This window comes from Pseudophryne corroboree, chromosome 4 (assembly GCF_028390025.1).
Source record: "Pseudophryne corroboree isolate aPseCor3 chromosome 4, aPseCor3.hap2, whole genome shotgun sequence".
NCBI classification, from domain to species: domain Eukaryota; kingdom Metazoa; phylum Chordata; class Amphibia; order Anura; family Myobatrachidae; genus Pseudophryne; species Pseudophryne corroboree.
The window spans coordinates 324,104,470-324,246,048 of record NC_086447.1 but is presented as its reverse complement, the minus strand read 5'-3'; the positions used below and the strand labels follow the sequence as shown (position 1 = coordinate 324,246,048).

Genomic DNA, 141,579 nt, shown 5'->3' with positions numbered 1-141,579 from the left:
GGGGATATTATCACTTCCATATGGCCTTATGGGCCCTACACATTGGCCGACCCGGCGGTGGGGGGGCAGTGATGGGGGGAGTGAAGTTACTTCACTCCCCCCATCACACGGCTCCATAGAACTGCAGGCAAATATGGACGAGATCGTCCATATTGGCCTGCATGCACAGCCGACGGGGCACCAGTGATGAACGAGCGCGGGGCCGTGCATCGTTCATCACTGGTGCCTCCACACTGCACAATACGAACGTTATCTCGTTCATTAATGAACGAGATCGTTCATATCGTGCAGTGATGTCGGTCAGTGTGTAAGGCCTATTACTCAGTCAGTCATATCCAGAATCACAAAATGCAATCACAAATCCATTAGCATTTTTGCAACCAATTCAGGGTCAGTTATATATGCAAACCTGGAGTTACGACTCGCTCCCCTTGGCTGCGTCTCCCTCACCTTGTAATACCTGGCTCTACTGTGACTGGAGACATTGTCACAAAAACTGCAGAATAACAGTACACAATGCAATCACACTACAGTTAACAGCAGATCATAAGTTAGCAGATGGATTGGATCATTGAATCCTGTAACCGGCGAATAGTAGTGTGTGTGTATATATATATATATATATATATATATATATTTATTTGTATACAACAGTTAATAACACTGAAACGTTGTTGAACATTGAATGTTGTTGCCTTCACAATGAAATCCAGTATATACTGTAGTATATAATTATATAGTATATAATGTGCGGGAGTCGGGACTCAGGATACAAAAAGCACAACAGGCAACATTAATATATCAAGGTTTCAGTGCTCTTTTTATTGGCACTGTCTTTTGGATAAAAAGAATACAAATAACAGGCTTACCTTATAACCCTGTAAGACCACCCATGTGTGTCAGTGTTTGTTCAGTAATTCAGAAAACTGACCTTCATCATTAGTGTGCTGAAGTATACTGCACATGAGGAAAATCATCACAATAGTAACCAAGGAAGCAAAAGGATAGAGGGCTGTACAAAAAGTATAAAAAAATAGATGTAAAGTCTCTCAAATACGCATACAGACTGCTACCTATGGCAAGGAATTCAAAGGTGTTCCCCCCCCAACTCACAAACATGCACAGGAAATGGTAGAAACCTTGCTACCGGTGCTGCCTTATAAAATGTCATAAACCTATTTTCAATGTCAATATTCAGAATATGTCCCAAACACTTTCAACTTCTGGTTACTTCATATGTGTCCATCATCCAAAATAATAAGTTCTTATTCTCTTCCTCCCACATATGCAAATTGATGAATCAATGGTGCAAGTCGTATGGTCACGTTCAGGTACCCAAAACAAAGCAGAACAGGAGCAATACAGTGTGGTATGTTAATAAAAAACAAACAATTCACAAGATGATTAAAAATTTCCACAAGATAAAATCACATACAAAAATAAGATACTCAAAGGTGGTGCAAGTGAAACAATTACTGTCTCACACTCAGAACTGACAATGGACAGCTCTTAACGTTTGTGGGGTCTTAGGAGTCTAATTACTAAGCTTTAGCCGGAGCTAAAGTGGATGGAGATAAAGTACCAGCCAATCAGCTCCTAACTGCCATGTCACAGGCTGGGTTTGAAATATGACAGTTAGGAGCTGGTTGGCTGGTACTTCATCTCCATCCACTTTATTTCTGTCCAAGGCTTAGTAAATAGACACCAGAGAATCCCAGGTCCCTCAAGGTATTGATCACAGGTTCTCAAACTCGGTCCTCAGGGCCCCACACGGTTCATGTTTTGCAGGTAACCTGTAGATTTTTAAAATGTGACAGTTGGTGAAACACAGTGCAGCTGCTGGGTGACATGGAAAACGTGAACCATGTGGGGTCCTACACTATTCTCTATCACCGTCCCTGCTGACACATCACAGTCTCCTTCCTACGTGCCTACGTGTTTCAACCCAGCTTAGATCTTTCTCAAAGCAATAATTAGGAAGACCCCAGAGAAATTATTTATATATACACTGCTCAAAAAAATAAAGGGAACACTAAAATAACACATCCTAGATCTGAATGAATGAAATATTCTTATTAAATACTTTGTTCTGTACATAGTTGAATGTGCTGAACAACAAAATCACACAAAAATTATCAATGGAAATCAAATTTATTAACCCATGGAAGTCTGGATTTGGAGTCACACTCAAAATTAAAGTGGAAAAACACACTACAGGCTGATCCAACTTTGATGTAATGTCCTTAAAATAAGTCAAAATGAGGCTCAGTAGTGTGTGTGGCCTCCACGTGCCTGTATGACCTCCCTACAACGCCTGGGCATGCTCCTGATGAGGTGGCGGATGGTCTCCTGAGGGATCTCCTCCCAGACCTGGACTAAAGCATCCGCCAACTCCTGGACAGTCTGTGGTGCAACGTGGCGTTGGTGGATGGAGCGAGACATGATGTCCCAGATGTGCTCAATTGGATTCAGGTCTGGGGAACGGGCGGGCCAGTCCATAGCATCAATGCCTTCATCTTGCAGGAACTGCTGACACACTCCAGCCACATGAGGTCTAGCATTGTCTTGCATTAGGAGGAACCCAGGGCCAACCGCACCAGCATATGGTCTCACAAGGGGTCTGAGGATCTCATCTCGGTACCTAATGGCAGTCAGGCTACCTCTCACGAGCACATGGAGGGCTGTGCGGCCCCCCAAAGAAATGCCACCCCACACCATTACTGACCCACTGCCAAACCGGTCATGCTGGAGGATGTTGCAGCCAGCAGCAGAATGTTCTCCTTGGCGTCTCCAGACTCTGTCACGTCTGTCACATGTGCTCAGTGAGAACCTGCTTTCATCTGTGAAGAGCACAGGGCGCCAGTGGCGAATGTCCTGCACGGTGTTGTGCTGTAAGCACAACCCCCACTTGTGGACGTCGGGCCCTCATACCACCCTCGTGGAGTCTGTTTCTTATCGTTTGAGTAGACACATGCACATTTGTGGCTTGCTGGACGTCATTTTGCAGGGCTCTGGCAGTGCTCCTCCTGTTCCTCCTTGCACAAAGGCGGAGGTAGCGGTCCTGCTGCTGGGTTGTTGCCCTCCTATGGCCTCCTCCATGTCTCCTGATGTACTGGCCTGTCTCCTGGTAGCGCCTCCATGCTCTGGACACTACGCTGACAGACACAGCAAACCTTCTTGCCACAGCCTGCCTTGGTGTGCCATTCTGGATGAGCTGCACTACCTGAGCCACTTGTGTGGGTTGTAGTCTCCGTCTCATGCTACCACTAGAGTGAAAGCACCGCCAGCTTTCAAAAGTGACCAAAACATCAGCCAGAAAGCATAGGAGCTGAGAAGTGTTCTGTGGTCACCACCTGCAGAACAACTCCTTTATTGGGGGTGTCTTGCTAATTGCCTATAATTTCCACCTGTTGTCTATTCCATTTGCACAACAGCATGTGAAATTGATTGTCAATCAGTGTTGCTTCCTAAGTGGACAGTTTGATTTCACAGAAGTGTGATTACACACACACACACACACACACACACACACACACACACACACACACACACACACACACACACACTGCATCTGAGAAGTATTCACCTTTTCCAGATATTGTGATGTTACAGCCTTATTCCAGACTGGAATAAATTATTTTTTTCCCCTCAAATACACACAATACCCCATAATGACAATGTGAAAAAAGTGTTTTTGAGATTTTTGCAAATTGATAAAAAAAAAGAAAACTAAGAAACATAAGTACAGCCTTTGCTCAATACTTTGTTGATGCACCTTTGGCAGCAATTATAGCCTCAAGTATTTTTGAATATGATGCCAAAAGCTTGGCACACCTATCTTTGGCCAGTTTTGCCTATTCCTCTTTGCAGCACCTCTCAAGCTCCATCAGGTTGGATGGGAAGCGTCGGTGCACAGCCATTTTCAGATCTCTCCAGAGATGTTCAATCGGATTATAGTCTGTGCTATGGCTGGGCCACTCAGGGACATTCACAGAAGCCACTCCTTTGACATCTTGGCTGTGTGCTTAGGGTTGTTGTCCTGCTGAAAGATGAACCGTCGCCCCAGTGTGAGGCCAAGGGCGCTCTGGAACAGGTTTTCATCCTGGATTTCTCTGTACATTGCTGCATTAATCTTTCCCTCTATCCTGACTAGTCTCCCAGTTCCTGCCACTGAAAAACATCCCCACAGCATGATACTGCCACCACAGTGCTTCACTGTAGGGATGGTATTGGCCTGGTGATGAGCGGTGCCTGGTTTATTCCATACATGACGCCTGGCATTCACGCCAAAGAGTTCTATCTTTGTCTCATCAGACCAGAGAATTTTGTTTCTCATGGTCTGAGAGTCCTTCAGGTGCATTTTGGCAAACTCCAGGCAGGCTGCCATGTGCTTTTTGCTAAGGAGTGGCTTCCGTCTGGCCACTCTACCATACAGGCCTGATTGGTGGTTTGCTGCAGAGATGGTTGTCCTTCTGGAAGATTCTCCTCTTTCCACAGAGGAATGCTGTAACTCTGACAGAGTGACCGTCGGGTTCTTGGTCACCTCCCTGACTAGGGCCCTTCTCCCCCGATCGCTCAGTTTAGACGGCCAGCCAGCTCTAGGAAGAGTCCTGGTGGTTCCGAACTTCTTCCATTTACGGATGATGGAACCACTGTGCTCATTTGGACCTTCAAAGCAGCAGATATTTTTCTGTACCCTTCCCCAGATTTGTGACTTGAGACAATCCTGTCTCAGAGGTCTACAGACAATTCCTTTTACTTCATGCTTGGTTTGTGCTCAGACATGCACTGTCAAGTGTGGTACCTTATACAGACATGTCTGTGCATTTCAAAATCATGTCCAATCAACTGAATTTACCACAGGTGGACTCCTATTAAGCTGTAGGAACATCTCAATGATGATCAGTGGAAACAGGATGCACTTGAGCTCAATTTTGAGCTTCATTTCAAAGACTGTGAATACATGTGATTTCTTAGTTATTTTTAATAAATTTTCAAGAATTTCAAAAACGCTCTCTTCATGTTGTCATTATGGGGTATTGGGGCCGCAGTACACCAGCGCATGGCAGCCGTCACTGCCTAGCGATCACCTCTGAGACAGTGGCAGTCGCTGGGCAGAAGGGGGCTGAATGGCGGCGTTAAGACGCCATTTAGGAGGCGCGGTCCGGCCAATGCAGGTGTGGCCGGACCATTGGGGGGGTGGGCCGCGGTGGCTGCGTGACGTCTCACGCAGCCGCTGCAGCTAACGGCAGCACCAAACAACTCCCGGCCAGCCGCAGAAGCTTCGCTGGCCGGAAGTTACTCCTGAAATACAAAAGCATCGCCGATGTGCGATGCTTTTGTATTTGTGCGGGGGGGGCGGCACTGACATGCGGGGTGGACTAGCCCTGTGCTGGGCGTCCCCCCTGCATGTCAGGGAAGATGATCGTAGCTGTGCTAAATTTAGCACAGTTACGATCAACTCGGAATGACCCCCATTGTGTGTAGAATTTTAAGGGAAAAAATGAATTTATTCCAGTTTGCAATAAGGCTGTAACATAACAAAATGTGGAAAAAGTAAAGCGCTGTGTATACTTTCTGGATGCAGTGTGTGTGTGTGTGTGTGTGTGTGTGTGTGTGTGTGTGTGTGTGTGTGTGTGTGCGTGTATATATATATATATATATATATATATATATATATATTATAGATGAGCGGGTTTGGTTCTCTGAGCCAGTGGTGGTGTCCCTATGCTGCCATAAGTCCAGTGATACTGCCGTATAAGTCCAGTGGTACTGCCGCATAAGTCCAGTGGTACTGGTGTCTAAGACCAGTGATACTGCCGTATAACTCCAGTGGTGCTGCTGTATAAATCCAGTCCAGTAGTACTGCCATATAAGTCCAGTGGTTCTGCCATATAAATCCAGTCCAGTGGTACTGCCGTAGAAGTCCAGTCCAGTGGTGCTGCTGTAGAAGTTCAGTGGTGCTGTCCTGTGCTGTATATTATTTACTCCAAATAGAGGGGTTATTAAAATTTTATTCACATTTTTTTTTCAGGGTTTGCCCTGTGTGGTGTAGAGGTACGCTCTCATGTGCCGCATATGATTATATAACTCCAGAAAAATAATGGAGAACAAAAAATTAGAGGATAAAATAGGGAAATATCAAGAACCACTTCCTCCTAGTGCTGAAGCTGCTGCCACTAGTCATGACATAGATGATGAAATGCCATCAACGTTGTCTGCCAAGGCCGATGCCCAATGTCATAGTAGAGGGCATGTCAAATCCGAAAAGCCAAAGTTCAATACAATGACCCAAAAAAATTAGTTTGAATCATCTGAGGAGAAACATAAACTTGCCAATATGCCATTTATGACACGGAGTGGCAAGAAACGGCTAAGGCCCTGGCCTGTGTTCATCATGACTAGTGCTTCAGCTTCACATGACGATGGAAGCCCTCTTCCTCCCACTAGAAAAATGATAAGAGTTAAGTTGGCAAAAGCACACCAAAGAACTGTGCATTCTAAGATGGTATCACAAATCCCCAAAGAGAGTCCAAGTGTGTCGGCGGTTACGATGCCTGACCTTCCCAACACTGGATGGGAAGAGGTGGTTCCTTCCACCATTTGCACGCTCTCTGCAAATGGTCGAAGGAGCACCCACAGTCCAGTTTCTGATATTCAAATTGAAGATGTCACTGTTGAAGTACACCAGGATGAGGATATGGGTGTTGCTGGCGCTGAGGAGAAAGTTGACAAGGAGGATTCTGATGGTGATGTGGTTTGTTTAAATCAGGCACTGGAGGAGACAGTTGTTGTTCGTGGGATGAATAAGCCCATTGTCATACCTGGGCAAAATACCAAAAAGCCACCTCTTCAGTGTGGAATTATTTTTCCACAAATCTGGACAACAGGTTACAAGCTGTGTTGTGGCCTTTGTCAATCCATAATAAGTAGGGGTAAGGACGTTAACCACCTAGGAACATCCTCCCTTATACGTCACCTGCAGCGCATTCATCAGAAGTCATTGTCATGTTCAGAAACTTTGGGTAAGAGCGTAAGCAGTCCACTGACACCTAAATCCCTTCTTCCTCTTGTACCCAAGCTTCTGCAAGCCACCAACTCCCTCAACATCAATTTCCTCCTCACTCAGGAACGTCAGCAGTCCTGCAGTGACTAGCATGACTGAGGAGTCCTCTCCTAACCAGGATTCCTTGAGTGGTACGCCTACTACTACTGCTGCTGCTGCTGTTGTTGCTGCTGGGAGTCGATCGTCATCCCAGAGGGGAAGTCGGAAGACCATTTGTACTACTTCAACTAAGCAAATGACTGTCCAACAGTCCATTGCGAGGAAAATTAAATCTGACAGCAGTCATCCTGTTGCAAAGCGGATAACTGAAGCCTTGACAGCTATGTTGGTTCTAGATGTGCATCCAGTATCCGCCATTGGTGCACTGGGATTTAGACAATTGATGGAGGTAGTGTGTCACTGGTACCAAATCCCATCTAGATTCCACTTTCCTAGGAAAGCGATTTCCGGACTGTACAGGGACATCAAGAAAAGTGTCCTCAGTGTCCTGAAAAATGCAGCTGTACCAAGTGTCCAGTTAAGCACGGACATGTGGACAAGTGAAACAGGGCAATCTAAGGACTACATGACTGTGACAACCCACTGTGTAGATGCAACAGCAGCAGTGCCAGTAGCAGCATCTCACAAGTGCCAGCTCGTTCCTAGGCAGGCAACGCTATGTATCACCGCTTTCCGCAAGAGGTACACCGCTGACAACCTCTTACGGAAACTGAGGGACATCATCGCACAATGGCTTACCCCACTTAGACTCTCCGATTTGTGATATCGGACAATGCCACCAATATTGTGCATGCATTACATCTGGGTAAATTCCAGCACGTCCCATGTTTTGCACATACAATTAATTCGGAGGTGCAGATTTTTTTGAAAAATGACAGGGGTGTGCAGGAGATGCTGTCGGTGGCCCAAAAAATTGTGGGTCACTTTCGACATTCAGCCACCGCGTGCCGAAGACTGGAGTGCCAGCAAACACTCCTGAACCTGCCCTGCCATCACCTGAAGCAAGAGGTGGTAACGAGGTGGAATTCAACACTCTATATGGATGGAGGAGCAGCAAAAGGCCATTCAAGCCCATACATCCACCTACGATATAGGCAAAGGAAGGGGAATGTACCTGACTCAAGCACAGTGGAGAATGATTTCCGTCTTGTGCAAGGTTCTCCAATCCTTCGAACTAGCCACATGTGAAGTCAGTTCAGACACTGCCAGCTTGAGTCAGGTCATTCCCCTCATCAGGCTTTTGCAGAAGCAGCTGGAGAAATTGAAGGAGGAGCTAAGATGGAGCGATTCCGCTAAATATGTGGGACTTGTGGATGGAGCCCTTCATTCGCTTTGCCAGGATTCAAGTATGGTCAATCTGTTGAAATCAGAGCACTACATTTTGGCTACCATGCTCAAACCTAGGTTTAAAGTCTACGTTGTATCTCTCTTTCTGGCAGACACAAGTCTGCAGAGGTTCAAAGACCTGCTGGTGAGAAAATTGTCAAATCAAGCGGAACGTGACCCGTCAACAGTAGAGATGAGCGCCTGAAATTTTTCGGGTTTTGTGTTTTGGTTTTGGGTTCGGTTCCGCGGCCGTGTTTTGGGTTCGAACGCGTTTTGGCAAAACCTCACCGAATTTTTTTTGTCGGATTCGGGTGTGTTTTGGATTCGGGTGTTTTTTTCAAAAAACACTAAAAAACAGCTTAAATCATAGAATTTGGGGGTCATTTTGATCCCAAAGTATTATTAACCTCAAAAACCATAATTTACACTCATTTTCAGTCTATTCTGAATACCTCACACCTCACAATATTATTTTTAGTCCTAAAATTTGCACCGAGGTCGCTGTGTGAGTAAGATAAGCGACCCTAGTGGCCGACACAAACACCGGGCCCATCTAGGAGTGGCACTGCAGTGTCACGCAGGATGTCCCTTCCAAAAAACCCTCCCCAAACAGCACATGACGCAAAGAAAAAAAGAGGCGCAATGAGGTAGCTGTGTGAGTAAGATTAGCGACCCTAGTGGCCGACACAAACACCGGGCCCATCTAGGAGTGGCACTGCAGTGTCACGCAGGATGGCCCTTCCAAAAAACCCTCCCCAAACAGCACATGACGCAAAGAAAAAAAGAGGCGCAATGAGGTAGCTGTGTGAGTAAGATTAGCGACCCTAGTGGCCGACACAAACACCGGGCCCATCTAGGAGTGGCACTGCAGTGTCACGCAGGATGTCCCTTCCAAAAAACCCTCCCCAAACAGCACATGACGCAAAGAAAAAAAGAGGCGCAATGAGGTAGCTGTGTGAGTAAGATTAGCGACCCTAGTGGCCGACACAAACACCGGGCCCATCTAGGAGTGGCACTGCAGTGTCACGCAGGATGTCCCTTCCAAAAAACCCTCCCCAAACAGCACATGACGCAAAGAAAAAAAGAGGCGCAATGAGGTAGCTGACTGTGTGAGTAAGATTAGCGACCCTAGTGGCCGACACAAACACCGGGCCCATCTAGGAGTGGCACTGCAGTGTCACGCAGGATGTCCCTTCCAAAAAACCCTCCCCAATCAGCACATGATGCAAAGAAAAAGAAAAGAAAAAAGAGGTGCAAGATGGAATTGTCCTTGGGCCCTCCCACCCACCCTTATGTTGTATAAACAAAACAGGACATGCACACTTTAACCAACCCATCATTTCAGTGACAGGGTCTGCCACACGACTGTGACTGATATGACGGGTTGGTTTGGACCCCCCCCAAAAAAGAAGCAATTAATCTCTCCTTGCACAAACTGGCTCTACAGAGGCAAGATGTCCACCTCATCTTCACCCTCCGATATATCACCGTGTACATCCCCCTCCTCACAGATTATCAATTCGTCCCCACTGGAATCCACCATCTCAGCTCCCTGTGTACTTTGTGGAGGCAATTGCTGCTGGTCAATGTCTCCGTGGAGGAATTGATTATAATTCATTTTAATGAACATCATCTTCTCCACATTTTCTGGATGTAACCTCGTACGCCGATTGCTGACAAGGTGAGCGGCGGCACTAAACACTCTTTCGGAGTACACACTTGTGGGAGGGCAACTTAGGTAGAATAAAGCCAGTTTGTGCAAGGGCCTCCAAATTGCCTCTTTTTCCTGCCAGTATAAGTACGGACTGTGTGACGTGCCTACTTGGATGCGGTCACTCATATAATCCTCCACCATTCTATCAATGTTGAGAGAATCATATGCAGTGACAGTAGACGACATGTCCGTAATCGTTGTCAGGTCCTTCAGTCCGGACCAGATGTCAGCATCAGCAGTCGCTCCAGACTGCCCTGCATCACCGCCAGCGGGTGGGCTCGGAATTCTGAGCCTTTTCCTCGCACCCCCAGTTGCGGGAGAATGTGAAGGAGGAGATGTTGACAGGTCGCGTTCCGCTTGACTTGACAATTTTGTCACCAGCAGGTCTTTCAACCCCAGCAGACCTGTGTCTGCCGGAAAGAGAGATCCAAGGTAGGCTTTAAATCTAGGATCGAGCACGGTGGCCAAAATGTAGTGCTCTGATTTCAACAGATTGACCACCCGTGAATCCTTGTTAAGCGAATTAAGGGCTGCATCCACAAGTCCCACATGCCTAGCGGAATCGCTCCCTTTTAGCTCCTTCTTCAATGCCTCCAGCTTCTTCTGCAAAAGCCTGATGAGGGGAATGACCTGACTCAGGCTGGCAGTGTCTGAACTGACTTCACGTGTGGCAAGTTCAAAGGGCATCAGAACCTTGCACAACGTTGAAATCATTCTCCACTGCGCCTGAGACAGGTGCATTCCACCTACTATATCGTGCTCAATTGTATAGGCTTGAATGGCCTTTTGCTGCTCCTCCAACCTCTGAAGCATATAGAGGGTTGAATTCCACCTCGTTACCACTTCTTGCTTCAGATGATGGCAGGGCAGGTTCAGTAGTTTTTGGTGGTGCTCCAGTCTTCTGTACGTGGTGCCTGTACGCCGAAAGTGTCCCGCAATTCTTCTGGCCACCGACAGCATCTCTTGCACGCCCCTGTCGTTTTTTAAAAAATTCTGCACCACCAAATTCAAGGTATGTGCAAAACATGGGACGTGCTGGAATTTGCCCATATTTAATGCACACACAATATTGCTGGCGTTGTCCGATGCCACAAATCCACAGGAGAGTCCAATTGGGGTAAGCCATTCCGCGATGATCTTCCTCAGTTGCCGTAAGAGGTTTTCAGCTGTGTGCGTATTCTGGAAACCGGTGATACAAAGCGTAGCCTGCCTAGGAAAGAGTTGGCGTTTGCGAGATGCTGCTACTGGTGCCGCCGCTGCTGTTCTTGCGGCGGGAGTCCATACATCTACCCAGTGGGCTGTCACAGTCATATAGTCCTGACCCTGCCCTGCTCCACTTGTCCACATGTCCGTGGTTAAGTGGACATTGGGTACAGCTGCATTTTTTAGGACACTGGTGACTCTTTTTCTGAGGTCTGTGTACATTTTCGGTATCGCCTGCCTAGAGAAATGGAACCTAGATGGTATTTGGTACCGGGGACACAGTACCTCCAACAAGTCTCTAGTTGGCTCTGCAGTAATGATGGATACCGGAACCACGTTTCTCACCACCCAGGATGCCAAGGCCTCAGTTATCCGCTTTGCAGTAGGATGACTGCTGTGATATTTCATCTTCCTCGCAAAGGACTGTTGAACAGTCAATTGCTTACTGGAAGTAGTACAAGTGGGCTTACGACTTCCCCTCTGGGATGACCATCGACTCCCAGCGGCAACAACAGCAGCGCCAGCAGCAGTAGGCGTTACAAGCAAGGATGCATCGGAGGAATCCCAGGCAGGAGAGGACTCGTCAGAATTGCCAGTGACATGGCCTGCAGGACTATTGGCATTCCTGGGGAAGGAGGAAATTGACACTGAGGGAGTTGGTGGGGTGGTTTGCGTGAGCTTGGTTACAAGAGGAAGGGATTTACTGGTCAGTGGACTGCTTCCGCTGTCACCCAAAGTTTTTGAACTTGTCACTGACTTATTATGAATGCGCTGCAGGTGACGTATAAGGGAGGATGTTCCGAGGTGGTTAACGTCCTTACCCCTACTTATTACAGCTTGACAAAGGGAACACACGGCTTGACACCTGTTGTCCGCATTTCTGGTGAAATACCTCCACACCGAAGAGCTGATTTTTTTGGTATTTTCACCTGGCACGTCAACGGCCATATTCCTCCCACGGACAACAGGTGTCTCCCCGGGTGCCTGACTTAAACAAACCACCTCACCATCAGAATCCTCCTGGTCAATTTCCTCCCCAGCGCCAGCAACACCCATATCCTCATCCTGGTGTACTTCAACACTGACATCTTCAATCTGACTATCAGGAACTGGACTGCGGGTGCTCCTTCCAGCACTTGCAGGGGGCGTGCAAATGGTGGAAGGCGCATGCTCTTCACGTCCAGTGTTGGGAAGGTCAGGCATCGCAACCGACACAATTGGACTCTCCTTGTGGATTTGGGATTTCGAAGAATGCACAGTTCTTTGCTGTGCTGCTTTTGCCAGCTTGAGTCTTTTCATTTTTCTAGCGAGAGGCTGAGTGCTTCCATCCTCATGTGAAGCTGAACCACTAGCCATGAACATAGGCCAGGGCCTCAGCCGTTCCTTGCCACTCCGTGTGGTAAATGGCATATTGGCAAGTTTACGCTTCTCCTCCGACAATTTTATTTTAGGTTTTGGAGTCCTTTTTTTACTGATATTTGGTGTTTTGGATTTGACATGCTCTGTACTATGACATTGGGCATCGGCCTTGGCAGACGACGTTGCTGGCATTTCATCGTCTCGGCCATGACTAGTGGCAGCAGCTTCAGCACGAGGTGGAAGTGGATCTTGATCTTTCCCTAATTTTGGAACCTCAACATTTTTGTTCTCCATATTTTAATAGGCACAACTAAAAGGCACCTCAGGTAAACAATGGAGATGGATGGATTGGATACTAGTATACAATTATGGACGGGCTGCCGAGTGCCGACACAGAGGTAGCCACAGCCGTGAACTACCGCACTGTACTGTGTCTGCTGCTAATATATAGACTGGTTGATAAAGAGATAGTATACTCGTAACTAGTATGTATGTATAAAGAAAGAAAAAAAAACCACGGTTAGGTGGTATATACAATTATGGACGGGCTGCCGAGTGCCGACACAGAGGTAGCCACAGCCGTGAACTACCGCACTGTACTGTGTCTGCTGCTAATATAGACTGGTTGATAAAGAGATAGTATACTCGTAACTAGTATGTATGTATAAAGAAAGAAAAAAAAACCACGGTTAGGTGGTATATACAATTATGGACGGGCTGCCGAGTGCCGACACAGAGGTAGCCACAGCCGTGAACTACCGCACTGTACTGTGTCTGCTGCTAATATAGACTGGTTGATAAAGAGATAGTATACTCGTAACTAGTATGTATGTATAAAGAAAGAAAAAAAAACCACGGTTAGGTGGTATATACAATTATGGACGGGCTGCCGAGTGCCGACACAGAGGTAGCCACAGCCGTGAACTACCGCACTGTACTGTGTCTGCTGCTAATATAGACTGGTTGATAAAGAGATAGTATACTCGTAACTAGTATGTATGTATAAAGAAAGAAAAAAAAACCACGGTTAGGTGGTATATACAATTATGGACGGGCTGCCGAGTGCCGACACAGAGGTAGCCACAGCCGTGAACTACCGCACTGTACTGTGTCTGCTGCTAATATATAGACTGGTTGATAAAGAGATAGTATACTCGTAACTAGTATGTATGTATAAAGAAAGAAAAAAAAACCACGGTTAGGTGGTATATACAATTATGGACGGGCTGCCGAGTGCCGACACAGAGGTAGCCACAGCCGTGAACTACCGCACTGTACTGTGTCTGCTGCTAATATAGACTGGTTGATAAAGAGATAGTATACTCGTAACTAGTATGTATGTATAAAGAAAGAAAAAAAAACCACGGTTAGGTGGTATATACAATTATGGACGGGCTGCCGAGTGCCGACACAGAGGTAGCCACAGCCGTGAACTACCGCACTGTACTGTGTCTGCTGCTAATATATAGACTGGTTGATAAAGAGATAGTATACTCGTAACTAGTATGTATGTATAAAGAAAGAAAAAAAAACCACGGCTAGGTGGTATATACAATTATGGACGGGCTGCCGAGTGCCGACACAGAGGTAGCCACAGCCGTGAACTACCGCACTGTACTGTGTCTGCTGCTAATATAGACTGGTTGATAAAGAGATAGTATACTCGTAACTAGTATGTATGTATAAAGAAAGAAAAAAAAACCACGGTTAGGTGGTATATACAATTATGGACGGGCTGCCGAGTGCCGACACAGAGGTAGCCACAGCCGTGAACTACCGCACTGTACTGTGTCTGCTGCTAATATATAGACTGGTTGATAAAGAGATAGTATACTACTAATATTATATATACTGGTGGTCAGGTCACTGGTCACTAGTCACACTGGCAGTGGCACTCCTGCAGCAAAAGTGTGCACTGTTTAATTTTAATATAATATGATGTACTCCTGGCTCCTGCTATAACCTATAACTGGCACTGCAGTAGTGCTCCCCAGTCTCCCCCACAATTATAAGCTGTGTGAGCTGAGCAGTCAGACAGATATATAATATATATAGATGATGCAGCACACTGGCCTGAGCCTGAGCAGTGCACACAGATATGGTATGTGACTGACTGAGTCACTGTGTGTATCGCTTTTTTCAGGCAGAGAACGGATATATTAAATAAACTGCACTGTGTGTCTGGTGGTCACTCACTATATAATATATTATGTACTCCTGGCTCCTGCTATAACCTATAACTGGCACTGCAGTAGTGCTCCCCAGTCTCCCCCACAATTATAAGCTGTGTGAGCTGAGCAGTCAGACAGATATATATAATATTATATATAGATAATAGATGATGCAGCACACTGGCCTGAGCCTGAGCAGTGCACACAGATATGGTATGTGACTGAGTCACTGTGTGCTGTGTATCGCTTTTTTCAGGCAGAGAACGGATTATAAATAAAACTGGTGGTCACTATCAGCAAAACTCTGCACTGTACTGAGTACTCCTAATGCTCCCCAAAATTAGTAAATCAAGTGTCTCTCTAATCTATTCTAAACGGAGAGGACGCCAGCCACGTCCTCTCCCTATCAATCTCAATGCACGTGTGAAAATGGCGGCGACGCGCGGCTCCTTATATAGAATCCGAGTCTCGCGATAGAATCCGAGCCTCGCGAGAATCCGACAGCGTCATGATGACGTTCGGGCGCGCTCGGGTTAACCGAGCAAGGCGGGAAGATCCGAGTCGCTCGGACCCGTGAAAAAAAACATGAAGTTCTGGCGGGTTCGGATTCAGAGAAACCGAACCCGCTCATCTCTAGTCAACAGCTCCTCCTTCATTTTCACCTGCAACTGGGGCTGCGAGGAAAAGGATAAAATTTCCAAGCCCACCATCTGACGGTGATGCAGGGCAGTCAGGAGCAAGTGCTGACATCTGGTCTGGACTGAAGGAGCTGCCAATGATTACTGACATGTCTACTGTCACTGCATATAATGCTGTCACCATTGAAAGAATAGTGGAGGATTATATGGGTGACAGCATCCAAGTAGGCATGTCATACAGTCCGTATGTATACTGGCAGGAAAAAGAGGCAATTTAGAGGCCCTTGCACAAACTGCCTTTATTTTACCTGTCAGTGGACTGTTTACGCTCTTACTCAAAGTTTCACAACTTGACACTGACTTCTGAAGAATGTGCAGCAGGTGACGTATAAGGGAGAATGTTCCTAGGTGGTTAACGTACTTACCCCTACTTATTACAGATTGACAAAGGCCACACACGGCTTGACACCTGTTGTACGGATTTGTGGAGAAATAATTCCACACTGAAGAGGTGGCTTTTTTGGTATTTTGCCAGGCATCACAATGGGCTTATTCATGCCACAGACAACAGGTGTCTCCCTTGGTGCCTGATTTAAACAAACCACATCACCATCAGAATCTTTTTCGTCAACTTCCTCCTCAGTGCCAGCAACACCCATATCCTCATCCTGGTGTACTTCAACAGTAACATCTTCAATTTGAATATCAGAAACTGGACTGTTGGTGCTCCTTTCAGCACTTGCAGAGGACATGCAAATGGTGGAAGGAGCCACCTCTTCCCGTCCAGTGTCGGGAAGGTCAGGAATCGCAACCGCCAACACACTTGAACTCTCCCTGGGGATTTGTGATACCATCTTAGAATGCACAGTTCTTTGCTGTACTTTTGCCAGCTTAACTCTTTTAATTTTTCTAGCGGGAATATGAGGACTTCCATCGTCATGTGAAGCTGAACCACTAGTCAGGAACATAGGCTAGGGCCTTAGCCATTCCTTGCTACTCTGTGTCGTAAATGGCATATTGGCAAGTTTACGTTTCTCCTCAGACCATTTATATTTTTTTGGGGGGTCTTTTTACTGAAGTTAGGCTTTTTGGATTTCACGTGCCCTCTACTATCACATTGGGCATCGGCCTTGGCGTTGATGTCATTTCATCGTCTATGTCATGACTAGTGGCAGCAGCTTCAGCACTAGGAGGAAGTTGTTCTTGATCTTTCCCTATTTTATCCTCCAAATTTTAGTTCTCCATTATTTTTCTGGAGTGATATAACAATATGCGGTACAGGAGAGCATACCTCTACACCACATAGGGCAAACCCTGTGACAATTATTTGGATTAAATATTAATAATCCCTTTATTTGGAGTAAATAATATACAGCACAAGACAGCACCAGTGAATTTATATGGCAGCACCACTGGACTGGACTTATACAGCAGTACCACTGGAATTATACGGCATTACTACTGGACATATACAGCAGTATCACTGGACAGGATTTATACACCAGTACCGCTGGAATTATATGCCAGTACCACTGGAATTATACGGCAGTATCACTGGATTTATACCGCAGTACCGCTGGACATATACGGCAGTATCACTGGACATATACAGCAGTATCACTGGACTGGATTTATATGGCAGTACCGCTGGAATTATATGCCAATACCACTGGAGTTATATGGCAGTATCATTGGATTTATATGGCAGTACCACTGGATATATACAGCAGTATCACTGGACATATATGGCAGTATCACTGGACGTGTACGGCAGTACCACTGGACATATACAGCAGCACAGGCACACCACCACTGGACTGATGCAGGATAACACAGCACCACTGCAATGGACTGGACTTATACAGCAGCACTGGACATATGGCAGCAGAGGACACCACCACTGTGACTGGACTGAAGCAGCACAAGACACTACCACTGTACTGATGCAGGACAACACAGCACCACTGCAATGGACTGGATTTATACAGCAGCACTGGACATATGGCAGCAGAGGACACCCCCACTGTGACTGGACTAATGCAGCACAAGACACCACCACTGAACTGATGCAGCACAAGACACCACCACTAGACTGGACTTATACAGCAGCACTGGACATATGGCAGCAGAGGCAGAACCACTGTGATTGGACTGATGCAGCACAAAACACTAACACTGAACTGATGCAGGACACTGAGGACGGAGACGCGTCCTCTCTCTACACTCTCCAATGCCGGAGTGAAAATTGCAGCGACGCGCAGCTCCTTATATGGAATCCAAACCCTGCAAAAATCCAACAGCGGGATGATGACATTTTGCCTCATTCTGTTTTCCGAGTCAGGCAGAAAACCCGAGCCTGACTCGGATCCAGGCTCGGGTAGTGAAGTTCGGGGGGTTCGGTTCTCAGGGAAGAAGGGGGGGTAATTCAGACCTGATCGCTAGGGTGTGTTTTTTGCAGCCCTGTGATCAGATAGTCGCTGCCTACAGGGGGAGGGGTAAAGTGCTGTGCAGTTGCGCGATCGCTTTTGCAGCAGAGTTGCACAAACATTAGTTTGTGCAGTCTCTGGGCAGCCCAGGACTTACTCAGCCGCTGCGATTGTTTGCTGCTGATCGAGGCCGGAACTGACGTCAGACAACCTCCCTGAAAACGCCTGGTCTGTCCTGCGCTTTTCCGGACACTCCTGTAAAACAGTCAGTTGCCACCACCAAACGGCCACTTCCTGTCAATCACCTTGTGATCACCCGTGCAATCTGTTTTTTCGCACCATCCCATCGCTAGGCACTGATGCCCGGTGCTGTTGCGCAGTTCAGATCTGATCACCTGAATACTTGTATTAGTGCAAAACAACAAGCATGTTACAGCATGTGCGCTCCAATGTTTCAAGACCCGCCGCGGTCTTGAAACTTTAGAGCACACATGCTGTAACATGCTTGTTGTTTTGCACTAATATTCATTAATTTCAAGTCCGGTGAGTGTTGCCTCTCTTTCTTTGTATGTGGATAGAGCCAGGTAGCTCATTACAAAAAGGACTATTGCTAAGTATTACTCCTACATGGAGGGCCGAATTATATATTTTTTTTTTATTTATATATACAGTGTTACAGTATATATATATATATATATATATATATATATTAAAAAGAAAGATAGGAGAGCCCTTAGTACAATAACATGTAGACACCACCAAAAGTACGTGAAATTTAAATGTAGGTGGACCCATACCAAAATAAATATCTTAAAAGCTTATCTTAAGTTCTTGTAATGATCTACACGAGGTCATCAGCTGTATGAAGTTTCAAAAATATTCAATGTAGATTCAGAATATGTAAAAGATAAAATACAAAGACAAACAAAGTGTAATTCAATTTACAATTACACATACAAAGTTACAACACAGGGACGTAAGAAGATGCATGTACATGTATTCAGAGGAAAGACAGCTTATCTGAGTATCAGCAACCAGCAGTGTATCACCCAGTGTGAAGCAGCCAGACCCCTTACACTAGTTCTGTAGATTGTAATTATTCCCCCTTCACACATTCTGCATGCCTCCACTGAGCTACTTTAAACCCTATGTTTACGGCAGGGACGTGCAGTCAGGGGAGGCAGTGCCTCCCCTGTCATAATGATTAAAATAATAAAAAGAAGATATTTATAACACAGTCTGTTATAAATATCTTTTTTCATTATTTTAATAATTCCCCCCCCCAGTGGCTGCTTGTGAGGGTGGGAGGCAGCGGGAGAGGTGCCTCCTGCTGCCAACACTAAAACTCCGGGCAGCGGGGGGCGGGCAGGGGGCGGGGCGCAGCAATGGGCTGTGAAAGCCCATTGAAAATGAATGGGGAAGCGGCACCTATACTGGTGCCGCAATGACAGGGGCGTGCATTCAGCCCCGATGAATGCACGCCCCTGTCAGTGCCCCAGATGTGATTGGCCCAGCGGATCCAGTGCTGGATCCGCTGTCAAATCACTAGCGAGCCCCCTTCCCGGCTGCAGCGGGCGCCGTGGGCTGTGTGGGCGCCCGCTGCAGCCAGCGCCGCTGAGCGGCGCTACTATGGGAGAGACGTCATGAGTCATGACGTCTCTCCCATAGTACAGCAGAGATGAGCCGGCGGACGGAGACGGAGGACAGCGCTAATGGAGCTGCGCTGCTGGAGCGGTAAGTATGTGTGTGTGTGTTTTTTTTTTTTTTTTAATGTGTGTGTTGGGGGCAGAGCAACAGGGGTTCAGCAACTGGGGGGCACAACAACAAGGGGCACAGCAACAGGGGCACAACTATAAGGGGCAGAGCAACAGGGGCACAGCAAAAGGGGCACAGCAAAAGAGGCACAACTATAAGGGGCACAGCAAAAGGGGCACAACTATAAGGGGCACAACTATAAGGGGCACAGCAAAAGGGGCACAACTATAAGGGGCACAGCAAAAGGGGCACAACTATAAGGGGCACAGCAAAAGGGGCACAACTATAAGGGGCACAGCAAAAGGGGCACAACTATAAGGGGCACAGCAAAAGGGGCACAACTATAAGGGGCACCGCAAAAGGGGCACAACTATAAGTGGCACAGCAAAAGGGGCACAACTACAAGGGGCACAGACACAGGGGCACAACTATAAGGGGCACAGCAAAAGGGGCACAACTACAAGGGGCACAACTATAAGGGGCACAACTACAAGGGGCACAGCAACAGGGGCACAACTATAAGGGGCACAGCAAAAGGGGCACAACTACAAGGGGCACAGCAACAGGGGCACAGCAAAAGGGGCACAACTACAAGGTTCACAGCAACTGGGGGGCACAACTACAAAGGGCACAGCAACTGTGGGTCACAACTACAAGGGGCACAGCAACTGGGGGGCACAACTACAAGGGGCACAGCAACTGGGGGGCACAACTACAAGGGGCACAATTACAGGGGTCACAGCTACTGGGGGCACAGCTACTGGGGGGCAAAGCTACAGGGTGCACAGCGACTGGGGTCACAGCTACTGGGGGCAAAGCTACAGGGGGCACAGCGACTGGGGGCACAACTACTCGGGGCACAGCTAGGGGGCACAGCTATTGGGTGCAAAGCTACAAGGGGCACAGCGACTGGGGTCACAACTACTGGGGGCACAGCGACTGGGGGCAAAGCTACAGGGGTCACAGCGACTGGGGGCACAACTACTCAGGGCACTGCTACAAGGGGCACAGCTACAACGGGCACAGCTACAGGGGTCACAACTACTGGGGGCACAGCCACAAGGGGCAAAGCTACAGGGGGCACAGCGACTGGGGGCACAACTACTCAGGGCACTGCTACAAGGGGCACAGCTACAACGGGCACAGCGACTGGGGGCACAACTACAGGGGGCACAACTACTCATGGCACTGCTACTGTGGGCACTGCTACAGGGGGCAAAGCTACTAGGGGTACAGCTACTAGGCTCACAACTATTGGGGGAGCCTGCTCCATCATCCCAGCTAGCAGCAGCACTCTCCCCTGTCTGTGCTAAAGTCCTCCCGCGTCAGCGAGTGTATAATATTCATTAATTACTCTCTCTCCTCCTGTGGATTACTTTGTTTGTAAGTATAATTTTCATTTTTACAGGTACCGGCCCTATTGGATTCTACTGGACAAGTGGACGTGACCGTCGTGGGATGTAGGTAAGTAATCTCTCTCTCATTTTTACAGGAACCACCTATTGGATTCTACATGGACAAGTGGACGTCATCGGCGTGGGATGTAGGTAAGTATGTGTGAGTGTGTAAGTGTGTTTTAATACATTTTTACTTTCACGGTGTGTGTGTTGTGTTTTTATTTGGGTATTTTTGTTGTTGTAGAACTACAGGTACCAGCGGGCCCGTTATTTCCCCGCATGCTGGTACTTGAGGTTCTCCAAGCACCAGCAAGTGGGGGAGGCTTGCTGGGCCTTGTAGTTCCACAACAAAAAACAATATTCTTTTTTATACACACTTATGGCTATCAGCCCGGCACCCACTGCCCAGGGGTGCTGGGGACAGCCTCGGGCTTCACCCCTGGCCCTTGGGTGCCTGGAGGGGGGGGACCTCTTGATTTAAGGGGTCCCCACTCCTCCAGGGAACCCCGGCCAGTGATGACTAGTTGGGGGGGTAATGCCACGGACGCAGGGACCTACATAAATGTGTCCCCCGGCTGTGGCATTATGTCCCTGGCTAGTGGAGCCCGGTGCTGGTTTTAAAAATACGGGGGACCCCTACATCTTTTGTCCCCCTGTATTTTTGGAACTAGGACCAGTCTAAGAGCCCGGTGCTGGTTGTCTAAATACGGGGAACCCCTGTCCAATTTTTTCCCAGTATTTAAACAACCAGGACCGGCTCAAAGAGCCCGAGGCTGGTTATACTTAGGAAGGGGGACCTCACGCATTTTTTTTTTACATTTTTTAACCCATTCAGACCCTTCTCCGTTAAGTTAATGGAAGCCCTGGACAACAAAATTGCATTCATGTCCTCCTTCCACTCCCTTCCCAAACACTAATTTTAATTTTTTTCTATAAAAATGTACAATATATCACAAGTATGATGAGCAGGCAGGCAGCGGGCATTGGCGGCATCGGATTGAGATGCAAATTAGTGGCGGAGGGCTGGGTCAGTTGATGGTGGGCGAGTTTGTAAGCCATTGGCGGTGGCAGCAGGCATCGGCTCAGAGGCAGTAGCAGGCATTGGCTCGGCGGCGGTAGGGGTCATCGGCAGGATTCGGCGGACATTATGGCTGTAGTGACTCACCAGCCTCTGACCTCACCGCACGCCACTGGTTTACGGCTACTATCTTTGTTTTGAAGGTGTAATTCAAGTTGGTATGTACAGTCAGTGTTCACCACTAAACTACTGTAATGCGCCTTCCATCACCATTCTGCTTGTGTTTTATTCCCAATGGGGGTCATTCCGAGTTGTTCGCTCGTTATTTTTTTCTCGCAACGGAGCGATTAGTCGCTAATGCGCATGCGCAATGTCCGCAGTGCGACTGCGCCAAGTAAATTTGCTATGCAGTTAGGTATTTTACTCACGGCATTACGAGGTTTTTTCTTCGTTCTGGTGACCGGAGTGTGATTGACAGGAAGTGGGTGTTTCTGGGCGGAAACTGGCCGTTTTATGGGTGTGTGCGAAAAAACGCTACCGTTTCTGGGAAAAACGCGGGAGTGGCTGGAGAAACGGAGGAGTGTCTGGGCGAACGCTGGGTGTGTTTGTGACGTCAAACCAGGAACGAAACTGACTGAACTGATCGCAGATGCCGAGTAAGTCTGGAGCTACTCAGAAACTGCTAAGAAGTGTCTATTCGCAATTCTGCTAATCTTTCGTTCGCAATTTTGATAAGCTAAGATTCACTCCCAGTAGGCGGCGGCTTAGCGTGTGCAAAGCTGCTAAAAGCAGCTTGCGAGCGAACAACTCGGAATGACCCCCAATATACAGACTGTTGCCCTCAGGCCCACTAGTTTCTTTAAACGCACTTGGATTGGGTGCATATTATTGTTCATATAGCAACTATGTTCCATCTGCAAGGGGCATCTTTGTATCCACCCATAAGAGAGCATAAAATAAATTAGATTTTACAAAGTTTTCTGTGGACGAAAGTCGGAATTCTGGCGTCGGTATTTTGACCGCTGGGCTCTCGTCCGGCGGTCATAATACAGACGCCAGAATTCCGACTTTCGTCTACAGTCCCGACATCAGAATGCTGATGAGGGAGGAAAACCAGATGTCAAAATACCGACGCCAGAATTCCGACTTTTGTCCACAATCCCGACATCAGAATGCTGACGAGGGAGGAAAACCAGGTGTCAAAATACCGATGGCAGGAATTCCGATCATCCTCTCAGCGGCACATGCTCACATCCTGTCACGGGGGGGGGGGGGTTAGGTTTAGGTTTAGGCAGGAGAAGGGGGTTAGGGTTACGGTGTAGGGATGGGAAGGTTAGGGTTAGGTACCGGGGAGGGAGGGTTAGGTTTGGGCAGGAGAAGGGGAGCTAGGGTTACGGTGTAGGGAAGGGCAGGTTAGGGTTAGGTACTGGGGAGGGAGGGATAGGTTTAGGCACTTGAAAGGGGAGGTTAGGGTTAGGCACCAAGCGGGAGGGTTAGGTTTAGGCAGCTGGGAAGGGAGGGTTAGGGTTAGGCACCCCCTGGAGGGCTGTCCTTTGTAATGTGGAACTTTCAGGTAATGACTTGGGAGTCCTTTCCATGCGCGGCTGTCGGCCTGCGCAACACGTAAGCTGTGGAGGACACTGGGAGGGATTGGATCCTTCTCAGGGAATGTTGCAGACAGAAGCCCATAGGTTTCTATTAGGCAACAGACAGTAAAAAAATATTCAAGTGCTTTTTCATAAGGATAGGGTAGAGAAAAAGTGCAAGTGCAGTGTGTGATGGAGATCTAATGTCCCAGAATAGTCAATTCTAATCAAAACACTTCCAATACAATAGTCCAAAAATTAGGGTAAAAATAAATAAAAAGTAAAAATAAAAATAAGGCGTAGTCACTTATTTATAGATGTCCTCCTCTTCCAATGGATATAGGGGCTAATTCAGGTTGGATCGCAGTGTGCGATCCAACCCAAATTTTTGCTGAAAAGATACAGGTGCATGCGCAGTGCCCATCCTGCGCATGCACCCACATTTTCTGTGGGAGGTCCGCAGAAAATGCGATCGCCTCTGCTTGTCAATCAGGCAGAGGCAGTCGGGGGGCGGGAAATGCTCTGTTTCCAGGGAGGAGACGGAGCATTGCGAGGGCGGGGCTACCCGAATGGTGGGCAGTGTGGAGCGAATGGGGGTGTATTGGGGGTGTGGTCATGGCAGCTGCGTGATATCACTTGCAGCCATCACAACAGGTAAGATGGCGCCGGGACTCCTGTGGCCACAGCTAAGCTGCGCCAGCAGGAGTCATCTCATATGCTGCACAAGGGGGCAAGGAAGACTGCTGCTGCAGACATCAGAGGAGAGGACAGAAGGGGACGGAGACTGCGGAATACAAGCGAAAGAACCGGTGACTACTGCTGCATAAAAGCGTAGGACTAGGGGACGCAAAGGATAGATAAGTATAAGCTCAACTTCATTATTGTATAGTGAGTGTTTTGCCTAGATTGTTTTGCTTCTCTATTTCTTCTTGGGTAACAGGGAGTTAGACCTTACAAAAATATGGGTGGGGCTGGGATTGGGGATTTCACTCAGTGCATGTCGTGCAAGATGTACGTGCACCTGGAGCAACCATCCCAGTGTGAGTACATCTGCATGAGGTGTGTGCGAACCGTTGCCCTGGAAGCCCAGGTAACTGATCTAGAGCAAACCGTTACGCGACTGAGGGAGATCCACAATCTCGAGCAAAGTTTAGATAGAATGGTGGAGGAGTTGAGGGAGGGGTCACTGGTAGATGAGGATGACCAGTCAGTTAGCTGGGTCACAGTTAGAAGGAAGAAAAAGAGGGGGAGGCTCGACATCTCTGAACTATCAAACCCGAATAAATTTGCACGACTGGACGAGGAATCGGAGGATGATAGTGAGGAAATGACGGTGCCGGAGGAGACTGTTCCATCTAGCAACCAGAGGAGTGGTCCCTCTGGCACAGTTGGGATAAAAGTTAGTAAGGTACCTAGTCAGATTGTGGTGGTAGGGGATTCCATTATTAGGAAGACAGATAGGGCAATCTGCTACCGGGACCGTGATCGCCGTACGGTCTGTTGTCTCCCGGGTGCTTGGGTGCGGCACATCGCGGACCGGGTATATAGATTGTTGGGAGGGGCTGGGAATGATCCAGCGGTCTTGGTGCACGTTGGCACCAACGACAAAGTTAGTGGAAGGTGGGATGTCCTTAAGAAAGACTATAGGGAATTAGGCAAGAAACTCAAGGCAAGGACATCTAAGGTAATATTCTCAGAATAATTACCCGTGACACGCGCTAGCCCAGGGAGACAGAGGGAGATTAGGGAGGTAAATGTGTGGCTTAAGGATTGGTGCAGGAAAGAAGGGTTTGTGTTCATGGAACACTGGGTGGACTTCTCAGTCAGGCGCCATCTTTTTTGTCGTGATGGATTGCACCTGAATGAGGAGGGGGCAGCGGTGCTGGGTGGAAGGATGGTTAGAAGGTTGGAGGAGATTTTAAACTAGGTGCCTGGGGGGAGGGTTTAGCAAGAAATTACGGGCCATTCAGTAAGAATAGCAGGGGTGGCGTTAGTGAACAAAACGGGGGAGGAGTGGGGGGGGGGGGGAATAGAGCAGACTGCAAGGGTAGTAATATGGGAACTAAAAAGGGTTTTAGAATAAAAGTATCCAACGACGATAACGGGTCATCTTTACAGCATAAGAATTATGATGTCCCTAGCATAAGGTGAAATACATATCTCAATTGTATGTATGTAAATGCTAGAAGCCTTACAGGTAAAAAGGGGGAACTATAAATCCTCGCAGCAAGCAGTAATATGATATTATAGGCATTACTGAAACGTGGTGGGACGAATCTCATGATTGGACAGTCAATCTAGAGGGTTACACGCTGTACAGGAGAGAAAGACTAAATAAACGGGGTGGAGAGGTATGTCTTTACGTAAAGCCATTTCTAAAACCTGTTATACGGGAAGATATTCAAGAAGGGACTGTAAATACTATTGAGACGTTATGGGTAGAAATTTAATGCGGGGGTAAAGGAATAAAGAAGTTATTATTGGGATTATGCTACAGGCCGCCTGGTATTAATGTGTCTGACGAGAAATTGTTACTGAACCAAATAGAAAGAGCATCAGGAGTAGGAGACATAGTAGTGATGGGAGACTTTAACTATCCCGAGATAAACTGGAAAATCAATTCATGTGATACTGCTTGGCAGGGCCGTAACTACGTGTGTGCCAAGTGGGCTTGGCACACAGCGCAGTTGCCCTGAGGGCGCACGGCCAGCGGCATATAATGAGTCAAATTGACTCATTACATGCCGCCTCTGAAGTTTGTGCCGTGCGCCGCAGCCGCGCTGGAGGAGAGAGAAGCGCCGGAGGCAGCTGAGAAGGAGGAGGAGGGAGGGGGACTGGAGCCGCAGCAGCGCTATTTCATTGGTAGTAAGCGCCGCTGCAGCATCCCCCTCTCCTTCCGTATTGGCTGCCCGGCGCTGCTGTGGATGCTGGGATGCGGTTCCTCCATCCCAGCATCCACAGCAGTGCCAGGCAGCCAATACGGAAGAAGAGGGGACTGCTGCAGCGGCGCTTACTACCAATGACATAGCGCTGCTGCCAGTGGCGGTTCTTGCCACGGGCAAGCAGGACTTTTGCCCGGGGCGCCGCCTTCCGGAGGGCGCTGGTGCCATCCGGAGGGCGCCGCACCGTGGCAAGATCCGCCACTGCTGCCCGCTGTGTCCCCCGTCCGCCTCCGCTGCCCGCTGCCGTCCCCGTCCTCGGCGCCTCCTGTGAAGGGAACTAGACGCTATGCGTCTAGTTTCCCTTCGTGGAGAGTAACTGCTGAGCGGTGCGCGATGACGTCATCGCGCACCGCACAGCAAAGGTCCTCTCCACGAAGGGAACTAGACGCATAGCGTCTAGTTTCTCTTCGTGGAGAGGACCTTTTGCTGTGCGGTGCGCGATGACGTCATCGCGCACCGCTCAGCATTCAAGCGGCGCTTTCAATGTACAGGGGGCGTGACTCACCACGCCCCCTGTATTAGGCCACGCCCCTTTCCCGCCCGGGGCGCTCTGCGCCCTTGAACCGGCCCTGGCTGCTGCGGCTCCAGTCCCCCTCCCTCCTCCTCCTTGTCCGATGCCTGCACAGAGGGAGATGCCAGCACGAGGAGCCTGTCAGCGGGGAGAAGGTAAGTATCTCTCTCTCTCTCTCTCTCTCTGGGGGACACCGTCTGCCATAATGTGTAAAAAGGGGAACTGGCTGCTGCAATGTGTAAAAAGGGGTCCTGGCTGCTGCAATGTGTAAAAAGGGGGATTGGCTGCCGCAATGTGTAAAAACTGGGGTCCTGGCTGCCGCAATGTGTAAAAAGGGGTCCTGGCTGCTGCAATGTGTAAAAAGGGGGCCTGGCTGCCGCAATGTGTAAAAAGGGGGCCTGGCTGCTGCAATGTGTAAAAACTGGGGTCCTGGCTGCTGCAATGTGTAAAAAGGGGTCCTGGCTGCTGCAATGTGTAAAAAGGGGTCCTGGCTGCTGCAATGTGTAAAAAGGGGGACTGGCTGCCGCAATGTGTAAAAACTGGGGTCCTGGCTGCCGCAATGTGTAAAAAGGGGTCCTGGCTGCCGCAATGTGTAAAAAGGGGGTCTGGCTGCCGCAATGTGTAAAAAGGGGGCCTGGCTGCCGCAATGTGTAAAAAGGGGGCCTGGCTGCCGCAATGTGTAAAAACTGGAGTCCTGGCTGCCGCAATGTGTAAAAAGGGGTCCTGGCTGCTGCAATGTGTAAAAAGGGGGACTGGCTGCTACAATGTGTAAAAAGGGGGCCTGGCTGCCGCAATGTGTAAAAAGGGGGACTGGCTGCCGCAATGTGTAAAAAGGGGGACAGGCTGCTGCAATGTGTAAAAAGGGGTCCTGGCTGCTGCAATGTGTAAAAAGGGGTCCTGGCTGCTGCAATGTGTAAAAAGGGGGCCTGGCTGCCGCAATGTGTAAAAAGGGGGACTGGCTGCCGCAATGTGTAAAAACTGGGGTCCTGGCTGCCGCAATGTGTAAAAAGGGGTCCTGGCTGCCGCAATGTGTAAAAAGGGGGACTGTCTGCTGTAATGTGTAAAAAGGGGGATGCTGTCTGCTGTAATGTATAAAAGGGGCTCTACCTGGTGTAGTGGCGCTACTGTGCAGCGTAATTTGAATAATGGAGACTACTGTGCACCGTAGTATGAATTGCTATTATTTTGTGGCCACGCCCCTTCCCCATGAAGCCACGCCCCTATATATTTTTTGCGCGCCTACGGCGCGCACTGCCCCTATCTTGCATGGGGGGGGATATGTCGTTTCTTGCACACAGCGCTAAAATGCCTAGTTACGGCACTGCTGCTCGGGGCAATATGTTTTTAAACACGCTAAATGATAATTACTTAGCTCAATTAATCGAGGAACCAACTAGGTCCAATGCAATCTTAGACCTGGTATTAACTAACAATGGGGAATTGGTATCAAATATTGAAGTAGGAGAGCCCATAGGTAACAACGACCACAATATGGTCACATTCAATATCAGTTTTCATATGCAGTACTATACTGGCTCAACTAGGACTCTAAACTTTAGCAAAGCCAACTTTGACATGATGAAGGAAGCGTTAAGGGACATTGAATGGGAAATTCTGCTTCAAGGAAAAAATACTACAGAGAAATGGGATATATTAAAATCACTGCTAATTAATAATACTCTTAAATTTATTCCCAGCAGCAGCAAAAAAAGGAATAAAAATCCCAAACCAATGTGGTTTAACAAAAATATAAAGGAATTAATGGACAAAAAAAGATGAGCATTTTAAAAATACAAATCTGAGGGGGATGCGGAGCCATTTCAACACTATAAGGACTGTAACAAAATATGCAAAAAAGGAATAAGAGCGGCTAAAGTAGAAACTGAAAAACAAGTAGCAAAGGAAAGAAAAGCGAATCCCAATTTTTTTTTAAGTACATCAACAGCAAGAGAATAAAGAAGGAGAGTATAGGCCCTTTAAAGGACAAGAGAGGAGTCTTGATCAAAAATGATAATGACATAGCAAACAAACGAAACAAGTTTTTTTCAATGGTATTTACCAGAGAGGACCAAATGCTGGGTCTAACACAATATCTCAACAAAGATAATGTCCCACTGCTAAATGCTTATTTATGTGAGGAGGTAGTCTGTGACCGATTAAAAAAGTTAAAGATTAATAAGTCACCTGGTCCCGATGGAATTCACCCGAGGGTTCTTATGGAGCTGCACGCTGAACTAGCAAGACCTCTATTTTTGATCTTCATGGATTCGGTTAAATCGGGTATGGTTCCCAAAGACTGGCGTATAGCGGAGGTAGTGCCGATATTTAAAAAGGGGAGCAAAGCTGAACCAGGTAACTATAGACCAGTTAGTATTACATCTATAGTGGGGAAAGTATTGAAAGGTATTCTAAGGGACAGTATTCAAAAGTTCCTTGAAGCAAATAAGGTCATTAAAAGGAACCAATATGGATTTGTGAAGGACAGATCATGTCAGACCAACTTACTTGGCTTTTATGAAACAGTAAGTGCGAACCTGGATCAGTGTAAGGAGGTGGATATAATCTTTTTAGACTTTGCCAAAGCTTTCGACACTGTACCACACATGCGTCTTATCTAAAAGCTACAAGAAATAGGGCTAGGGAGCACAATATGCACTTGGGTCAGTAATTGGTTAGATAATAGGGAGCAGCACGTTGTGGTCAATGGATCATTTTCAAATTGGACTAAAGTACTAAGTGGTGTGCCACAAGGGTCTGTACTTGCACCACTTTTGTTCAACATTTTCATCAACGATCTAACAGTAGGTCTAGAGAGCATGGTATCAATTTTCGCAGACGATACCAAATTGTGTAAGGTTATAAATACGGAGGGGGATGCTGAGTCTCTTCAGAATGACTTAACTAAACTGGAAGCATGGGCAGCAAAATGGAGAATGAGATTCAACACAGACAAGTGTAAGGTAAGGCACTGGGGGCAAGACCAAAAATAACACCTACATACTAAATGGGGTAATATTAGGGGATTCTGTACTGGAAAAAAACTTAGGGGTTCACATAGATAACAAATTAAGCAGCAGTACCCAAAGTAGGAGTGCAGCAAAGAAGGCTAATAAGATATTAGCATGCATAAAACGGGGAATTGTTGCAAGGGACGAGAGTATTATACTCCCATTATATAAATAACTAGTGAGGCCTCATCTTGAATATTGTGTGCAATTTTGGGCACTGTGGGGCAGATGTATTAACCTGGAGAAAGCATATGGAAGTGATAAACCAGTGATATGTGCAAGGTGATAAAGGCACCAGCCAATCTGCTCCAATATGTAAATTAACAGTTAGGATCTGATTGGCTGGTGCATTTATCACCTTGCACATATCACTGGTTTATCACTTCCTTATGCCGTCTCCAGGTTAATACATCTGCCCCCCTATTACAGAAAGGATATCCTGGAGCTAGAAAAGGCTCAGAGGTGGGCGACCAAACTAATCAAGGGCATGGAGACGCTGGAATACGAGGAAAGGCTTGCAAGGCTAGGCATGTTTACATTGGAAAAGAGGCGGCTAAGAGGGGACATGATCAACATCTACAAATATATAAGGAGTCAATACACAGAGCTTGGGAGAGACCTGTTTTCTATAAGATCAGCACAGAGGACACGTGGTCACTCACTTAGGTTAGAGGAGAGGAGTTTCCACACATTGAGGCGAAAAGGTTTTTTCACAGTAAGGATAATACGTGTTTGGAATTCCCTGCCTGAGAGAGTAGTAACTGCGGACTCAGTCAACACCTTTAAGAATGGGTTAGATAAATTCCTATTAGATAAAGATATTCAGGGTTATGGTGCGTAGGCACACATTATAGTTAATATAACTAGTCCTAACATAAATAATAGTCCTATAATAAGACTGCATAGGAGACCATAAATAGGTTGAACTCGATGGACAATTGTCTTTTCTCAATCTTAGTTACTATGTTACTATGTTACTATATCTGTATAGATTGTAAGCTTGCGAGCAGGGCCTTCCTACCTCTGTCTGTCTGTTTGTCTGTCTTTGCCCAGTTTTGTTCTATAATTGTTGTTCTAATTGTAAAGCGCAACGGAATATGCTGTGCTATATAAGAAACTGCTAATAAATAAATAAATAATGAAGGGGGGGAGGCGCCAGTCAGTATGCTGGGCGGCCTTGTCCAGTGATGGGCGGCCCCCAGCATGGGACCAAAAGGATAGCAAATTCTGCTGATTAGCAGAATTTGCTATCCTTAATGAATTAGCCCCATAATTCAGTCAATATCCAGTCAATCTCCAGAAATTATAAATGTCTCATGTCAAGAACAAGGCATCTGAATGGTATGGTTCCTTAACTGTAATAGTTTCTACACAGTAGTCCCAATAGTATGCCATACTATCCCTTGGGTGTCCTAGCTTAAAGGGATAGTGTAGCATAAAGGACACTATTGAGACTCCTGTGTTGAAACTATTACAGTTAAGGAACCATATCATTCCGATGCCATGTTCTTGACCTGAGACAATTATCACATCTGGAGATTGACTGGATATTGACTGAATTATATCCCCAGCACCATCAGAATCCATCTCGTCAACTTTCTCCTCAGCGCCAGCAACACCCATATCCTCATCCTGGTGTACTTCAACAGTGACATCTTCAATTTGAATATCAGAAACTGGACTGTGGGTGCTCCTTCCAGCACTTGCAGAGGGCGTGCAAATGGTGGAAGGAGCCACCTCTTCCCATCCAGTGTTGGGAAGGTCAGGCATCGCAACCGCCAACACACTTGGACTCTCCTTGGGGATTTGTGATACCATCTTATAAAGCACAGTTCTTGCTGTGCTTTTGCCATCTTAACGCTTTTTATTTTTCTAGCAGGAATATGAGGGCTTCCATCGTCATGTGAAGCTGAACCACTAGTCATGAACATAGGTTAGGGCCTTAGCCGTTCCTTGCCACTTCGTGTCGTAAATGGCATATTGGCAAGTTTACGTTTCTCCTCAGGCGGTTTATATTTATTTTTTTGGGGTCTTTTTACTGAACTTTGGCTTTTTGGATTTTACATGCCCTCTGCTATCACATTGGACATCGTCCTTGGCAGACGATGTTGATGTAATTTCATCATCTATGTCATGACTAGTGGCAGCAGCTTCAGCACTAGGAGGAAGTTGTTCTTGATCTTTCCCTATTTTATCCTCTACATTTTTGTTCTCCATTATTTTTCTGGAGTTATATAACAATGGCCCTCATTCCGAGTTGATCGCTAGCTGTTTTCAGTCGCAGTGCGGCGATTAGGTGAAAAAGCGGCATTTCTGCGCATGCGTACGGGCCGCAGTACGAACGCACTAAGTATTTTCACTCAAAACTATGCAGTTTTGCACAAGGCCTAGCAACGCTTTTCTGTCAGTGCGTTGATCGGTGAGTGATTGACAGGAAGTGGGTGTTTCCGGGAGTGTACTAAAAAATGCAGGAGTGTCAGGTCAAAACGCAGGCGTGCCTGGGGAAACGGCGGAGTGGCTGGCCGAACGCAGGGCATGTTTGTGACGTCAAAGCAGGAACTAAACTGACTGAGGTGGTCGCAAGGTAGGAGTAAGTTTCGAGCTGCTCAGAAACTGCATGAAAATTTTTACGCGCAGTTCTGCTAACCTTTCGGTCGCACTTCTGCTAAGCTAAGATACACTCCCAGAGGGTGGCGGCCTAGCGTGTGCACTGCTGCTAAAAGCAGCTAGCGAGCGATCAACTCGGAATGAGGGCCAATATGCGGTACAGGAGAGCGTACCTCTACACCACATAGGGCAAACCCTGTGAAAATTATTTGGATTAAATATTAATAACCCCTTTATTTGGCGTAAATAATATACAGCACAAGACAGCACCACTGGACTGGACTTATACGCCAGTACCACTGGAATTATACGGCAGTATCACTGGAATTATACGGCAGTACCACTGTAATTATATGGCAGTACCACTGGACATATACGGCAGTATCACTGGAATTGATTTATACGCCAGTACCACTGGAATTATACACCATTACCACTGGAATTATACGGCAGTATCACTGGATTTATATGCCAGTACCACTGGAATTATATGGCAGGATCACTGGAATTATACGGCAGTATCACTGGAATTATACAGCTGTATAACTGGACATATATACGGCAGTATCACTGAGCTGGATTTATACGCCAGTACCACTGGAATTATACGGCAGTATCACTGGAATTATATGGCAGTACCACTGGAATTAAATGACAGTATCACTGGATTTATACACCAGTACCACTGGAATTATATGGCAGGATCACTGAATTATACGGCAGTATCACTGGATTTATACGGCAGTACAACTGGACATATACGCCAGTATCACTGGACTGGATTTATACACCAGTACCACTGGAATTATACGCTAGTACCACTGGAATTATACGGCAGTACCACTGGACATATACGGCAGTATCACTGGACTGGATTTATACGCCAGTACCACTGGAATTATACGCCAGTAGCACTGGAATTATACGGCAGGATCACTGTAATTATACAGCAGTATCACTGGAATTATACAGCAGTACCACTGGATTTATACGGCAGTACCACTGGACATATATGGCAGTATCACTGGCCTGGATTTATATGCCAGCACCACTGGAATTATACAGCAGTATCATTAGAATTATTCAGCAGTACCACTGGAATTATACGGCAGTACCACTGGACATATACGGCAGTATCACTGGACTGGATTTATACGCCAGTACTGCTGGAATTATACGGCAGTACCACTGGAATTATACGGCAGTATCACTGGAATTATACGGCAGTACCACTGGAATTATACGGCCGTACCACTGGACATATATGGCAGTATCACTGGACTGTATTTATATGCCAGTACTGCTGGAATTATACGTCTATACCACTGTATTTATATGCCAGTACCACTGGAATTATACAGCAGTACCACTGGACATATACAGCAGTATCACTGGACTGGATTTATAAGGCAGTACTGCTGAAATTATACGCCAGTACCACTGGAATTATACAGCAGTATCACTGGAATTATACGGCAGTACCACTGGAATTATATGGCAGTACCACTGGGCACATATACGGAAGTATCACTGGACTGGATTTATACGCAAGTACCGCTGGAATTATACGCCAGTACCACTATTATTATACGGCAGGATCACTAGAATTATACGGCAGTACCACTGGAATTATACGGCAGTACCAGAGGCAGAACTCTGGGAGGCAACGGAGTCATCTGCCACCGGGCTCCTGCTCTGAAGGGGGGCACCTCTCCTCCCATTCTGTGACACCATTGATTTAAGTTAATTGTCGCTGTTTTTTCAGTGGCCGACTTCCTCACTGGTCCCTGCACTTTACAAATCACACCCTCTTTATTATACTGAATATACTCATTTTACAAGTATCACACCCAGGATTAGAAACCACAACCTATTACACTGGAAGCAGACACCTTACTGATGAAGCTATTTGCTCCTGTATAGGAAATATGAGAATTTTAACTATATGAAGATACTTCTCTGACAATTACATGTAACTTCATATAGTTAGAATTCTCATGCTTCCTCTACAGGAGCAAATAGCTCCATCAGTAAAGTGTCTGCTGTCAGTGTAACAGGTCATGGGTTCTAATCCTGGGTATGACTGCTAAGAAATGTGTGATTTAAAATAAAATACAATTAAATGTATAAATACAGTATATGAATTGTTTTCAGAACACACCACACACACACATATATATATATATATATATATATATATATATATACATGCACACATACATACATATATTTATCTCAATATAGCAAATAGGGGGGCACCAATATTTATCTCCGGGCGACTGTGATGAATTTACGCCACTGGGTAGTACTACTGGATTTGTACAGCAGAACCACTGGACGTATATGGCAGTATAACTGGACTGGATTTATATTCCAGTATCACTGGAATTTTACGTCAGTACCACTGGAATTATACAGCAGTATCACTAGAATTATACGCCAGTACCACTGGAATTATACAGCAGTATCACTGGAATTATACGGCAGTACCACTGGAATTATATGGCAGTACCACTGGACATATACGGCAGTATCACTGGACTGGATTTATAAGCAAGTACCGCTGGAATTATATGCCAGTACCACTGTTATTATACGGCAGGATCACTAGAATTATACGGCAGTACCATTGAAATTATACAGCAGTACCACTGGAATTATACGGCAGTATCACTAGAATTATACGGCAGTACTACTGGATTTATACGGCAGTACCACTGGACATATACGGCAGAATCACTGGACTGGATTTATACGCCAGTACCGCTAGAATTATATGCCAGAACCACTGGAATTATCTGACAGTATCACTGGAATTATACGGCGGTACCACTGGAATTATACGGCAGTACCACTGGACATATACGGCAGTACCACTGGACTGGATTTATACGCCAGTACTGCTGGAATAATATGCCAGTACCACTGAAATTATACGGCAGTACCACTGGACATATACGGCAGTATCACTGGACTGGATTTATACGCCAGTACCGCTGGAATTATACGCCAGTACCACTGGAATTATATGGCAGTATCACTGGATTTATACGGCGGTACCGCTGGACATATACGGCAGTATCACCGGACATATACGACAGTATCACTGGACATATACGGCAGTACCACTGGACATATACAGCAGTACCACTGGAATTATACAGCAGCACAGGGACACCACCACTGGACTGATGCAGGATAACACAGCACCACTGCAATCGACTGGTCTTATACAGCAGACTGGACATATGGCAGCAGAGGACACCACCACTGTGACTGGGCTGATGCAGGATAACACAGCACCACTGGACTGGTCTTATACAGCAGACTGGACATATGGCAGCCTAGTACACCACCACTGTGACTGGGCTGATGCAGCACAAGACACTGTACTGATGCAGGACAACACAGCACCACTGCAGTGAACTAGACTTATACAGCAGCACTGGACATATGGCAGCAGAGGACACCACCACTGTGACTGGACTGATGCAGCACAAGACACCACCACTGAACTGATGCAGCACAACACAGCACCACTGGACTGAACTTATACAGCAGCACTGGACATATGGCAGCAGAGGACACAACCACTGTGACTGGACTGATGCATCACAAGACACCACCACTGAACTGATGCAGGACACTGAGGACGGAGACACGTCCTTTCTCTACACTCTCCAATTTCAGAGTAAAAATGGTGGCGACGCGCGGCTTCTTCTATGGAATCCAAACCCAGTGAGAATCCGACAGCGGGATGATGACGTTTTGCCTCATTCTTGTTTCTGAGTCAGGCAGGAAAACCCGAGCCTGACTCGGATCCGGGCTCGGGAAGTGAAGTTGTCAGGGAACCAAACCCGCTCATCTCTACAAAAAATAAGTGAATTATCTATGAATCTTGTATAGAATACTATGTCAACAGCAATCTCACTGTAAAAATATGGAATCCTCAACAGAAAACATATGTATTTGCATACGCCGGTGACACCGAGGACCCCATGGTGCTGCCAGTTACCTGCTAATAAAATACCCCATCAAACAAGAAATAATTCTTAGTGAGAATAAAATTAAGAAACAACCGATAAATCTCAATGTGTCTTAAATCAATAGAACCAGCATTAAGCAACAATCTACGTACTGATGCCAAACCCTCAGAATGAGGTATTACAGTATACAAACTTGTAACATCAGCTGTAATTAACCAAAGATCCTCAGGTAATGAATCAAATGATTGCAATTTAGTCAACAGCATAGTTGTATCAAGCAAGAAAATGTTCCTGCTTCTGAATTATAGGCTGTAGAATCGAATCCAGCCAAACTACTGTTGGTTGGGCCAGGGAGCCACAGGCTGAGATTATTGGTCAATCCCTTGTGCACTTTTGGAAAAGTATACTGTCAAAGTCAAAATTAAATTTATTTATTAGAATACATTGTGGCATTTATTAGTGGTTGCGTACGTATGCACTTTGCGTATTACGGTGCTTTGCGGATCACCGCACACTTCATGCATTACGGTAGAATATGAAATCCCTGAGAAAAGTCATAATGTTACACATAAATACATTCTTACATATCACATAAATTACACATAGTCACTACATGTCCAGAGCACTGTTTTAATATATAGCAACATTAGTAATAGACCAGTAAACCAGCATTACACATACCACAGGGTTAAAATCACATTATTGCCCCATATTTAGTGTCATACTGATCTGCATGTTATTAGCAGTAACCTGGTCATTTCGAACAAACTGTCGCAAACAGCGATCGGATGGTATGAGCAATATTTGATATAGATATATATAAATGTGCAGAGCAATGTGTGTATATTAGCCAGTTCAAGCCACTTTCGCAGCAGGACCCTGAGGAGAAACATGTGTGTCTCCTTCAAGGAACAAAGCTTTCTCCCTTCTGTGGACTGACCTATGGGCCGTCGAGTTGCCTCACCCCTGGACCAATGCTAAAAGACTTTGCTTGATGTATTGTATTGTATGAGAGACAAAGAGCAGATCTCCTCTCTCAGAAGTCCTCTTGCTGAAGACTGATCACCTGGATCCAGGGGCGCATGCATATGTATATTGTCTGTAACTGTAAGTCTCTCTTGGTGTGTTGTTACTTGCATTTGTCTGTTACCTGTTATTGTGATTTCATATTTTTACTTGCTATATTAAAATTGATTGTGGGTTGTACTGCAATTCAACAGTATACTATCGTACTCTATTTTATTAAGGTATTAGTGTGCGTGTAACTCACCAGGGGTGCATTATGCAAATAGACGCGGCTTGCGTCTGCAGCAAACTATTTTGTATTGTTTTAAAATTAATTGACTTTTACAATACATAATAGGAGTAATTGGGAACTTTGGCAAGAGGACAGAGACCAATTAATCATCAATTAAGGCAGCATCTTTCGCCATCATCACAATATCATATAGTTCCTTCCTAAATATTGTGGGTGGATCAGCACTGGGTTTTACGTACACGTTGTTATCCGCTAATTGTCGTAAAATCTCATGCGCATAGTCCACAGAAGCCTTTATCTGCGAGGCGAATTATGAAATTTTCATTATTTGATAAATCACGTAGTTCTTGTCTTTCCAAAATGGATAGGTTAGGGTGTGTTGATTGTCCATGTTTAGCTTTATTCAAAACCTCATGATCAAGTGAACGAATAAAAGTTTTAATTGTTGCATTAGAGGATACAGAATCAAAAGATCACTTTTCACAAAATTGTTTTAAACAAATCGGAGTCTTAGAGGCAGCTTTCTTTATTGGCTGCTGATTTTTGTTAAAAAAATTCCTTAATTTCAGTTGCCTGTGCAGATTGAACTTTTCAATGTGCCTCTTAAATTGGTCGAATGGATTGGACGAAACAAACGATAATCCTTTCTTAAGGAGACTAATCTCACTATTTGATAAAGTATATCAGGAAAGTTTAAAAATAATTTCCTCTGGGGGAGGGGAGGTTTTTTTTTGCCACGTTTTTCTCCTTTTATTCTGTCCCCCTTGTCTATTATTGTGCCTTGTGCCGTGTGGACCCAAATGCGAGGAGTTACCTCTAAAGGGCCTGTTGGATGTCTTCTGGAAGTCGGTCTAGAGGTTTCTACATCACTGGTGTTACTGAAAGTTTCCTGTGATGAATCCATATCAACTTGTGATTTAGAATACTTCCTTCTAAAAATATTTTTTTTCTTTCTAAATTCAGATTGACCACCAATGAGCCAACGATAGACCTGATGTCTTTCATAATCCATCTCCACATTTTGGAGTTTTACCTTTTTAAATTTAATCAGGTCTCTTTTGTATGCACTCACTTGGCTAGCAAGCTTTTCAATCCAATTTTAGTGTCCACATCAGCTTGTAAAGCTGGTAAATGTATAGCTTCAAATTTTTCAATTTTGTCTGTGACCAAAAGGAGTTCCTTCGTGGATTGTTCTATCACAAGTAATAAAAGGTCATAAGAACATTTATAAAGGAATGCGATCCATTTTTTGCAAAATCCCGGGTCATGACAACCAGTTGTTAGGCAATTCCTAATTCGGAACCCTCTAGGGATTTTTTAGATTTAAAATAATCACTTAAAGAAATACCATGAAGTTTAAAGTGAATCTCCTTCTTTTTTAGACACACCCAATCACGATAAATCATTTCACTAGACATTGATTCAGCCTGATCATCAAGAGCTTCTTTATAAAGAATTTAATCTGCCTCAGACTCCGAAAATGTAAATGCATCCCCAATGGGGTAATTAGATGGATTAAAATATAATTCTTCATCAATTAATGATTCTGCCATCATAAAAAAATTTCAACAAACAATATAGAAGAATCACTAGCAGCACAGTTTTTAAAGCAGCATAACGAAATCTCATAAAGTGCAAAAAGGAGCTTTTCGGTAAACAGCCACTTGTGCAAAAAAATTGTAGAAGTGCAAATAGTGCTTCCAAAAAAGTGCTCAGTATAAAAAGACTCAAAACACAGTCATCCAGTGAAGATAACAGAAGTCAATATAATAATCCCAATATATGGGAAAAGGTCCCTTGACAGAGTCTTTTCTCCATGCAAGAAAAAGCTCAAATAAATATAACCAAAGGTCTGGCACTTTTATTACTCACTAAACTTGACCTGGTGCCATCACAGTCATTTTACCATAAATCCTCCAGCGGTTCGGCACTCAGGGCATAATAATCTCACACAGACAGCATGTGGCAGTTTATCAACGTTTCAGTTTATGACAACTGTTTTCAAGATACCAACATAGTATAACTGCTCAATCATGTCTTAGCAATTGATAGGAGACAGTGGTTTGTCCGGAAAGCAAAGATTAATCAAAACACTAGACTCCCATGGGTAACTCAATATACAACATTATGACCCATGATCCATAATGCGTCTAATAATTTTTGGACATTGATTATTTCTGATACAGATTTGGGATTAACAAATTCATCTTTAATGCCATGTTATTCCAGAGGCAGAAACCTGCGGGATATACTTGTCAAAACTAATTTCAATTCAAAAACATTGACAACACCAAAACATTTTTTTATTGGCTAAACAGTGTGGATGTTTTAGATGTGCATGCATAACTTGCAGGTATCTGATTACTGGAAATAAATTTAATCACCCACATACGGGAAAACAATTCAAGAGCCGACATCATCTCACTTGCAACAGTAGTTTTGTGATCTATCAGCTGATTTGCCCCTGTGGTTTAACGAATAAAGGAAAAACTCAATGTAAGTTAAAGAGCGAATGGCAACTCATCGCCATCCTATAAGTACAGCATTAGTAAACGGGTTTAGTGACCAACCGGTCACCCGACATTTTTTGGAAAATAGGCACCCGTTAGCATCTTTACGATATAGGATGATCGACCACATCCCACAATATAGTCGGAGTGGAGATCGAGGGAAAGCCCTTTAAAAAGAGAAGCCCAATGGATTTTTAATTCGATGTGATACAGCCTAGGGGCTTAAATTAGTTTATTTCCTTTGCATGCTTTATGTAATGCATTTGTCTATATTTGACTGTGGCTGATAGACGTGATGCAGATTACAGATCCCTCTGGGTGCATCGTGTTTGTAAGCTAAGGTTCTACACACTGCAGTGTTGACATATGCTGTCTTTCTATGCAATTGATTATAATGTATATTCAGATGCTTTAAATTGATTAGGTGACCTTATATAATGCTGGTATGCGATCGATGCTGATCTGAATATGTCTAATGGAATTTGATATAATTGATGTTTTCATTAACAGCAATAATAACATTATAAATTTAGGGCATGTTGCTACAGTTCTGATGATGTTCATCTGGATGTATTTACAGTGTTACTTTTGTAAATTGTTACTTGGTGCTGGTTGTTGTGGTTACACACAAGCGGTGTGCAGCGGTCCGCAAGGTCTGATGACGTCCCTGGGAATGGGAGAAGCATGATGATGTCATCCGATCGCGTCCCAGCCAGGGCGCGGCAGGAATCCTGAGTCACTGAGTGAAGGTTATGGGGTAATATAAGGTGAGCATTTATATTATGTTGGTATCTTAAAAACAGTTGTCATAAACTGAAACGTTGATAAGCTGCCACATGTTGTCTGTGTGAGATTATTGTGCCCTGAGTGCCGCACCACTGGAGGATCTATATATATTTATTCATGAAAACAGATTTGAGAGATTAAATTCTGATTGTGAAACAGATAGGGAAGTTTTTTTAGACCACAGGAACCTATGGAGGGGCAAAGATCGAGAGGGCCAGAAAGAGGGAGACAGACTAAGCACACCGGGGGGTATGAAAAGGAGGTGGGCAGAAAAAGAGGTAGAAGAGCTGCCAAAAAGAGAGGCCAAAGTCAGAAACTTTCATTAGAAAATGTAGATTTAGTCCTTTTTAACATCTCAAAGGTTGAACTAAGTACAGTAGGAAAGAAGGTGCTTAAGAAAGGTTTACAATATGCCCCAGCTTGTGATCCAAATACATTTAATTTATATATTGATTTGGATCTATACATGAGAAATCTGACCATGAAACGCCATTTTCTAAGACAATCAGATGCACTGGTGAGGAATTGGGAGAATAGAGATGAAAATGAAAGATCTCAGTCAGGAATTAAACCTAAATCTACGTACTTTCCAGTCAAGTCAAAGGGCCCTTATGTTGAATTATTTTCAAAAATGGTTAAAAAGGATCTAAAAACAATTAAGTAACCACAAAAAATTAAAATCTGACAAAAAAAAACATGAAGCCTTGAAAGGGTTAGCAGAGAATTAAGACATAGTCATTAAAAATGCTGATAAGGGGGGGTCTTGTTATTATGGACAGGGAATATTACAAAAAAGAAACTTATAATTTATTATTGGATGAGAAATCCTAATTAAACTTAAAAAAGATCCAACAAGTTTATTCCTGGGGGAACTAGAAACCTTGTTAAATGAAGGTTTGAAGAACAGATGTATTACCAAAGAGGAATATAATTATCTTTGTAATAAAAATACTAGAACTGCAACCTTTTATCACTTACTGAAAATGCATAGAAATTTGTCCCACCCCCCTGGACTCCCGATAATTAGAGAAACTGGGTCCCTTACGTTTAGACTGTCTGAGTATATTGAAGTTTTTCTTAAGAAATATGTGGTTAATATAGATTCATATATTCAAGATTCTACAAAACTTTACAGATAGTTAATGGTGTACAGTGGCAAAAACATTACAAATGGTGTTCTCTTGATGTACAATCTTTGTACACTGCAATCCCACATAAAAAAGCGATAGAGGCAGTGAGGAAAACCCTTTACACTGATCCCGAGATGGAAGAAAATATGGTGGACTTTTTATGTAGATGTCTAGAATTTGTACTGAAATATAACTATTTTACGTTCCTTGATGAGTGGTTTATACAGATATGCGGAGTATATGTGCCCCGAGATTGGGCAATTTATATATGGGCCAATGGGAACAGGAGACACTTATTGGAGATATGAGGAAACATCTCGTCAGATTTAAAAGGTATATAGATGATTTATTGGTTATATGGGAAAGTGATGAATCAGAGTTTGAGAGTTTTATGAAAAGATTAATGAGAATGTTTATAAATTTAAATTTACCCACACTATTGATGGAGATAAAATAGTATTTCTAGATCTGATGCTTGATTCAGAAAATAGTATTTCTAGATCTGATGCTTGATTCATAACACTTTCTCCAAACAGGGGTAATTGAAACATCTACACACTTTAAAGAGGTTGATAGCAATAGCTACTTGAAGTTTGATAGCTGCCATCTTTCAAGATGGAAGGAGAATATTCCATTATCACAGTTTACAAGACTAAGGAGGATTTGCTCTAAGATAGAAAAGTATGAAGAGCATGCCCATATCTACAGTGTGTTGAGAGGTTTAATAAGCGAGGATATTCTACAAGTCTAGTAGAAAGAGCTAAAAACAAAGCAAAAAAAAAATATGGATGAGCTGCTAGTCTATTGAGCTGCTAGTCTATAAAGAAAAAAAGAAATGGGGGGGATGACAATTCGCAAATAATTTGCCGCTTTAGTACTCAATATAACAGCTCCGAGAAAGAGATTGAAAAATCATGAAGGAAAAACTGGCATATTTTACAAATGGACCCAATACTGGGCCAGCATCTCCCTAATAAGCCTACTATTATTTATAGGAAAGTGAAGATCATCAAAACTATGATATCTAAAAGTTGCTTGGAGAAAGTAGCTGAAGCAAACATAACAAAAAAAAACAGGTACAGTATTATGAAATACTAAAGTATTTTTCCATGTGGCTCTTGTAAGTTATGTCCACAAGGAGAGAAATGGGCTAATAGAAGGAATTAACATTAATAGGTGGGAAGGAATAACAGGGGGCACAGGGGTGAGTGAGGGGATAACTGGGGACAGTATAACAGGGGGCACACAGGGCAGCAGCTGGCAGTACATGTTAATTCCTTGTTACAGTGCAGGTGGAGCAGACTTCATCATCATTGTGCAGCCTGCCTTCCTATTATTTGGGATGAATCCGCTGAACTGAGAATATAGAGGATTGTGTAGAGTACATCATTTGAGGAAATAACTCTGCATGCGGTTTTTATATATACAGGTTGAGTATCCCATATCCAAATATTCCGAAATACGGAATATTCCGAAATACAGACTTTTTTGAGTGAGAGTGAGATAGTGAAATCTTTGTTTTCTGATGGCTCAATGTACACAAACTTTGTTTAACACACAAAGTTATTAAAAATATTGTATTAAATGACCTTCAGGCTGTGTGTATAAGGTGTATATGAAACATAAATGAATTGTGTGAATGTAGACACATTTTGTTTAATGCACAAATTTATAAAAAATATTGGCTAAAATAACCTTCAGGCTGTGTGTATAATGTGTATATGAAACATAAATGCTTTCTGTGCTTAGACTTAGGTCCCATCGCCATGATATCTCATTATGGTATGCGATTATTCCAAAATACGGAAAAATCCGATATCCAAAATACCTCTGGTCCCAAGCATTTTGGATAAGGGATATTCAACCTGTATAAAGGTACGCATGTGATTGCTTGCGTGGCGCATCTCCTATGACAACAGTGTTACACTATGCAATATTCTTCCTTATTTTGAGATTGAGAATCCATGCTGGGATTATATCTATTGAGGAGATATTTCTACTTACGGTTTCATATTTATGGAGACTAAGAAGTTATACTGAAAAGAGCTATACCTCAAAAAGGCCCTGTCCTGTTTTATGCAAGATTATTATTATTATTATTATTATTATTATTATTATTATTATTATTAGGTACACAATCAACTGTTTCTCTTACTGGACACTTTTTTGTAACTAAATTACACTATTTTCGTGCCTTCTTGTTGTTTTTATCCCGATATTGGATACGTGTTGTGGAAGCTGTTTCAGTAAAGATCTGACTACAGTCTTATGACATTAGGAGAATCTGGTACACGGGTATCACCTATATTATGTATGTGTGTTGCCATTGAATCCAAAGATACTACACTAATAGTTCATAGTAGTTGTGATTTATAAGCACTTTAGTATTGACAGAAGAAAGAACATAACGTTATAAGGTTAGGTTTAATATTCTGTGGTTTGACAAAGGCGTTTATCCATAGATTTCCAATGGCGATAGTAATAAATGTTATACAAGCCTTGTTTTGCAATAATTACTATTGTCATTTGAAATCCACTGGTTGAAGCTGCCGATGATCGTCGTCTTTGACAAACCGACGCACAGTAAATCTGCCCCTATGCCTCGGTTGCTCCTGTTAGATAACACTGTGTGCACATTTGTACAAATCTGAGTACTAATCAATTTTTGTTATGTGCGTAGAAGATAAACAACTTTCAAGGATTGCACATTCCCATTAGTGACCTGTTTATTTAAATTGATACTGGAGTTTGCATCGTGAGGATTGGGTAACATCTGTCATCACAGTTTATTGACCATTCTCTTTTCAAACAGTGTTTTTTTGCCTTTTGTCCTTTTTTTATTGACTGGCAATCACATGTTCACAGACTGCTAAGCAGTCCCTGCTAGTCAGGGGGATCACTTGCAGCAATGAAACTAATGCTCATTCCGTTCCTGTGCTTATATTGTTTCTTAGGTTCTGCAAACCTTGCTCCAATTACTGATGCAGATTGTGATGACCCCAATACCTTTGAGGTAGTAGGTGAGGTGCTCAAGTCCTTCAATGATGCAAAAGAAGATGGAAACCAGTTTAGCCTGCACAGAGTCACAGATGCCAAGATACAGGTAGGAGATGTTTCTCTGTTGAGAAATGATATGTTGTGTACAGTACTAATAAATGTGGAATATATTGATATATAGTATACCTGGTCACATTACTAAAGTGTGCATATTTTTTCCAAGAAAGAAAGAAAGAGCACTGTTAAATACTGCACTGTAGTTAGGCGTATGTTTTACTTATATCAATACAAAGAAGAGAAAAGAAATCTGAGGATAGACAGAGTAATGCACTCTGCTAACATACAGTACATACAGTATCTTGCCATCTGGTCACATGACCCAATAATTTGATTGACCAGGTTAGATTCGCATGTGGGCAAATGTTAAACTGATGTAAGGAAAACTTACTTAAAATATATATGTATATATGTAAATTATATTAACTGATAATGATATGATTATGTAACTTTAGAACTTTAGAATAATGTTAAGTAGGCATTCACGTAGTAGGCATTCAGCAGTTTGTTAGATACTCTATAGATTAGATACTATATAGATTTCATGCTTCATGTAGGTTTCACAGAAGTGTGTGTTCCCTGTTCTATGTACTGTTTCCAGTGGCAAATGCAGGATTTCCAGGGGGGGTTTACATATATATATATATATATATATATATATATAGCAACGGAATGAGCTGGTACTCGTGGAGACTTAATTAAACAGGCAAACTACAGTTTGATGCCAACGTTTCAGGGTATGACCCCTTTTATAAAAGGGGTCATACCCTGAAACGTTGGCATCAAACTGTAGTTTGCCTGTTTAATTAAGTCTCCACGAGTGCCAGCTCATTCTGTTGCTATATACTGATTCCAGAGGGCAGGGCACCGGAGCATTTTTGACTTACATTGTGCAACTCGAGTGCCGAACCTCTCTTTGCTATATATATATATATATATATATATATATATATATATACAAACAGAAAGTTCAGCACTCACCAAAGCAAGCTCACTTATTTTCACAACATCAATAAACAAATGATGGGGGTTTAGTTAGTGAATTGGCCAATGCACGGAAGCCTGCAAACCGCTCGCCAAGGTACCCCATCTTCATGCAGGTCCTACACTATCACAGAGTCTCAAAAATTAAAACCTAGCAACTGTATCACATAATATAACTGCAAATATGCCCACTTGGTTTACTGTGTATCTGCCAAATACTCCATGGCTTTTAAAGGTGCACTAGTCACCTGACACTGGCTGATAAATTACTAAAGAACAGCTGACTCAGGTTTAAGATAATTGGGCTTGCATAGGGGTGCATGAACAAAGCTTGTGGCCACAGTTAATATGAGTTAACTAAAGATTAACCCTACAATATACCAACAAATATAAAACCACAGCACTCACCACCCCAGAAGCGGGGTGCAGTGTCTGCACTCACCACTCATAGGGTGGGGTGCATGTAGCCCATGGCCACCTACTTAAAAATATACAAACAGAAAGTTCAGCACTCACCAAAGCAAGCTCACTTATTTTCACAACATCAATAAACAAATGATGGGGGTTTAGTTAGTGAATTGGCCAATGCACGGAAGCCTGCAAACCGCTCGCCAAGGTACCCCATCTTCATGCAGGTCCTACACTATCACAGAGTCTCAAAAATTAAAACCTAGCAACTGTATCACATAATATAACTGCAAATATGCCCACTTGGTTTACTGTGTATCTGCCAAATACTCCATGGCTTTTAAAGGTGCACTAGTCACCTGACACTGGCTGATAAATTACTAAAGAACAGCTGACTCAGGTTTAAGATAATTGGGCTTGCATAGGGGTGCATGAACAAAGCTTGTGGCCACAGTTAATATGAGTTAACTAAAGATTAACCCTACAATATACCAACAAATATAAAACCACAGCACTCACCACCCCATAAGCGGGGTGCAGTGTCTGCACTCACCACTCATAGGGTGGGGTGCATGTAGCCCATGGCCACCTACTTAAAAATATACAAACAGAAAGTTCAGCACTCACCAAAGCAAGCTCACTTATTTTCACAACATCAATAAACAAATGATGGGGGTTTAGTTAGTGAATTGGCCAATGCACGGAAGCCTGCAAACCGCTCGCCAAGGTACCCCATCTTCATGCAGGTCCTACACTATCACAGAGTCTCAAAAATTAAAACCTAGCAACTGTATCACATAATATAACTGCAAATATGCCCACTTGGTTTACTGTGTATCTGCCAAATACTCCATGGCTTTTAAAGGTGCACTAGTCACCGCACACTGGCTGATAAATTACTAAAGAACAGCTGACTCAGGTTTAAGATAATTGGGCTTGCATAGGGGTGCATGAACAAAGCTTGTGGCCACAGTTAATATGAGTTAACCAAAGATCACGCGGTAGAATAAATTAGTCACAACAAGCAGGTAACTGCAACATTCTAATGTTTTATTGCATCATCAGGTGCTGAATGACGATGCAGTAAAGCAGTGAAACGTTGCAGTTACCCGCTTGTTGTGACTAATTTATTCCACCGTGTGCAGCCATACTGTATCGCAGTTTGTGGTCTCTGTGCTAAGAGTTCCTGCGGAGGGTACAGACAGTATTACAAGGTTACAAGGTTTACAGATGTGCTGCCCCCACTCTTGGAGGTGTGTGTTGTGTGTATTTGTGTGTGTGTGTGTGTGTGTGTGTGTGTGTGTGTGTGTGTGTGTGTGTGTGTGTGACATTCAAAGAGGTCAGGTGGCAAATTAAATAATATATATATGTATATATATAAATATATATATATTATTTATATGTACATATATATATTTATATATGTGTGTTTGTATGACAAAATACACAGAAACAGACTGCACATACACTCCACAGACAAACATACATAACACACCACTGACCACACACATACTGTACATTTAATTAAACAAACATATACTGTACATTGTACTGCACACATACGTATCCGGGGTTGCAGAGGAGGGACACTGCCAGCCGCTGGAATTGTAAGGACATACGGAATTGCTGTGCTGTGCATGCGCAGCAGCTCCCAGTATCTGCATATCTGCAGTTCACTAGGCAAAGAGCTTTGCCGGCAATAGATCCCTGGTCGCAGCTTTTTTTTTTTTTAAATGGAGACACAGCTGTCTCCGTTTCTAAAATAAGGAATTCAGTCCATCAGGGGGGGTTTCTGGCTATCCAGAAACCCCCCCTGTGTGCGCTACTGGTTTCTCTTCAATTTATGTGTAAGCAAGTTTACATGGGTAAGATGAGGATGTACTGTACAGTAGCAAATTATAAAATGTAACAGCAAAAAAAAAAAACTGTTCAAGGGAGTTTAAACCACTGAGGGGTCTTTTTATTGGTATCTGGATGATAGATATACACTGTCTAGTTAGACAGTCAATAGGTCAACACTATATGGTTGACATGCAATCGGTTGACAGGTACAAATGGTCGATAGGTACAAAAGGTTGACAGCTGAGAGGTGGACAGTGCTTAAGGTCAACAGGTTCAAAAGGTTGACATGATAATAGTTAATAAATGTTTTTTAGGTTTTTAACATGCTTTCCCAACATTTGCCTAGTTTACTATACACATCGGCTAAGATTGGGAATAGTAACCTGCCTAAAGCGTGGCGAGTGAACCGAGCCTGTGAGAGTCTACGTTTCTACTGAAGGTCATCAAAGAACATGAAATTTACAAGATATAAAAAATATATCGGTCATTTTTGTGTCGACCATCGTTATGTTGATATTTTAACCCAGTCAACCTTTAACACTTGTGGAGATTGGCTTTTCTATTATGCGTGCAATGTGGGCACATAGGCCCCTGTGTCCAGGGTGGTCCCATACTTCACGCATGTTGTTTAAATATTTACCTTTCCCAAGACCCATGATGGGCGCTGCAGCCATAGCAGCCGCGGCAAAAATCAAACCCAAAGTGGCCATGGCGCATGCACGGTACAAAATTTGTCTCCAAACCATGGTGGTCGCCATGTTTCCGGAGACCTGTGCATTCACAGTAGACCGTCACAATGCCGGAGCCTACAGCACCATGGAGAGGAGGGGCCCCACCTGGAGTCTGCACATGGGCCCCCTCCTCTCTTAAAATGCCCCTGCTTGTGAACTTTAACCACTGTCGATCTTTAATCTGTCGACATGATGCATATTGACCATATGGCGTCGGCCTGGCTGTCTAGACAGTGTAGATCTTCTATACCACACCCTATTCATTATCAATTAATTTCTACGAAAATAGATTGAAATTAACATTTTCATCTACTTTTGTAGAAATTAAGAATCAGGGACATTCATTAATAAATTAATACAGGATATATCATGGACATTTCCTGCTTACCTTTCCCATACACTGGAATAGGGATGTAAATTAATCAAGCTCCGAAAACACAGCATTTTCGGTACTTGACAGTGGGAACCTATGCCATCTTCAGATAGTGGGGGTAATTCCAAGTAGATCGCAGCAGGAATTCTGTTAGCAATTGGGCAAAACCATGTGCACTGCAGGGGAGGCAGATATAACATGTGCAGAGAGAGTTAGATTTGGGTGTGGTGTGTTCAATCTGCAATCTAATTTGCAGTGTAAAAATAAAGCAGCCAGTATTTACCCTGCACAGAAACAAAATAACCCACCCAAATCTAACTCTCTCTGCAAATGTTATATCTGCTACACCTGTAGTGCACATGGTTTTGCCCAACTGCTAAAAAAATTTCCTCCTGCGATCAACTTGGAATTACCCCCAATGTTGTTTACCGGATGCAAGGTACTGGTACTATACATCGGGTTAACTGAACCTGGGGATAGCTGATATTCAGATCAGCTGTCCCCACACTGGCACAATGTTGAATTGCTGTGATGTTTTAGTATCCACCGCTAATAGTGACAGCGAGCTGGATAATAAATTATCACTACCGAGTGGCAGTGCTTGATGAATACAGTCCTCCAAGAAAGAACAATGCCGGACACAACGGGTGTGTGTATCATTGGGTCGACCTGAAAAAGATTGACAGAGTCTATGATAACCTCAAATGGTCAAATTGGGAAAAGGTCGACAAGAGACACAAGGTTGACACTGAAAAGGTCAACACAGGGAAAGATCAACATGAGTTTTTGTTGGTGTTGTTTAGTCCGTAAAATGTCCGGGAACCCCAATTAGTGCACTGCGTCCCTTTCCTGCTGGCAAGGTGGCTCACTCCTCTACCGCTGAACTCGGCACAGGTTACTATTCCCAATTGTAGTCCACATGGATGGTATGAAAGAATGAAAAAGTTGAAAATGAAAACAAATTGTAAAAAAATCATGTCGACCATATGCTGTGTAGACCTTTGCCAAGTCGACTCTGTCAATGTCGAGCTTTTGACCATGTTGACATAATGCATTTCGACCAATAGTGGTAAACCTATTGACTGTCGACCTTAGTACTGTAAACCTATCACCCAGACACCGAACACAACAGCTAAGCGAATGATCAAACTACTCTAGGCCGAATAGAGCATCCAATAAGATGCTGTCCCTACAAAACGTTTCAGTGCAGAGAAAGAGACTAGTGATCACTGTACTTCCTGGATGCACACACATATCTTTGTGAAAGGTGTGAGGAGAGGTGCTACCAGGGAGACATCTGGAGATTACTCTCCGCCCAGGGCTTCCCCATTGACAGAACAAGTTACCACCATCTGATGAGATCCATCCTTGAAAAGCTTAGCTGTTAGGACTTGGTGCATACTGTAGGACATCTTTGCAGTTCACATAGCAAGAGCTTTTTTGAACAAAATTTGATTTACAGTATTTAAACTGTGAGTCTGAAATGCTTGACACTGTATATGGTACAGTCAGTGATATAACTATAGCTATAACAGCTCATGTGACTGGTTCAGTATATATAGTCAAAGTCACAATGTCAACATTCAGCATGTCAATGTGGTTGTTACTGTATGTCGACTTTGTTAGCATGTCAAAATACTAGTTTTCTTCTTATTCTGTCCCTAACCCTCATGGCAGTCCTAACTAGCAACCAGAGACCATATTCATCCTGTTCTAGCCACTAGAGAGGATGTCCTCATTGTGTACAAGATACCAGAAAGGGATCTTTACCTTAGGCTCGTGTGCAGAGAAGGGCATTCACTGCATACAAGCCACCAGAAAGATGTCTTTGTTTTACTGTACTGTATACTAACCACCATGCTTGCCACCAGACAGAAGTCTTCACGTCATTCTATACTAGCCACAAGAAAGGTGTCTTCACAGTAAACTTACCAACATAAAGAGATCTACAGTTTACTGTACTGTAGGTCCATATATATTTGGACACTGACACAGTCTTCATAATTTTGCCTCTCTACTGCACCACATTTGAATTGAAATTAACAATGGAGGTGAAATTGAAGTGCAGACTTTTAGCTTTAATTCAAGTGGTTGAACAAAAATATAGACTGAAACGTTTAGGAATTGCAACCATTTTTATATACAGTCCCTTATTTTCAGGGGCACAAATGTAATTAGACCAATTAACATAATCATAAATAAAATGTTAATTTTTAATACTTTGACCAGAATTCTTTGAAGGCAAGGACTGCCTGAAGTGTGGAACCCGTGGACTTGAGCAAATGCTGAGTTTCCTCCTTTGTTATGCTTTGTCAGGCCTTTACTGCCGCTGTCTTCAGTTGTTGTTTGTTACTGTCTGCCTTTAGCTATGTCTTCAGAACTTACCCATCTGCTTCTGTCTTCTGTCACATCATCAATAAACACTAGTGATCCAGTGCCATTGGAAACCATGCATGCCCATGCCATCACATTGCTTCCACTGTGCTTTACAGATGATGTAGCTTGCTTTGGGTCATGAGTCTGAGCCATTCCAAGCCTTTCTCCAAATTTTTTTCCCCCCACCATTCTGGTACAGATTGATCTAATTTTCATCTGTCCACAGAAAAGAAGCTGATCACTGTTGTTCATGTTGTGGCTAGAGCTCAGTGTAGGGGTGCCAAGATAAAGACAAAAACACTGAATGAGTGTCACTAAAGGCCCATACTGTACACACTGGGCGATTTTGAGCTTAAAGCAGGTCACTTTTGGTGTGTTGAGTTGCTTTCAGCTCAAAGCCGCCCAGTGTGTATGAACAAGCGATGAGCGGTGAGCACTGATGCGCGCTCCCGCTTCATTGCTGGCGGCCGCCGTTCATCTACTGGTATAACCAGTAGATGAACGGCGGGGTGAGCGGCTTTCCATAGCGTCCTGCTATGGAAAGCCGCTCACCCTCGCTGACATCGCTGGGCAGGGGGGAAAGCGCTCAGTGTGTATGCACTGAGCGCTTTTCAGCCCAGCGATGTCAGAGATCATCGCTGTGCATACACACTGGGCAAAAATGCCCAGTGTGTAAGCACCTTAAGGGGTTTATGTACTAAGTCTTGGAGAGAGATAAAGTGGACGGACATAAAGTCAAAGGAGCTGGTTGGTTGGTACTTTATCTCTCACCACTTTATCTCTCCCCAATGTTTAGTAAATAGGCCCCTATGCCACACATTCAATGGGAGATGTACAGTATCAAACCTTGTACTGCCAGCCCCCTACATTGAGTACCCTGATCTGTACAGCATTGCATACATTTGGGATGGGTAAATAAAAGCCAATAACAATAACAATATTAACTCAATAACAATTAAGTTCACTTCATAATAAGGCCAACTGTATCTATCAAATCGCCGTAAGTTAATTATTTATCCATAATTGTTGATTATTGTAAACATACTGTACATGGTCATGCTGCTGTTGTTCTCTGGGCTACTTAATATATGTGATCTAACTCCTATTGTCAAATATTACTAGATCTCCCCTGCCTAATATTGGGGGTCATTCCGAGTTGATCGCTAGCTGCCGTTGTTCGCAGCGCAACGATGAGGCTAAAAATTGACATTTCTGCACATGCGTATGCACCGCAATGCGCACGCGCGACGTACAGGTACAAAGTCCTTTGTGGTTTTGCACAGGTTCTAGCGAAGCTTTCAGTCGCACGGCACAGCACAGGAAGATTGACATGAAGTGGGTGTTTCTGGGTGTCAACCCACCGTTTTTTGGGAGTGCTTAGAAAAACGCAGGCTTTGTCGGGGAAAACGCAGGCGTGGATGGGCGAACATTGGGCGGGTGTGTGTCGTCAAAAGCCATCGTCAACGCACACGAAGAGTAACTGCAGGGCTGGTCTTGTTTTGCAAAAAAAAGATTTTGCAGGCGCTCTGCTGCTCAAGCGTTCACACTTCTGCAAAGCGAAAATACACTCCCCGGTGGGCGGCAGCAAAAACTGCTAGCAAGCGAACAACTCGGAATGACCCCCATTATGTCCTACCATGTGCATAATGACCAAGTTACATAATATGAAGGTTTTGCATCAGTGGCTAAGCCTAGCACAATTTAATTAATGTATTTTCACTACTTATTGGATTCAGCATGAAAATGACATCCAAACACATTATTTTGTGACTTTTGAAACCAAAGAAAACATGTGCGCAGTGAAGAGTGGCATACCTTGGGAAAGATGTTCCTTCAAGACATATCAAGCAGTAAGTCTTAATAGTTTCATTCCGTTTTAACTCTCTTGCATATGCAATTTTATAATTATAATTAAATAAATGACAAAACAAAAACACCTTTATTATGTGTGATGCATTGCAACAGGTTATGCAGTGGTTGGCGATTATTTCAGCTGGTAGGCCATTGAACTAGTTTAACTAAAGAGGTTCTGTTAAGTAAAGAGATGTACGCATATAAAATTTGATGCAAAGGAACAAAAACAAAGGGGATAGAGAGACACAAGCAGTTGGAACGACAAGCAGGTATGGAGGGGAAGAAGGTGTCGGGGAGGGTTGGGCAGAGAAGATACAAGACAGATGACTGATAGTACCTTGTGGGCCATTCTGGGCTTCGAGCAGATGTATTCCTCTTATCATTTCCTTTACTGTCCTATTACTGTTAATTTACTATCCTGTGCACCACGCTGTCCCAGCAAAAGAGTAAGTTATTCACATTAAGATGGGGGCCGGGAGGTGGGGCCACATATGTGCACAGCAGCAGGCTGTGATTATGACTGCATAGTAAATGGCTGCATGCTGGCACACAATGGGGGTAATTCAGAGTTGATCGCAGCAGCAAATTTGTTAGCAGTTGGATTTGGGTGGATTATTTTGTTTCTGTGCAGGGTAAATACTGGCTGCTTTATTTTTACACTGCAATTTAGATTTCAGTTTGAACACACCCCACCCAAATCTAACTCTCTCTGCACATGTTATATCTGCCCCCCCCCCCCCCACCGCAGTGCACATGGTTTTTCCCAACTGCTAACAAATTTGATGCTGAATCATTCCGAGTTGATTGTAGCTGTGCAAAATTTTGCACAGCTACGATCTTCTTCCCGCATGTCAGTCCGGCCCCCCTCGCAGAAGTGCAAAGGCATCGCACAGCGGCGATGCCTGTGCACTTCAGGAGTAACTCCCGGCCAGCGCAGCTTTAGCGAGCTGGCCGGGAGCTACACCTCGCTTCCTGGCCCGCAGCGGCTGCGTATGACGTCACGCATCCGCTGCGGCCCGCCCCCGTTCGGTCCGGCCACGCCTGCGTTGGCGGGACCGCACCTACGAAACAGCGGCCAAACGCCGCTGATACGCCCCCTCCCGCCCATCGATCGCCTCTGCCTGTCAATCAGGCAGAGGTGATCGCTGTCCTGCCACGGCCGTCGGCCGTGCCGCGTGCACAAAGGCGCCGGTGCATGCGCAGCAGGGACCCGTTCGCTCTGCTGCGTGAAAACGCAGCGAGCAAACGGGTCTGAATGACCCCCAATGGCAACAGGCATCACACAAGCCCAATTGCTTAGCGGTCTGCATACGATCCTTGAGTCATATTTTGCCTGCTCCTGGGTTGTAGACAGAGAATGATTTGATGCAAATGACTAAAGTTCATGATGCATCTCAGACAGTAGTGCAAGTACAGTGATCCTGGCCAGTATGGCACACCATTAAGACATTGGTATATTTAGAACTATTATAGTAATAATAAATACAAGCATGTAAAGCTATTATATCTATATTTTATATATTTAGTAGCCAGCCTACTAGACTTAAAATTATGCCGGGATAAGAGTTGCATTGGCTTCACTTACTATTGTAATGTTATTCTTTGATGTCATTTTATTTGTTTTATATCATGCAAACATTATCAGTAAGTTGAAATATTACATTCATGTTAAAATGGTATAAGTACGGATGGGTTTAGAACCAGCGTGTGATATGTGAAGACCAAAGGACTGTACTACAATTTCCAAATATGTACAAAATTGTAATTTTAGCTTCAAATTTGACCAACGTATATCGGGCCTAATTCAGACCACCTTACTATCGATCAGTCTGCAATCTAATCGCGGAAACATCGGGAGGCGGCCTCACACACACATATGCAGCAATCTGTGTTCATCTCTCAATAACCCCCTTTGTGTGATAGTAAAGTGACATGGTTTTCACAGAGTGAAAGTCTTATGATCTGTCCCACTGAAGATGTAGAGTAGACTCTAGCTATGGATAGATGTATTGCAAGAAGGAGAATAACAGCTTGTCTTTGTAGTTATTATTTATTATTATTATTATTCTTTATTTATATGGCGCCACAAGGGTTCCGCAGCGCCCAATTACAGAGTACATAAACAAATAATCAAAACGGGAAAACAGCAACGTACAATTGAAGACAATACAGGACAAGTACAGGGTAAATAAACATAGCTATATCAGCAGATGACCCTGAAATAAGTATCAGGTGGCAGAAGACTGCTGGATTTGGTGCAGTTGAAGATTGTTAAAGTAAGAAAAAGGGTAAGTACCTGAGGGAAGAGGGCTCTATTCGTGAGAGCTTACATTCTAAAGGGATGGGGTAGACAGACAGGGATGACACAGACGGGGTACATAGAGAGCGTGGAACAGAGGGTTAGGATGACATTTGGCTGGGTTTGGTAAAGGAGTGGGTCTTGAGAGCCCATTTGAAGTTTTGTAGAGAGGTGGAGAGTCTGAGGGGGAGAGGTAGGGAATTCCAGAGAAATGGAGCAGCACATGAAAAATATTGGAGGTAGGAGTGGGACGAAGTAACCAGTAGGCAGGAGAGTTGGTATGCATTAGCAGAGCGAAGAGGACAGGTGGGAGTGTAAAGGGAGATAAGGTCAGAGATGTAGATGGGAGAGGAGTGGGTGAGGACTTTGTAAGTGAGTGTGAGAAGCTTGAAATGGATTCTGAAAGGGAAGGGGAGCCAGTGAAGGTCTTGAAAGAGAAGAGAGGTGGACGTAGTGTGTTTGGTGAGGAAAATGAGCCGGCCAGCAGCATTGAGGATAGATTGGAGTGGAGAGTGGTATTTGTCAGGAATGCCAGTCAGGAGGAAATTACAGTAGTCCAGTCTGGAGATGACCAGTGAGTGGATGAGGGTTTTAGTAGCGTCCTGGATGAGAAAGGGTCTGATCCTGGAAATATTTTTTAGATGAAAACGACAGGTTTGTGAGAGGTGCTGAATGTGTGGTTTAAAGGAGAGGGAGGAGTCAAGGATTACTCCCAGACAGCGCACTTGGGGGCTAGAGGAGATAGTAGTGTCATCAATAGATAATGAGATTGAGGGAGGTGAGGTTATGCTGGAGGGAGGGAAGATGATCAGCTCAGTCTTAGACATGTTAAGTTTAAGAAAGCACTGGGACAACCAAACAAAGATAGCAGAGAGACGTTTGGAGATTTGAGTGAGGAGAGCAGGGGAGAGGTCTGGAGAGTAAAGATACAAACGCAGCATAGAGATCAAGAAGAATAAGTAGAGAGTAGTGGCCCTTAGATTTAGCAGCATGGAGGTCACTGCAGACTTTTGTAAGGGCAGTTTCAGTGGAGTGGAGAGGACGGACGCCAGACTAAAATGGGTCAAGCAGTGAGTGTGAGGAAAGAAAGGAAGAAAGGCGGTTGTAGACAATACGCTTAAGGAGCTTGGAGGCAAAATGGAGAAGAGAGATGGGTCGGTAGTTGGAGAGAGTGTTTGGATCAAGGGTAGGTTTTTTAAGATTAGGAGAGATCAGTGCATGCCTGAAGGCAGAGGGGACAGTGCCTGATGAGAGGGAGAGATTGAGAAGGTGGGAAAGATGGGAACAGGCAGGAGGATAGAGGTAGCGGAGGAGGTGGGAGGGGAGATAGGGTCAAGTGGGGAGGTGGTGAGGGCAGAGGAACAAATGAGGTTCATGACTTCCTCACCAGATGCATGGGAGAAAGATGTCAGAGTTGGTGGGAGGGGTGGTAAGGGATGGGAGGAGGCTGGTTGCTGATGGTCTGGTGTGATGTGATGTCCTGATGTATGGAGTCAATTTTGGATGTGAAGTAAGTGGCAAATTCAAGAGCAGAGAGTGAGGAGGGGAGGGTAGGTGGAGGTGGGCAGAGGAGTGAGTTGTGAGTGACAAAGAGGTGCCGGAGGTTGGAAGACTGGGAGGAGATGAGGTTCTTGAAGTATGACTGTTTAGCAAGAGAAAGGGCAGCACTGAAGGATGAGAAGATAAGTTTGAAATGGAGGAAGTCTGCCTTAGGTACTGCTGAGCGACACTGGAGGAAATCATGCTCTGAGTATTTTTGCAGATATCTGGTGCATTTGGTGTGCCAGGGTTGAGGTGTTCCTTTGCGATTGTGAATACAGGTACACCACCGATTTTCCGGCAACCGATGATCCGGAACCTCTTTTAATCCGGACAATTTTGATTTGTCCGGATTAAAGGGGGTTAGGGACATCCTTTAATCCGGAACATTTTCTGCGCATGGGCGTAACACGCAATACGCGCAAGTGTCAGTGGGTACAGCTTCCACGGACACTGCAGGTGACACAGCAAGCATCAGTGGGGCTGTTATGGTGTCCAAGGTCACAGCAAGTACCGCACATGGGCGGAACACACAGCCTGAGCCTGATACCTGTTTTGCTTATAAACAGTTTTGCATACACTACTGTGTTTATTCATTAATTAATATTATACTGTAGCATATATTTTACTATTTATTGCTTTAGAAATGTTCTGAAGGTGCAAAATTAGTTTCCACCGTTAATCCGGCAAAATCGATAATCCGGCACGGCACTGGAACCGAGGATGCCGGAAAATCGGTGGTGTACCTGTAGTTGTTGGTCGAGCAACAGAGTCAAGAGCAGAAGTAAGGGATGCATTGTATATGGAAGTGGCTTGTTCAGGGCATGAGAGAGAGAGAATCGGAGAGAGAAGTGAGTCAAACAGGGAGGAAAGGAATGTGTTGTCAATAGCATCAATGTTATGCTTAATGATGGTAGCCTTAGGAGGTAGAGATGGGGAAACAGAGAGAGTTAGGTTAAAGCAGAGCAGGTGGTGGTCAGAGAGGGGAAATGGGGAGTTGGAAAAATCAGAACTATCACAATGGTGAGTGAAGACCAAATCCAGTGAGCTCCCATTCACATGGGAGGGTGAGGAGGTCCACTGGGAGAGACCAAGTGAAGAGGTGAGGTTAAGGAGTTTAGAGTCAGGGGATTGTGTGAGGATATCGATAGGGATGTTGAAATCACCTAGGATAATGGAGGGAATGTCAGAAGAGAGGAAGTAAGGAAGCCAGGAAGCAAAGTTGTCGATGAATTTGGAGGCAATGCCAGGGGGTGGTAAATGACGGCTACTCTAAGATGGACTGGTTGGAAGAGGCATATAGCATGGACCTCAGGTCAGGGTGTGTGTGTGAATGCGAGGCCCCCAGCAGAGAGAGCAGCAGGAGAAGTCATGTCAGAGGGAGTAATCCAGGTTTCAGTAATGGCTAGTAGGTGCAGAGAGTTGGAAATGAAAAAGTCATGAGTGGGGACCAGTTTGTTACAAACAGATCTGGCATTCCAGAGGGCACAGGATAGAGGGTGTGAGTTTGTGGGAGAGATGTGAATGAGGTTATTAGGGTTGCTGTAGCGATGAGGTGAGATTAACTTTGAGGGCAGGGATGATGAGAGAGTAGTGATGGTGCGGGTGCCTGAGCTAGGAGGGGAAACAGGTAGTGGGCAGGGAGGGAGTTCAGTGTGATGTGAATGGGAGTGTGGGGAGAAGATAGGGAAGGGAGAGAGGGAGCAGGGCTGAGTTGTGGGGTAGCAGGACCATGGGGCAGATGTGAATGAAAGTGGGGTAACATGAAAAGAAACAGAGAGATGGAGGGGAGACAGAGGAGGGGAAAGAGGGGGAGTAGGAGACTAGGGGGGAAGGTTAAAAGTGTGAACAGGGTGCAAGACACATGATTAGGTAGACACTGAGTGATGTGGGGAGTAGAAGAAAATCTTGACATAGTGTTAAGTAGGTACATAGGTTGAGGGAAACTGGAAGGGAATCAGAACAGAAGAATTGAAGAAATGCAGGTTAGAAAAGCAGTGTAAGCTCAATGGGTGTAGATTTAGTTTGAAGTGAATCAAAAGCGTAGATAAAGTGGGTGCAGAAATGTATTTGGACTGTAAGAAATTAGAGGATTGTGAGAGGGTTAAAAAGCAATGGTAATTCTAAAAGGATTTTTAAGTGTTTGTAGGTAAAATTGCATTGGTGCAGCTGTGCATTAAAAAAACAAATTACAAATATACAGATAAAAGCATTTGTTGGTAAAATGGATGGTTGTTAAAAATGGGTGTGGTACATCAAATCGACAGTGTCAAGGTCGACAATGTTTAGGTCGACCACTATAGGTCGACAGTCACTAGGTCGACATGGATGGAAGGTCGACAGGGTTTCTAGGTCGACATGTGCTAGGTCGACAGGTCTAAAGGTCGACATGAGGAATTTTTTTTGGTGTCGTTTTCTTCGTAGAGTGACCGGGATCCCAAATTAGTGCACCGCGTCCCCTCGCATGGCTCGCTTCGCTCGCCATGCTTCGGGCATGGTGCCTTTGCTTCGCTCGGCACACTTTACCGTTCCAATCGTAGTCCACGTGGATCGTTAAGTATGAAAAAATCCAAAATAAGGAAAACAATGTGAAAAACTCATGTCGACCTTTAGACCTGTCGACCTAGCACATGTCGACCTAGAAACCCTGTCGACCTTCCATCCATGTCGACCTAGTGACTGTCGACCTATAGTGGTCGACCTAAACATTGTCGACCTAGACACTGTCGATCTTCAGACCAGATCCCTGTTGAAATGTCAAAGTAAGGTAGTTCCGTGCTATTTAATCAGATGCAACAATCAGGAGGTGAGTGATATGAAGAGTAAGTGACTCACATTTGTTATTAGTTCTTCAGTTTTCTATGTTTGTTAGATTGGAGTCCTTCTGTTTTCCTTCTTTTTCACATCGATTGAACGCTGATGGAACGCTGCTGTTATGTGTCAATTTGATCACACTTTGATAAAAATACACACTTCGAGAATAAATGCACAGCCGACCGGCTTTGCACAGCCTACAGAATAGAGCTTAAGTAGAGAAATTATGCATGTGAATCCAATAATTGGAATCTACAACCCACACACACACACACACACGCACGCACGCACACACACACACGCGGGCGCACACACACACACACACACACACACACACACACACACAGCCCCTAGAATGCCAGGCAGTAAATTACCTTACGAAAACAAACAGGCATACCACATAGATAACTACTGGGTCTATACAATTCAAAACTAAAGTACATGAGAATGAGATACTATGCAATAATGTTTCAATTTGCATTACCTAGCAATGTCAGCCTGGCCTATAGAAGTATAATGCAGCAGAATATGATGGTGGTTGTAGTTACCTAGCAATGTCAGCCTGGCCTATAGAAGTATAATGCAGCAGAATATGATGGTGGTTGTAGTTACCTAGCAATGTCAGCCTGGCCTATAGAAGTATAATGCAGCAGAATATGATGGTGGTTGTAGTTACCTAGCAATGTCAGCCTGGCCTATAGAAGTATAATGCAGCAGAATATGATGGTGGTTGTAGTTACCAAGCAATGTCAGCCTGGCCTATAGAAGTAGTTAAAACATCCAGCCAACTAATGTGCAGTACAGTATGTAACTAAAAGCAAAGTAATCAAGGTTTCAATTTGGCCATGAGGAGGTAAACAACTTTATTGTATTTCATTCTTATCTCTGCTTTACAAAATTATTTTTTTCCCTGTGTGTTCAGGCTATGGGAGACTGCTCAGCGCATATCCTAGTCAACACAGTGCTAAAGACCAAAGAAGTTTTATCTCGCAATTGTTCTAGTGATAAAGGTATGTAAAACAATGATTGTTTTATTGTGGGGGTAATCCAGGGGTGGATTTCCCACAAGGTAACCTAGATGCCCACCTAGGGCCCCGCAGGTCCCAAGGGGTCCTACAAAATCCAATCCATCCATGATCCATCACAAAGCCTGTCCTCTAGTTAAAAGATTTGCCGAGGCTCAGTCAGTGGCGTAACTAGAAATTTTTCTCCCCCAAGCCAAAAAATCCTTTGGCGCCCCCCCCCCCCCGCCCCCCCCCCCCCCATACCCCCCATAATTGGCACTAGTAAAGGGACAAATATGTGCGCGCCGCAGGCGCGCGCTGCCAAAAGGGTGTGTGGCTTCGTTGAAATGGGCGTGGCTTTGCATAAAGGGGCGTGGTATTGCAGGAAAAGACTACCTTATACCCCCAACCTGCACACCCAGACGTTAGCCACCACAGGAAAGAAAAATAATCCTGATTCATGCCCCTTACATTATTTGTCATTTTTCCTCCTTATAGTAATGCCCAGTATACATTATGCCACATACTGCAATGGCCCTTAGACATTATGCCACACACCATAATGCACATGACACAATATGCACACACTGTAATGCCCCCGACACATTATGCCACACACCGTAATGCCTGTGACACATTATGACAGGAATCGCAATGCCCGTTATACATTATGCTACACACTGCAATGCCCCTGATACATTATAGCACATACAATGTCTGTGACACAGTATGACACACACCGCAATGATCCTGAGACATTATACCACATACCACAATGCCCGTGATATAGTATACAACACACCGTAATGCCGGGTGGAAGCTGCTGTGCTGCCCCCAGCCTCCGGCGCTTCCAGGCACCAGACATGGCGCTGCTGTCTGCATAGACAGCATGTGCCATGTCTCCAGCCACAGCATGGCAACCAGCACGGCGCCGCTGTCTGCATAGAGAGCATGCGCCGTGACCCCCAGCCTCCCGACCGCCCGCCGGACACTGCGGTACGGGAGGTTTGCCATGCTGTAAATGGGTGCCGGGTCGGCTGAACGGCTTACCCATTTACACCACCTCCTTCCCGGGTCTTACCCGTGTCCAACCCTGCGAAAGTGGACCCGGGGTGACCCTTTTACACCACATGCAGTCCCGGGATTTTGCGCGCTCCCGTGCAAAATCCCGGGATATTTCAGGTGGTGTAAAAGGGGTATTATTGAGCTGCAGCTCACTGTACTTGTGGACTCAAATGAGTTCTCCTCCACATAGTTCCTTTGAGACACTACTCAATACTCAGAGGCGTAACTAGGGTTTTCGGAGCCATGGGGAAGATGGAAAATGGCGCCTCCCCCCCCCCCCCCCCCATAAAAAAACACATACAAAAAGAAGCATGTGCGCGCGCCTAAGGCGCGCGGGGGACGAATAATGGGCGTGGCCACATTCCATAAGGGGTGTGGCCACGCTCCAGAAGGGGTGTGGCCACTGAAAATGGCCCACAGTGCCAGTTACATTGTCCCACAGTGCCGGATACATGCCCCACAGTGCCAGTTACATTGCCCCACAGTGCCGGATACATTGCCCCACAGTGCCAGTTACATTGCCCCACAGTGCCAGTTACATTGCCCCACAGTACCAGTTACATTGCCCCACAGTGCCGGATAAATGCCCCACAGTGTCAGATACATTGCCCCACAGTGCCAGATACATGCCCCACTCAGTGCCAGATACATGCCCCACAGTGCCAGTTACATTGCCCCACAGTGCCGGATACAATGCCCCACAGTGCCATTTACATGCCCCACAGTGCCAGATACATTGCCCCACAGTGCCAGTTACATGCCCCACAGTGCCAGTTACATTGCCCCACAGTGCCAGATACATTGCCCCACAGTGCCAGTTACATTGCCCCACTGTGCCAGTTATATTGCCTTACAATGCCAGTTACATTGCCTTACAGTACCAGTTACATGCCCCACAGTGCCAGATACATGCCCCACAGTGCCAGTTACATGACCCACAGTGCCAGATACATGCCCCACAGTGCCAGGCCCCACTCAGTGCCAGTTACATGCCCCATTTGGTGCCAGTTACATGCCCCACAGTGCCAGGCCCCACTCAGTGCCAGTTACATGCCCCATTTAGTGCCAGTTACATGCCCCACAGTGCTGGCAGCGGCGGTGAGGGGAGGGAGAGACGCTGCGCTCTCCTCCCCTCACATTTAGGGTTGACGGGGGCGAGTGGGGCATGATGCCCTGGACGCCGGCGGCACCCCCCTCTCCTGGGCCTGGACGCCCACTTCGACCTACCCTAGATATGCCTCTGACAATACTTGGCAGTAATTGGTAGACAGGATCGACAAAAGCCTTTTTTTCCCATGTGGAAAGACACTGTAGGCTGCTGTCAGCAGCAAATTGGCGTCATGACTGTAGTATATGTGATCAACGGAAGTGTATGTATGTGCAAGTGCAAACAAGGCCGGCGCTTCCATTAGGCAGCTTTAGGCAGCTGCCTATGGGCACCGGGACCTAAGGCTGTCTGGGAGAAAAATGAAGGATGTCTCTGAAAGAGAGACATCCTTCTTCTAGATCAGGGGTCGGCAGGCATAGGAGCAGCGCATTGTGTGGATCAGTCAGCTGCTCAGCGAATCAGGCACAGGTCACTCCCAGCCATAGAGATCGGCGCCAGGAAGAGAGGATATAGAGCTGTCAGTCAGGCAGGCGTCAGGGAGAGAGAAGGTCAGTGGCATCACCCAGACTTCCTGATTCCCTGCAGGCATCATGGTGACATTGGGCTTGCGCAGAAGCTTTCCCCGGCCGGCGCTGTCAGCTCCTGAGTTCTTGCCAGCACCGGCCGCCAGACAAACATTGCCAAACAGCCAGGGCCGGTGCAAGGCTTCTCAACATCCTAGGCAAAATTTCAGACTGCTAACACCCCCCCCCCCCCCCCACAAACCACACACCGAGTTTTAATACATACAGGAAATGCGGTAAAACCCAGAAAACAGGTTTTATCGCATTTTACGGTTAGTACATCCCATCCAGCTGACTCTTAGTGGGAACTTCAGGACAGATTGCTGCTGTAATGCTGTAGGCGTTCTACCCAGGATGCGCGAGAACTGCTAGACCAGGGCTGGATTAAGCCTTCAGGGGGCCTATATATATATCTATGCAGTGGTCGAAGTGGAAATTTTGAAGTGGGTGTATGGAAAAGTAAAGGTTGCAATTATGTGAATGCCTATGGTGCGCGTGCTCCGGAAAAGGGGGAAAGGCCACTCAAAAGGGGGCATGTCCTTCAGTGTAGTATCCCTTATACTATCTAGTACTGGTGCCCCTTTCACATTATACCACACAATATGAGCCGAAATTCACATTATAGCACATGGTATGAGCCGAAATTCACATTATGGCACACGGTATGAGCCTAAATTCACATTATAGCACACTGTATGAGCCGAAATTCACATTATAGCACACAGAATGAGCCAAAATTCACATTATAGCACACGGTATGAGTCGAAATTCACATTATAGCACACAGTATGAGCCAAAATTCACATTATAGCACACGGAATGAGCCGAAATTCACATTATAGCACATAGTATGAGCCGAAATTTACATTATAGCACACGGAATGAGCCAAAATTCACATTACGCCACACAGAATGAACCGAAATTCACATTATAACACACGGTATGAGCCGAAATTCACATTATAGCACACGGTATTACATTATAGCACACGGTACGAGCCAAAATTTACATTATAGCACACAGTATGAGCCGAATTTCACATTATAGCACACAGAATGAGCCAAAATTCACATTATAGCACACAGAATGAGCCAAAATTCACATTATAGCACACAGAATGAGCCGAAATTCACATTATAGCACACAGAATGAGCCAAAATGCACATTACACCACACAGAATGAGCCGAAATTAACATTACACCACACAGAATGAGCTGAAATTCACATTACACCACACAGAATGAGCCGAAATTCACATTATAGCACACTGAATGAGCCGAAATTCACATTATAGCACACTGAATGAGACGAAATTCACATTACAGCACACGGTATGAAACGAAATTCATAATACAGCACACAGTATGAGCCGAAACATGGGGGACAGGGTGTCACACACGCAGGGGGTGTACAAAGCACCATACATGGGCCGGAGGGTCATCACACAAGGCAACAGGGGTAGGGGAGTACTGGGTGACACACACACAAAGGCAGTGGGGGGGGACAGGGGGGCACAAGGTGTCACGCACATAGAGGGAGGGTCCACACACATGGGGAATGGGGGGGGGGGCAGGAGGGCACAGGGCTCTCCAGCAGTCATTCACCGCCGCCATGTCCAGTCAACCTTAGCTTGAGCTGCAGGGTGTCACTGTCAACAAGGGAGTCCCGCAGCACGGACCCAGGCACAGTCCGAAGAAGAGGCCAGTAGCAGGAGGATCCGAGCGCCAGCGTCTATGCAGCACCATGGTGACGTGGCCGCACGGTTAAGTAATTGGAGGCGCCCGGTTGAGTAATTGGAGGAATCGAGGCACTGTGCACGGGCGGCTGCTGGAGGAGGGAGGGGGAGTGTGTGTCCGCCGTAACTGCTGGGGAGTAGTGTGGTTCAGAGCTCCGGCACCGACAGCCGTGACTGGGAGCAGCGGTGGGGGGAACATGAGCACGCTAGGCCATTTAAAAAAAACATGACCAATATATATATATATATATATATACACACACACACACACACACACACACACACACACACTATGTAATTAAAGACTAATTCTGCTCCTCACCTGTATGGGGGGAATTCAAGTGTTTTGCGTGCTGGCGGTGACTATATGGTGCCCGATCAAGTAGTTCAAGTGTTGCTCCATTCGGGCGCACACAGTCACTGGCACTGACATTACTGTTACGATGTTCCGTCATTTTGACGGGCCTGGTAACAAATGTATTATATATACATACATATATATGTTCCACACGGACCGGCACTCCCTCCTACTCTTGATATTTGCTCCGGTGCCCTCCATGAAAATCCAAACAAACGAGAAGAAAGGGGCGGCACTCGGAGACTTTAAAGTTGAAACAGTGTATTTCACAAATAGACTGACGTTTCGGGGTCAATATACCCCTTTGTCAAGGTGAATAAAAGTGTATTACATAACTAACATACCTTAAATAGGGAGAAGTCCCATTCCGTGAGTCACGCCCGCCCGGCCACGCTGCTTCCCGCCTGACTTCCGGCTTCCTGTTGATCATGTCATCAGAGTCGCGTTTGGTTGCTGTAGCAACCAAAAATGCTGAACGGCCGGGCTGCGGCACTGTGTGAATAAAAGAAAAAGAAGAAAAAGGGGGAAAAAAAGGGAAAAGTGTGATTCTAAATTACAGCACCCCGTCACCGCAATTAAAGAAGGGGATCAATTATAGTAATCTCTGAAATATCAGATATAATCAGGGAGAAACAAACTGGCCTATTTAAGGTATGTTAGTTATGTAATACACTTTTATTCACCTTGACAAAGGGATACATTGACCCCGAAATGTCGGTCTATTTGTGAAATACACTGTTTCAACTTTAAAGTCTCCGAGTGTCACCCCTTTCTTCTCGTTTACATATATATATATATATATATATATAAAATGTAATTCCTTTCTGCCTTTTATATATTTAAATATACACCCTCACCCCCGCCCTTTACTGTATAGATCTAATGATCCCCCACCCCCTAAGTATTTCCCCCCTCCCACCCTGACCCTTTATATAATAAATGGAGCGCTTAGAATCGCACGGGGCAGGGTGTAATATGTGGGGTGAGTTTGTGGCAGCTTCTACTCGTGGTGCGGGGCGGGAGTATGACGGCCGTTACCACGGCGAGGAGCGGAAGACAGTTGCTATAGCAACTGTAACAATATCCGGCAGCACGCTGCTTACTCTATGTGCATAGAGTATTAGAGCCGCTGCCGATGGGTTACACTGACACTGTCCGTGCGACCGGCTGATAACAGTTGGGCGGCCGCGGCATCCCTTCAGCACGGTCAATGTAACCCATCGGCAGCGACTCTAATACTCTATGCACATAGAGTAAGCAGCGTGCTGCCGGATATTGTTACAGTTGCTATAGCAACTGTCTTCCGCTCCTCGCCGCGGTAACGCCTGTAACATTCCTCTTAAGGAAGAGGAGAATCGCGCATCGGCAGCATGAGCTACCGCCTTCAAGTGGCCGGCGCCCATAGGCAGCTGCCTAAAGCTGCCTAGTGGTGGCGCCGGCCCTGCAAACAGCGCCTGACCAGAGCCGCCCCCACAGCACAGGATAGAGGAGGAGAAACTAATCTGAGGTGAGGAGAGAATCTCTCCTCATCATATACAACACTCAACCACCAGTGCAGTGCGGAATTCTGTATCCACCCCACTCCCTTCCTCCCTGGTGTCCCCAGTTCCTGTGTCACTCCCCCATGCCCCCAGGTCCTGTATCCCTCCGCCCCCTTCCCACGTCTTGTGCCCATGTCCTGTCACCCTCTCCGACTCATGTCCCCAGGTACTGTGTCACCCTTCCCCCTCATGTGTCCAGGGCTTGTGTCACCCTCCCTCCCCCCATGTCCTCAGGTCCTGTGTAACCGACTCCCCCTAATGTATACTGTACATGTCCTGTGTCACCTCCCCCCATTTACCAACGTCCTGTGTCTCTCATCTCCCACTCTCCACCCTCTTGTGCCCAGGTACTGTGTCACCTTCTCCCCCTCATGTGTATGTGTCCTGTGTAACCTCCCCCATGTCCCCCAGGTGAGGTCCTGTGTCCCACCTCCCCATCTAATGTCCCTAGGTCCTGTGTCTCTCCTCCCTCTTCCTCCGTCTTGTGTCACACCCTCCCACTCATATTCCCAGATACTGTGTCAATATTCCCCCTCATGTGTCAACTCCCTCGTATCCTGTGTTCCCTCCCCATTATGTCCCCATGTCCTGTGTCACCTCCCCCCAAGTCCTCAGTTCCTTTGTCCCTCCTCTCCCACTCTCCACCCTCATATGCCAAGGTACTGTGTCACCTTCTCCCCCTCATGTGTATATGTCCTGTGTCACCTCCTCCATGTCTCCAGGTGAAGCCCTGTGTCCCACCTTCCCCCTGATGTCCTTAGGTCCTGTGTCCCTCCTACCCCTTTCTTCATCTTGTGCCCATGTCCTGTGTCACTCCCTCCCACTCATGTCCCCAGGTACTGTGTCGGGATGCGGTCAAGATACCAGCAGTCAAAATACTGACACCAGGATCCTGACACCCTTCAGAATCCCAACATCGGAAATCCGAATGGATCAGGATCTGAACGCCATGATTCCGACAGTCGCTATCCCGACCATAAGTATCCCTGCAATCTTAGGTGTACGGCTGGGGAAGGGGGATTAAGTGTCAGCCAGGGGGGTTAGGGTTAGGCTGCGGGAGGAAGGGGGGTGTTATGGTCAGGCTACGGGGAGGGTGGGTTAGGGTTAGGCACCTCCGGGGGAGGTTAGGGTTAGGTTGCATGGGAGGGAGTGTTAGGCTTAGACAGCAGGGACAGGGGTTAGGATTAGGCACCTCCGCAGGGGCAGTAAGGGCTAGGCACTAAGAAAGGGGGAGGTTAGGGTTAGGCTGCGGGAAGGGTGGGTTAAAGTTAGTGGGGTAGCTAGAGGGTAGAACACCCCTTACTATCTCCTGTCTGGCTTCATATCAGTGGGATCCTGGCATCTGTATTACGACCGCCGGGATTCCCTGCACCAGCAATTCATACTCAGGGCCAGCTCCAGGCACATTCCAACAGAGCGGCCGCGCAGGTCACCACACTTAATGGGCGCCGCTATCTCTTGCCGCCATATTGGAGCCTAGAGCCAGGTCCCTAATACAGCAGCAACGTCTGTCCCGCGGTCCGCCTCCTACGAGAGGGAGTGCTGTGGGCGGGCCGGGAATGACAGTATGCGCTGTGCGGCGCCGTGCCTGCCTTCAGACGCTGACGCCATCCCTGCCCGCGCACAGTGTGATATACCACTTCACAGTGGTGTGGTGGTGCGGTCCCTGCAGTGTGCGGCCAGGAAAGGAGTGGTCGTGGATACCAGATGCCAGCAATGACTACTGTGGAGTAGAGTGGCCACCCAGTGTGTCAGTATTATTATTGATTTAAGCTCTGACGTCCCTGCCGCCCTGCCTATGATTTATGAAGTAAGCTGTGTGGTGCTGAATGTGCTCCCCACCACTCCACCCATATAATGATAATAGAGTTAGGTCCTATGTCACCTCCTCCCCCTCATGTGCCCCGTTCCTGTGTCACCACCCATGCCCCATGTCACACCCCCATGTCCTGTGTCACCCCCCTCATGTCCCCAGGTCCTGTCTCCCTCCATGCCCTCCTGCCCCCTCATGTCCCCTCTCATGTGCCCATATCCTGTCGTGTCACAGCTTCACCGGGCTCCTCCATCCCTGCAGGGGGTGCAGAAAGCTGAAGTTTTGCCTATGGTGCTGAGAAACCTTGCACCGGCCCTGGGTGCAGACAGCTGTGGAATACATGGTGTGGTGCTCTCTGGCAGCGGGCATCAGCAGTACCTCGATGGGCCAGTCCGACATCTCACCAAAATGTAATCTATATTATTAGCATAAATTAAACATCAGGAAATTTGAATCTATCTAGTCTAGGAAGCATGTCTAAAAATAACAATTTACACATTTCCCTTAAATAAAACAAGTGGTCAGTCTTGTAATTAAAATGATCTTATGTTAAAAACAACAATAAATTCCTGTATTGAGGCTAGATCAAACACAAATATATATATATATATATATATATCCATATCAGGGTCGAAACTAGGATTTGAGTCAGCCGAGGCAAGGCTGCAATTTGGCGCCCCCTCCCCAATCATAAAACTACACTATCATATATTTAGAAAAAAGTGGCTACTATTAGACGATGTTGCCCCCCTGTGTGCCCCAAATGCCCTAAACATCTGTCATATGACACACAGTTGCGTGTTCCCCACATGTCCACTGTGTGCCCCAATGTGCTTAACTTCTGTCACATGGCCGCCCCAACAGCATCTTCCACTACATGCTCCTTGTGTGTCCCCATACATTGCACAATGTCACTGCACTGCATCATTACACTACATCACCACACTACATTCCCCTGTACGCTGCACTACATCACTAAACATCCCTCTATACGCCATACTGTGCTACATCACGACACTACATACAACCTATACACAGCACTACATTACTACACTACATGTTCCTATACACTGCACTACATACCCTATATGCTACACTACACAACTACACTACATCCTCCATTCCCCACAATAACATTATTACATCTTACTGACTTCACATGAGCTTACCTTGAGTAAGATGTGTCTTTCATTCTCAGCTCCTCTGTACTACTATGGATCTCCAGATAGATTTCAATTAGGGCAGCATGGAGTGGGCTGGATGGATGGAGGGGGGCGGGCCACCTGGTTCACAGCAGCAGCAGCACACGGGTGGCTGGTCCTGGAGCAGGAACCAGCCACCATATACAAAAGGTCACTTGCAGAGGAGGCAGGACATCGCACATGGAGGGAGCAGCGTGCCTGAGCCTAGGACTGGCGGTGAGTGACAGCCGCGGCTGTGAGAGGCGGACTCAGGAGGCGCAGCTTCACTAGTGCTCCAAGCCGGCATCTGTGTAGCAGCTCCACCGCGGGTCCGCCTCTCACAGCCGCACAGCTCCAAGACAGTTATGTGTACCCCTGCTGCTGCCGGATCTGCCTCCAATTCTCTTGCTCTCTCAGCTCCCCAAAAAATCTTGCGCCTAGGTCACGTGCCCCCTTAGCACCCCTCTAGTTATGGCTATGCCCATATATAGTAAATAACCAGATCACGTGATGTTATCAAAGGACACATTGGCCCTCATTCCGAGTTGATCGCTCGCAAGGCGAATTTAGCAGAGTTGCTCACGCTAAGCCTCCGCCTTCTGGGAGTGTATCTTAGCTTCTTAAAATTGCGAACGAAGTATTCGCAATTTTGCGATTAGCACACGTCTTAGCAGTTTCAGAGTAGCTTCATACTTACTCGGCATCTGCGATCAGTTCTGTGCTTGTCGTTCCTGGTTTGACGTCACAAACACACCCAGCGTTCGCCCAGACACTCCTCCGTTTCTCCAGCCACTCCTGCGTTTTTTCCGGAAACGGTAGCGTTTTCATCCACACGCCCATAAAACGCCGTGTTTCCGCCCAGTAACACCCATTTCCTGTCAATCACACTACGATCGCCGGAGCGAAGAAAACGCCGTGAGTAAAAATACTATCTTCATAGCAAATTTACTTGGCGCAGTCGCAGTGCGAACATTGCGCATGCGTACTAAGCAGAAAAACGCTGCGATGCGAAGAAATTTACCGAGCGAACAACTCGGAATGAGGGCCATAGTTCAATAAAAGTACTATAAAATGAACACTTAGATACGTACAAAATTAATGTTGTCTATTCTGTGTGCAGGCAGATAAATCGATGGACAGATAGGATCATGGAATCAGCACCGATAGCACTAATATGATAATGCAGCAGAGGGTGTCACACCTCCTGCTGCATTACTGATCCCAATTGCATCCTAGGACTCAGTATTGGATCATCTGCAACACCATCGGCAGGCTGTGTGACCCATGGGGTTGCACACGCCAGCTGCTACAAATACAACACAGAGGCCAGGAAATATTTGTCCTCCAACGGAGATCCTGGTCTCGTCACTCCATTACACTACCATCGCCACCCCTCCCCACCCCTAAATGCCGACCTGCGTGCTACATTGCAGACCTATACGGCGCATGTGCAGCTGGTCCAGGGCATGCACAAAGTACTGAACTTCGGTACTTTGAAGCATGCGTTGCTACGCTATCCACATTACAGTGGTTTCCGCTGCTCGCGCATGTGCTGGCCGATGCACGTGTATTCGCAGTAAGTATGCACATCGCAAAGGACAGTTTGTATGGAAACAGCTGTCCTTTGCTTAAATAATCACAAATCTACCTGCATGTGGTGTTAATTATATGGCAGTACCACTGGACATATACGGCAGTATCACTGGAATTATAAACCAGTACCACTGGAATTATACGGCAGGATTACTGGAATTATACGACAGTACTACTGGAATTATATGGCAGGATTACTGGAATTATACGTCAGTACCACTGGAATTATACGGCAGGATCACTGGAATTATACAGCAGGATTACTGGAATTATACGGCAGTACCACTGGAATTATACGGCAGGATTACTGGAATTATACGCCAGTACCACTGGGATTATACTACAGGATTACTGTAATTATACCGCAGGATTACTGGTATTATACAACAGTACCACTGGAATTATACAGCAGGATTACTGGAATTATACGGCAGGATTAATGGAATTATACACCAGTACCACTGGAATTATACGGCAGGATTACTGGAATTATACGGCAGGATTACTAGAATTATACGGCAGTACCACTGGAATTATACGGCAGGATTACTGGGATTATACGGCAGTACCACTGGAATTATACGGCAGGATTACTGGAATTATACGCCAGTACCACTGGAATTATACGGCAGGGTCACTGGACATATACGGCAGTACCACTGGACATATACGGCAGCACAGGGACACCACCACTGGACTGATGCAGGACAATACACCATCACTGAACTGATGCAGCACAACACAGCACCCTATACAGCAGCACTGGACATATGCCAGCAGAGGACACCACTGTGACTAGTCAGTGGACTGACTGATACACAGGACACTACCACTGGTCTGATGCAGGACAACACAGCAACACTGTAAGGGACTTGTTATTATACAGCAGCACTGGACATATGGCAGCAGAGGACACCACTGTGACTGGTCATTGGACTGACTGATGCACAGGACACTACCACTGGTCTGATGCAGGACAACACAGCAACACTGTAAGGGACTTATTGTACAGCAGCACTGGACGCATGGCAGCACCACCACTGTGACTGGACTGATGCAGCACTACACACCACCACTGAACTGATGCAGCACAACACAGCACCCTATACAGCAGCACTGGACATATGGCAGCAGAGGACACAACACTGTGACTGAACAGATGCAGCACAAGACAAGGACACTGAGGACACTGAGCGAACGGAGACACTTTCCACTCTCTACACTTTCCAATGCCGGAGTGAAAATGGCAGCGGCGCGCAACTCCTTATATGGAATTCAAACCCCGCGAGAATCCGACAGCGGGATGATGACGTTTTGCCTCATTCTGGTTTCAAAGTCAGGCGGGAAAACCCGAGCCTGACTTGGATCCGGGCTCGTGACGTGAAGTCTGGTAGGGTTCGGTTCTCTGAGAACCGAACCCACTCATCTCTACTTAAAACAGTTAAAAAGTCATTATTACTTTGCTAATACATAATTGAATTTTACAATTTGGGGGTCTATTCATGAAGGAAATGAAAACAGAATTATTATCAATGCAATATACTGTATAGCGTTATTAAAAAGCAATTCATGTATACTTACCTTACTTACTTTCCGGCGATGCGATCCGGTATCTGGTGGTCCTGTCCAGTAGCGGATCTTGCCACGGGCAAGCAGGACTTTTGCCCGGGGCGCCGCCTTCCGGAGGGCGCCGCACCAGGGCAAGATCCGCTGCTGCTGTGTGCCCCCCCGCTGGCCGCTGCCCCCCTGCTGACGCTGGCCGCTGCCCCCCGCTGCCGCTGGGAAGGGAAACTAGACGCGTACGCGTCTAGTTTCCCTTCGTGGAGAGGTCCTTTACTGTGCGGTGCGCGATGACGCCATCGCGCATCGCACAGCAAAGGTCCTCTCCACGAAGGGTACTAGTCGCTACGCGTCTAGTTTCCCTTCATGGAGAGGACCTTTGCTGTGCGGTGCGCGATGACGTCATCGCACACCGCACATCATTTCAGTCTGTACAGGGGGCGTAAATGACCACACCCGTTGTATGAATCCACGCCCCCTAATGCCGCCCGGGGCACCAGAGAACCCCGGAACCGGCCCTGGTCCTGTCTTCAGCTGCATGTGTGAGAAGTATGGAGGCGAAGGCAGGTTCTCCCTGCACATATACCACCGGCTGAGCTCAGGGGCTCAGGGGAGGCTGCAGTGGCTGCTGGGATATCATGTGGCGGAGCCAAAAGACAAGGAAGTAAGCAACTTGCCTGCCTATTTTGCACTGAAGTACATATTACGCTATCTTGAGATAGCAAATCTGAACACAGCAGCAGAATGGAAAGCTCAGCCAGACAAAAGTATAGTGATGCGATTCAGCCACGGAGTGGGGGTGCTGTGTAGAAGTCAGGAATTTCTCCTTGGTAACCTGCTCTGTGAATAACAGTAAGCAGAGAAGAAAATAAATAATAATAATAATAATAATAATAAAAAGCCTGTTTACCGTAAAACAGGGCTTTTCTCTGCTCTATGTATAGACCCATTGATGTGGTCAAAAAGGTTTAAAAATAGCACTAGTAACATACCTCCCAACTTTGCTATGAACAATGAATGGACATCACCACGCATGGGTGTGGCCTATTTTCATCACTATTGGGGCATGACCAGCACTGAGAGAGCTGCTGGTCATGCCCCCTGTCCCTCTCTGCCAGGAATAGACACTGTGCGCATGCGCACAGCATCTATTCTCAGCTGCTCTGCTCAGTGCACCGAGTGACAGGGGGGATTTCCCAACTGCCCCCCACCCGCAGGACACTGCGGCCCGTAGGCAGGACAGCGGGACAGACCATGAAAAACGGGACTGTCCCGCAAAAATCGGGAAAGTTGGGGAGGTATGCTAGTAGTCCTAAAGGTGGTTAAGCAAATACCCACATTGGGAAAACCATCCTTTAGACAATCGCCCCTCATTAACACATCCCCAACCTGTGGGTAACATCTCTTAGTTTTACAGCTGTGACTGCAGAGAGCTTTATGAAAAAGTGAATCAATAAGTGAAAGTGACATCTGAGTAAACAGCAAATCAATAGTCTCTGTGATAGTTACAGATACTTGACTACTTTTGAAAAAGCATTTCAGGGAGATTGTGAAAGTAATACCTATCAGCGCAGCCATGTACTGCTACATCTGAGCGGCGTGTCATAAAAATGGCTTACATCCAAATGTAAATGAGCCCAAAAGTTAGTAATACCTACTTGTTGAGGAAACAAAATTCATGGATATTTTTCAGGATTTGTTTGTGTATTGTGTTTTACAAGAGGTTCCATATACTGTACGTGGTAGCAAGAAACCTTATTTAAAATGCATGTATCTATAGGGATCATTGTGCCATATAATCAATGCAGGGAAATGGCTCTGATGATCCCATTTGAATGTATGTATCTTTTTCCCGCCAAGATTGTAACAGCTGCATAATGGGGGTAAGGTGCAGTCAGGGAGATTGCTGGTCTATTCAGGGAGTCAGGGAGATTGCTACTATTTCAGGGGGTCTCCTGCAGAATGCGGGAGGGTAGGCAACTACTGTATGTAGTTACAAGCCCTTGAAACTTTACATGTCTGTTCACTGCTTATACTTTCTTCTGTTTTTTTAGGTGGTCATATCTCACGAGAACCAGGTAAATATCCTTTTCACAGACTGTACATAAAACTTTATATTTTAAAGGAGCCTCTGTTTATTACATGTAATTTATAAGGTGGCAGAATAATTGGCATTATTGCCCAGTGAGGAGTTACAGTCAGGGCTGTTTCTAGACAATTTGGCTCCCAGTCCGAGATTTAAAAATGCACCCCCCCCACCCCACCCCCATTGACATAAAAAAATGCGCGTGTGCGCTCCCGACGAGGGGGCATGGCCTCGTTAAAATGGGCATGTCCTTGCTAAATGGGCGTGTCCTCGCACGAAAAGACAACTTACACCCCAGTTTTTAATACACATTTATTGGCAAGCTGCTCAATCAGATTGTGCTAAAAGGGAGGGGTAATTCTAAGTAAGAAAAAACATTTTGCTATCCCTAATGCACACATAATATCAGATAATACAGAGATCTTAGTTGCATACAGTATATCTGCAGATATAGGGTTAAGCCCCCAGGCCGAATGGCAAGGCGTTTCTGTCACTGGGGGTCCCTAACACTAGGTATGGGTGTGCACAGGCTGGCCACCCCAGGGCAGCACATAGGTGAAAATTAGTAAGGGTTAATAAGAAGCACATAAGTGCTATGTAAGTGATAGGTGTGATTAAAATAATACAAAAATATATGAAATGTGATAGGGAAAACCATAATAAAGTGTTAGGGTGTACCGACCTAAAGCAACCCAGCCATGCCAACACAGGGGGCACCACGCCCCAAACCCACCACATAAATAATTACAAATATGTCTGGGTCAAGTAACCCAGTATAAGGCCACATGATAGTGGCTCCTACAGAATCTGAGAGCCAGCTTACATGGAGACACCCCTAGCTTCTCCAATGGCACTCTGGAGTCAGCAATCCCTCCTAATGCTGACCCATCCATGCCTCTCTAAACTACAATACACATTTATTGGCAAGCTGCTCAATAAATGTGTCCTCGCTAAATGGGTCTGTCCATGCAAGAAAAGACTACCTTACACCCCAGTTTTTAACCCTGCACCAACAGACCTTGGCCACCACAGGGAAAAAAATAAATTCCACCAAATTAAGCCCCACAGTAATGCCACCTTGCACCTTATTATGGCACACACCACAATGCCTGTGATACATTATGCCCTACAGTTAAGCTTCTAATTACTTTTAAATGACCTGCTCGTTGTCAAGGAACACGTGATGGGTGTCATGCTCATTGCCATGAGTTTCATGCACTGGGTGTCATGCTCGTTCAATAGCCAGGGGTGCTCATTGTCAGGGGTAATTTTAGTTGCCAGGGGTGTGTAATGCTAGTTGCCAGGTGTAATGCTTGCTGCCAAGGGTAATGCTGGTTTCCAGGGCTGTGTAAAACTAGTTGCCTGAGGTAATGCTATTTGCCAGAAGTAATGCTGGTTGCCAGGGGTAATGATAGTTGCCAGGGGTGTGTAATGCTAGTTGCTAGAGGGTGAGTAAAGCTAGTTGGCAGTGGTGTATGTGTGTGTGTATGTGTGTGTGTGTGTGTGTGTACAGCTACCGCCTGTACCTGCTCCGGTGTGCCAGCTCCTTAAGCCGCCCGGCGCCCGCTTGCTCCCCCGCTCCCCTTTCCTTCCTGTCATATTACTCTGCTTGGGGGGTGGAGTTTCGAGAAATGATGCATTGCGTCATGACGTCACGATGCAAATGCGTCACTCCACGAAACTCCGCCCCCAAGTGGAGTACTTTGTCAGGGAGGAGATGGAGCAGTAGGGACCAGGTAAAAGTGCCGCGGTGGGTGCCCTGTGCAGTTGCACACCTCGCCTGCCACTAGAAACGGCACTGTTTACAGTATAGGTATACAAGGGAAGTGAGGCCTCTGACTACCATATTTTGCTCTTTAATAGAAACAATACATTTGTGAAATTTTCTATCAAATATTATAGCCTTATTTTCATTAGCATTTTTCTGATTATCTACAGTGGGGATCGAAAGTTTGGGCACCCCAGGCAAAAATTCATTTTAATGTGCAAAAAGAAGCCAAGGAAAGATGGAAAAATCTCCAAAAGGCATCAAATTACAGATTAGACATTCTTATAACATGTCAAAAAAAGTTTGATTTTATTTCCATCATTTACACTTTCAAAAGAACAGAAAACAAAAAATGGCATCTGCAAAAGTTTGGGCACCCTGCAGAGTTAATACCTTGTACTGCCCCCTTTGGCAAGTATCACAGCTTGTAAATGCTTTTTGTAGCCAGCCAAGAGTCTTTCAATTCTTGTTTGAGGTATCTTCGCCCATTCTTCCTTACAAAAGTCTTCCAGTTCTTTGAGATTCCTGGGCTATCTGTGACGCACTGCTCTTTTAAGGTCTATCCATAGATTTTCAATTATGTTGAGGTCAGGAGATTGTGAAGGCCATGGCAAAACCTTCAGTTTACGCCTCTTGATGTAATCCACCGTGGATTTTGAGGTGTGTTTAGGATCATTATCCATTTGTAGAAGCCAGCCTCTCTTTAACTTCAGCTTTTTCACAGATGGCATCATGTTAGCGTCCAAAATTTGCTGGAATCTTATTAAATCCATTTTTCCTTCTACTCATGAAATGTTCCCTGTGCCACTGGCTGCAATACAACCCCAAAGCATGATTGATCCACCCCCATGCTTAACAGTTGGACAGAGGTTCTTTTCATTAAATTCTGTGCCCTTCCTTCTCCAAACGTACCTCTGCTCATTCCGGCCAAAAAGTTCTATTTTAACCTCATCGGTCCACAGAATTTTATTCCAAAATGCATCAGGCTTGTCTATATGTTCATTTGCAAACTTCAAACGCTGATTTTTGTGGTGAGGACGTAGAAGAGGTTTTCTTCTGATGACTCTTCCATGAAGACCATATTTGTACAAGTATCTCTTTATAGTGGAATAGTGTACCACAACTCCAGTGTCTGCCAGATCTTCCTGGAGGGATCGTGCAGTCAAACGTGGATTTTGACTTGCTTTTCTCACAATCCTGCGAGCTGTTCTGTCTGATATTTTTCTTGGTCTTCCAGATCTTGCTTTAACTTCCACTGTTCCTGATGACTGCCATTTCTTAATTACATTCCGAACAGAGGATATGGGCATCTGATAACGCTTTGCTATCTTCTTATAGCCTTCTCCTGCTTTGTGAGTGTCAACTATTCTCAGTTTCAGTGTTCTACACAAATGCTTAGAGGAACTCATGGTGCTGATTGTTGGAGCAAGGTCAGATGAGTCTGGGCTTTTAAAACCTTTGAGATTGACATCACCTGGTCTTTCCAGACGATGATTGAGAACAATCCATGACACTGCCAGGTCTCAGCTGTCCAAAGGGGGCAGTACAAGGTATTAACTCTGCAGGGTGCCCAAACTTTTGCAGACACCATTTTTTGTTTTCTGTTCTTTTGATAGTGTAAATGATGGAAATAAAATCAAACTTTTTTTGCCATGTTATAAGAATGTCTAATCTGTAATTTGATGCCTTTTGGAGATTTTTCCATCTTTCCTTGGCTTCTTTTTGCACATTAAAATGATTTTTTGCCTGGGGTGCCCAAACTTTCGATCCCCACTATATGTGTATGTTATTACAGATGTTTTCTCATACAACCAGCCTCAATACGCCACGTAGTGGGAAATGCCTAGCGTAAGTAAGCTGACATCCCGTGCTACTGTACTAACATCAGGTATCTGTTTTGCCAAAATTGCATATTAGTGGCAACAGAATGCAACTAGGACACACCAGGAGACTGTGCACATTAATTTGATATGTGACACTTGTATATCTATGTGCGTCTGCGTCTGTATATGAAGCACAACTGAACTTGGCATGGAAAAAAGCTGGGATAGCTGCATCGTGGCAATTCATATACAGATGCAGACACAGATGTACAAATGTCACATGTCAGATTACTCAGCACATTCTCCTGGTACTTACTAGTCACAATGTGCTGAGCCTAAGATGCATTTTATAGGAAGACGCATTTTAGACTAAGATGCATTTTTGGCAAAAACAGATGCCTGACGCTAGCACAGTCTCATGGGACCTGGCGTGCTAAGAGAGGCTGTTTGGCACAACTGCAGCAAAGGTGAATAAGGACACATCTGTATATGCATTCATTTAATAACCCGCTGCTGATGCATGATGTAGCTGTATAGAACTGATTAATACACTTGCCAACCTTTGTTCTCAGTTGTAGAGCCTACTGTGATTGTTGCTCTTCAAAAGTGCCTGGGATGTTCTCTACCAATAGACACCAACAGCGAGGAGCTGGCGCCATTAGTGCAAGCTGCAATTGAGAAAATGAACAGACAGGGAAACCATCCATTCCATTTTGACCTAGAGAATATTGTGAAGGCTGAACGTCAGGTCAGCAATATTTGTTCTGGGCTGTGTCATATACACCGTCACCGACTCCAAGTCTAGCATAACTTCCACACGCATACCTGTACTTGTATATAAATAGCACTGTGAGCAGAAAAGACATACTGTATGTTGATATGTTTACTGAATATTTTTCCAATTCGAAAAAAATGCTAATATTTCCCAACTAGTTAAATGTAAATGGTCGTTTTAAAATAGTATTTATCCAATTCTACATCCTTTGACAATAACAAATACAACATAGGGGCTAATTCAGACCTGATCACTGCTGTGCGTTTTCGCACAGCGGGCGATCAGATCTGAACTGCATATGCGTATGCACCACAATGCACAGGCTCGTCAGTCCGCAGCGACAGGGAGCGCCAATCAACGTCGGGATGGTGTGTAAAATCCGATCGTACAAGCAAACACAAGGAGATTGACAGGAAGAGGGCGTTTGTGGGTGGCAACTGACCGTTTTCAGGGAGTGTTTGGAAAAACGCAGGCGTGTCGACGCATTTTCAGGGAGGGTGTCTGACGTCAAATCCGGTCCTGAACAGGCTGATTGGCAATAGGGTTCACAGGGAAGATCCCCGGTGGGCCGACGCACTCGCAGGGCCTGTTTTGTTTGAGGACACGTGGTCCTTTTTATAGACATAATGAATAAGATGCAAAATTTGCATATATGAAAATTACTTTGCCACTTAGCCTGTGATTGCAGATGATCTAGTGTGTGCTCTGTCTGCCTGCTTGGTTGGTGTAATAAGCAAGAAAATATATCTTTCTAAAGAATGATATAGTTTCCTAAACTCTGAAGGTGTATCATATAATATGCTCATAATATTTAATTTTATTTCTTTTTAACTTCCCCCTTGATGCTGGACATGCCCACTATCTGGAAAGTCTTGGGGGGGAGCATGATGCTGCCATGGCCCATGGCTACACCTTACACCTCTGGTGCTGCCCATGTGGGGCCACTAGTACAAATTTTTCCAGGGCCACTTTTTGTTCCCAATCCGCCCCTGTGCTAAAGTGATCGCAGTGGCTGAGTAAATTCTGGACTGCGTAGAGACTACACAAAATCTGTTTGATGCAAAAAATGGTGAACTGCTCAATCAGATAGTGAATCTGTTTGTGCAGCTCTACTACACATGCGATTGCACACTTGCACAGCTAAAATACACTCCCCCTGTAGGCGGCGACTATCTGATCACAGGGCTGCAAAAATCGCTGCCCAGCAATCAGGTCTGAATTAGCCCCATAGTCTCCACTAGCAATGATTACAATTTGTGGCCATAGATTCTATCAGGTGTGTCCTTGACCTAGAGGGAGTAAAGGGCCCCATACACTACAACGATATGTCTGAGGCTGAAGTCGGAGGCAATTTCCCTTGAACTCCCGGGCATGGTTCCATACGATTCCATACGATTTGGTACATTTTGCATGTGATATATCTTATGTGATCTCAGCCATGCCTACGGGAACCGACATATCACGAGTGCAGCACTAACGATCTTGGGGAGCCGATCTGATCCTCACAGGAACGCTCATCAGATCGGAAACACATCCAAAATGCCCGATTTCACGCAATATATTGGCCAGAATGCCCAAAATTGGATGAAATAGGGCATTATCGTTCTAGTGTATGGGGCCCTTAATTCTGTAATTTCAACAATTAATATCAATTTCAACAATTAATATCTCTTACCAATTCTCATTTCGTTATGTTCTTACATGTGAGATGTTTTGTAACTACTTTAAATCACAATAGATTAATTTGAACTTTCCAAGATGTGTTGGAGACATTATTAGTTTTTTTCAGAATAAATATACTGTATATTGAGATATTTATACCTTATGCAGGGATCTTTATAGGTTAGATACTGATTTTATTACAAACTGAAGGACCTCAGGGTGGGTTCAACTGAAGACAACTCCCTATGATGCAGTCTTTTGCTAAATTATATTTCTTAAAACTTAGGTTTTATTGCATAGTGTAAAATAATATACAGTAATATGACATCATACAACACATTAAAATAATTTTCTTTTCGTGTTGGTCTGAGGCAAATTCCCCCAAAGAAAGAACACATAAATGACAAAAGAATGTATAGTAACGAATTTAGAGGTACGAATCCTCAATAATCATAAGAAGGCTCAATCAAATACTTAATAGGGTATCCTGGTTCGCCTCCTTCAAACCATCATATTTAATAATTATACGTGATCTATCACATTGCTCTTCTCCAGGAATCTGTTAAAACAGATGTATTTGTTTACATTTCACTTTTTGTTCCAAATACAGGTAACCATTAGAGACCACACATTGATGAATTTAACCCCTTGGCCCAGATTTATCAAGCCTTGGAGAGTGATAAATAGCATGGTGATTAAGTACCAGCCAATCAGCTACTTACTGTCATTTTTCAAACACAGCCTGTGACATGGCAGATAGGAGCTGGTTGGCTGGTACTTTATCACCATGCAATTTATCACTCTCTTAGGCTTGATAAATATGGGCCCCTATGAGAAAATACACACACACACACACACACACACACACACACATATATATATATATATATATATATATATAAAACACTCACTTCTCCAGCGATGCAGAAAAAGTAGACAAGCCAGCACTCACGTGTAGATGAAAGAAAAGCAGGATTTAATCCTTAACCAACCTTGGGTTGAAACAGCTGTCGGGCTGTGTTTGCTGTATTTGCTGTACTTCACCATGCCGTTTGGTTAAGGAATAAATCCTGCTTTTCTTTCATCTACACGTGAGTGCTGGCTTGTCTACTTTTTCTGCATCGCTGGAGAAGTGAGTGTTTTATATTTATTGCTGCCTTGCACCACCATTTTTTGCTTTATATACATAGGCTTTGAGTGCTGTCGTGATTTCCTATATATATATATATATATATATATATATATACCTATATATATATATATATATATATATATACTAGTGTCAAGTGGATACCCCATTATGTATTTGATTGAGCCTTCTTGTGATTATTGAGGATACGTACCTCTGAATTCTTTACTATACATTATTTTGTCATTTATGTCTTGTTTCTTTTGGGAAATTTGACTCAGACCAACACAAAAAAAGGCCACAAAATTTTGTCCGTCAGTCAATGGTTGTCGATATTTTGACAGTCGGGATTTTGATTGTAGGTAAATTGACCGCATCCCCTCTTGACTATTCAGTTTAGAGAATTCCTTAATTTAATTGTGCATGAAAGCTAAAATGTTAGCTTCTGCGGTAGTACGTATATTTATTAGTAATGACAAATTTGGAGCAGCTTATGTTTGCAAATATTGCCTCTATCTACTGTACTTTAGACTGATGTGCGACCCTCTTCTCCAGCTCCGTAGTTAGCCGCCAATGTTACACAAGTCTCTGCAACTATTTTTGTCATATTTTAATTTAGCTTTTTTGTTTTATTAGTAATTTGTTTTGATTATACTGGTTTGTTTCTTATTTAGTTTACGGTTGCATTGCCATCAATATTTAGATATGGTAGTACTACTTGATCTAATTCTATATGACAATGCTGTTTTATCATTAGTGTACCTTTAAAGGGTGTGATTCATGTTTATATACACAATCTGTTACTGTGTTTTTGTCACTTTTCTACTATTTGAAATACAAAGTATTTGTTCTCTGTTAATGTCTGTCTTTAAAACCCAGTACAATTTGTTTTTAAAAAAAAAATGAAACTAATTTAGATAGAAACAAATTAAAGATTTATCAACCATCAATAAAATTAAGTCTAATGCATTGTCAATGGAAGTTAAAACTGAAGCACTGCCAATGCGGAGGAAGGAAATATATTTGTCTAATTAAAATTATAAAGCCAGTGTTACGTTATCCGGATGATAGGTCAACAGTGAAAAGATCGACACCAAATGGTCGACATGCATACAGAGGCGTATCTAGCACGGGGCGAGCAGGGCACGTGCCCTGGGCGCCGTGGAAGCCCCAACAGAGGGGGCGCCACCGGCACGGCCCGCTCACCCCATGCGACAGGGATTCCGCCGGCGCTACCTGCGGCGCTCTCCCTGTCTCCCCGGCTGCTGTGCCTGTCACACTGGACAGGCAGCGGCAGCCAGGAGCCTCCCCTCATCCCCCCCCTCCTCCCTGCACATTGTACAGTACGCGATCGCGCGTGCGCGCGACCGCGACTTCGGAGGTGCGTGCGCGGCCTTAACAGGTGAGCGGGCTTTACATATGTTTATAGTTTTTTTCTGTCGGGAGAGGGGGGTGCGAGACAGTGTGTGTGTGTTAATTGTGTGTGTGTGTGTGTGTTAATTGTGTGAGTGTGTTAATTGTGTGTGTGGGACAGTGTGAGTGTGTTAAGTGTGTGTGTGTGTGTGTGTGTGTGTGTGTGTGTGTGTGTGTGTGTGTGTGTGTGGGACAGTGTGAATGTGTGTTAATTGTGTGAGTGTGTTAATTGTGTGTGTGTGTGTGTGTGTGTGTGTGTGTGTGTGTGTGTGTGGGACAGTGTGAGTGTGTGTTTGGGACAGTGGGGACAGTGTGCGTGTGTGTTATTTGTGTGTGTGGGACAGTGTGCGTGCGTGTGTGTTAATTGTGTGTGGGACAGTGTGCGTGCGTGTGTGTTAATTGTGTGTGGGACAGTGTGCGTGTGTGTTAAGTGTGTGTGTGTGTGTGTGGGGGGGACACTGTGCGCCCCCTCCCCCCACCGTCCTCCTCCGCTGCCGCTGACAGGAGCGGTGTTGTGCGGCTCTCCCCCTCCTCCGCCGGCTCCGTCCTCCCGCTGACAGGAGCGGCGGTGTGCGGCTCTCCCCCTCCTCCACCGGCTCCGTCCTCCCGTCGTGGCCCTGCAGTGTGTGCCGGTCTCCCCAGCAGCAGCAGGTTAGTCTCTCTCTCCCCCCCCCCTCCTCCCCCCCCCCCCCCCCTCTCTCTCTCTCTCTCTCTCCTCCTGTGGATTGAAGTTTGTAAGTATCATTTTCATTTTTACAGGTGCCCCTATTGGATTCTACTGGACAAGTGGACGTGACCGGCGTGGGATGTAGGTAAGTAATCTGTCTCTCATTTTTACAGGTACCCCTATTGGATTCTACTGGACAAGTGGACGTGATCGGCGTGGGATATAGGTAAGTATGTGTGAGTGTGTAAGTTTGTTTTAATACGGTGTGCGAGTTGTGTTTTTATTTGGGTATTTTTTCTGTTGTAGAACTACAGGTACCAGCGGGCCTGTTATTTCCCCGCATGCTGGTACTTGAGGTTCTCCAAGTACCAGCAAGCGTGGGAGGCTTGCTGGGCCTTGTAGTTCCACGACAAAAAACAATATTCTTTTTTTTAATTACATGGCTATCAGCCTACCATCCACCGCCCACGGATGGGGGGGGCAGCCTCGGGCTTTACAACTGGCCCTTGGGTGCCTGGAGGGGGGTGACCCCTTGATTTAAGGGGACCCCACTCCTCCAGGGAACCCCGACCAGTGGTGACTAGTTGGGGGGGTAATGCCATGGCCGCAGGGACCTACATAAATGTGTCCCCTGGCTGTGGCATTATGTCCCTGGCTAGTGGAGCCCGGTGCTGGTTTTAAAAATACGGGGGACCCCTACATCTTTTGTCCCCCATATTTTTGGAACCAGGACCGGAATAAGAGCCTGGTGCTGGTTGTCTAAATACGGGGAACCCCTGTCCAATTTTTTCCCAGTGTTTAAACAACCAGGACCGGCTCATAGAGCCCGAGGCTGGTTATACTTAGGAGGGGGGACCTCACGCATTTTTTTTTGTACATTTTTTAACCCATTCAGACCCATCTCCATTAAGATAATGGAAGCCCTGGACAACAAAATTGCATTCATGTCCTCCTCCCACTCCCTTCCCAGTCCCAAACACTAATTATTATTTTTTTCTATAAAAATGTACAATATATCACAAGTATGATGAGCGGGCATTGGCGGCATCGGACTGAGATGCAAATTAGTGGCGGAGGGCTGGGTCAGTTGATGGTGGGCGGGTTTGTAAGCCATTGGTGGTGGCAGCGGGCATCGGCTCAGAGGCAGTGGCGGCAATTGGCTCGGTGGTGGTAGGGGTCATCGGCAGGATTCGGCGGACATTATGGCTGTAGTGCCTCACCAGCCACTAACCTCACCGCACGCCACTGGAGAGTGGGACAGTGTGCGTGTGTATGTGGGACAGTGTGAGTGTGTGTTAATTGTGTGTGTGTGTGTGGGACAGTGTGAGTGTGTGTAAATTTTTGCAGTCCAGTGTGTGTGGGGGAGGGGAAAGTATGAGAATGTGTGTGTAGTCTAAGTGGGTGTGTGTGGGGTTTGGGGGTGGCCAGTCTGTGTGTGTGTGTAGTCTACAGCGTGTGTGTGTGTAAGTAAGTGGGTCGGGCAGTCTGTGTGTGTGGGCGGGATGTACTAATGGCCATTTACCAAAGAGGGATATGTATTAAACCACGGGCACTGAGATGCCCTTCTCACTCACCATCCAGCTGGGTGGGAGAGCCGGGCAGGTGGAAAGTCAGCAGCAGGGACAGCATGCCGGATATCAGCAGCCGAGGGTGCGGACTGTAAGGCATGTGCGGAGCCCAAAGCCGGAGATCAGCAGCATGTTGACCGGCAATAAGCGGCTTCTACTTCCGTGTTCAACATGCTGTCGATCTCCGGCTTTGGGCTACGCAGGGTTCGGGGAATGGGTGTCCTCTGCCGGTGTACTGCAGCACCGGGGTTGCGGGCTCCGGAGGCTTTCAGCACTGTTGAATTTCCAGCTGCCTCAAGTATGTACAGCCCGCACCCTCGGCTGCTGATATCCGGCATGCTGCTGGCTGTCCCCCCGCCCGGCTCGGCCACACAGCTGTATGGTGAGAAGGGCATCTCAGTTCCCGAGGTTTAACACATATGCCTCAGTAAATGGCCTCTGCGGTAAACGATACTAATGCTTACCGTGGCAGTAACAGCGGGGAGGACGGCGCACATCGGGATCCTGCAGCAGGAGAGAAGAGCCCCTTCGGAGCGCAGCAGACCACACTGAAAAGGGTGCATCCCCGGTGCGGTGCTCTGCATCCCGGGTAGCGCCGAAGATGTGGAGTGTCGGAGGTGGCAGAAGCGCCGCAGCTTGGGGTGAGAAACCGCTGCAGCCCTTCCGCTGCTAAACTCTGCAATTAGTCTATTAAGGGGGTAGGCTCCCCTCACCATAGTGCCCCGCAAGATTAGTTAATTAAGGGGGTAGGATCCCCTCACTCTATAATGGGAATTTTGGCTCATACCATGTGCTGTAACGTGAATTTTGGCTCATACCGTGTGCTATAATGTGAATTACGGCTCATACCGTGTGGGGTAATGTGAATTTCGGCTCATACCATGTGGGGTAATGTGAATTTTGGCTCATACCGTGTGGGGTAATGTGAATTTCGGCTCATACCGTGTGCTGTAATGTGAATTTCGGCTCATACCGTGTGCTGTAATGTGAATTTCGGCTCATATCGTGTGCTGTAATGTGAATTTCAGCTCATACCGTGTGGGGTAATGTGAATTTCGGCTCATACCGTGTGCTATAATGTGAATTTCGGCTCATACCATGTGGGGTAATGTGAATTTCGGCTCATACCATGTGGGGTAATGTGAATTTTGGCTCATACCGTGTGGGGTAATGTGAATTTCGGCTCATACCGTGTGCTGTAATGTGAATTTCGGCTCATACCGTGTGCTGTAATGTGAATTTCGGCTCATATCGTGTGCTGTAATGTGAATTTCAGCTCATACCGTGTGGGGTAATGTGAATTTCGGCTCATACCGTGTGCTATAATGTGAATTTCGGCTCATACCATGTGGGGTAATGTGAATTTCGGCTCATACCGTGTGCTATAATGTGAATTTCGGCTCATACCGTGTGGGGTAATGTGAATTTCAGCTCATACCGTGTGCTATAATGTGAAAGGGGCACCAGTACTAGATAGTATAAGGGGTCCTACTACACTGAAGGACACGCCCCTTTTGAGTGACCACGCCCCTTTTTCGGAGCTATCTACACTCTCATTCCACCTTCAAAAATTCAACCTCAACCATTGCACCTACATCTATACATACACACCCTGACATCTTTATATACAGTGACACCGGTGGCGTCTGCACATACTTTCCTTTTGTATTTTTTTTTTTTGTGTGTGTGGGGGGGGGGGGGGGGGGGCGCCATTATTGATCTTGCCCTGGGCTCCAAAAACCCTAGCTACGCCTCTGCATGCATATGATCGACATGGTCAAAAGGTCGACATGAAAAAATCATTTTCAGGACTTTTTCATAGTTTGTGAATTGACAGTTGATGTGTCCTCGAAAGACATGAAAGCAACAAACAAACAAAATATTAAAAACTCCACACATAAATCGTCTCTGATATGTGTGGTATCAGTGTCGTCTCCAAAACCCAGAACCGGCCATAGGCATAGGCAAACTAGGCAATTGCCTAGGGCATTTGATAAGCCTAGGGGCATCAGCAGCTTCTGCTGATTAAAATGATATGCAGCATGCCTATATTCTGTGTGTAGAATTTCATATGCAGATACAGCCACAGTCTCACACAATATATAGGCATGCTACATATAATTTTAATCAGCAGAAGCTGCTTGCGCATTCTAGCCACATAACAATGCAAATAAGCTGCATTTTCATAAAAAAGGTGCCCGACATTAGCATTGAGGCAAGATTCATGAGGACACATCTGTATCCAAGCAGAGGCAGAGGTCACAGTGTTAGTGGCAGTGTGAGTGTTGTCTGCATGTGAGTGGGTTGGTTGTGCAGCAGTGTTCGGAATATGTGTAAGGAGCATTATGTGAGTCATGTAAAAATGCATTAATAATGTGCAACATATGTGTAAGGGGCACTATGTGTGTCATTATGTGTATAAGGGCATTAATAATGTGCGGCATATTTGTACAGGGTACTGCTGTATGTGTGTCATTATGTGTATAGGGGCACTAATAATGTGCAGCAAATGTGTAGGGGGCACTATGTGTGTCATTATGTGTATAAGGGCATTAATAATGTGCGGCATATGTGTAAGGGGAATTATGTGTAAAAGGGCATTAATAAAGATTGTCATAATGTGTAAGGCGTATTATATATATATATGGACATTAATAATGTGTCTCATATGTGTAAGGGGCATTACTCTGTGGCATTATGTGCATAAAGTGCTCTACTATGTGGCGTTGCGTATAGAAAGGGCACTACTGTGTCGTCTAATGTGAATAAGGAGCAATTCAGTGTGATGTAATGTGAATAAGGGGCACTACTGTGAGGAGTAACGTTTATACGGTAAAGTGATACTACTGTGGGATGTAATATGAATTATGGACACTATCGAATTATCAAATGTGAATAAAGTTGCAGTACTGTGTGGCGTAATTGGAATTGGGGTTACTATTGTGTAGCCATGCCCTTTTCCAGCAAAAACACACCCCTTTTTGGGCTGAGCACCAAATGTGCGAACTGTTCCTATTTAAAATATAGGGGGTAGGAACACTAAAATAAGGACTGCTATGGGAGAGGAGTGATGGTGCTGGGAGAGAGTTGCAAGGTCTTAGGCGGAACCAGGGTGGTGCTAGGGGGCACCAGCCAAAATCTTGCCTAGGGCATCATATTGGTTAGGTCCGGCTCTGCCAAAACCATTGCTACATAGATTGAGTATGAAACCACGGATATGTGTACTTATGATTACAGGTTTTACGGACTGCTGCGGGGGTCTGTAAGGTATCTGTGCGGCTGATGCGGCGGGAACCGTGGTCCAGATTGGATGGTGATGGAGCTGGCACTGCTGGCAGAAGACGCATTTCTCCCTTGTTCGGGCTTGATCACTTCCTGGCAGCAGATCCATCTAATTTTTTCCTATACTTTTGTCATCTTCTTCATCAGTGATCCCGGAGTAATAAAGGCATTTGGCCCCCCTACTATCATACCACACTGTTAACGCCCAACCCCGTCCGATCTTGGAAGCGAAGCAGTGTTGAGCTGGGTCAGTACTGGGATGGGTGACCTACTAGGAAGACCGAGTTTAGTAGAGGTTTAAGGTACGGCATACTCTGTGCACTATCTTTACACACTTTATTTCCAGCAATAAGCACGTACAGCCGTTTGCCCCCTAAATCTTTTTCCGATAATCCATTTAACATAGGCACTCCCCTACTTGTGGAACCGCTCTATCTGAACATTCAGTCATAAGTACACATACCCGTGGTTTCATACTCAATCTATGTAGCGACTGTTTTGGTGACAACGCTGATACCACACATATGGTCCCCCTATTCAGGGTTAATTCGTATATATATTTACTATATCAGAGACAATTTATGTGTGGAATTTTTAATACTTTGTTTGTTGCTTTCATGTCTGTCGAGGACACATCAACTGTCATATTTTAATAATGTATGAATAAAAACTTTTTTATTAATCTTTAAATACTATAGTTGTTTTCTGACTACATTCTAAGAGTGCACCCAGAAAAGAGTCTTCTTTTTCTCTCCATGTAACTCTTTTTCATACTTTACCATCCATATGGACTATAATTGGTTTGAGTAACCTTGCCCGAAGCATGGTGAGCAAAGCGACCTAGACATTGTCAACCTTCTGTCGACCCATTGATCTGTAACCAAGTGTTACAATTTTACTGAAATAACTGCTAATATTAAGAAAAAGACTACTTCTGCCTGAAATGGCCATTGAAAACGGAGAAATAAACTGTAGCTATAAAATAACCAAGATGTAAAAACTTTTGTTTTAATTTTATTTTTAGAGGAAAAGATTCTGATCTCATTTTTGTGCCTGATTTAGGTGGTCAGCGGGTGGAACTACAATCTGATGTTTGATGTTAGACAAACCAACTGCTCTAAAAGTATATATCCTAATTTCACTTCAGAAGAATGCAAACTTGATATCAATGGGGTGAGTCTTCTCAACTCTTCTTTTTATGCATCACAATCACTACAATCCCTGTTATTGCACATGTTCTTCTTCGCATTAGTCCTAATTCAGATGTGGTCGCAAAGCTACTATTGTACGCAAATCGTCGTATTCTTACTGCGCATGCATCTAAGCCGTAGTGGACGCGCTCAGCGAGTGAATTTCGATTGCAGTTGCACCGAGGAGCTAGTCGCAAAGTGAGTGATAGGAAGACAGTGTTTGGGGGTGGTAACGAGGGGTGCTCAGGTTAGCACAGGCAGTTTTCTGGGTTTGCATAAATTAGCAGTTGCGATCTTACTTGCTACTGGAGAGCCCTCTGCATCCCTGGAGTGCAGCTCAGCCTGTGTATCTACAGAGGCACTCAGACCCTGCGACATGACCCGATTTGCGTCAATGGTCGAATGCACTGCTGAAGTTGGATTATACTGTGCGTGCTGCTTGCCTTATATTATGTGTGTGCATATACATATATATATATATATATATATATATATATATATATATACTGTATTTATATACCCAGACAGAGCTGAATTTGCTTTAATTGCCCTTCAATTAACTTTTTTACATCCTGAAAAATGTACTATAGGACAAGAAACAAAAGTTTTCACATTGATGATTTCTGATTGTTTATATAATTAAAAAAAACTCTGATTGCAAACATTTCTATGCATTTTATTTTAGCAAAGCGGCTGGTGTAATGCGGATGTGTTTGTGGCTCCAACGGAACAAATAAAAGACTTATCTGTACAATGTACTACGCACACCACGGGTAAGGAGGCACCTGTATGGCATTCTATCACCATTATTACTATGTGAGTGTTGTTAAATGTTTTCATTACATAATAATACAGCAGGTTGTGGTGATTTGGTGTGAATTGTGCAATATCATTGGACAGCTCCCATTAAAGGGAGTCAATGTGCAGTACAGTATAGTACACTGATTATAATATTACCTTCTTGAAAATATATCTTTATGATTGCAAAATATAACATATACAACACCACTTTCTCTACTCCTAACATAACAGGATAGATAATACTTTGTAACCAATGTTGTTTATATATAGAACACAAAATACACAGGGTTCATAATGTCAATCTTATGCCCAGATTCATCAAGCCTTGGAGAGTGATAAATAGCATGGTGATAAAGTTTCAACCAATCAGCTCCTAACTGTAATTTTTCAAATCTGTAATGATTAGCTGGTGCGTTATCACCTTGCGCTTATCACTGATTTATCACTTCTTTATCCCTTCTCCAGGTTAATACATTTGCCCCATTGTTCCAAGGACCTATCTAAACTCTCATTTCCTTATTTTCTTTCTTTAGAATTTTGCCTTACCTGCCCAGATCACGTGGAATCTAATGACCCTGAGCTGCTGAACCTACTGAACCAATTCATTACAGAATATAATTCAGACCATAACCACACAAACCTATATAAAATCAGCCATGTTGGCATCGCTACCAGAAAGTTGGTAAAAAAAAAATCTTTAAATTCTCCAGATTAATTTATGCTAGTGATATGTCCCCAAAACTAATGGCTTACTGAAGACACTGTAATTGTGGCCAAGGATTTTGGTCTATCTCAGTGGATGATAATAGGGCCTAGGTGGTTTGGGGCATAGGATACACATCACATTATGTCATTAATATATCTATATATATATATATATATATATATATATATATATATATATTTATTTATTTATTTTATACGTGTGTGTGTGTGTGTGTGTGTGTGTGTGTGTGTGTGTATATATACACACAAAGTATATAATTTAGACCAGCTGTGTAAGTGGTGTTTATTACTGTTGCGTGTTTCTGAGTGCTGTTCGTCTCATTCAGTCTACTATATATAAATAGAAAGATATATATATGTGTGTGTATGTATATATATATATATATATAGTATATATACAGTGCATCCGGAAAGTATTCACAGCACTTTACTTTTTCCACATTTTGGCCCTCATTCCGAGTTGATCGCTCGCCAGCTGCTTTTAGCAGCAGTGCAAACGCTAGGCCGCCGCCCTCTGGGAGTGTATCTTAGCAGAAGTGCGACCGAAAGGTTAGCAGAACTGCTCGAAAAAATTTTCATGTCGTTTCTGAGCAGCTCCAAACCTACTCCTACCTTGCAATCACTTCATGCGCAGAAATGCCGATTTTTAGCCTGATCGCTGTGCTGCGAACAACGGCAGCTAGCGATCAACTCGGAATGAGGGCCTTTGTTATGTTACAACCTTTTTCCAAAATGAAATAAATTAATTTTTCCCTTAAAATTTTACACACGATGTGAAAAAAATTTTGGGAGATTTTTACAAATTGACAAATTTATTACAAATAAAAAACTAAGAAATCACATGTACAGAAGTATTCACAGCCTTTGCACAATACTTTGTTGAAGCGATGTGAATACTTTCCAGATGCACTGTGTATGTATGTATGTATATATATATATATATATATATATATATATATATACATATACATACACACACATATATGTTAAAAGGATACAGCTGCTCCTCACATCTATGGGGAGATTTCAAGTGTTTTGCAAACCGGCAGCCACTAAATGGCGCCTGACAGAGTAATTCAAGTGTTGCTCCATTTGGGCACACAAAGCTGACGACGATAACATTATTGTTATGTTTTTCTGTCATTTTGATGGCCTGGCAACTGATAGATAGATAGATAGATAGATAGATAGATAGATAGATAGATAGATAGATAGATAGATAGATAGATAGATAGATAGATAGATAGATATTAGAGATGTGCGGTGGGCACTTTTCGGGTTTCGTGTTTTGGTTTTTGATCTAGATCCCCGCTCATGTTTTGATCTGGATTGGTATTGCCAACACCACCTTTTCGGGTTTTAGTTTTGGATCTGGATGAGTTTTGAAAAAAACATAAAAACAGCTAAAATCACAGAATTTGGGGGTAATTTTGATCCTACGGTATTATTAACCTCAATAACATTAATTTCCACTCCTTTCCAGTCTATTCTGAACACCTCACACCTCACAATATTGTTTTTAGGCCAAAAGGTTGCACCAAGGTCGCTGGCTGACTAAGCTAAGTGACACAAGTGGGCAGCACAAACACCTGGCCCATCTGGGAGTGGCACTGCAGTGTCAGACAGGTTGGCACTTTTAAAAACTAGGCCCCAAAGAGCACATAATGCAAAGAATAAAAAGAGGTGCAATGAGGTAGCTGGATGACTAAGCTAAGCGACCCAAGTGGGCGGCACAAACACCTGGCCCATCTAGGAGTGGCACTGCAGTGTCAGACTGGATGGCATGTTTAAAAACTAGGCCCCAAAGAGCACATAATGCAAACAAGAAAAAGATGTGCAATGAGTTGAGATGGATGACTAAGCTAAGCGACCCAAGTGGGCGGCACAAACACCTGGCCCATCTAGGAGTAGCACTGCAGTGGCAGACAGGATGGCACTTTTAAAAACTAGGCCCAAAGAGCACATAATGCAAAGAAGAAAAAGATGTGCAAGATGGAACTGTCTTTGGGTCCTCCCACCCACCGTTATGTTGTATAAACAGTACATGCACACCTTAACAAACCACTCATTTCAGCGACAGGGTCTGCCACATGACTGAAATGAATGGTTTGTTTGGGCCCCCACCAAAAAAGAAGCAATTAATCTCTCCTTGTACAAACTGGCTCTACAGTGGCAAGATGTCGTCCTCATCCTCAGATTCCCCACCCCCCCTTCAGTGTTTACATCCTTATCCTCACAGAGAAATAATATTCAAACAAATCCACATCATTTAGGTATCAGAGGACTGCTTACGTTATTACCCAAAGTTTCTGACTTTGACAATGACTTATGATGAATGCGCTGCAGGTGACGTATAAGGTAGGATGCTCCAAGGTGGTTAACGTCCTAACTCCTACTTATTATGGATTGACAAAGGCAACACATGGTTGTCCGGATTTGTGAAGAAATAATTCCACACCGAAGAGGCGGATTTTTTTGTATTTTGCCCATGCATGACAATAGGTTTTTTCATCCCATGGCCAACAACTGTCTCCACTGGTGCCTTATTCCAACAAACCACATCACCATCAAAATCCTCCTCCTCCTCATCCTGGTGTACTTCTACAGTGACATTCTCAATCTCAATATCAGCAACAGGACAGCATACAAGACAGGGGCAGTATACATTGATTTTCACTGCACTCTAGAATTATTACAGCATACAAGACAGGGCCAGTGTACATTGATTTTCACTGCACCCTAGAATTATTACAGCATACAAGACACGGCCAATGTACACTGATTTTCACTGCACCCCTGAATTTTTATAGCAAACAGGGCCAGTGTAATGTTATTTGAACAGCAACACCCCAATATTTTACAGCATATAGCAGTGTGCTTTTAATGTTGAACAACTGCGCCTCTGAATTTTTACAACATACAGGGCCAGCAGCACCCCTATATTTTACAGCACACAACAGTGTGCATTTAATTTTTAACAACTACGCCTCTGAATTTTTATGACATACAGGGCCAGCAGTACCCCTATATTTTACAGCATACAGCAGTGTGTTTTTCATTTTTAACAACTGCGCCTCTGAATTTTTACAAAATACAGGGCTAGTGTAATGTTATTTGAACAGTAGCAGCACCCCTATATTTTACAGCATACTGAAGTGTGCTTTTAATGTTTAACAACTGCACCTCTGACTTTTTACAACAGCACCCTTATATTTTACAGCATACGGCACTGTGCTTTTAATGTTTAACAACTGCACCTCTGATTTTTTACAACAGCACCCCTATATTTTACAGCATACAGCAGTGTGCTTTTAATGTTTAACAACTGCACCTCTGACGTTTTACAACATACAGGGCCAGCAGTACTCCTATATTTTACAGCATACAGCAGTGTGCTTTTAATTTTTAACAACTGCGCCACTGACTTTTTACAACATACAGGGCCAGCAGCACCCTATATTTTACAGCATACACCAATGTGCTTTTAATATTTAACAACTGTGCCTCTGAATTTTTACAACATACAGGGCCAGTGTAATGTTATTTGAACAGCAGCAGCACCCCTATATTTTACAGCATACAGCAGTGTGCTTTTAATGTTTAACAACTGCACCTCTGACTTTTTACAACATACGGGGCCAGCAGTACTCCTATATTTTACAGCATACAGCAGTGTGCTTTTAATTTTTAACAACTGCACCTCTGATTTTTTACAACATACAGGGCCAGCAGCACCCCTATATTTTACAGCATGAAGGAGGACAGTGCCCCTACACCCTGTATAACACAGTGACAGCCAGGACAGCCACACCCATGTACAACTGCAGCACATGAAACATCAGTGACAGCCAGTGACAACCAAGACAGCACCCCTAACACAGCACAGGTATTACAACAGGCAGAGCTCCATTTTACACCATATGGCAGGCAGATCTCCCTTTTACACCTTACAGCAGGCAGAGCTCCCTTTTACACCTTAGGGTAGGCAGAGTAACCATTTACACCTTAGGGTAGGCAGAGTCACCATTTACACCTTACAGCAGGCAGAGCTCCCTTTCACACCTTACGGCAGGCAGAGTCACCATTTACACCTTACAGCAGGCAGAGCATCCTTTTACACCTTACAGCAGGCACAGTCACCATTTATACCTTACGGCAGGCAGAGCTCCTTTTACACCTTACAGCAGGCAGAGCTCCCTTTTACACCTTACAGCAGGCAAAGTCACCATTTACACCTTACGGCAGGCAGAGTCACCATTTACATCTTACGGCAGGCAGAGCTCACGTTCACACCTTACGGCAGCAAAGCTCCCTTTTACACCTTACGGCAGGCAGAGCTCCCTTTCACACCTTACGGCAGGCAGAGCTCCCTTTTACACCGTATGGCAGGCAGAGCTCCCTTTTACACCGTATGGCAGGCAGAGCTCCCTTTCACACCTTACGGCAGGCAGAGTCACCATTTACACTTTACGGCAGGCAGAGTCACCATTTACACCTTACAGCAGGCAGGGCTCCCTTTTACACCTTACGGCAGGCAGAGTCACCATTTACACCTTACGGCAGGCAGAGCTCCCTTTTACACCTTACGGCAGGCAGAGCTCCCTTTTACACCTTACAGCAGGCAGAGCTCCCTTTCACACCTTACGGCAGGCAGAGTCACCATTTACACTTTACGGCAGGCAGAGTCACCATTTACACCTTACAGCAGGCAGAGCTCCCTTTTACACCTTACGGCAGGCAGAGACACCATTTATACCTTACGGCAGGCAGAGCTCCCTTTTACACCTTACAGCAGGCAGAGCTCCCTTTTACACCTTACAGCAGGCAGAGCTCCCTTTTACACCTTACGGCAGGCAGAACTCCCTTTTACACCTTACGGCAGGCAGAGTCACCATTTACACCTTACGGCGGGCAGAGTAACCATTTATACCTTACGGCAGGCAGAGCTCCCTTTTACACCTTACAGCAGGCAGAGAACCCTTTTACACCTTACAGCAGGCAGAGCTCCCTTTTACACCTTACGGCAGTCAGAGTCACCATTTACACCTTACGGCAGGCAGAGTCACCATTTACACCTTAAGACAGCCAGAGCTCCCTTTTACACCTTACAGCAGGCAGAGCTCCCTTTTACACCTTACGGCAGGCAGAGCTCCCTTTTACACCTTACGGCAGGCAGAGAACCCTTTTACACCTTACAGCAGGCAGAGCTCCCTTTTACACCTTACGGCAGGCAGAGTCACCATTTACACCTTACGGCAGGCAGAGTCACCATTTACACCTTAAGACAGCCAGAGCTCCCTTTTACACCTTACGGCAGACAGAACTCCCTTTTACACCTTACGGCAGGCAGAGCTCCCTTTTACACCTTGCGGCAGGCAAAGTCACCATTTACACCTTACGGCAGGCAGAGTCATCATTTACACATTATGGCAGGCAGAGTCACCATTTACACATTCCGGCAGGCAGAGTCACCATTTACAGAGTCCCCCCATCCTCCCCCACTGAAATATCCTGCGATTGCACCTGTGCCTGCCCACCTTCCCCCATTCCCTCCTCTCTCATGCTGTGCTGACTTTACCTTATGGCCTGTACCACAGAGCGGCATCCCAGCTATACATCCCTTCAGACTGTAGGAGCCGCGGGAGGTGGTGGATTTTAGCTTCCACGGGCACTGCACATAGATTGTCAGTCTGCACACAGAGGAAGGAGTCGCCCAGCGCTGCTGTAAGCTCCTGCGGTTGAGGGCGTGGGTGTCAGGCAGTAATGCTGGAGGAGTGAGTCGTGGCTCACTGTTACCATGAGGCCGGGGGAAGGGGGTGGGCAGGCATTACTCGTGGCTTCCTGCAGCTGCACAGCACTTTAAGCTCCGAGTCCGGCTTGGGGAGGAGGGGAGGCGGAGCTGACACTCAGGCACTGGTGCTGCCGCTGTCTAGTATAGATTATGATGGCAGCTGGTTGCACCCCAGGTCATCCTGTGCTATGTGCAAGGCACACAGCGCACATACCTAGTTACGGCCCTGCACCACAGTGACTGCAGCAGCACCCCCACAGAGCACACACTAACCCCACCCAACGCCACCACTCACAGAGAGAGACAGAGGTCTGTCTCCCTCACTCTCCAAGTTCGGAGTGAAAATAGCGGTGACGCGCGGCTATTTATATGGGGTTCAAATCCCGCAAGAATCCGCCAGTGGGATGCTGACGTTTTGCCTCGTTCTGGTTTCTGAGTCTGGAGGAAAGTCCAGAGCCGGACTCAGATCCGGGCTCGGAGCATGAGTTCGGGGGTGTGGGGGGGGAGGGGGGGTCAGTTCTCAGGTAACTAAACCTCTCTAATAGATATACGCAAATATATCTATATATAGACATATTTCTATCTCTAGAGATATGTATAGTTTTGTACAGCATGTTATTATCTTTTACCAAATTGGTGGTTGAATGAAATGGTTATTAATAATAATAATAATAATAATTGGTTAAAGGTCATTTTACTTAATACTGTAAATGAAGTTGCACTTGAGTTCAGGTGGACAGGGTTGCACTTCTGTTAGTCCACACATATGGGGAGGAGGGCAGGGCGGAGCACCAGGGGGAACTTTCACCATCTGCTGAACAAAGTCTAGTCTGATCTGTCCATGTCAAATATTTTTTATACCAGAATGAACATATTGACCTATAATTTTGTAATATTCTAACGTTTTTAGTTCATCTTCTGTAGCATACATATTTTACTCTCTGTGGGGTCTATTTATGAATTCATGATATATAAATTAGATAGTAATGGGGGCATTTATATAAATTGTAAATATGACAGGTGTTATTTAAAGCTGCAAACTAGCATAATCATATTTGTTTCTTTTTGTGTTTTTTTTTATTTTTAAACCATAGGCTGCAAATAAAAAAGAGTATGGAGCGAGTCTCAGTATTCAAGAGACCAACTGTTCAAAACCTGACCACTTCATCCTGGGAGATGACTGTGCCATTCAGCCACATGGTGTAAGTTACACACAGTTTAAAGTAAAACAAATGACGATACAATTGCAAATAGTACAGTGTAACAATACAATAACAGTCTTAAGGTGCATACACACTTGCCGAGAAAATGAGCGACGCTGCTAATTTTCACCCTTTCTGAGCGACGTTGCTCACTTTCCCTGCAAAAGTGTATGCTGCCGCCGACCAGCGATGCGTGGCCCCACCGGTCATTAACTACCTTCGCTGTCAGCCGTACAGGCAGCTTAATTTGGACTGTCGTCCAAGAGCTGTCTGCACGGCCCGGCCGCTGCGTGACGTCACTTAGCGATATGAACGTCATATCACTCAGTGTGTATGCCTGTCCACCAACCACCCCGGCCGGGGGAAAACTAGGCGATGTCGCTCATAGAGCACATCGCCTAGTGTGTACCCACCTTAACAAAAGTTGTTTTGATAAATGTAAAAAAACAACTGCTCCAAAACTGGTGTTTCTAAATATCATGCACATGCTTTGGTCTCCCCTTAATCACAGTTACCCAATTGGAAGCCCAGGGGCCATTCTGACCTCTCAAGGTATTGTGTGACTTTCAGTGTCTCAGTAAACTTCCATAACTTATATTTTATATTTTCAGCAATTTAACTTGTACTGTATATAGAACTTGTCTTGAACTGGTATTGCTATAAGTAATGTGGATGATTCCATTTTTCTGTCTGAGTCTCAGTTGAGCTCCTCCATTATTACATTTGTTCTTAGAGGGTATAAGAAGTGGTAAACATCCTCACATGCCATCAGACATTCCCATGTGCCCTGTACATGTCCCACAGACTTCTCCACACCTTCCACATGCCCAAATATCACAATGTTCCAATATGTGATTAGCACAAACCCTTCCTCTCTGCTGTGTAGAGTGTCCAAATATTAATCATTAGATTCTTCATGTTCTCTCACACTACTGCCGCATCCACAATGTGAGGGAAACTACTGACCTGGGGAGAAAAAGATATAAATGGCCATCACACCCCTAAAACTATACATCTACCCACATGCTGTCAGCCCCCTTACATACCCATCATATCCATTCGCATGCCATCACACTTCCCCACATACATGTGGGGAAGAGGTCATCAAACCTCTTCATTATACCATCAAACCCCCTACTTGCAAACAGACCAACTCACACATGCTATCAGATACCCCACGTTATCATTTTACTCATTCAAGATCATCATAGCATGCAAATTCAACATAACCCCTTAACAATAATTAACTAAATTTTCCCCACATCATCAATAAATTACTTTCATATCCATTAACCAATCATTACTTCAATCAGTCAGAATAGATAGGACACAGGTGGTGAAAGCGGGGGAATTCACCTCTCAAGCGCAGTCCATTAGTACAGGGGCCCCTTGGGGCTGTGTCCTCTCACCCCTGCTCTTCTCCCTGTACACAAATGACTGCACCTCAGAGGCGCAATCAGTAAAGATCATCAAATTTGCCGATGACACCACTGTCATCGCCCTCATCAAGGACGGGGATGAATCGGCCTATAGACGGGAAGTAGACCGGTTGGCCCAGTGGGGCAGCCACAACAACCTTGAGGTCAACCCCCTCAAAACTGTCGAGATGATAGTGGACTTCAGGAAGAAGTCAGCTAGTGCACCTCCGCTAATGATTGCTGACAGTGTGGTATCGCTAGTGGACTCCTTCAAGTTCCTAGGGACCACAATCTCCCGGGACATTAAATGGGGGTCCAACGCTGACGCCACTGTCAGGAAAGCACAGCAGAGGTTGTTCTTTCTCAGGCAACTAAAGAAGTTCAACATCCCACAGAAGCTTCTGCTCCTCTTCTACTCCGCAATTGTGGAGTCGGTACTGTGCTCCTCGATACCGGTATGGTACAGCTCCGCCAGCATGAGGGACAGATGCAGGCTCCAAAAGGTGGTCAGTACCGCAGAGAGGATCATCGGGCCGACCTTCCCTCAGTCCAGGACCTGCACCTGTCCAGAGCTAAAGAGTGGGCAACGAAGATAGTAAAGGACCAGCTACACCCAGCCACAGCATGTTTAACTTCCTTCAGGCAGGTGTTACAGGGCCGTCCCCGCCAGGTCCACCAGAAGCCTCAAAAGTTTCTTTCCCCAAGCGGTCTGCCTGCTGAACTCCTGAACATTGACTGAATAGATGTACATGTAACTCACTTGTGTCCCTACGGTATTCCTATCTGTACTACTTTACTTGCCCACCCCCACCTGCTTATCTGTTACCTACTTGGCTATTGTATAGCAAACCGAAGAAAAATTCCTAGTGTACGCAAGTATACCTGGTCAATAAAGCTGATTGTGATTCTTCAATCATTCTCATCAAATGAACAATTTCATCATCACTTTACTTATCAGTATTTAAACATAAGTGAATTAAGGGGCAGATTCAGACCTGATCGCTAGGCTGCATTTTCTCACAGCCTGCAATCAGATCTGAACTGCGCATGTGTATGTACCGCAATGCACAGGCGCGACGGACCATAGCAACAGGGATTGCCGGACAGCGACGGGATGGTGCGAAAATTCCGAACACACCTGCGATCACAAGGAGACGGTCAGAAAGAGGGCATTTGCGGGTGGCAACTGACCATTTTGTATGAGTGTCCGGGAAAACACAGGAGTAGCAAGGCGTTTTGAAGGACGGTTTCTGACGTCAGCTCCGGCCCCGATCATCGCAGCGGTTGAGTAAGTCCTGGGCAGTACAGAGACTGCACAAACTTATGTTTGTGCAGGTCTCCAATGAATGCGATCGCACACACCCCATACCCTCTCCCTGTAGACGGCAACTACCTGATCGCAGGGATGCAAAAAACGCACCCTAGCGATAAGGTCTGAATTACCACGATAGATTGAAATTTGGCACACTCTTCTATATTGCTGTTGTATATTAGATATAATACATTTCAGGCTGAATGTAATAGCCTCTGAGTTCCTGGAGGTGTGGGGCTTTCTGCAAGTCTGCCTGTTTTTTTTTTAAAGCAGCAATCATTTTGACACATTAACCAATGGGGCTGAGCCTCTTTTCCTCAGTGTAAATTTAGAAGATGAAATCACAGTTCCTCGTATTAGCCTAGTCTACTCTTCTTCATGAATAGTAAGTCAGAGCTGAACCTCTCTCAGATGGACAGTAGGTCATTCACAGTAGGCACACATAAATAAATCCATTAAGTCAGGCCCAGTTCACACACTGGTGGTCAAAGGCAGGGGAGAAGGTGACAGAGAGATTATTGGGACAGTTGAGAGGGGGACTGTATCCAGTTTGATATGTAGTTGAAAGGTCAACAATGAAAATGTTGAAATTCATAATATTGACACCACAATGTCAACAGTTATGATGGCGACATTGTTAAATGTTAGAATGCAATGTGTCCACATTCTAAGAATGTTGAAAGGTGAAATGTTGACATTGGGGTTAAGCTTCAGGTGGAAGGGTTAGTATTAGGCTTGGGGGGATTGGGTCTGGCACTTGATGGAGAGTTAGGGGTAGGGATTAGGGTTAGGGACATGGGAGAAAAAGTCACTGGAAGAATGCAAGAAGGTCACAGGTCTGACCCAGAAGTAATGGTTGCATGACCACTGGGACCCAGAAGATTTTGCTGGACCCAGTGCAGTTGTCAGGAGCTGGTAAGTCAACACTGGGCTACCAGTCTCTACATGATGTCTACATGATGAATATCGACATGTCTATGTCGACATGATGGCCAAGCCGACATTTTCATGTTAACATGATGAATGCTGAGTTTATGACTATCGACATCTAATATCCAACCTGTGTTCCTGCTATTCCCAAAAGTTTTCCAATTGTAATAAGTCAGGTTGAATTAAATTTAAAATTGAAAAGGCCTTAACATCAATAAAGAAATTTATCCTAACGGCAATACTAGAATAACTGGGAAAGCAATACTGTACTTATAGGTATGTACTTACCTTTTCTCCACTTTCACCCAATCTTGATTAACCCTACAGTAGCTTGTCTCACTCTTCCCATATTCTGTTCAATCTCCATAAAGGTTGTCCAGTTTTCCAGTCTCTTTTCACATTCTATGTTGTGGCAGATATATTTATATTCTTCAGGGTGGCAGTCCATTTTTTTGAATGCCGATCCTCATCTGGGTTTGGTTTCTAGCTATAGTGTAACATTTTAACGTGGCATTCAAAGTATAAGGTCTGCACATACTTACATTATTAGAAATATCACAATTCTCATACTAGTCATATGGGTCGTTTTAATTAGTTGCAACTTAGGTCCACAAATATTTTTTCATGACAAACGCACTCAACCATGATATTTTACTATTCAGTAAGAAAATAATGCTGAGATAAAGTGGCCTAGATATTGAGAAATTGTGACTGCTCTTCCCAGCGCTTTACCTGCTGCTTGTGCGCGAAATGCTGAGAAAATGGCCTCTGTGCCATTTTCCGAGTGATTTCTGCAGTGCTGCTACTGCCGATGTGGGACTCCAGAGGGGTAAGCATTGAAGAAATGGGTGCAGGGTGTGCGGTGTGGGCCCCCCTGGACTCAGGCGACCATGTGTACCGCACACTCTGCACCCATTATAGATATGCCACTGTGTAAGACATATACAGTATGTATTTGTGTTTTATGTGTTATATTGATGAAAAGGGTTTGTTGTTTTTTTAACTTGCTGATAGTAGATGCAAACATTTTTTCCTAATATTCTACTACTATGCAGACTTACAAAACACAATAGAGACATTTAATTGTACCCCAAAATACGGTGAACACTTATTTGCAAAATGATACATTCCGGTTTTCATGTTGCATTCATTAATAAAAGTTTTGGCCACTAATATCCTCCTACACTTTCCTTATAACCACGTAAACATAGAAACATAAAATTTTACGGCAGATAAGAACCACTTGGTCCATTCAGTTTGCCTTAAAACTTTTTTCTTACAAATACTTTTTGGTAGTACAAGATGATTTACCCTTTCTTACATGAACATAGGGGTTGATTCGGAGATGGGAGTAAAGCACAAAAGAGCAAGTAACTGCACCTGGGTAAAACCATGTTGCATTGCAGAAGGGGCAAATACAAAAACTGCGGAGAGATTTAGATATGAGGGGGGCGTGTCCAAAGTTAAATCTTAATTGTAGTGTAAAAATAAAGATGATCAGCATTTGTGGGCTACATGCAAAAGCAGCCAGTATTCATCCTGCATGCAAAAAATAAATAATGTATGTGTATATATATATATATATATATATATATATACTGTATATACTAAAAGCCAGAGGACTGACATACTATTGGAGTCAACTTTTTTTATATAATTCTTTATATGAGAGAACGTATTTCTAAGAACAGCCAGCGAAAATATGATCTACTAGTGATGTGTATATGCACCCTTTTTTATGTACCCCTGTAGAAGTCCATCTGTATGGACGAAATGCATATGGTATTGCGGTGCCGTATCCATGTGCTAACCGAGAGGATCCTGCCCTGAGCTCACACCCGTAAAGCTGGTGATAGGAATAGTATCATCTCCCCTATTGGCAACACTGGATATTTATACACCTTTTTAATCCTGTAAAGCAATATTTTAGCTTGTACATTATTTTATCAAGAATATAAAATAAGAATTTACTTACCGATAATTCTATTTCTCATAGTCCGTAGTGGATGCTGGGGACTCCATAAGGACCATGGGGAAGAGCGGCTCCGCAGGAGTCTGGGCACATCTAAAGAAAGCTTTAGGACTATCTGGTGTGCACTGGCTCCTCCCCCTATGACCCTCCTCCAAGCCTCAGTTAGGATACTGTGCCCGGACGAGCGTACACAATAAGGAAGGATTTTGAATCCCGGGTAAGACTCATACCAGCCACACCAATCACACCGTACAACTTGTGATCTGAACCCAGTTAACAGCATGATAACAGAGGAGCCTCTAGAAAAGATGGCTCACTACAGCAATAACCCGATTTTTTGGTAACAATAACTATGTACCAGTATTGCAGACAATCCGTACTTGGGATAGGCGCCCAGCATCCACTACGGACTATGAGAAATAGAATTATCGGTAAGTAAATTCTTATTTTCTCTAACGTCCTAAGTGGATGCTGGGGACTCCGTAAGGACCATGGGGATTATACCAAAGCTCCCAAACGGGCGGGAGAGTGCGGATGACTCTGCAGCACCAAATGAGAGAACTCCAGGTCCTCCTCAGCCAGGATATCAATTTTGTAGAATTTTACAAACGTATTTGCTCCTGACCAAGTAGCTGCTCGGCAAAGTTGTAAAGCCGAGACCCCTCGGGCAGCCGCCCAAGATGAGCCCACCTTCCTTGTGGAGTGGGCATTTACAGATTTTTGGCTGTGGCAGGCCTGCCACAGAATGTGCAAGCTGAATTGTACTACAAATCCAACGAGCAATAGTCTGCTTAGAAGCAGGAGCACCCAGCTTGTTGGGTGCATACAGGATAAACAGCGAGTCAGATTTCCTGACTCCAGCCGTCCTGGAAACATATATTTTCAGGGCCCTGACAACGTCTAGCAACTTGGAGTCCTCCAAGTCCCTAGTAGCCGCAGGCACCACAAATAGGTTGGTTCAGGTGAAACGCTGAAACCACCTTAGGGAGAAACTGAGGACGAGTCCTCAATTCCGCCCTGTCCGAATGGAAAATCAGATAAGGGCTTTTTTAGGATAAAGCCGCCAATTCTGACACGCGCCTGGCCCAGGCCAGGGCCAACAGCATGACCACTTTCCATGTGAGATATTTTAACTCCACAGATTTAAGTGGTTCAAACCAATGTGACTTTTGAAACCCAAAACTACATTGAGATCCCAAAGTGCCACTGGAGGCACAAAAGGAGGCTGTATATGCAGTACCCCTTTTACAAACGTCTGAACTTCAGGGACTGAAGCTAGTTCTTTTTGGAAGAAAATTGACAGGGCCGAAATTTGAACCTTAATGGACCCCAATTTCAGGCCCATAGACACTCCTGTTTGCAGGAAATGTAGGAATCGACCCAGTTGAATTTCCTCCGTCGGGCCTTACTGGCCTCGCACCACGCAACATATTTTCGCCAATTGCGGTGATAATGTTTTTGCGGTTACATCCTTCCTGGCTTTGATCAGGATAGGGATGACTTCATCCGGAATGCCTTTTTTCCTTCAGGATCCGGCGTTCAACCGCCATGCCGTCAAACGCAGCCGCGGTAAGTCTTGGAACAGACAGGGTCCTTGCTGGAGCAGGTCCCTTCTTAGAGGTAGAGGCCACGGATCCTCCGTGAGCATCTCTTGAAGTTCCGGTTACCAAGTCCTTCTTGGCCAATCCGGAGCCACAAATATAGTGCTTACTCCTCTCCATCTTATCAATCTCAGTACCTTGGGTATGAGAGGCAGAGGAGGGAACACATACCCTGACTGGTACACCCACGGTGTTACCAGAGCGTCTACAGCTATTGCCTGAGGGTCCCTGGACCTGGCGCAATACCTGTCGAGTTTTTCCCAACGGTTTATAATCATGTGGAAGACTTCTGGGTGAAGTCCCCACTCTCCCGGGTGGAGGTCGTGCTGAGGAAGTCTGCTTCCCAGTTGTCCACTCCCGGAATGAATACTGCCGACAGTGCTATCACATGATTTTCCGCCCAGCGAAGAATCCTTGCAGCTTCTGCCATTGCCCTCCTGCTTCTTGTGCCACCCTGTCTGTTTACGTGGGTGACTGCCGTGATGTTGTCCGACTGGATCAACACCGGCTGACCTTGAAGCAGAGGTCTTGCTAAGCTTAGAGCATTGTAAATGTCCCTTAGCTTCAGGATATTTATGTGAAGTGATGTCTCCAGGCTTGACCATAAGCCATGGATATTCCTTCCCTGTGTGACTGCTCCCCAGCCTCGCAGGCTGGCATCCGTGGTCACCAGGACCCAGTCCTGAATGCCGAATCTGCGGCCCTCTAGAAAATGAGCACTCTGCAACCACCACAGGAGGGACACCCTTGTCCTTGGTGACAGGGTTATCCGCTGATGCATCTGAAGATGCGACCCGGACCATTTGTCCAGCAGGTCCCACTGGAAAGTTCTTGCGTGGAATCTGCCGAATGGGATTGCTTCGTAGGAAGCCACCATTTTACCCAGAACCTTTGTGCATTGATGCACTGAGACTTGGCTCAGTTTTAGGAGGTTCCTGACTAGCTCGGATAACTCCCTGGCTTTCTCCTCCGGGAGAAACACCTTTTTCTGGACTGTGTCCAGGATCATCCCTAGGAACAGAAGACAAGCCGTCGGAACCAGCTGCGATTTTGGAATATTGAGAATCCAATCGTGCTGCCGCAACACTACCTGTGATAGTGCTACACCGACCTCCAACTGTTCCCTGGATCTTACCCTTATCAGGGAATCGTCCAAGTAAGGGATAACTAAAATTCCCTTCCTTCGAAGGAATATCATCATTTCGGCCATTACCTTGGTAAAGACCCGGGGTGCCGTGGACCATCCATACGGCAGCGTCTGAACTGATAGTGACAGTTCTGTACCATAAACCTGAGGTACCCTTGGTGAGAAGGGTAAATTTTTACATGAAGGTAAGCATCCTTGATGTCCCGAGACATCATGTAGTCCCCTTCTTCCAGGTTCGCAATCACTGCTCTGAGTGACTCAATCTTGAATTTGAACCTCTGTATGTAAGTGTTCAAAGATTTTAGATTTAGAATCGGTCTCACCGAGCCGTCCGGCTTTGGTACCACAACAGTGTGGAATAATACCCCGTTCCCTGTTGCAGGAGGGGTATCTTGATTATCACCTGCTGGGAATACAGCTTGTGAATGGCTTCCAAAACTGTCTCCCTGTCAGAAGGAGACATCGGTAAAGCCGACTTTAGGAAACGGCGAGGGGGAGACGTCTCGAATTCTAATTTGTACCCCTGAGATATCACCTGAAGGATCCAGGGGTCTACTTGCGAGTGAGCCCACTGCGCGCTGAAATTCATTGAGACGGGCTCCCCACCGTGCCTGATTCTGCTTGTAAAGCCCCAGCGTATACTGAGGGCTTGGCAGAGGCGGGAGAGGGTTTCTGTTCCTGGGAACTGGCTGATTTCTGCAGCCTTTTTCCTCTCCCTCTGTCACGGGGCAGAAATGAGGAACCTTTTGCCCGCTTGTCCACGAAAAGACTGTGCCTGATAATACGGCGTCTTCTCATGTTGAGAGGCGACCTGGGGTACAAACGTGGATTTCCCAGCTGTTGCCGTGGCCACCAGGTCTGAAAGACCGACCCCAAATAACTCCTCCCCTTAATAAGGCAATACTTCCAAATGCCGTTTGGAATACGCATCACCTGACCACTGACGTGTCCATAACCCTCTACTGGTAGAAATAGACAACGCACTTAGACTTGATGCCAGTCGGCAAATATTCCGCTGTGCATCACGCATATATAGAAATGCATCTTTTAAATGCTCTATAGGCAAAAATATACTGTCCCTATCTAGGGTATCAATATTTTCAGTCAGGGAATCCGACCACGCCAACCCAGCACTGCACATCCAGGCTGAGGCGATTGCTGGTCGCAGTATAACACCAGTATGTGTGTAAATACATTTTAGGATACCCTCCTGCTTTCTATCAGCAGGATCCTTAAGGGCGGCCATCTCAGGAGAGGGTAGAGCCCTTACAAGCGCGTGAGCGCTTTATCCACCCTAGGGGGTGTTTCCCAACGCACCCTAACCTCTGGCGGGAAAGGATATAATGCCAATAACATTTTAGAAATTATCAGTTGTTATCGGGGGAAACCCACGCATCATCACACACCTCATTTAATTTCTCAGATTCAGGAAAACTACAGGTAGTTTTTCCTCACCGAACATAATACCCCTTTTTGGTGGTACTCGTATTATCAGAAATGTGTAAAACATTTTTCATTGCCTCAATCATGTAACGTGTGGCCCTACTGGAAGTCACATTTGTCTCTTCACCGTCGACACTGGAGTCAGTATCCGTGTCGGCGTCTATATCTGCCATCTGAGGTAACGGGCGCTTTAGAGCCCCTGACGGCCTATGAGACGTCTGGACAGGCACAAGCTGAGTAGCCGGCTGTCTCATGTCAACCACTGTCTTTTATACAGAGCTGACACTGTCACGTAATTTCTTCCAACAGTTCATCCACTCAGGTGTCGACCCCCTAGGGGGTGACATCACTATTACAGGCAATCTGCTCCGTCTCCACATCATTTTTCTACTCATACATGTCGACACAAAAGTACCGACATACAGCACACACACAAGGAATGCTCTGATAGAGGACAGGACCCCACTAGCCCTTTGGGGAGACAGAGGGAGAGTTTGCCAGCACACACCAGAGCGCTATATATATACAGGGATAACCTTATATAAGTGTTTTTCCCCTTATAGCTGCTGTATAGTTAATACTGCGCCTAATTAGTGCCCCCCTCTCTTTTTTAACCCTTTCTGTAGTGTAGTGACTGCAGGGGAGAGCCAGGGAGCTTCCCTCCAACGGAGCTGTGAGGGAAAATGGCGCCAGTGTGCTGAGGAGATAGGCTCCGCCCCCTTATCGGCGGCCTTATCTCCCGTTTTTCTATGTATTCTGGCAGGGGTTAAATGCATCCATATAGCCCAGGAGCTATATGTGATGCATTTTTTTGCCATCCAAGGTGTTTTTATTGCGTCTCAGGGCGCCCCCACCCCCAGCGCCCTGCACCCTCAGTGACCGGAGTGTGAAGTGTGCTGAGAGCAATGGCGCACAGCTGCAGTGCTGTGCGCTACCTTGTTGAAGACAGGACGTCTTCTGCCGCCGATTTTCCGGACCTCTTCTGCCTTCTGGCTCTGTAAGGGGGCTGGCGGCGCGGCTCTGGGACCCATCCAAGCTGGGCCTGTGATCGTCCCTCTGGAGCTAATGTCCAGTAGCCTAAGAAGCCCAATCCACTCTGCACGCAGGTGAGTTCGCTTCTTCTCCCCTTAGTCCCTCGATGCAGTGAGCCTGTTGCCAGCAGGTCTCACTGAAAATAAAAAACCTAAACTAAAACTTTCACTAAGAAGCTCAGGAGAGCCCCTAGTGTGCACCCTTCTCGTTCGGGCACAGAGATCTAACTGAGGCTTGGAGGAGGGTCATAGGGGGAGGAGCCAGTGCACACCAGATAGTCCTAAAGCTTTCTTTAGATGTGCCCAGTCTCCTGCGGAGCTGCTATTCCCCATGGTCCTTACGGAGTCCCCAGCATCCACTTAGGACGTTAGAGAAATATTCTTTTAGATTAAGCAATGATTGGCCATTGGGCCCTTATTTTCGGGAGATTTGGTGGTAGGGTATACTTTCAGAATATACCGGACATACCAGTCTTCACTATTGGGGTCTGCATGATGACTCAACCTGAAAGAACTTGTGAAATCATTTGAGACAGTACATTGGTTCAATAAGATACTTTGTTTTATTCATTTTTGTGCATATGAACATTTATACCATCAGTAATAGTGATCAGTTTACTGCGTAGCACCCTCTGTTTTTGTGTGTGTGTGTGTGTGTGTGTGTGTGTGTGTGTGTGTGTGTGTGTGTGTGTGTGTGTGTGTGTGTGTGTGTGTGTGTGTGTGTGTTTGGGTGTATGTGTAAATATGCACTCCTTGCATTGCAACATGGTTTCTTCCAGATACAAAGTTACTTGCTAGTATTGCTGTGCTCCCACCTCTGAATCAGGCCCATTGATTGGGTGTAGTATGGTATGCCGGCGGCCGGGCTCCCGGCGACCAGCATGCCGGCGCCGGGAGCCCGACCGCCGGCATACCGACAGCGTGGCGAGCGCAAATGAGCCCGCACGAGGGAGAATATCTGTCGGTATGCCGGGTGTCGGGATTCCATTGATCACACCCTGCATGGATAAGGAGTGATGCTTGGTGCTCTGACTTTATTTGCAAAAGTATCACGCAATGCTTTTAACTTATTGTTTACTTGTAATGTTTCAGAGCAAACCTGATTGCTGATTGAAGCAATATACCGTATATACTCGAGTATAAGCTGACTTTTTCAGCACATTTTTCTATGCTGAAAAAGCCCCCCTCGGCTTATACTCGAGTCAGCTCACGGCTGCAGCAGACGCCGTGGGGTGTGTGGGCGTCCGCTGCAGCCAGCTCTAGGGACAGACACTAGAGGTCATTATTGACCTCTAGTGTCTGTGCGGCGCTGCTATGGGAGAGACGTCATGACGTCTCTCCCATAGAGAGGAGCGGGCGAGCGAGCGGGCGGGCGGCCAGATGGACGGGCGGAGCAGCAGCAGAAGAAGCGGTCGGGAGGCAGGAGCGGGGCAGTGGTATTGTTTTTATTATTTTGTGTGTGTGTGTGTTTGTAAGCGGCAATGGGGGCACAGAGACAGGGGGCAAATAAAGAGGGGGCACAACTACTGGGGGCAAAGAAAGAGGGGGCACAACTACTGGGGGCAAAGAAAGAGGGGGCACAACTACTGGGGGCAAAGCAACAGGGAGGCATGTTTTATCCGGCACTGTGGGGGATATCTGTCACTGGGGGTATATGTGCCACTGGGGGCACAGACCTAGCAACAAGCATTACCCCCTGGCAACAAGCATAACACCTAACGCATGAAACCCCTGGCAATGAGCATGACACCCTGAGCATGAAAACCCCTGGCACCGTGCATTTCCCACCCTAGGCTTATACTCGAGTCAGTAATTTTTCCCAGTTTTTTTGTGGTAAAATTAGGTGCCTCGGCTTATATTCAGGTCGACTTATACTCGAGTATATACGGTAATATAGCCAAAAAAAAGTATTTAAATTGAATTAGAAATTATCAATATATTTTGGAAAATAAGATTTTACTTACCGATAAATCTATTTCTCGGAGTCCGTAGTGGATGCTGGGGTTCCTGAAAGGACCATGGGGAATAGCGGCTCCGCAGGAGACAGGGCACAAAAAGTAAAGCTTTTTCAGATCAGGTGGTGTGCACTGGCTCCTCCCCCTATGACCCTCCTCCAGACTCCAGTTAGGTACTGTGCCCGGACGAGCGTACACAATAAGGGAGGATTTTGAATCCCGGGTAAGACTCACACCAGCCACACCAATCACACCGTACAACCTGTGATCTAAACCCAGTTAACAGTATGATAACAGCGGAGCCTCTGAAAGATGGCTTCCTTCAACAATAACCCGAATTAGTTAACAATAACTATGTACAATTTATGCAGATAATCCGCACTTGGGATGGGCGCCCAGCATCCACTACGGACTCCGAGAAATAGATTTATCGGTAAGTAAAATCTTATTTTCTCTATCGTCCTAGTGGATGCTGGGGTTCCTGAAAGGACCATGGGGATTATACCAAAGCTCCCAAACGGGCGGGAGAGTGCGGATGACTCTGCAGCACCGAATGAGAGAACTCCAGGTCCTCCTTAGCCAGAGTATCAAATTTGTAAAATTTTACAAACGTGTTCTCCCCTGACCACGTAGCTGCTCGGCAAAGTTGTAATGCCGAGACCCCTCGGGCAGCCGCCCAAGATGAGCCCACCTTCCTTGTGGAGTGGGCCTTTACAGATTTAGGCTGTGGCAGGCCTGCCACAGAATGTGCAAGTTGGATTGTGCTACAGATCCAACGAGCAATCGTCTGCTTAGACGCAGGAGCACCCATCTTGTTGGGTGCATACAATATAAACAACGAGTCAGATTTTCTGACTCCAGCTGTCCTTGCAATATATATTTTTAATGCTCTGACAACGTCCAGTAACTTGGAGTCCTCCAAGTCACTTGTAGCCGCAGGCACTACAATAGGCTGGTTCAGATGAAATGCTGACACCACCTTAGGGAGAAAATGCGGACGAGTCCGCAGTTCTGCCCTGTCCGAATGGAAAATCAGATATGGGCTTTTGTAAGATAAAGCTGCCAATTCTGATACTCTCCTGGCAGAAGCCAGGGCTAGAAGCATGGTCACTTTCCAAGTGAGATATTTCAAATCCACCTTATTTAGTGGTTCAAACCAATGAGATTTTAGAAAGTCCAAAACCACATTGAGATCCCACGGTGCCACTGGAGGCACCACAGGAGGCTGTATATGCAGCACTCCCTTAACAAAGGTCTGGACTTCAGGGACTGAAGCCAATTCTTTTTGAAAGAAAATCGACAGGGCCGAAATTTGAACCTTAATAGATCCCAATTTGAGACCCATAGACAATCCTGATTGCAGGAAATGTAGGAATCGACCCAGTTGAAATTCCTCCGTCGGAGCACTCCGATCTTCGCACCACGCAACATATTTTCGCCAAATTCGGTGATAATGTTGCACGGTTACTTCCTTCCTTGCTTTAATCAAAGTAGGAATGACTTCTTCCGGCATGCCTTTTTCCTTTAGGATCCGGCGTTCAACCGCCATGCCGTCAAACGCAGCCGCGGTAAGTCTTGAAACAGACAGGGACCCTGCTGAAGCAAGTCCCTCCTTAGAGGTAGAGGCCACGGATCTTCCGTGATCATCTCTTGAAGTTCCGGGTACCAAGTCCTTCTTGGCCAATCCGGAACCACTAGTATCGTTCTTACGCCTCTTTGCCGTATAATTCTCAATACTTTTGGTATGAGAGGCAGAGGAGGAAACACATACACCGACTGGTACACCCAAGGCGTTACCAGCGCGTCCACAGCTATTGCCTGCGGATCTCTTGACCTGGCGCAATACCTGTCCAGTTTTTTGTTGAGGCGAGACGCCATCATGTCCACCATTGGTCTTTCCCAACGGGTTACCAGCATGTGGAAGACTTCTGGATGAAGTCCCCACTCTCCCGGGTGAAGATCGTGTCTGCTGAGGAAGTCTGCTTCCCAGTTGTCCACTCCCGGGATGAACACTGCTGACAGTGCTATCACATGATTCTCTGCCCAGCGAAGAATCCTTGCAGCTTCTGCCATTGCACTCCTGCTTCTTGTGCCGCCCTGTCTGTTCACATGGGCGACTGCCGTGATGTTGTCCGACTGGATCAACACCGGTTTTCCCTGAAGCAGAGGTTCTGCCTGGCTTAGAGCATTGTATATTGCTCTTAGTTCCAGAATGTTTATGTGAAGAGACGTTTCCAGGCTCGTCCATACTCCCTGGAAGTTTCTTCCTTGTGTGACTGCTCCCCAGCCTCTCAGGCTGGCGTCCGTGGTCACCAGGATCCAATCCTGTATGCCGAATCTGCGGCCCTCCAATAGATGAGGACTCTGCAACCACCACAGAAGAGACACCCTTGTCCTTGGAGACAGGGTTATCCGTAGGTGCATCTGAAGATGCGACCCTGACCATTTGTCCAACAGATCCCTTTGGAAAATTCTTGCGTGGAATCTGCCGAATGGAATTGCTTCGTAAGAAGCCACCATTTTTCCCAGGACTCTTGTGCATTGATGTACAGACACCTTTCCTGGTTTTAGGAGGTTCCTGACAAGCTCGGATAGCTCCTTGGCTTTTTCCTCCGGGAGAAAAACCTTTTTCTGAACCGTGTCCAGAATCATCCCTAGGAACAGCAGACGAGTTGTCGGCATTAACTGGGATTTTGGAATATTCAGAATCCACCCGTGCTGTTTTAGCACTTCTTGAGACAGTGCTAATCCCATCTCTAGCTGTTCTCTGGACCTCGCCCTTATTAGGAGATCGTCCAAGTATGGGATAATTAATATGCCTTTTCTTCGAAGAAGAATCATCATCTCGGCCATTACCTTTGTAAAGATCCGAGGTGCCGTGGACAATCCGAACGGCAGCGTCTGAAACTGATAGTGACAGTTTTGTACAACGAACCTGAGGTACCCCTGGTGTGAGGGGTAAATTGGAACGTGGAGATACGCATCCTTGATGTCCAAGGATACCATAAAGTCCCCCTCTTCCAGGTTCGCTATCACTGCTCTGAGTGACTCCATCTTGAACTTGAACTTCTTTATGTACAGGTTCAAGGACTTCAGATTTAGAATAGGCCTTACCGAGCCATCCGGCTTCGGTACCACAAAAAGAGTGGAATAATACCCCTTCCCTTGTTGTAGAAGAGGTACCTTGACTATCACCTGCTGAGAGTACAGCTTGTGAATGGCTTCCAAAACCGTCTCCCTTTCGGAGGGGGACGTTGGTAAAGCAGACTTCAGGAAACGGCGAGGTGGATCTGTCTCTAATTCCAACCTGTACCCTTGAGATATTATCTGCAGGATCCAGGGATCTACCTGCGAGTGAGCCCACTGCGCGCTGTAATTTTTGAGACGACCGCCCACCGTCCCCGAGTCCGCTTGAGAAGCCCCAGCGTCATGCTGAGGCTTTTGTAGAAGCCGGGGAGGGCTTCTGTTCCTGGGAAGGAGCTGCGTGTTGCTGTCTCTTCCCTCGACCTCTGCCTCGTGGCAGATATGAATAGCCCTTTGCTCTCTTATTTTTAAAGGAACGAAAGGGCTGCGGTTGAAAAGTCGGTGCCTTTTTCTGTTGGGGAGTGACTTGAGGTAGAAAGGTGGATTTCCCGGCTGTAGCCGTGGCCACCAAATCTGATAGACCGACTCCAAATAACTCCTCCCCTTTATACGGCAAAACTTCCATATGCCGTTTTGAATCCGCATCGCCTGTCCACTGTCGCGTCCATAAAGCTCTTCTGGCCGAAATGGACATAGCACTTACCCGTGATGCCAGTGTGCAGATATCCCTCTGTGCATCACGCATATAAAGAAATGCATCCTTTATTTGTTCTAACGACAGTAAAATATTGTCCCTGTCCAGGGTATCAATATTTTCAATCAGGGACTCTGACCAAACTACCCCAGCACTGCCCATCCAGGCAGTCGCTACAGCTGGTCGTAGTATAACACCTGCATGTGTGTATATACTTTTTTGGATATTTTCCATCCTCCTATCTGATGGATCTTTAAGTGCGGCCGTCTCAGGAGAGGGTAACGCCACTTGTTTAGATAAGCGTGTTAGCGCCTTGTCCACCCTAGGAGGTGTTTCCCAGCGCTCCCTAACCTCTGGCGGGAAAGGGTATAATGCCAATAATTTCTTTGAAATTATCAGCTTTTTATCAGGGGCAACCCACGCTTCATTACACACGTCATTTAATTCTTCTGATTCAGGAAAAACTATAGGTAGTTTTTTCATACCCCACATAATACCCTGTTTAGTGGTACCTGTAGTATCAGCTAAATGTAACGCCTCCTTCATTGCCAAAATCATATAACGTGTGGCCCTACTGGAAAATACGGTTGAATCGTCACCGTCACCACTGGAGTCAGTGCCTGCGTCTGGGTCTGTGTCGACCGACTGAGGCAAAGGGCGTTTCACAGCCCCTGACGGTGTTTGAGTCGCCTGGACAGGCACTAATTGATTGTCCGGCCGCCTCATGTCGTCAAACGACTGCTTTAGCGTGTTGACACTATCCCGTAGTTCCATAAATAAAGGCATCCATTCTGGTGTCGACTCCCTAGGGGGTGACATCCTCATATTTGGCAATTGCTCCGCCTCCACACCAATATCGTCCTCATACATGTCGACACACACGTACCGACACACAGCAGACACACAGGGAATGCTCCTAACGAAGACAGGACCCACTAGCCCTTTGGGGAGACAGAGGGAGAGTTTGCCAGCACACACCAAAAGCGCTATATATATATCAGGGATAGCCTTATAATAAGTGCTCCCTTATAGCTGCTTTGTTATATCAAAATATCGCCATAAATTTGCCCCCCCCTCTCTGTTTTACCCTGTTTCTGTAGTGCAGTGCAGGGGAGAGACTTGGGAGCCGTCCTGACCAGCGGAGCTGTGAGAGGAAATGGCGCCGTGTGCTGAGGAGATAGGCCCCGCCCCTTTTCTGGCGGGCTCGTCTCCCGCTATTTAGAAAAATCAGGCAGGGGTTAAATATCTCCATATAGCCTCTAGGGGCTATATGTGAGGTATTTTTAGCCTTTATAGGTATTCATTTGCCTCCCAGGGCGCCCCCCTCCCAGCGCCCTGCACCCTCAGTGACTGCCGTGTGAAGTGTGCTGAGAGGAAAATGGCGCACAGCTGCAGTGCTGTGCGCTACCTTTAGAAGACTGCAGGAGTCTTCAGCCGCCGATTCTGGACCTCTTCTGACTTCAGCATCTGCAAGGGGCCCGGCGGCGCGGCTCCGGTGACCATCCAGGCTGTACCTGTGATCGTCCCTCTGGAGCTTGATGTCCAGTAGCCAAGAAGCCAATCCATCCTGCACGCAGGTGAGTTGACTCCTTCTCCCCTCAGTCCCTCGCTGCAGTGATCCTGTTGCCAGCAGGAATCACTGTAAAATAAAAAACCTAGCTAAACTTTTTCTAAGCAGCTCTTTAGGAGAGCCACCTAGATTGCACCCTTCTCGGCCGGGCACAAAAATCTAACTGGAGTCTGGAGGAGGGTCATAGGGGGAGGAGCCAGTGCACACCACCTGATCTGAAAAAGCTTTACTTTTTGTGCCCTGTCTCCTGCGGAGCCGCTATTCCCCATGGTCCTTTCAGGAACCCCAGCATCCACTAGGACGATAGAGAAAATGGTTTTACTGTAACTACTGGACCTAATTATAGCATAGGAAAATACAAACCTTAGCCAGATGGTTAGCGTAGAAGTCCATTGGCAGAGACATGGCACATGTGCAGGTCCAGGACCCATCTCAGATTTGTGTTGGTTCAGTACACAAGCTTTAAGATATATAAATGTCAAATAGTATTTGCCAGTTTAAAGAGAATCAGAGCATGATGGTGTTTGCTTTCCATTACAATGTTTGTATAAATTACAGTGGTTTTATTTTTGGTAGTACTTGTATTAGTAAAATATATAATTGAAACAGCTAACGAGTTTTTGTTCCTTTTTTTTTTAGGTACAGTTGTCATGTAGCCTGAGAATTAATGTTACAAATGAAACAGTGAACATCTTGCCAGATTGCAGAAGTGTACATCTAAGTTTGGTGGTAATAGTTTATGATTATAAATTTTATTTTACTAAACATTTACTCATATAGCAAACATATGCCCTTCTTATGTGATTTGTAATTCAATATTCAAATGGCAATTAAAGCTAGCCTTCTTTCTATTCAAGGAAAAAGAATCAGGAGGATTCAGCAAGGTTGCTTATTAAAGAGCAGTAGTCATAACACATTGGGGGCACTTTTATTGCTTGTTGGGTACTTGCAAAGTTGTGCCGAGAATGGGGGACAGGTACAATGTTCATGAGACCAAGATGGCATGGCCACACCCCCTCAGCTTGCACGACTGATTTAAGGTGGCACATAGCTAATTTAATTTACATTGCAATCCTTTGCAATGCAAATGCAGGAGGAGGTGTATACCACCTCCTTCCTGCATTTGCGATGCAATTGCATCTGTGATAAACATCGCGACAACAGGCTGAGTAAGCCTGAGTTTACACAGGCTTGCCATCGCAGAGCGACTTGCGAGGCCAAGGAAACTGTGTCTCGCGACGCAATCCTTGGCCTCACCACTCCCGAAAAACTGAAACATCGGTCACCCCCGCTACTGTCCCTCCCCCCAAACAGCTCTGCCTGTCAATCAAACAGGGGCGTTTGCATCCCTGCAATACAATCGCAGGACCCGTTATACACATGCGCGGAACGGGTCCTGCGCGTGTGCAGTTCCCGACCATCGGGAAAATGCAGTAAGGATCGCTTCTGCGATCCTTACTGAATAAGGCCCATGTAGCATTGTACCTTCCCGTTTTTATCCAATTCACAGATATTACAGATATATAACTGAAACAAAAGCAGATCCAATAAAGTTATTGTATATTTATTTAAAAGCCAAGTAGACTATAGACCCAAAGATCTTTAGATTTTATCCACTCAATTAAGGGTTAAACCAATTTAAAAAGGCAGACTCGCTGGGATTTCCGCACAGCGTGCAGCTCGCATGCTATAACATAAGCCCTTTTGTGGGTAATTGAGAGGTGGATGCAATTTCAGTAGTAGCTACAACAAAGTTGCATCCAATACTACCTCTTTATGTTAATGCCATGGATGATGACATCCTTTTGAGATGCCCCCAGCCGAGCTTCAGATTCGCCCCTGTGCACTCAAAGATGCACCATCGATCAGACATTGGCCACACCATCAGACATTAGAGTAACCCTGTGGCTGCTCAGAATGTCCATCAGAACACGACTGCTGGCGTCAGTGGAACTGTGTCTTTCTACGCAGTCCTTGATACCGACTTGCCCACCACCATTAGCCACGACCCAGGAACACCTAACAAAATTGCATGGATCTCCATAAAAAAATGCTGATATGTGTTTCCATGGCGGTAACCATCAGCATGCATGCGTAGTACACATCGGATGCAATGTTTTATTACTGTCCACCTCAGAATCAGGCCTTTAGGTACATTTTAATAAAGGGCTCACTGGGTTACAATCTTTAAACTGACAAATGCCTACTCCTCAAGTTTGTCTGTAAGTGAAACAAAATACACATTTTCTCCCTGGAGGTAGCCCTGCATGCTGAATAAAGTATCCAACTACTGGTGTGTACTCCCCTAACACACTTGGTGGTAACACATTCTAATATTACAAGATACCATAAAACAGGCGGAATATCACTACTGCGCAAATGGCTGCTTATGTGTAGATGGAAAGGGTATCACCCACACCCCAAACAAACAGAATTTCAAAAAATATGATACCACCACACAAGAAGCGCACAAATAGTTCTATGGATAAATCAGGAAGATTAAGTCCTTCACTCGATGTCACACGGATTTCTGTTGTAACAGCTCAATAGTCCTCAATACCTCAAAAAAATTAAAATATAAACAAACATAGTGTAACATTGCAAATTTTCCTTGAAATGTATCCATATTTATCAATAACTATTTTAATAAATTGTGTCTAAAGGTTTTACCCTATGGAGACCCTCTTTTTGATTTGCATGTTTTTGGAGTAAATCCTTAAAGATTCCATTTGGAAGGGGATCCGATTGGTCAATACGATGCCATCCGCTCCATAAAGCCAGAATTGTCTACCTATGTGTAGACCATCCTAAGGGGTACGAGTTATTGATAAATACGGATAAAATTCAAGGAAAATTTGCAATATTACACTATGTTTGTTTATATTTTCATTTTTTTGAGGTACTGAGGACTATTGAGCTGTTACAACAGAAATCCGTGTTACATCAAGTGAAGGACTTAATCTTCCTGATTTATCCATAGAAATATTTGTGCGCTTCTTGTGTGGTGGTATCATATTTTTTGACATTCTAATATTGCCTTCTCAGTAACTGGCTCCTTATACTTACCAAATCTTAAGTGAAAAGGGAGAAATACAACAAGTTCCTCTGGTGGTGATAAAATTAACAGAATTAATTAGGAAAATACACAGCTGCCACATACATTTGTGTATTTGTGTTAAATGTTACATTATCTTCAAAGCAGTATATATATATATATATATATATATATATATACACACACACACACACACACACACACACTGCTCAAAAAAATAAAGGGAACACTAAAATAACACATCCTAGATCTGAATTAATGAAATATTCTTATTAAATACTTTGTTCTTTACATAGTTGAATGTGCTGACAACAAAATCACACAAAAATGATCAATGGAAATCAAATGTATTAACCCATGGAGGTCTGGATTTGGAGTCACCCTCAAAATTAAAGTGGAAAAACATACTACAGGCTGATCCAACTTTAATGTAATGTCCTTAAAACAAGTCAAAATGAGGCTCAGTAGTGTGTGTGTGGCCTCCACGTGCCTGTATGATCTCACTACAACCCACACAAGTGGCTCAGGTAGTGCAGCTCATCCAGGATGGCACATCAATGCGAGCTGTGGCAAGAAGGTTTGCTGTGTCTGTCAGCATAGTGTCCAGAGCATGGAGGCGCTACCAGGAGACAGGCCAGTACATGAGGAGACGTGGAGGAGGCCGTAGGAGGGCAACAACCCAGCAGCAGGAACGCTACCTCCGCCTTTGTGCAAGGAGGAACAGGAGGAGCACTGCCAGAGCCCTGCAAAATGACCTCTAGCAAGCCACAAATGTGCATGTGTCTACTCAAACGATCAGAAACAGACTCCATGAGGGTGGTATGAGGGCCCGACGTCCACAGGTGGGGGTTGTGCTTACAGCCCAACACCGTGCAGGACGTTTGGCATTTGCCAGAGAACACCAAGATTGGCAAATTCGCCACTGGCGCCCTGTGCTCTTCACAGATGAAAGCAGGTTCTCACTGAGCACATGTGAGATGTGACAGAGTCTGGAGACGCCAAGGAGAACGTTCTGCTGCCTGCAACATCCTGCAGCAGGACCGGTTTGGCAGTGGGTCAGTAATGGTGTGGGGTGGCATTTCTTTGGGGGGGGCGCACAGCCCTCCATGTGCTCGCCAGAGGTAGCCTGACTGCCATTAGGTACCGAGATGAGATCCTCAGACCCCTTGTGAGACCATATGCTAGTGCGGTTGGCCCTGGGTTCCTCCTAATGCAAGACAATGCTAGACCTCATGTGGCTGGAGTGTGTCAGCAGTTCCTGCAAGACTAAGGCATTGATGCTATGGACTGGCCCGCCCGTTCCGCAGACCTGAATCCAATTGAGCACATCTGGGACATCAAGTCTCGCTCCATCCACCAACACTACGTTGCACCACAGACTGTCCAGGAGTTGGCGGATGCTTTAGTCCAGGTCTGGGAGGAGATCCCTCAGGAGACCATCCGCCACCTCATCAGGAGCATGCCCAGGCATTGTAGGGAGGTCATACAGGCACGTGGAGGCCACACACACTACTAAGCCTCATTTTGACTTGTTTTAAGGACATTACATGAAAGTTGGATCAGCCTGTAGTGTGTTTTTCCACTTTAATTTTGAGTGTGACTCCAAATCCAGACCTCCATGGGTTAATAAATTTGATTTCCATTGATAATTTTTGTGTGATTTTGTTTTCAGCACATTCAACTATGTAAAGAACAAAGTATTTAATAAGAATATTCCATTCATTCAGATCTAGGATGTGTTATTTTAGTGTTCCCTTTATTTTTTTGAGCAGTATATATATATATATATATATATATATATATATAGTTTACCCAGCTACAAATTTTGTGCTTGACAGATAAAGGGGAAGTTAAAGGAGAGGTGTGTAGAGGAGGGAGCAGGTGCAGGTAGCCAGAGACGTAACAGATTGCTGACCAGCTCATGGGTGGCTTGTCACCAGGATGTACAGCTATAGTCATAGGCTGCCCAGACCAGGTCCCCAGGTCCCTCCCTCCTACACCTTTTAATCCAGACAACACTCAGATCTTTTTCAAATATTTGTTGTCCTCTCCAGTCAATCATTATAGTCTTCAAATATCGCCATAATTAGCAAAGAATTGTGTCAAACCACAAGTCTAATAAGCCTTTCGCTGAGACTTGTATATTCTGTGAATGTTATTAGTACCTGCTCCATATAAAGCAGCCTACATTTGTAGTCAAGATACAAATCATTTTTACTTACATACAGTACTATACTACGCTATACTAAAAGTCATGTGAAATGAATGTGGGTTTTCTTTACAGGAATCAAGGATCACTGTAAAGGGGTTCTCTCCTCTCCGCTCAGTGCCAATTAATTTAGAGAGATACACACGTTCACTTGAGAAATCAAAAGGTGGGGGTCATGGACCGAACCACAAAGAAGAGAAACATAGAAAAAAAGAACAGAAAAAAGACAAAGGGAAACAAAAACATGACAATACAGAACAATCTTCTGAAGAGTCTAATGAAGAAGACAGCAAGAAACCAGATAGAAAACATCCAGTACCATCCAGACATCCACAATATGAAATTCCCAAATTACCAAAGACAGATGGCAGCATTCTATTGACAACAATCAAACAACTGGTCAAAGATAAACTTCCAATTCAGCCAGTGACACAGAGCCCTAAGCCATTCATACCCACGTCCCCAATAATACCTGTGGTACCAGATCATGAAGGAACTATCCCAAACGTTCATGAGATGGTTTTATTAGATCTACCACAGCCATCATCTACAAATATTCCAAAATGTCCCGGCAAGGTGTGGCAACCATTACAGTTTGTTCCACAGATTCCTACACAGAAACCCTTTATTATTGGTGATTTTGAATTTACTGTTGATGATCTAGCACCTCCAAAAACTCCAGATCAGTTACCCAGCGAAAGCCAGCCTAATTTGTTCAATGATGAAGATTTACTTGCAGGCCTGGATTTCTGATTCTTAAATAGCAGTTTATGACATCAAAATAAACTATTCATGTAAATTAGCCCAATTTTAAATCTCATCAGAACCATTACAGGTTTTAAATAAAAGTCAAAACATTGAAAGTAGATGTCTTATGTCTTATTACTTCACAATTCATATCCACAGAGCTATATATAAATTATGGTGCTCATTTACTGATAGATGGGCATCCGTCAATTTACTTAAGAAACAACAGAAACCTATGTCCACATTAACATTTTGTGTATCTTTGACTTAAGGCTCATTGCATGTGTAGAGACAGAATGAGGGGAAGGGGCATTATAATACATCACCTGTTGTCCCCCTACCCCCCATCATCCATTGCTACTGTAAATGGAGTATGTCGAAGTCAGAAAAATGTCTCAATGCACACTGCCATATTTGCACCGCACACTGGTCCGTGCTGCGCATGCGTACGCTCTCCCGTGGAAGCGCATACCCGCAATAGCGTGCACTCGCACGCGCAGTATGCGCATTTACGGTAGAGTTTATGTGATCGTAGCGTGCGACTCATTCGTTACAAAGGTTCACAATTAATGTCGTTTATAGATCATGTTCCCCTCAATAGTTTCTGTAAGTTTGGTTTAGATAGAATGTCCCTGAGCGGAGGAATCCCTCTTTGTATTGCACGAAGGGTCTAACAGGAGTCATACAGCAGTGTTTGATACCCATCGGAAGAGTATTTAATTAGCAATATTCCGGTGTTGGTTTGGAGCGTATTAATCGCTCGTGCGAATAGTTATGAACATAAGAAGTTTATGTCCATTTCTATTATTTACCCATACTCAGGTATGCGGCGGGAAACCCAGTTTCCCACCCACCTGAGCCGTTTAAACTCAGCACAGCCCACCTGTATGAATCAACCTATGACCTTTGGTTACAGTACAGGGCCGAATTCCTGTGTCCAATAAACTGAAGGATTGTAGGACCAGGAGATTGCATTGTGTGTGGGGCATAAATAGGCAGCCCGACCACATCCAGCTCTCACTCTCTCATCAACGGTTATCTGCTGATAATCGGGAGCTGGATATCGAGGCGCAGGCGATCATACCCTTTGTGCGTAAGTTCTCTCCGTAATCATTGTCTTTCTGTGAGCCAATTCCTCTCTCTCCCTCTGTGTCTATTTCTCTCTCTCTATTTTCTCTTTTCTCTCGTAACTCCCCTAGACTAAACTTTATAGTATTGTATTGAATTGTGTTAGGCCAGGATAGTATTGTAGTTTATCCCTTAGTTAGGTGTTTGGTTAGGAAGGCTTTGTTATATTGTAGTGTATCATTTGTACTGTTACTCTTTTACAAGTATACTAGATATAATACAGATAATAGGCTTTGGAACCCTAAAACAGTATCTGTGTATTTACTATAGTGTTAAGTGTTCACTTGAGCGTCGGTGACGCTCAAACAGCTTTGTAGGTAGTCAGGCTACACAAAGTTGCACTTACACCCTGTACTCACATTAAGGTATGCAGTGTATTTCATTGATATAAGGTTTTACATAAAGGTATAGTGTTGTGAGCGTCGGCATCGCTGGTGACCTCCTCGTGGTCTCGAGCGTAAGCTACGCCATAGCGAATCATTTCCCTAGACATAACCAATAACGTGTCCTGTGATCACTAGGCCGTGAGCGAACGTGACGCTTGAGCGTCTCGCCTACGGCTGAGCGATCGCTACGCAGATAGCGTACCATTACAGTACTTCTTAAGTAAACAGCGTACAGTGTTCTTAGCTTCATAAGGGTTGTTTACACGACAAGGAATTTAGCATTGTCAATTGCGGGCTCGCCCGGTCCTTTTCACATCTGCACTAGGTAGATCAGCAGACTTTATCCCCCAGCAAAAGGGTGGGAGGTTGTCTCACAGTTGCTGACGGGATAAGCGTCTGCTTCGCTTAGGTAAAGAGTGCTGAAGGAACCCGGTAACCGGAAGTAAGAACAAAACGCTTGTGTCTTTTAAAACTGTTTATTTTTCTTTTGTCTTGCGTACGCACGCATATACCTGCATTTCTTTCCACTTGTATATTTCATTTTTCGTATATCACTATTCCTGTTTGCCAATTTTTATAGTTGATAGAAAGTGCAAAAAGAGATTTGCTGTTATTTAATAGTAAAAGTAATAATTAAAGTATAGAACACGGTTTTGTCTTAGAGACGAGGCAGCCAGTGTGCAGTGTGGATTGCGGTGGATGATCAGGGATCATCTACATTGATAAATATTGTGTTACGGTGGATCCTCTGCATTGCGTACACGTGTCGCTAACAAAGACTAGCGTACGCAATCCGAAAGGCAGACGCACGCAGCGTACATTACGCAACGTAGCGTCTGGTTACGTCCACGTAGCTCAAGTTGTGATAAAGTGGATTTTAGCGCAAAGCGATAATTAGCGCAAAGGCGATAAGTAACGCACAGCGGTAGATAACGCGACGCGGTAAATAACGCAAATCAATTTTTGGAAAACCCGAAATTTAGTTTAACAGATCCTGCTCCTAATTAGTAACACACTTGGGCTGAAGACAAATTTCTGCGCAGAAATAGAGGTAGAAACAAAAGTGTACATGTGTTGAGTGAGTGTGTTTATACAATTTTAAAGGGGGAACCAAAAGGAAAGCCGAGTACTCGTCAAGGAACATACGTGTAAGTGACATATACGGTGGCTAGGGAGGCATCTCTGGTTAAAATAAATATTTGAGCATTAGAGTATAGCGGACCATAAGGCGTAACAAGACCAGGAGGTCATAAGGTAACAAGACCAGGAGGTCATAAGGTAAAAAGGTCCGCTATAAAAGTCCAGTGGCACAACGCCTGGGGTGTTGGTGCAGAACCCATATAGGCCATTAAGCTCTGGCTGAAGGAATTCGCAGCCGAAATTTTCGATTCCACTGGTCGCTCCGCACATAAGATTAGTTGCTTATGTGCTGAACGATTGTACCGCACGTAATTGTGTGCATTAGTAAACCTGACCGGTACTATTTGTGTACGAAGGTCATAAACGCTATTTGTACATTCTGACGTGATTTGTGTAATTTTTTATTTTTGGAAGGGAAGTTCGCTGGTCACTCAGGAACTATCCAACAACCTAAACTTTACTGGAAAGAGTAAGTGTCCTGCGGGTATCCCTCATATGTTCCAGTAAACTGAAGGTTCCATAGGGGCCCTGTATCGAGTACGCCAGCACCATATCGGTGTGATCAGGTCGTATTGGTCGAGGTGGGCGAGTGAGTGGGGTACTCGGTAAACCGCCACCGCCGGCCTACTGTGGAGTAATTTGGTTGTCTGTAAAGGCTTGCTGAAAACCTTGATACAGAAAATCCAAGGAGGACTAAGCAACACCTACAGACGATGGGGGCCAGTTGCTCAGGTAGGGGGCGATCAACCCTGGTTCAGGTTGATTCTGTGAACCGACCAGTTGGGTCGGCAAGATACATTATGTGTGAAAAATACGGTAGTCACACAGAGGTTTTATGTGATGAATGGGAGAGAATGACTGTACAAGACAGGGACAAGTTCCCAAGAATAGGTAGTTTCAGCCCGGAAGTGTTACAAAATTTAAGGAGGAGGATATGTCTCGTAAAACCAACAAAGAGACGAATTCAGCATTATGATTATTTACAGTTGTGGCACCAGGAAGGTGAGATACAGAGAGGTTTGGCTCTGGCGGCAGGATCTGGGGCAGTAAGGAAACTGATAGCCACAGCTCCTCCTCCACCATATATATCAGGAGAGAAGTTGATTACGGAGAAAGACGCACTGGGTTGTAAAACTAAAACTCTTAGTAACCATGTTAATGTTAATGATGTTAACCAAATAACCCATGCAAGTATTAACCCGTGCAAGTTGTACCCTGTTTTGAACCTTCCCCAGGAGTGTGATCAAGAAGACGATCCATCAACAATTTCAGCTCTCTCTCTTGCAGCCACCATTTCAGAGACTACAGTAGGCACATCAACAGCCACGAGATTAGTGAAGGCCCCTAGCGGAGGGATAGGTGAGGTCGTGTCATCAGGTAAGTACGGCACCATGCATTACACTGAAACACTTACACCCCAAGCTGTAGAATCTACACAGAGTGAAGTTATAAGAGTTAATCCAGTTAAGGTGATAGTAGTTCCCAATGGGAAAACAGATGCATCAGGAGTCACACCCATCAGGAACATCGCCATGTATTGCCCGTTCACTAGAATGGAATTAAGGACCATAGTGTCTGAATTCCCAGACCCCAGAAAGGATTTAGTGGCAAGCCAAAAATATATCAGGGATCTAGGAAACACTTTAGAGCCCAATAATAAGGATTGGCAGGTAGTGCTAAGAGCTTGCTTACCCCCCAGTGTCGACCCAGTTAAATTCTTGGCTGATTGTGGACTAGACAAAGAGGTACCACTTACAGATGTGTACGACCAGGATAATGTAAAAAGGATAAATTTGCAGCTAAAAGAATATTTCCCAGCCGTTGCTAAATGGAATAAACTATTCTCCATTAAACAAAAGGAGTCTGAAACGGCAGCAGAATATTTCCACCGGGCATTATCAGAAATGGCAAAATACACTGGTATAGAAGACATAAAGACCAACCCAAACCATCGAGAAGTAGCAGTATCTGTACTGATGGATGGTTTGAAAGAAACATTAAAGGCTAGGGTACAGACCACGCAGCCATGCTGGCGAGGTCTGTCAGTGTCCACTTTGAGAGAGGCTGCTGTTGATCACGACAAAAACATCACTAGGCACAGGGAGTCGCAAAGTGATAAGTTGATGTCCGTAAGTATACAGGCGCTGACCACAAGGCAGCCTGCGTATGTACCACCGAATCCTGTGGGTAAGGCAAGTGGAATAACATGTTTTTCTTGTAACAGACCAGGACATTTTGCACGAGAATGTAGATCAAAGAATGTACAAAGATCTTTTCAACCCCCCAGACAACAACACCACACACGACATTGGGAGCAGGGTCCACAGAGGCGGAGTTTTGAGCCACATACAGGGGAAACAAAAAGATACCCCCCGAACAGAGATTGGCACGCCTCTGGTAGTTCCCAGCTAACTCCCCCACAAGTAGTTGCTGCCACTGGGATTCAGGGAGGTCACCATACCCAATAGGGGTGTGGCCATACCTGTAATCTGCAGCCAGTTAAGTTGATTGCTAGTCTTGGAAGTGAACCAGAGATTGCAATCAATGTAGCTGGTAAAACTTTAAATTTTCTTGTAGACACAGGGGCGGCCAAGTCAGTGATAAATTCGACAGTGGGCATGAGAACCACTGGTAGGACAGTTCCAGCCATGGGAGTAACAGGAGTAGTCCAGCATTACCCTGTTAGCAAACCAGCAGAGATTACAATAGGACCTTTGCATACCAAGCATTCCTTTTTGCTGGCTGCATCGGCACCTACCAATCTCCTGGGAAGAGACTTACTATGTAAAATGGGTTGCGTCATTTATTGTACTCCTGAAGGTGTATTCTTGGACATACCTGAGAATCACGCTCAAGAAGTACGAGATATGTTAGACTCCCCATCAAAATTAATGTCACATTCCATTATGACAAATAGGAATCCATCCCAGGTAGAAGAGATGACATCTCAGATACCAGATTCACTTTGGACAAAAGATGGACAAGACACTGGATTAATGGCAAACGTAGCTCCAGTAGTAGTGCAAGTAAAAGATGGTAGGATAGCTCCAAAAATCCCACAGTATCCTCTGAAGCCAGAGGTGGAGTTAGGAGTTTTTCCCGTAATAGAGCGCTTGCTACAACAGGGCATTCTAGTAAGAACGTCCAGCACAGCAAATAGTCCCATCTTCCCTGTTAAAAAGAGTGGGGGGAGGGGTTACAGGCTAGTGCAGGATCTAAGGGGGATTAACAAAATAGTTGAGAGTCAATTCCCTGTAGTGCCTAATCCAGCTGTCATCCTAATGCAAATTCCTCCCACTGCCAAATTTTTCACTGTCATTGACCTCTGCTCCGCTTTCTTTTCGGTACCTCTGCACCCTGACAGCCAATATTTGTTTGCATTTACATACAGAGGAGTCCAATACACGTGGACTCGATTACCCCAAGGTTTCATAGATAGTCCAAGTATATTTTCTCAGGCTTTGCATGATTGTTTACAGTCTTTTCAACCAGAAAGTGGATCAGTATTGATACAGTATGTGGACGATTTACTACTGTGTTCAGATTCACTGGAAGCCTCTCTGAAAGATACGAAACAACTCCTGTTTCACCTTTCAGACACAGGTCACAAGGTTTCCAAAGACAAGTTACAATTATGCCAGACTAAGGTAAAATATTTGGGACACTGTCTAACACAAGGACTGAGACACCTGACCGCTGATAGAATCCAAGCCATTAGAGACATGACACTACCACAAACCCAGCAACAGATCAGAACGTTTTTAGGGATGTGTGGGTATTGCCGTAATTGGATCCCAGGGTTTTCCATATTGGCACTACCTCTGCAGGAAATGGTCTCCTCAAACAAACCTGATCGGATTTCGCATACAGACGAATCTGAAACGGCATTTGAGAGACTCAAACAGTGTCTAACGCAGGCACCTGCACTAGGTATGCCAGACTATGGGAAACCCTTTGAACTATACGGAACAGAAAGTGCTGGGTGCGCAGCAGGTGTACTAACACAAAAACACGGTGACGCCAGCAGGCCAGTTGCATACTACAGCGCTCAGCTAGATACGGTAGCGCGGTCCCTCCCCACATGCTTGCGTAGCGTTGCGGCGATAGCATTGCTAGTGACGAAAAGCGAAGATGTCGTGCTAGGCCACAACCTCACAATCCATACACCACATGCAGTATCTGCCTTATTAAATTCTGCCCAAACCAGACATGTCTCATCAGCAAGGTTTACGAGATGGGAATTGGCATTAATGGCCCCAGTAAACATCACCATAAGGAGATGCAGCGCATTAAACCCTGCAACATTTCTCCCAGGTGTGCCTGGACAGGCACAAAGGGTGGGAGGTGAGAGTGATGGGGAAGGAGGATTTTATACAAAGGAGGATGCACATGATTGTATGGAATATTTGACCCAAAATTTTACCGCAAGGCCTGACATCAGTGACAATCCACTAGAAGATGCAGAACTCACGTTCTACACGGACGGTAGTTGTCACAGACAGTCAGACTCGGGAGACTTGTGTACTGGATACGCAGTCGTAGATGACCAAGACACCATAGAAGCGGAACCGCTAGGCCCACCTCACTCAGCCCAGGTTGCTGAACTGGTCGCCCTAACCAGAGCATGTGAATTGGCTAAGGGTAAGTCTGCCAATATCTACACCGATTCTAGATACGCGTTCGGGGTAGTCCATGATTTCGGAGCCCTATGGCGGCTCAGAAATTTCATAACGGCAGCTGGCACACCGATAGCGCATGCAGCGTATATAAAAAGGCTTCTAACAGCGATACAGGAACCCGACAGAGTGGTTGTTATCAAATGTAAAGCACATACGTATAGCCAAGACCCAGTATCCCTTGGTAACAGCCGAGCAGACGAAGCTGCAAAGCTTGCAGCTGCTACCCCCATACGGACAGACACCACACAGTTGATGGTATTTAATACCATCAACACACAGAAGTTGTGTGAGATGCAGAATTTGTGTTCCACTCAAGAGAGAGCAGTCTGGAAGGCAAAGGGATATGGCCAGGAGCCCTCAGGGCTCTGGACGGATGGACATGGTAAACCAGTGGCCCCCAGGGCATACCTTCCATGTCTGGCTGAAGCAGCTCACGGGCTGACTCATCTAGGCAAGGAGGGGATGTGCAAATTGGTAAGAGCATACTGGTGCGCCCCAGGATTCTCCTCTCATGCTGGTAAAAGAGCAATGTCATGCCTTACCTGTCTGAGAAAGAATATTGGAAAGGCAATACCTACAGAACCCTCCCATATCCCACCTGCCGGCGGCCCTTTCCAAGTAATACAAATTGACTTCATCCAATTGCCCCCATGTAGAAACTTAAAGTATGTACTTGTCTGTATAGATGTTTTCTCGAATTGGGTCGAAGCTTTTCCAGCAGCTACAAATACCGCCATGTTTACAGCTAAGAAAATTGTGCAGGAATTTGTATGTAGATATGGTATCCCTAGAATCATTGAAAGTGATAGGGGTACCCATTTTACAGGTGATGTCTTTCAAGGAATGTGTAAGTTGATGGGAATTGATAGCAAGCTGCACACTCCGTACCGTCCACAGGCGAGTGCGAAGGTCGAAAGAGTGAACAGCACTATTAAAAATAAATTGAGTAAAGTAATGGCAGAGACAGGATTGACATGGCCAGAAGCTTTACCCATTGTTTTGTATAGCATCAGAACCACTCCCAGGTCCCCTCTTAATCTGTCTCCTTTTGAAATTCTGTTTGGTCGACAACCGCATGTCATGATTAACCCTCAGGATGATTTGAAATGTAACAATGAAGTAACTGTAAAGTACTTGATTAACATGAGTAAGCAGTTGAGGAGTCAAAATGATAATCTGAAGTTGGTGATTCCTGATTTACCAGATAGTAATTGTCATGACATTGAACCTGGGGATTATGTAATGATACGAAATTTTCTACGCTCAGGTTGTCTTATTGATAGATGGGAAGGACCATACCAGGTCTTATTGACTAGCACCACAGCATTGAAGGTTGCTGAGAGAGAGACTTGGGTCCATTCATCCCACTGCAAGAAGGTTGCTGACCCAGAGAAGTCCCGTGATAAGGAACAGACGGTAGAGGTTGTATCACTGGAGTGTCTGTTCCAGGAGGACTGAGGCGGCACCTGAGCCTTGAAGATCGAAAGCAGTTGTCGACTCCCTTCTCCCTTTCATTGTTTTTCTCCACTTCCCATCCCTTCTCCCTTGATATTTCTTTTTCCCCTTTCTCATTCTTCTCCATTTCCTCCTCAAAGATGGACTTGCCCAAAGAGACTGTGATCCGGATTTTGATGTTAACCATGATGTTGACCAGAGCAGTCTGTTCCGGCGAGAGTACCATAGAGGTCGAGAGAGGTTCTGGAATGGGTTCCGATTATGATGATGGAGGCGTAGTTTTCCAAGATCAACCAATCCAACAAGCAAAGGCGAGTATCAGAAAACGATCCGATAGAAGAAATTGTGATGGATTGTTAGCTGAGGAAAATTGTATCTGTAGGCTCTGTGGTAATCTGGTTGAAGATGGATGCATAAAGCAATGCCAATCTAGTTTTAATATCCATATGGACCGGCATCCATTGAGTGACTATCACTCTCTAGTGGGTAACGTGTTGAACCAAACAGATTGTTGGGTATGCTCTCAAGTACCTCAGGGTCACAGCAAATCAGGGCTAGTACCATTTCCTTTAACGTTAGGGGAGGTACTTGAGCTAAGTGGTGGGAGACCGGTGGACCGGAGGTTTAACATCTCCAGCCCTCCTAGTTTGAAGCTCCACCAATACCATGTGGATAGGTCCCTCTTATGTTTTAACATCTCCAATCCCAGAAAACCGGGAAATTGGGAAGTGTCATGGAGCAACCTTACCATGACCTTTTCACACAGAGCAGATAGAATGCCTACAGATACAGAGCTTGTACGCCACATAGCCAGTAGAGGAAAATCTTTCCGGTATAGGTATACCTTAGGAAATAGAATTACTAAAGTTGGAGAGGTATCACCAGGATACTGTGCACATATCGTACAAACCGATACATGTATTAGACAGATGGAAGAATTAGGGTCAGGAGATTTCACCTGGAAGGTTTGTAACATGGTCATGTCCTTCTCCGTCCCTTATGTTCTCCCCGATGATGCATATTTCATATGCGGGAGAAAGGCGTACAAGTGGCTTGCCCCAAACTCTGAAGGATTGTGTTATATTGGAAAAGTATTGCCTGAAGTGATGACTGTAACACATGACAAAATGAAGGACATACACCGTGGTGCCCAAGCTCCTTATACTCACACTCACTACGAACACCGAGTTAAAAGACAACTGTCAGAAAGGTTAGAGCATTCGGCCTCTGATCTTATCCATGAATCCACCGGGATTCAGGTTCTGGTAGCGTTAGATTTCACTCGTACCGCTCGAGGAGTGATGAATTATAAATACATTTCCGCACTCGCCAATTTGTTAGATAATATCACTGAAATGTATGATGACACGTTTAGATACACTGGAAGAGAACTTCAAGCTTACAAAACAGAACTAGTTCAGCATAGGATGGTTCTTAATTACCTTACAGCAGTAACAGGCGGATATTGTGTTACATTGGCAACACAGTACGGTATAAAGTGTTGCACGTATATCACAAATAACACCGAGGATCCGGTAGAGGTCATAGACCAAAAGATGGATGATATTCTGCAATTAAAGTGGGAATTTCGTCGGAAACACAATCTCACCCTTGCTGCTGTAGGTAATGAGCTGACTGGTTGGGTGTCATGGTTGAACCCGCGAAATTGGTTCTCCGGTTTGGGAGAGTGGGCTCAAGGAGTCATAATGGATGTTGGAAAGTTTCTCCTGTGTATCTTAGGTGTCGTTATATCTATTGGATTGATATTTAGATGCGGGCAGGCTTTGATGAGGTGTAAACAAAGTACGAAAGTGATGAGCTTGAGGAGTGAGGAAACTGTAATTAACCTGGATTTGATTTATGACCCAATGCTAGAAACCATGACGTAATGATGTAATGAGTATACGGTCCGTCTTTCACCCATTTCTATGTTTTCCTCCGAGGTACAAAGACCCACGTAGACGAAGGACCTGATGAGCCAAGGGGCCGACAACGGAAAGATGGAAAGAAGAAGAGCAGACGACCTGATATACAAGATTTTATGGACAATGCCATGGGTACCCCAATTTCCCTAGGAACTTTAAAATCACGCTAGCCCAACATTTTTTGTAAATCCATGGACGTTGTTTGCTTTACTCACGATTTATGAGCAAAAGCACAAAGAAGAAAACTGCAATCAAACGACACCAATCAAGACCTCAATCGACGAACGTACATTAACCTGACATAGAATATCATTGCATTTTTCGTAAGTGTTCTTTATCTTCATCTCTGCAACCCTCAGGTAATAACACACATAGTCGATAGGGAATACAGGCACAGATAGCAGCAACCACATACCCCCCCAATTCATGTATCATCAACTAAAATGTGCATCCCCATTGTGTTACAACCACAGCCGAAATGAGCTCGGTAGAGTTTGACAGCCCATCCACAGACCTGTACCACAGGATAAGAAGGAATTCAAATGTATACTTCGCAATACCTCGAAGCTTGATTTACCACACGTACGGCACGATGATACATGACCCCCCCCCAAACATGGACTCATACACACATGCTCCTGCTTTCTCACTAGGTCATACTCTCTTCACACCTACTCCATTCTTCCTCCTTTCCCCACCATGGAAATCAATTAACCCCTGACTTACATTTTTCTCCTTAAATATTTTGTGGCAGTTATTATTGACTGCCAAAGGGTGGACTGTCGAAGTCAGAAAAATGTCTCAATGCACACTGCCATATTTGCACCGCACACTGGTCCGTGCTGCGCATGCGTACGCTCTCCCGTGGAAGCGCATACCCGCAATAGCGTGCACTCGCACGCGCAGTATGCGCATTTACGGTAGAGTTTATGTGATCGTAGCGTGCGACTCATTCGTTACAAAGGTTCACAATTAATGTCGTTTATAGATCATGTTCCCCTCAATAGTTTCTGTAAGTTTGGTTTAGATAGAATGTCCCTGAGCGGAGGAATCCCTCTTTGTATTGCACGAAGGGTCTAACAGGAGTCATACAGCAGTGTTTGATACCCATCGGAAGAGTATTTAATTAGCAATATTCCGGTGTTGGTTTGGAGCGTATTAATCGCTCGTGCGAATAGTTATGAACATAAGAAGTTTATGTCCATTTCTATTATTTACCCATACTCAGGTATGCGGCGGGAAACCCAGTTTCCCACCCACCTGAGCCGTTTAAACTCAGCACAGCCCACCTGTATGAATCAACCTATGACCTTTGGTTACAGTACAGGGCCGAATTCCTGTGTCCAATAAACTGAAGGATTGTAGGACCAGGAGATTGCATTGTGTGTGGGGCATAAATAGGCAGCCCGACCACATCCAGCTCTCACTCTCTCATCAACGGTTATCTGCTGATAATCGGGAGCTGGATATCGAGGCGCAGGCGATCATACCCTTTGTGCGTAAGTTCTCTCCGTAATCATTGTCTTTCTGTGAGCCAATTCCTCTCTCTCCCTCTGTGTCTATTTCTCTCTCTCTATTTTCTCTTTTCTCTCGTAACTCCCCTAGACTAAACTTTATAGTATTGTATTGAATTGTGTTAGGCCAGGATAGTATTGTAGTTTATCCCTTAGTTAGGTGTTTGGTTAGGAAGGCTTTGTTATATTGTAGTGTATCATTTGTACTGTTACTCTTTTACAAGTATACTAGATATAATACAGATAATAGGCTTTGGAACCCTAAAACAGTATCTGTGTATTTACTATAGTGTTAAGTGTTCACTTGAGCGTCGGTGACGCTCAAACAGCTTTGTAGGTAGTCAGGCTACACAAAGTTGCACTTACACCCTGTACTCACATTAAGGTATGCAGTGTATTTCATTGATATAAGGTTTTACATAAAGGTATAGTGTTGTGAGCGTCGGCATCGCTGGTGACCTCCTCGTGGTCTCGAGCGTAAGCTACGCCATAGCGAATCATTTCCCTAGACATAACCAATAACGTGTCCTGTGATCACTAGGCCGTGAGCGAACGTGACGCTTGAGCGTCTCGCCTACGGCTGAGCGATCGCTACGCAGATAGCGTACCATTACAGTACTTCTTAAGTAAACAGCGTACAGTGTTCTTAGCTTCATAAGGGTTGTTTACACGACAAGGAATTTAGCATTGTCAAGTACATCACTCTGTGCCCTGGTAGTTGTGGCTAAAGTCGAATTGGGACAGTAATGTGCAAATAGGAACTCCAGTATCAGACAGGAACTGTGGGGCAGAAGCCAGCAGAAAGCTGTAAAACAAAGATCATGCATAGAGAATAGTCTTTGAGCAAACTAATCCGCACGACAGAAAACCTATACATTTGGAAGCCTGAGCACCATCCAAGCACTATCCTTTTCTCTTTATAATACAAGCAGTTTTCTATTTGTATAGGCTGTGTTATCTTACATATGTATACACAACATAAAGAGTCAATGCCTTTTCTTTTTAACGGGCAACTTTCATTGTTTTTTCTGAATATGAGCGGAAAAAAATTGGTGGGGGAGGGGGGCACTTCTGTATTAGCCTAGGGTGACTGGAACCCTTAATCAGGCCCTTGCTGTGCTGTAGAGCCAGTGAAAACATGCTGATGATGATGACTATTAATAAGACAGTTATATTAAATTGATTAAGAAAAATTATTTGCTGTAGTTTATTCACTTTGCTTGTTATTTCCATGTGGAATGATACAGAAAGATAATTCCCATTTAATTTATAACAGGGTTTGTGGGAGAAAACAACAATAGTCAATTTTGTGATTATTACTATATGCTCTTTTTATTATAATAAATGTAATATCAAAATATAACAACATTTAAATATATTTATTTTGGAGCCATCAGGGTCATAGCCCCACTACTTCTTTGTTTTGTAACATCACAAGTTCGGGGAGAGCAGAAGACACGGGGCAGAATTTCAGCCAGGGATCGAACACTTGTCTCTTGCTTTCCTTCAGTAACAGTAAGCAGCAGTTTATGAAACAGGTAAGTATGGGGTGAAATGTCTGTGCAGATGCCGGTGGACGTACAGTACCTGGGTTCTTCACCCAGAATCACCTCTTGGACTGGATCTCACTGGTGTAACCCTAGGCAGAAAGGAGAGGAACCCCAACCCCAGAGGACAAAATATAATAGTCACCACACGTTAGGACGGTGACATATAGTTCATTATTCTGGAACAGCTGGTCACCGCTATGGAATTAATAAATTAAAGGCAAATACACTTCCACAAATAAGGAAAAATTATTCACATACCAATATATGAAAAGGTTGCGATCAATAAAACAATGTCACAGTATACTATCAATCAATTCTGTAAACCAATCGCATAGGCGTTATCTTACTGGTAATTTGTAACTCTCTAATATGCCTACCCGGTGGAAGCATAACCTCAGGTGTCACTCTAACCTGTTTCTAGATAAAAGCATGTATTCAGTTCATAGCTAACTCAAAGTTGTAAAGGAGTCCCTTAAGTATCTTTCTGGTGTGCACACCCTTCACATAGCAGTTTTAAAGGTGGTAGGTAAAGCACAGTCAATAGCAGAATATATCTAGATAGCACAGTTTCCGTAGTGCGGAGTAGCAGAATTTAGCACTGTTTATAAATACAAAGTAGCAGACAGCAGACATACAGAAAATAAGGCAAGCAGTTCAGTGCAAGTGAAGAATGGCATGCAACTTTCCATACACAGCTTGTTCAATATGGGAGCATGCATAAGCTGGCGGATTTACAGAAGTCTAATAACATGCAGGCAGCAAGGCTCAGTCACGGTGCCAAGAAGAAGTACAGTTTCAGGCAAAACAAAAGGGACTCTAAGCAAAGTTGAATGGAGATTGTAGTAAAATCCTGGGATGCTGATTAACTGTGTCTGCAGAGTAAAGGAAGAGAGTCTCTTTCTCTCTGTCTCATTTGACCCCTATTCAGCTGTGTATGCGGAGCTGGGTGACTCTGGGTTTCTAACTGAGGGCATTAGCTGGAGTGTCTGTGCGTCAGAGGTAGGTACCTGCTATCAGCGGCCGCATCCACTCCCCTCTATCACCTGAGACCTTTCCCAGCAGCTTCTCTCAGTACTGGGCAGGCTGGTGTCACTGCAGTGGCTGGCGGCTCTTACAGCGGTCTCCTCAGCGGCGGCTTCGCTCTCCACAGCGTGTCTCCTCAGCATCACCTCAGTGCAGCTTCACTCTCTGCGTTGTTACCTCAGGGCACCACTCCTCACAACGGCTCTCTCCTTGTCACCTCAGGAGACTCCTCAGCAATCACCTCAGGAGGTAACCCTGCCTCCTATTCTTCCCGCTCTGCACCACCCAATCAGCAGCTTCAATTCCTCCTGCTCTGCAGGTCTGCACCTGGGTACTAGTGCTCCACAAGTTGCTGTCCTTTGGTTGCTGGTGTTGCCTAGCAACCTAGGCAAAGGGAAGCTGTTAACCCTTTCAGCTGCACTGTGCTGGCTAGTGAGAGGTGAGGGTTAAACAATATACTCAAGGTAAGTACATACTTATTACATTATATACATATATACAGAACAGCGGTTGATAAAACATTTCACAATATTTCAATCGCGGTACCTTAGAGGTAACGTACCTCTTGTATTGGGTTTTGGCCTGTTAAGAACTGGGAACACCCCTTCTGCCTAATCAGGTACAATACAAATCGTATCATCACATTTAGTGGGTACCTCTACCCTGGGTCTTGGGGCTATTGGTTTCATGGAGCTCGGAGTTGCTCTACCCAGAAATAATAAGAGCTCTATGGGGTCATGAAATGGAATACCACCTGGGGTCCCCCGCCCCTCTGACAGAAGTGATTCTTTCTCAACTGTTGGTATTTCAACGGTGCAGAGCTTCACTTGGTCACGAGTAACAGTACTCAAATGTCCATTGGGTCTTTGGATTTAGTAGTTATATAGTCCATTAGCTGGAACTCGGACAATCACATAAGGAACATCTTCCCACATAGCATCTAATTTACTGGACCGGTGATTTTTTCTTTTCCAAACTTTATTACCGATCTTGAGAGGCATTGGCCAGGCATCAGAGTTATAGTTTTTCTCCTGACGGTGATGCACCGTTTCCATCCGTTGTTCAACCAGTTGCCGATCATTTTCTATCCATTACTGATGTTCTTGCACCCAGTCAGTCCGCACAGTGTCAGGCTCATCCACCTCTGGTGCCAGCTCTAAGTCTTTTGGGAGTTTGCCCTGTCTCCCGAACATTAGGTAGAACGGAGTGAATCCCGTGGAGCAGTGCTCCATATTGTTATAGAGGTAAGTCAGTTCCGGAATAAGGTTAGGCCACTGGTTACGTTTCTCTGCTGAAAGACTTCTGAGCATTCCAATTACAGTCTGGTTGGCTCTCTTATATAGACCATTCCCCTGCGGGTGATAGGCCATAGTCCGCAACTTTTTACAACCGTATGTTAGCGCCGGGACGCCGCACCTCCCGCTGACCCCCACCCAGTGCCTAGCAACAGGTGGATGCCAGGCACAAGGTTTTCTGGTCCCTGTCTGGCACCCAGCAACAGGCAGATGCCAGGCATAAAGTCTCCTGGTCCCCGCCCGGCGCCTAGCAACAGGCAGACGCCGGGCGCTGTGAGACGCCGGATCCATAGCAACGGGGACTCCGAGGCAGATGCCGTTCCCCATTACTGGGTAACTAAGTACCCAGCTGTGTACAAGGACATGCAGCAGGACAGCTGCACAATATTTGCAATTAAGTAGTTTCTTCTGTGATTGGTGCAGCACCATTTATATTCTCATCCTGGTCACTCCAAAGACACTGGTGATAGTTCTTACGTCGGTGTGAACCTGTCAGCTCATTGGAGATCCTGCCTGTGTTGTGCTGTGACCTGAAGACTTTGACTGATCAATTCTTGACCAGATCTTTCCAGCTGGAGTTCAGGTTTTTGTGGAGTATCCACACTAACAGTTCTTTGTTTGTATTTATATCTTTAACATCCCTGAGCATTGTTGCTCTCACTATTTATTTGTTTATAACATCTAAGACCATTGTTCTCATCATCAATCGTGCATTGGTGTTGCAGGGTTAGTTAGTTCTCCCTAATACCCCTTTTACACCTACGAGCACGGGTCGCAGCCGGGAGCCTGACACGGGAGCTGCCCCCTGCTGCGACCCGTGCTCGGTCCCTTTCCCATTAGCAGTCACAACCCGGCATATGCCGGGTTGGTGACGCTTCTAGCTACACGGCAGGGGCGGCGCAGGGAGATCACATGATCTCCCAGCGCCGCCCATCCATACAGTGTAAACGGGAGCCGTGTCGCATCGACACGGCTCCCGTTTACACTACACCCTACCCGGATCATTCCCGTGTCCTACCCAGGTAAATAGCCGGGTAGGATTCACGGGTCACTTGATCCGGGTTTACCCTTTTCCACTTGCCAAAAACACGGGTAAATGCGCGCCCCCGTGCATTTACCCGTGCTTTTTGAGCTAGTGGAAAAGGGGTATTACTCACTCGCAGTCTCGGGTGGTGCCTTGTCACTTAATAAGACTGGGGGGCATTGGAGTTTGGGCGGACCTAATTTGCCCATTCAAAC

The 141,579-nt window shown here is 45.3% G+C and overlaps 1 protein-coding gene and 1 pseudogene across 1 annotated transcript; both read left to right on the top strand.

Moving 5' to 3' along the window:
* Window positions 1-45,230: 45,230 nt before the first annotated feature.
* On the top strand, window positions 45,231-124,361 carry LOC134909466 (T-kininogen 2-like). The gene is made up of 11 exons (XM_063916356.1): window positions 45,231-45,500; window positions 53,902-54,015; window positions 61,594-61,681; window positions 76,249-76,272; window positions 80,444-80,619; window positions 91,430-91,540; window positions 92,243-92,330; window positions 92,892-93,040; window positions 99,970-100,077; window positions 118,874-118,963; window positions 123,574-124,361. Exons 1-11 carry the CDS (start codon window positions 45,306-45,308, stop codon window positions 124,249-124,251), a joined length of 1,821 nt encoding a protein of 606 aa, XP_063772426.1. The 5' UTR covers window positions 45,231-45,305; the 3' UTR covers window positions 124,252-124,361.
* LOC134913182 (5S ribosomal RNA) lies at window positions 90,545-90,663 on the top strand (annotated as a pseudogene).
* Window positions 124,362-141,579: the final 17,218 nt, after the last annotated feature.

Bases quoted from the DNA above. Each gene is read 5' to 3' on its own strand.
- LOC134909466 (XM_063916356.1), top strand. From the start codon at position 45,306: ATGAAACTAATGCTCATTCCGTTCCTGTGCTTATATTGTTTCTTAGGT. The intron at 45,501-53,901 runs GTAGGAGATGTT...TATTGGATTCAG, and splicing joins TCACAGATGCCAAGATACAG to CATGAAAATGACATCCAAAC. The intron at 76,273-80,443 runs GTAAATATCCTT...CTTTGTTCTCAG, and splicing joins TCATATCTCACGAGAACCAG to TTGTAGAGCCTACTGTGATT.